This window comes from Aegilops tauschii, chromosome 2 (genome assembly GCF_002575655.3).
Source record: "Aegilops tauschii subsp. strangulata cultivar AL8/78 chromosome 2, Aet v6.0, whole genome shotgun sequence".
In the NCBI taxonomy this organism is placed as follows: Eukaryota; Viridiplantae; Streptophyta; class Magnoliopsida; order Poales; family Poaceae; genus Aegilops; species Aegilops tauschii.
In genome coordinates, this window is record NC_053036.3 from 6,520,246 (window position 1) to 6,628,237 (window position 107,992).

General features: G+C 46.0%; 2 protein-coding genes across 5 annotated transcripts; one reads left to right on the plus strand and one right to left on the minus strand.

Moving 5' to 3' along the window:
- The first annotated feature begins 11,363 nt into the window (after positions 1-11,363).
- Positions 11,364-15,105, plus strand: LOC109733828 (pyruvate dehydrogenase E1 component subunit alpha-3, chloroplastic). The gene is made up of 3 exons (XM_020293039.4): positions 11,364-11,853; positions 12,496-13,282; positions 14,522-15,105. The coding sequence occupies exons 1-3, from the start codon at positions 11,656-11,658 to the stop codon at positions 14,797-14,799; spliced, it is 1,263 nt and encodes a 420-aa protein (XP_020148628.1). The 5' UTR covers positions 11,364-11,655; the 3' UTR covers positions 14,800-15,105.
- Positions 15,106-16,660: 1,555 nt separating this feature from the next.
- Positions 16,661-77,038, minus strand: LOC109733827 (uncharacterized). 4 transcript variants are annotated; one of them, XM_073507672.1, is made up of 7 exons: positions 77,002-77,038; positions 18,900-19,342; positions 18,620-18,794; positions 18,157-18,339; positions 17,977-18,060; positions 17,526-17,607; positions 16,661-17,436 (listed from the first exon to the last, which is right to left on the minus strand). In XM_073507672.1, exons 2-7 carry the CDS (start codon positions 19,163-19,165, stop codon positions 16,994-16,996), a joined length of 1,233 nt encoding a protein of 410 aa, XP_073363773.1. In that variant the 5' UTR covers positions 19,166-19,342; positions 77,002-77,038; the 3' UTR covers positions 16,661-16,993. The 4 variants fall into 4 exon arrangements, with proteins under 4 accessions (XP_073363773.1, XP_073363774.1, XP_073363772.1 ...); XM_073507673.1 differs by having other exon boundaries at positions 76,994-77,030; XM_073507671.1 differs by having other exon boundaries at positions 76,983-77,030.
- Between the last annotated feature and the right edge of the window lie 30,954 nt (positions 77,039-107,992).

Genomic DNA, 107,992 nt, shown 5'->3' on the forward strand with positions numbered 1-107,992 from the left:
CCTTCTCTTGCTGCCCAACGCTCTCCTCCTCCCCCTCGGCAGCCACTGCTGCTGTGTCCATTGCTAGCTGGGTAGCTCGTCCCCAACCCACTGCTTTGTTTGTCTAAAGCCTGAGTCTCACGATTGAAGTTCTCTGTTTGGATTAATCTGCAGGGTATTTATGCTTGGGCTGGCCAATGATTGGAGATACAAGTGGGCATATTATTATACCGTTGTAACCACACATGCATGCACTCTGTTGCCAGAGTGGGGTATAGTTACGCTCCACTAAGACCAAAGAGTAGGGTCTGACGCAAATGGATTATTTCTGGGCCGACAATGTCATTGACGTTTATTCTTAATTTAACAGTTCAACAAATACATGTTGAACTAAAACCACGACACTTACTATGAATAGGAGGGACTAGTATTTTATAGATGATGTACAACTCATAGTTGTTGAAATAAAGTGTACTCTTTTTTTCCTTTTGAGTGGAAGAAGTGTACTCTTTCTTTTTTTAAGGGAAGAAGTGTACTCTTTTAGAAGTCCAGAAGTGTACAATTATAGGTGTGAAGGTATCATAACATGACATTTGCACATTAGTAGACAAAAATTTGAATATAAATACATAACTAACGGCATGCCACCCAATCGACTGACCGAGAAAAAACCAATTTCTTAAACTGCTGTGAAATGGCAAATCCGGTAGACGATGGATTAATTTTTTGCACTCATGGCAGGGTCTTAGTCTACACAGGCCGTCAGACTATTCTGCGGCATGAGCTTTCCTTGGGAATCACTTAACCACAAGCTGGTGATAAATAGTTTGTGTGTAATGTCTGTCCCCGGAAGCTTCCTACTAATAAGGAACATATATAGCTAGCTGACTGGACGCACGTGCTTTTACAGAAGATGTGACCACTACGTGCTGTAGTTGGTGAACTAACCTCTTGTCACTTACTTATAATAGTAATCAGGAATGACCTATCAAACAGAAATAATCTTCCAATTTTATCTTGACTAGCTTCCTCTAGGTACATAATCAATAGTTAACCTTGTTGTCCAGGCTGATGTATTATGGTAGCGATGAACGGCTCTCCTTCCTACTTATAAGTCATCAGAAAGTTAACTATTTAAGGTAGACATTTGTGTGCAGACAATCGATTTTTGCATGACAATCTACTATTATGTCTCTTAATTTACAAGTAAGTTTCGTCCGAAGCTTCCACCAAAAATGAACTTTCTGAGAAAGTTCAAGCAAATCCAACCCCTTGGATACTAAGCGCCAGTTATCCTAGCATCGAGGTTACACTACTCGACGGACCGGTTGAGCAGCCTATGTGGACTAGTTCATAGAGTTCTAATTCCTACAATAGACATCATATATATCTTACAACCTTTTCTGATCAGAATGGTTCTTATGAATGTTGTTCGGATAAGGTTGTCTAGTCGAGTATGTTGATGTTCCGTTTCTATCATATCTAGCATGTGTCACTCTAGCCGCTTAGTTGTTCTGCGTAATCCTACTAGCTTGTCTATGATCTTGTTGCGTACAATGGGTAAGAACACATATAACATTTAATTTTGTATGATCACGATTGTCTATGATCTTATTTGCGTACAATAGTACAGAAATTCCTTTCAACTAAAGGTGGTCGTAATATTAGAATTGTGCACGTAGGATAAGAACACAGATAACGTTTACTTTCTGTAAGATAGGTTAAGATGCAATACAAATTTAAAGGTAAGTATCATAGTAAATGCAATAATTATCCAGTGCTTACACCGGGGTGATAGGATATGCTCACTTGGCGAAATAACCTTCTTCTCTCACCTGCTATAGAAACACTTCCTCCATTCCAGTTTATGAGACACACACAATGACTTAACCGCCAATTTAACTTACAAATTATCACTTATATGCCAGAATTTATAACATTGAATCTGTACTCAAAATTAGACGGAACACTCAGCTACCAGTCTACGACAGCGACCTGCATACTTCTACGGCAACGTTTTTTATACGTTACAAGTGCCAAATTAAAGTGGCTGCCTTTGCAATTCTCACTGAGAAGTTCTTACATATGCGTGCTTCCAAGAAAACCCGGCCAAACATGTGATATATGATTAACCGGTTTGTAACTGCAACTTGAGAGTACAAAGAGATGATCACATGGTAGTATGCAAAATGTGACTTGGCCCATTGGTGGGGGGCACCCTAGGGGGATCAAGTCACTCCATTTAATTTTGCCGTGAGGGGACACCTATCCAGACCCCCATTTAACCTGTATATAAATAAGAGAGCATGTATATACAGTTGATTATAATCATTAATATTAATAAAGTGGAACTACGTACGCCCCTATATTTTATGTGAAAATTTACCTTCAATAGTGGTATGCTTCTTGACTACTTTTGTGTGTCCCGCTTCTTGACCCTTGACTGGCCTCGCTGCTAAAGGTTGTGGAAATGATTCTATGTGTGTATGTCTGTCTTCTTGTCCTCCATCCAAAGGAGTTTGACTGCGAGTGTACCGGGTCGCCTTTCTCCTTCTAAATTAGGATTTAGTGAACCTTCTCCTCTTCTTCTCAGCTTTTATTTAACTAACTATTTAGTTACTAGTCTATGACTATGACTTGCATACTTCTAGGTTGCAACGACCTTGTACCACAAGTTCCAATGCAAAGTGATTGTGTTGCATTTCTCATTGAGAAGTCATTATGTGTGCTTCAAGGAAAGCCTGGTTGAATAGGTGACATTCAACTGGACGATCAGTTGGTAGTATGCAAATGTAAATTTAGCCTTTGGCAAGGCCTACCATTGTTGGAGTGTTCCACCAGCTCCTAATTGACTAAGTACTTCCACTTTGATGTTAGTGGGTATGGGTAGTTATCCAAACACTCTTTTAGTCTATATACTAGCAAGATGCCTGTGCGTTGCACGGAACATCAAGATGCATTTATATGAGTAGTTTATCTTATGGGAGATAAGGATGAACGAGGGAAGGCCTTATCTGCAAATGTGATGAGGGGTGCGGGTATCTTTCTGCAAAATTGCCATAGTTTCCTTCCTATCCGTCAGATATAGATCGGACGGCCTATATTGCAGGATGGCAGGCACACCATCATCACCAACTCTGTTTTTTATAAGAGTAGAGATAAAGAAGAGAGCATCATTAATTCATTCTACACACGGTTGAGTAGAATCAGTAACAAGGAGAAAATCGACCTATGTTTCTTCTGCGTCAATTTACCTCGTGTACTTACACTTTCCTTGGTCAGGTACATCCTCTACATATCCTGCTTCGCACGCGGAGTAAAAGTCATGGAATGAATTCTACATGTGCATTTTCGTCCTCTTCTTTTTCTGAAAGTTCATTTCCGTCTTCTTGTCCTCAGTCAAAAGGAGTTTGATTCCATAAATATCTATCCGGCTTTCTCTTTCTAAATTATGGCTTAAGTAACCTTCTCTTCTCACTCTAAAGCAGGATTTAACTAATCGTGTAGCTACTAACCTACTACCACGACTAGTGTACTTCTATATGTAATGCTTTCTATATTACAAGTGCCAACCCAAAGTGGTTGCCTTTTCAATTATCATTGAGAAGTGGTTACGCGCGCTCCAAGGAAAGCCCCGTTGGACGGGTGATTAAGAGATATGTAAGAGCAACTTGAGAGTACAAACAGAGGATTAGCTGGTGGTACGGAGATGCAACTTGGGGGTGAAGGCTAGTAGGGTGACATATGTAACCAGCAACTTGCATGTGTGATTGCGCTTGTATGCTATACTAGACATCGATAATGGTGAAAAGAAAGAGGGGAATGGGGTAGGCAAGACAAAGATTAGGACCATGCCTAGCCGCCGGCCGGACTACTGGTCATATAAGAACTTTTGTTGACATGTCAATTATGACATGTGGTTGAACTTGATTATTCGTCATTCGTACTACACTGTGTGCTGCCATAGTACTCTTCCGATTATAAACATAAGATGTTTTGGATCTTTCAATATGAACTACATAAAGATTAAAATGAATGAACAAAGATACAAAAATGTGTCTATATACGTCCGATTCAGAAATATAAAAATAGAACATATATATATCCGCGGGGAACGGAAGGAAGTCGAGGTAGGTAAACGGTTTCTCGCCAAGCATCTTTTAACAACAAAATGAGCGGTGAATGCATGGCTACTGATAGATGTAGTGTTTTTTTTATTTGATGTAGTATCTTTTTCTGAATTTGATGTAGTTTTTTTTTAGATCGACAGATGTAGTGTGTTTGAACAATATCAGATGTGGCCGACAGTACTATTTACATCTACCACAACGGTTGGGCCTCACGCCAATTAGCTGGAAGCAACACGGGCAATGCGGAGACCACCTATTTGGCGCCCTAAGCGCCAGCTGCCGAACAATCGCTCAAGGGATGTCACCCGCATGGGCTGTAGCCCAGTAACCGCTTGCTCGGTGTACTCGGCAAGCATGCATGCAGTTTTTCTTTATTGACCTTTTGCTATGGCCAGTCTACTTTGTCTAAAAAAAGGCTATGGCCAGTCTACTGGCTTTGGAAAAAAGCCGACTGTTCTTTGTTAATTTAAAAAAATGGTAAAATAAAAATGTTCAAGGATTTTTTAAAAAAAATTATGAATTTGAAAAAAATACAAGTTTAATACTGTTCGGATATTTGAAGAATTTTAAATTTTGAAACAGTTTTCAAATTTGAAAATATTCATGAATTAAAAATAAAAACGGAAAAATTAAAAGAAAAATGAAATAAGAAACCAGGAGAAGAAATGAAAGAGAAAACATAGAAAGGAAAGAAAAACCACGCGCAAAACATTCGAATGTTCTCAAAACCGGCTGAAAAGGAGTTTAACAATGCCTTCGTGCAGTACGTAAACTACTCAGGTACAAGGGTGTGTGCGTTTTACAAATCCTACCATATTTGGCGTTATAAGCACCAAAAACAATACCACAAATGACACCCCATTCTAAAAAAAGGTCACCCTGAGCACAGTACATATAGCCATAGTTTTCACACCATTACAAAAATTACATGACTATTTGTTCCGGCACACATGAACGACTTTTCCCAAATGCATACACAGTTTTTAGAATATTAGAATATTTATTTTCATATGAAAAATGTTTTTTTTAGATGTGAGATGATTTTTTAGTAGATGATTTTTTTCAAATACAATAACATTTATTTCCAGGTACATAAAATATTTTCTTTTAATAAAATGTCTGGGGCTGTTTTTTTAGGGGTGTCTGGGCCTGTTTGGTTGAAGGCCTGGAACCAGCCTGGAGAAGACTCCAGGCCTGGCTTCTTCATCACCTGCACCAACACACATTTCAGTTCGGTGGGCTGGGACCGGTCCTTGAAGTTTGCCGTTGGCCCAATTTAGGCAGTCGTTGTGTCCAGGAGGCAGAAGCCCAGGCTACACCTGCCCTCCCCTCATAAAAAAAAGGCGATTGCTGCCCAAAAACTACCACTTTTGTTTTGCGGGGACCAAAAATTACCACTTTGGGTACTAGAAAACATTCATGCTGACATGTTGTAGTTATTCAAAAAAAAAATCTGACATGATATAGCCATTTGGTTTTTTTTAAGACAATGATGTAGCCATTTGGTGAAATTTTAGCAAAATATCACACGACCCAGATATGTGTTCCAATCTTAGGCCTGGTGGGCTGGCACCTGCGCAACACACATTTCAGTTTGCTGGGCTGGCACCGGTCCTTGAACTCTGTAGTTGGCCCAATCTTAGGCAGTTGCAGTGTCCAGGAGAACACTACCACTTATTTTTATTTATTTTTGCCTAAAAAAACTTATTTTTATTTATTTTTGCGGGGACCGGAAACCACCACTTTTGGAACTTGCAGAAAACATTCATTCTGACATATTGTAGTTATCCAAAAAGAATCTGACATGATGTAGCCATTTGGTGAAAATTTAGCAAAATATCACACGACCCAGATAGTTGTTCCTATACATCCATCCAATTTTCCTCGCCTGTCACTATATGTCGTCCATCATGAGAGAAAAAGCGCAAAAAGTGCACAACCCAGATATGTGTTGCAGTGTGGATAAGATGATGTACACACATAGTGCTAGAAACACTCCGGTGGGTGAGCTACGTGGACTCAATGGCACCAACTAATTGAGGCTCTTTCTTGCTAGCTAGTGATAAGCCAGCCATATCCCCATGAATCTCAAGCCATTGAAACAACCAGAACTCGACCGATCCCGACAATGTTCTGCACTGGTTGGTTGCTATATATAGACATGATCGAATCTGCATGCAGCAACAGAGCACGCAGTGAAGTTCAGATAAGAAAAAACTAAGCTAGTTTAAGTGGTGATTAATCAGTTCATCACCAGCTTCTACCTATTAGCTCATGGGTTCCACAGAAGCCATCCTGTCTGCACAGATCGCCAGCCAATTCTTCAGCACCAACAAGGTACATGCAGCTCATAACTCATAAGCTTCATGGCCATTCATGTTTGTTAAGTTCTACATTTGTGTTCTTATGTTTTTTTTTTCTTCTGCTCTCTATATTTGTTCTCTGCAAGTAGTTCATGGAGAGCCCCGTACCGCAAATTCAGAAGCAATCTGATGGCGGCAGAAGACAGACGACGGAGAAGAAGGAGCTGAACAATGATTCTGCTGTCAATCAACGACAGCAGCAGCAACTGAAGCCACGGTTCGCCCTGGAGCTGGATGGGCTCAATTGCTTCGAGACCCTTGTCCCTCTCTGAAGTGGTGATTTAGCTAGCTGAATGCATGGGCTCCTTGATTTTCATGTGTGTACTACCTAGCCTACAAAAACGTCTTTTATTTTGATTAGGGGGGACTACTTTCCAACACATAGATTTTTGTCTGTGAGAGGCTCGTTATATGGGCGGGGGTTGTGTCTTTTATTTCACGAGCGATCGTTAATTCGAAAATAAATTTTTATGTTAACAGATTGTCATGTTGTTTGTTTCAATGTTAAAGGACTCGATAATTAATGTGTTCCCTGTTTTTCATGCATTTACGGGTGACAACATTTGTCCCAACTCATGACAACACTTGTCCCACCTCATGACAACACTTACTCACAAAAAGGGACATGCCAACACATCGCCGATGTCTCGCTTGACACGAGACGTAAGGCAGCCTTGCCAGAGGAAGCGCGGGACAGGGCTGGCCTAGCTCGCGGGGGGATACAACCTCGTTTTTTTCTGTTTTTTTTCATGTTTTGTTTTTGTATTCTGTTTTATTTTTAAACTTTTCTTTATACTTTCACACATTCTAAATATATATGTATCACAAAAAACAGTCCACATAAAATATTTGAAAAATGTTAATATACCATTTACATGTCAAATGTGTATAGAAAAATGTCTCACGTGTACGAAAGATATACAATGTCTATAAAAAATTGATCATGTATTAAAAAATGTTAATTGAGCATTTGATAAAAATATTAATCACGTATTTAAAAAATGTCCATGATATATACGAAAAGTGTACAATGTGTACGAAAAAAAGAGTACTCTTCAAAGATAAAAGATTGAAAAAAAATTAATCATCTATTTCAAAAATGTTAAATGTGTATAACAAATATTCTGATGTATTCCAAAAATGTAGAACATGTATTAAAAAATTAACATGAAAAATAAATTTTAAAAAAATGTTGACAGTGAAAAATGTTAATTACATATTCCAAAATGTTAACCGTGTATAACGGGAACGTCTCCTCCCACTAAAACCACATCGTCAAAAGCCATGAAATAAATACAGAAAATGTGAGCATCAGTGCCAAGTCTAGGCCTTGAACTCTGGTGCGCTGGGATACCACTGTCCTGCTAACCGCCCAACTGCAGGTTGGTTCGCATAAAAATATTCCTGATATATAAAGAAAATGTATAAAGTGTGTATGAAAAAAGTAGTCATCAAACAAAAAGAATTGAAAAAATGTAAACAAGTAGTCATCAAACACAAAAATTTGAAAAAATGTAAATAAACTATTTCAAAAGTGTTAAACGTGTGCAAAAAATGTTCCTGGTGTACACGAAAAATGTACAATGTGTACTAAAACTTATAAACATAAAAATAGAAAATTGAAATAAAATTTTCACATATAAAAAATTATTCACATATTTCACAAATGTTAGACTCATATTAAAAAATATTCCTACCAAAAATATATAATGCTATGAAAAAAATAGTCATCAAACATAAGATTTATAAATATGTTAATCATGAATTAAAAAATTGTTAATATGTAAAAAAATATTCTTGTTATAAATGTAAAATGTACAAAAGTGTATGAAAAATGTAGACATGTGTTGAAGAAAAAAGGAAAAGAAAAGAAAGGCAGTGAGAATCGAAGAAAAGGAAGAAAGAAACAAAAAAACACCTTAGAAACGAAGAAAAACGGAAAAGCCAAAAAAAATGTCAAAACCCATGAGGAAACAAAGAAGACCCAAGAAAAACAAAACAAAACCGAAGAAAAACGATGTCTCTACTCCTATAAAAGATTCAGTTGATGATGATGGTGTGTCTGTCATCCGTCATTTATGACCATTAGATCTGCATCTAACGACTGTGATGTAAGTCATGGCCTTTTTTCAACAATATCCCACTTCTCTGCTCCAATTTCTCTACTCCTATAAAAGACTCAGTTGTTAATGATGGTGTGTCTGTCATCTGTCATTTCCGACCTTTAGATCTGCATCTAACAACTATGATGTAAGTTGTGGCCTTTTTACAACAATATCCCACTTCTCTGCTCCAATTTACAAAAAAAAAACCTTAGTATCTTGAAACCAACCTCAGTCGTTCCTTACCTTATTGAAACAACCTAAGGAATATATTTTAAGTGAAACATAAGATATTTTTGGTGATATATGTATATCAAAACTAGACTATTTTCTTTTAAATTTGTGAATATGTATTATTCTACTTTGGATCCGTTGCAACGTACGGGTACATTGCTAATAAATTGATGAAAACTAGGAAGGAAACAAAAAAGGCAAAAATAAATAAAATAGGAAAGAAAAGAAAAATAGATAAAGGAACAAAAACCGAAGAAAAGGGAAAGAAAGAAAACCCAGTAAAAGCCAGGATAAAACAAAGATAACGGTGAAAAAGCAAATGAAAAACCAAAAAACAACGAATCATGTGAAGAAACAAAAACCTGTGAAAAAAATTGTAGTATAACGAAGGAAACCGAGAAAAAAGAAAAGAAAAGAAAAAACAAACAAACGCATCAGTGAGCAAGACTGAAACGACCGATAGTGAATGAACAAGACTGAACACGCATCAACGAACAAGACTGATCCGAAAAAGGAAAAAGAGGAAAAAAAAAAACCTTAGAAAGGAAGTCAACGAATGACAGTGAGCATGCCCACTTGGTCGGTCCATATGCGTGCATGCCTGTGGGGCGCTTTAGGCGAGTCATAGTTGTCACGCTATAATTTGTGTGCTTTTACCAAGGTAGCTTTTTTCAAATGAGCCGATTTCAGATTCCTTTATTCTCCAGTATCTTTTTTTATATGATGACCCTAGCTAGCATGTATTTTTCAGAGCCTGGCATGTGTGATAACTAACACATTCATTCGTCCTTGTCTGATCCACATGTGGTGTCATCGGGGATCGAGGTCAACAGGGGGACTGCCGAAGCCGGATCTGGGCTCACAGTGCCGCTGTCAGAGGGCCATAGGGTGGCCCGATCTACATGCGGCGACATAGGGGAAGGTATTGGAGATGCACTATCACACCTTTGGTGCCACTGGGGATGGAGAGGGGTGAGGAGAGGTGCCTACTGTTGCTCTATCTGGAAAGGAAAAGTTGTTTCACAAGTGATGTAGATACAATGCTTTGGCCTTGCGAGAGAGCGAGAGACACCGGGTCTAACATCGGGCCTTATAGAAGGCCCAAAATATTTTTCGAGATGGGCTAGAGGTTACTACATGCCCGGAAAAAAACCCATCACAAATACATCCCCATGTGAGACGCCTTACTATAGGACTGCCTGAGATAGTTTCCATGACGGGTCTACTTTATGGTGTGCCTTAGAATGCCTACCTTGCCAATATAGGCTTCACTCTGACCTATCCGAGAACGAGTTCTAAGATAATCCGCCTTATATGGGTTTTTTCATGATGGACCTTGTTGGCATGATATAGCTCTTTTGTGTAGTAGTGAGATTGAGATGATTTAGCTCTTGAGGTTCTCTACAAATTTGACTGAAATTTTCAACAAAACTCAAAACAATTCTAAGCTAATCATAAATACCATGGTGACTATCCTATAAAAGTTTCATGTCATTTGGATGAGAAGCTTGAGAGAATCACCCTTTTGGAATTGTATATCTAAATTTGGTTGAATTCCGAGTCAGCACATCCATGGCACGAGTAGCCGTCCTCTCAATATTCATATCCGATGGGGGCGAGGAGACTCTGAGTCTGGTGCGAATCATTAGCATAGAAGTCATGTTTTTTCATAAAACCTCCAAATGTTTTGGTAAATTAATACAAATTCATTTAAAGTTGTGGCTTCGGGAAATTCAGTTATAGGTCAAACTTCTTGTTCTCGTAATTTGCTCTTCAACGAGCCATCGAAAGATAGCAGGTGCGGGCGGGAACTTTGTTAGCATCTTGTACCTCTACGGTATGGTTTTGGCCTCGATCCATACCGTGAGTTAAACCTTTTAGCTGTGTCTCAGTGATCGCATCCTCAAGTAGATTTTGAACATGGTAACACCATATCACTTTGGCATCAAATCACACACAGTGAAAAGTTACAATAGCTTAAGAGAATGCGTCATATCGACTGGAGTACGAAAAGAACAGTCCAAAACATTTGGAAGCTATGATATCGACTTGTTCTCGTCATTCGCTCTCTAGCGAGCCATCAAAAGACTCCAGGTGGGCGGGAACTTCGGCACCGTCTTGTAACTATGCACAGTATGATTGCGGCCTCCATCCATGCCATGAGCTGAATCTTTCAACTACCACCTGAATTAGCCTCAGTCATTGCATGCCGAAGTAGCTTTTGAACATAGAAACACCATGTTTACCTTGCCATCAAATCACGTGCAGTAAACGTTTCAATGGCATAACTGAATGCATCATACCAGCTGGAGTAAGAAAAGAACAGTCCAACACATTCGGAAGCTACGATGTTGACTTCTTGTCTACACAAAATTCCTGTCTCTAAGATGAAATAACCGCCGAGAAGTAAAGGGCCCGCCATAATCACGAAAAACCAAGTATGGCAATTATAAATCTCTTGCTGTACCCTACATTATATAAAAATCGTTTGCTTGTTGGTTGCTTGGTGCAACAAGATTTTGCTCCTAGAGAAGACCATCGGGCTCTGTTTTCTTGGTGGTGTAGTTGGGGTTGGACACTTGGAAGAACAAGAAAATCAATCAATCTGTCACTCACCGCCGCCAGCGCCAGCGCTGCATCGTGGGCTCGTGGCCTGGGCGGACCCTCCCAAGCGCCAAACCCTCTCCCCATCCGTCTTCCTCGTGCTCTCCGCCCCTCCCCTTCTCCCCTCCCATCCTCTCCTCTCTTTATACGCCTCCGCCCCGAGCTCTCCTCCCCCATTCCGCCGCATTACGTCGCGCACACGGGCAGGGGAGAGCCGGCAGCGGAGAGAGAGCAGGAGACGAGATGGCGGCCGCGTCCTTCACCGCCGCCAAGTTCCTGGCGCCGGCGGCCGCGAGATCCGGCGGCGACCGGGCGCCCTTCCCCGCGCCGTCCGCGTTCTCCATGCGCTCGCTCCGCCACAGGCCCGCCAGGCGCCTCAGCTCCGTCCTGGCCGTCTCCTCCGACGTGCTCAAGGCCGCGCCCGCCGCCGCCGCGTACCCGGTGAGAATTCGCATCTCTCGTCTATTCACCTCTCCCTAGTGTAAAAAAGTTGCGATCTTGTAGCCCCTAGTAGTGTAAAAGTTCGATCTTGGCTTGGGCCGCGTTTACTGTTTTACGATTGGATCCCGGGAGCTGCCGTCTGTAGATTCGTCTGAGTGTTATAGATTTACTTGCTGCATGACTTAGTTCTAGATAGATTGGTTCAGATTAGCTCGCATAATTTTCATCTCCAAAGGTTGGACAGTAAGTAATTCGACTACCCAGATGCTAGTCAGTTGCCTACTGAATCTTGTATTGAGAATTCTCTTGTAAACTGAGCACATCCCACGCCTGAAAAGTTCACTTTAGGATTTGAAGGTGCTGCAAAAGCTCTCTCTCTACTGATCCTCTCGTGTCAACCTTGTTTTTAGTTTAAAAACTGATACTCGTTAGCAAATTAAAATGTACTGTATCATGTAATTTCAGAATTGGGGTACTGTTTAGTTCTTAGATCTAGCTTCAAGTGTGGTAACTGCAGTGAGCCAGTGATGCTTGTATATGAGAAGTTGAGGACCTGAGGTTATCAATTGTTAAATCTTGTAAACTTTTTTCATGTTCTGGTTCTCTGTTTTCCTAATTCAAAGTGTCTCACTGTATATGCAGGCTGTGACACGCGAAGAGGCATTGGAGCTTTACGAGGACATGATCCTTGGCCGTAACTTCGAAGACATGTGCGCGCAAATGTACTACCGTGGCAAGATGTTTGGTTTCGTCCATCTTTACAACGGGCAGGAGGCCGTCTCCACCGGCTTCATCAAGCAGCTGAACCAACCCGACTGTGTCGTCAGCACGTACCGTGACCACGTCCACGCGCTGTCCAAGGGTGTCCCGGCCCGTGCAGTCATGGCCGAGCTCTTTGGCAAGGCCACTGGCTGCTGCCGTGGACAGGGTGGTTCCATGCACATGTTCTCTGAACCCCACAACCTCCTTGGAGGCTTTGCCTTCATTGGCGAGGGCATCCCTGTCGCCACTGGCGCTGCCTTTGCCGCCAAGTACCGCCATGAGGTGCTCAAGCAGTCTAGCCCTGATGGGCTTGATGTCACACTTGCATTCTTTGGGGACGGTACCTGTAACAACGGCCAGTTCTTTGAGTGCCTGAACATGGCTCAGCTGTGGAAGCTTCCGATTATTTTTGTTGTGGAGAACAACCTATGGGCAATCGGGATGTCTCACCTTAGGTCTACTTCAGATCCCGAGATCTGGAAGAAGGGCCCAGCATTCGGAATGCCTGGGGTACACGTCGATGGGATGGATGTCCTGAAGGTCAGGGAGGTGGCTAAGGAGGCAATTGACAGGGCAAGGAGAGGTGAAGGACCAACTCTAGTGGAATGTGAAACTTACCGGTTCAGAGGCCACTCTCTTGCTGATCCAGATGAACTCAGGAGGCCCGGTAAGGATTACCTTTCTGGTTAAAATTTTCCTCACTTTTATTCTAAGTAGTGGCACTGCTGGCATGAAATGACTGATTGACTGCTGGTGCCTAGGCTAACTGGAGAAATAGAAAATGCAAGAAAACCATTTATTCATGAAGTTTACGGATCTGTTTAGATTGGTTGCCTAGTGTCTGAACTAAAGTACTCCCTCCGTTCCATAATTCTTGTCATGCAAATTTGAGCTAAAACCACGACAATAATTATGGAACGGAGGGAGTACTAAATTTCTTGAGTAATGCATCACATACAATTCTGCTCATCCAAGTTTTGCCATCCTGTTTGGTGGCATCATAAATGCGAAAGCTATTTAGGATTTTATATGATCACAAATAGGAAGTAAACCCTATGGTGCCAATTGAAATACCGAGCAAAATATTTCTTTTGTTCTTATCATCATCCCAGTCATCTTATCTAATATGTCACCATCCTGATAGGTATGACTAGATTGTCTCATAGTCACTTCATAGAATATTCAGGACCACTTTGTTTTCTTTAAATAAACCTGAACACAAACAGCAAAATCCTCCTATATTAGTAGTATTCAGCACCACTTGTTTTCTTCATAGAGTATTCAGTTCAGCCCCACTTGTTTTCTTCATAAGAAGAAACTGCCTCTCCATTTTTTATTGCTTAGGGGATGTGCTTTAATGAACCTGATACTAGGTATTACCGGTTGTTGACTCATAGGATCTCATTACTCAAATTGACCCACCTCTTGTTCTTGTATCGAGTTGATAAACCTCAACAACATGACAGTTGACATAGAACCAATCATAATCTTTTGACACCAGGATGTATGCCTTTTTATGCAGTTATTCTCAAACCATTTTTGCTCTGTCATTAACCGTATCAGATATATTTTCAGTCAAAGGTGGAAATATAAATTAGTTGGCTATACGTTTGGATCTTACATGACCTGGACCATATACTTGTTTACGTCTTCAACCTCATTACTATATTTTTCATGGTCTATGTATCTAACATGAAAACAACCACTCATTTAATCTTGATTTGTCACTATTTTGTACTCTGCATTTCAGTGTATGTCTGCATCTGTACTCTCTTCTCTACTGGATTGTATTACTTCTGACGGCATACTTGATTATCAGCTCCTGCATTGTCAGGCTGCACAGATGTCCTCTTTTCTTTGCTAATGTTTGTGCTCTGACTGAATCATCTGATGACCTCGTGCACAGATGAGAAATCTCACTACGCCGCAAGGGACCCCATCACCTCCCTGAAGAAGTACATCATCGAGCAGAACCTCGCGTCCGAAGCCGAGCTGAAGAACATCGAGAAGAAGATTGACGACGTCGTCGAAGAGGCTGTGGAGTTTGCCGACGCGAGCCCGCTGCCCCCACGGAGCCAGCTGCTGGAGAACGTGTTTGCCGATCCCAAGGGCTTCGGCATCGGCCCCGACGGCAAGTACAGGTGCGAGGACCCCAAGTTCACCCAAGGCACGGCGCAAGTCTAAGGGCCGCTGCTGCAGAAGCAGCTTGTTTACGCCTCTTTTCTCATGTACTACCTCTCTAGCTACCCTGCCCCTAGTTTTGTCGATCCCGCCGTCGATTTCTTGTGTTGTTAGAGGTCACATATCACTGTAATTCATTGCTCGCTGTGCCACCGTGCGGCGTCTGATGCCCCCAGTTTTTTTTACCCAAGAAATGTTCCCCAGTCCAGTTGTTGTTCTACAGTAACTCTACATCTGTCTGGTTTGTAGTAATTGGTACAGATATTGGAAGAGATGTGAAACATAATAGTATCTGTTGAAACTGTTCTACTGGGTTTGTTTGGGAGATTCCTTTCCTCTGTCCAGCCTCAGCTCATAGCACAAGGCCACACCCTGCTCACATGCCATATGATCTACAAACACAAATAGGTATCAAAACTCTTCACATTGAAACTTCTGTTATATGTGCTGAATTTGTTATCTTTCTTGTCCGAGACCCTACATCTTGCTGCGGGTAACAAGAGGGACCAACGTCGCCCCTATTGCACGTGGCCTAATGCTGCTCCTCTCGACGTCGCCCCATTGCACGTGCCCTAACGCCGCTCCTCTCCTTGTGCCTGAAGGAGAAAATACCCAACCGATTGTGCTAGAAAGGTGACCGGGTCCTGTCATCGTCCAACATGCCATTAGGGTGTGCAAATATCCCTAACTGATCTTGGCCATGCCATCAACATGGCGCCTAACGCTCCCCTCTTTTGGGTTACCCAGCACCGCGCCCCCCCCCCCCCCCCCCCCCCCCTTTCGGTTTCGGAAAGGGCCCATCGCCTTCCTTGGAGAAAACTATTTTGTGTGAGATGAGAACGGAAACGCGGATTGACTTGTCGGGGAAACCAGTTTTCAGCATTGATTTGTGAGTGAGGGATAAGATGGTAAGAATCAAGGTGTGCCAAGCAACGTTTATTCCCTCACTAGGATGGCACCACCACTGCTTTGGCAAAGGGAAAAGGATGGGCCAGCAGGCTGTTGAGAGGAAAGTGGAAAGGAAACAAGGAGAACACGGCAAGTACCATTCTCTCTCTCTTTCCTTCATCTTGGTCACATGTGTCATATTGATCTGGTGGCGGTGATGTTTCTGGAGAATGTTTATTTTTTTTGTTATTTCTCGTGTTGCTTGTACTGCCACGACAAACGATGAATAGATTAGAAGTGTTTCCCGCAATTTTTTTTTCCTCTTATAAATAGGTTTGCCATGGGGAGTTGTTTTGCGGGTATGTAATTTTTCCTAGGTTTCGTAATATATTATGACCGGAATTAGCGGTCAAAGTTGTATGTCATAGACCATTTTAGTCTGCTGGAAGGAGTCGTTTAACATGTGTTATGTTGGTGGGGAAAATTATCTCACCTAAGGTGCTGAATGCTAACAGTAGAGTAGTCAACATTTGGAGAAATTTTGAGAAAACATTGCAAATATGTCAGGGGGCGACCACGTATGATGCGTTAAATTCAAAGATCCAGTTCAGTCATCGCTTTGGTCGTATGAGAAGATTGGAATTTGGTGGCACGAAAACAATTGAAATTGCTTTCTCTTAGATTCCAAAAGCAGCAGAATTCGAAGTTGAAACTTGGCAGGTTCATAGAGCATCACCTCACCTAAGTATGACATTTTCCCGACATTTTAACCAAAAAGGCTAGTGTGAAACAAGAAAGTTGAAGATTGACAATCCAACCGGACACAGATGTCTCTGAAGAATATTCAACAGGAAAGGCCAATCAACATGTCAACACCAACCATAGGTAAATCAGCACATGCGTATGCATGCATGTCACCAGCGAGCAAAGCAAGAAAGAAATTCTTGTTAGTAACCAACCAACAAAAAGCACTATATTTTTATAGCACCTCCAAAATATGAGCCTTATTCATTGTACTACATCATCATAATGATGATGGCCATGTCTCAGCATCCAATACAATTCAGTCTCATTATCATCATGGTTCTTCTATATCCTAATCAGCTCTAAGCTTCACAGACTGCAGCTACAGCAGCATGTACACAAGCCTGCTTACAGATGCTTTCTAGCATGAGCAAACGCCGTCCTCGTCCTCATCTGCAAGCGCGAGCGTCTCAGGACCGAAAACAATTATGCCGGATAGCGTCGCTCGGTTGTGCATCGGAAGAATGTGCATGGCATCGCGATGATAAGCACTGATGTTTGGTTCCTATCTTCTTCCTGGTCCTGCAAACCTTCTCGCCGTTCCGAATACGAGGGCCTTGGTCAGTAGCCCCTTGTCGAAGGTGCAAGCCAGGGCAACCACGCTGCCTATCACGAAGACTTTGGGTAGGTTGCCTGTCCAGTGCTTCGGCTTCTCGGCTTGGGCGTTGTTGCTGGTCGAACCGGCCTCGGTGTTGTTTTCTGAAGCGGTGAGCTCGTCGGCGACAAACTTTGTGTTGGCGTGTGCCATCGCTGCGCATTTCGAGATGGGCACGCCGGCGGCCCTCGCGGTCTGGTATGCCCGCAGGCCAGGCTCGATCCGTTTGACGCATCCCCACATACCCTGCTGCACACCCAGCTTCGCGATGCTCCATGGGATACCCATGTCTTCATGATGAAACAGGAGCACCTCACATGCCGTCATTGCACCATCACCGTTTCTTGATTCAACTGATAAAAAAGGAGCAGGTGTAAATTCATTGGCCTAGCAAAATCAGCTAGTGATGAGGAACCTGCCATGGAAGGAACTGGAATAATACCTGGACGGATGCACCAGCTAGAGTAGTACAGGTCCACACGGCGAGGTTTGCTGCTCCTTGGAACAGAGGGGCGAGGCACGCTCTGAAAAAAAATGCAGTAAGACATTTAATGATCTGTTTGGCCTAAATAAAGCAAAACTTCAATGCTGAATGGCATCTAAACTAGAGATAGCCTATATGTATGTGAGAAACTACAGATATGGAAAGATAACTATGCTTGGCACAGAGATAGATATAGAATGCAGTGCATCTATAATCAAATATAGAGAAATTGGCAATAAATCTTTTTCCAAATTTGCAAATGAGAAGATGGAACAAACAGCAACAGTGCCCATGTCAACTCCATTACGCAAAGGAACTCTAAACATGGCTGTAAAAGCAATCGCATGAACGTGTTCTCCAATAACAGCTTTCCAACAGATATAAAGCTATATACTATTTCATCGCATACCTTGGTAACACAGTAGTAGGTCTTTCCAGATGCCCATATCCTGCGACCGATAACATACTCCCTGTCGCTGCAGAAGAATGGGAACTGCAGAGGCAAGGCAAGCAGTGTAAGCAAAAGATACATAGTTTGTCAGGAGTTTCACAGGGGTTGCCAGGGAGGGATATCACGCAGATGGCTCACCTTCCTGACCCAGCGAACAACCATCGTTCCGGTCTTTGCGCACTCCTCCAGCGTCTCGTGCTCAAGAAGCATATCGTCCCAGGTGTTGCTGATCCGGAAGTCATCGTCCCAGAAGAAATCCCTCACGACATCCGGCGACGCGTCTTCGAAGATGGTGCTACTGCGGTACTGCGGCGGGCCGTTCTGGAATGGAGCAAACATTTTAATCCTGAGCTCTAGAATAGTAACTTTGTATGTCTAAACACTGAATTACTGAGCTGAATTCCGTTGCAACTAGTCCCACAAATCTACAACAACTGGCTGTCATCAATTGATATAATTTTGACAAGTTGATACACCTATGTATGTTGTTAAATTCTAAGGCTATGTATGAATCAACTTTGAAAGAGTCCACACACAAAACAAAATTCTTGGGTCGTACAGTGACTCAACTAAAAAGCTCTGGGAAGGCTTCATATCATACCTGGGGTTCTCTTTTCCAGGCCTGGTATCGGAATGTCGGGAGCGTGCGGTCCATCATGTGCGTCCAGGCGGGGCCGCCGTCCTTCTCCTCGACGACCCTGCGGAGGTGCATCAGGTCCGGGGTGCTGACCGCCAATTCTTCCTCCACCGGCGCCACCGAAGAAGCCGCCTTAGCTCTGTACCACAGAAATTAAACAGAATTCAGTAAGTCTGAACCACAAGCCCCAAATCCAATTTGGGGCAGGAGGATATCTTTGTTGAAAGACAAAATATCTCCTCACCTAGGTACGACGGCCAAGTGGTCGGCGGCCGTGGCCTGCGTCAGCGATGGCTGGGCAGGGGCCTGCGCTGCCGCTGCTGCCGCCAGCACCGGTTGCTGGTGGCCGGCGACGGCGGCTGCCCAGCGCGGGCGCCAGGCCCAGCCGATGAGCAGCCCAACAAGTGCCGCGAGCCAGAGCGGCGCGGCGAGGGTCGCCAGCTCCCGCGCCACCCCGGCCAGGGTCGGCTCGCGGAAGACCTCCGCCAGCATGTCAGCCAGCACCGACATCTTGTTGTTGTAGCGCAGAATCCTGGGTGGGCAGGAAGATGATAAATCCGGGCGGGCGCAAGAAGCTCGCTCGCTCGTGGTCTGTTGGTAGTCCTTGGTGTGGTAGCGTATGAATCAGAGGGACTCACGCCTGGCTGGTGCGTGGACAGGGCCGCCCCTGGTTGGAGCGGCGTGAGCCTATAAACCGCGCGCGGCGCACACCACACAGAAGGGAGGTGGCCGGCGGAAGAATCCAAATCGGGGAGTGGAGAGGAGAAGAGAGGGTTGTGGGCGCAGGCGCGGGCGCGGGCGAGGAATGTGTGGCGCGCGGGAGATGCGCGCTGGGGATAAGGGCTGGCCGCGAGACGAGACGAGATGAGGTAGAGATAGATTAGCAGAGTCAAGCCGATGCAAGGCAGCAGCAGGAATTGGACGGACGGTGGGAGGGAGGAAGGGGACAAGCGCCGCAGCAGGGCAAGGGAAGGGGAATTTGGATTGGTGGCTGCGGATCACGGGGGCACGGGAGCCATTGATATACTACTCCTCCGTGCCCGTCTCCGTGGGGACGATGGGATGGCGGATGGATTGGGGAATTCGGGGTGGGGATTTCTTTCTCATCTCCTCTCTCTCTCTTTCTCTGTCACGCAGTGGCGGAGGCGGAGGTGGTTGGATTCTTCCTGCTCCGTGGCTCCCTCCGTGCTGGGTCGTGGTCCGCTGGGCCGGCCTCTCCGTCCACTTTTTTCTTTTCCTCTTTTCTTTTCTTCCTTTCCGTGTGCGCGCGCGCGCTCAGCCCAGGCCTCTGGGGAGGACGGAGGTTGGCAGGAAGCAGCGAGCGGAGCGGAGCGGTGGAACGGTTCACACTTGACACGCGCGAGAGTGGGCTGGGCTCAGCTGACCGGACCACCGGCGCAGAGGAAGCAGCACGAGGAACCCATGCTCGCTCCGCCAAAACGAGTGGAGTAGCAGCACCGGGTCGGGTCGGGTCGGGTCAATCAACCGTTTTCTTCACTTCATCAACCAACAACCTGCACCTTTTCTTTTCTCTCTACTATATATACTTGGCACTATCGTCACTCCACGCTAGTAATAATAAGTAATAATAATCATAATAATAATAATCTACTATGGTCGTGCCACCTCACGCCGCCATGTCGCCGCACTACTGTTTTCTCATGACAATATACTCCGCTTTCCCAACCTTTAATCCCATCTGCGAGCCAAGTTTGCTTGGATGGCCAAGACGCCCAGCCGTGATATCCCCAGCCCACGAGGGCTCAAGTCATGGACAAAACATTGATGCTCACGCTTTTTCTGGATTTATTCTAATCTTTCCGATGATGTTGTGCACGCCATAACTTCGTCAAAAATAGAGATATAGTGCGCGCGCGTGCATCCATAAGGATGAGCGTATGCTCGTTTGTGTGTGTGTGAATGACTTCGATTGTACTCCCTCCGTAAAGAAATGTATAAGAGCGTGCAGATCACTACCATGGCGCGTACCCAAACTTGCTGCCTATCGCGCCCGTACGGATCGAAAACTCGCTCCCTGTCCCGAAGCCCTGACCGCCGTCGGCCGGCCGGTTCCGTGCCCTCTCTGGCGGCACCGGGAGGGGATCAAGACCTCAACTCAACGTTGCGACGATGTGTCTATATATCCGGAGGAGACAATATATTATCACACTTGTTGTGTCGTTGTACGGTACTGTTGTCTCGCTTTTTATTTTGCCATGTGACGACGACGACCTACATGCAATGCATAGGGGATGCAGTTGGCCGTCTGGCTACCGCTTGTCTTGGAGTGGTGGATCTGGCCGTGTCTTCGTGTTATACGAGTGGTTTCCCCTTCATATGCGACTTTCGGACTACTGCGTCAACAACCTTTATTGAATATGATGGTGTTTCGGAAGTTTGGAAGCGGCGTTGAGCTTGGCTCACGACGCATCGTCGACGAGGATGCGCAATTTTAAAATTTTATATGTAATTTCTGTGGTCTTTAGCCTTATATCAGGGGGGGGGGGGGGGGTGTAAAATGTTTTACGAACCGATTAAGTTTTTTTTCGAGACAAACGAACTGAGATGATTTAAGTGTGCAGATGCTGCTGAGGCAGAGGTGCCCACGGCCCACCACCGCTGATCCGACCGGGCGGGCAGAAGAAAAGGGGGACGTACGGATCCTGCCGTCGAGGCGGACGTCGAGCGATGTGCTCCGTCCGGTCCAGGGTGGGTGATACGTACGGTGGCGAGCGCAATGTTTGACGGCTCATGACCCTACGTACAGGAGCTGACCGGCCGGCCACGCCGTCCACGCGGCGCCGAATCCAGCCGCACGTTCGACTCGACGGAGGTGACCAGAATTATTTTTTAATTTGCCTTTCCGCACGTACTTCCTGATATACTCTCTCTGTTCATTTTTATAAGTCACTAAAGACCGAAAATGCCTTTTGAAGCTCGGCCTCCATGGTGGCCGGTTTTTGAAAAACACAAAATTCATGAAAATTCATATTTTTACAATTCAAAAAAATCTGAAAAAAATACAGATATACATGGAGGCATAAGAAACATGTGTGTAAATTTTTAGGACGAAATACGTTGAAATGATGGCTGTGCAAAACAGACAAATCTGTGGCTTTTTAACACATGATACTATTCATCCTCAAAGTCCAGAAATTCGTCTTTTTTGTATAGGTGGCATTTCAAAGTATTTCTTCTTGAATTCTTACACACACATACATTTCATCCTTGTACAGTTGCATATATTTTTTTCAAAACTTTTTTGAAGTTGAAAAGTTTGAATTTTTTATATTTTAAAAATAAAGGGCTCCATGGAGCTCGGTCACCAAAACGCCTTACTCCCTGAAGACATTTCAAACAGCGTGCAAAGCAGCCTATTCTCATTTGTCTCAAACGACTTACAAAAGTGAATTGAGGGAGTAGTTTCGATGTGACCAAGTTATTATAATCAACAAATTTATTATCCGTGAACCAACCTATTGTTGGATGGCTATAAGACCAGGTCGTCTGGACGAGATGAGATAGGTTTAGCAGCAGAATCCAGCTGGTGCAAGGCAGCAGGAATTGGACGGACGGAGGAAGGGGACAAGCGTCACATGGAGCAGCCAAGGGAAGGAGAAATTGGATTGGTGGATGGGGGTCTCCTCACGGAGGGTGGGAGCCATTGATATAGTACTAGTACGACGGTGGGAGGATGGATTGGGGAATTGGAGGATTTCTGATCTCTCTCTTTCTCACGAGGAGGCGGAGGCGGAACGGAGGTGGTTGGATTCGGGAGCTCCTATGCGACGCTAATTGCGTCGAAGTGTCGACGTTTCTCATAGGCGTGGCAAACCTGGGTCGGCCCATTTGGCATGCGCGAGATGAAAAAACGCAAAAATAACAATATGCTGGTGCTAGGATTCAAACCGATGACCTGACAGTCTTGAGCGCACTACGCTAGCCGCTGTGGCCAACTAGCTCTTGTGCTAAATTTGCAGCGCAACAGTAAAAGAAATAACAACAACAACAACAACGATAAAACTTGAAGTTTCTAAAAAAATCCCAAAATTGCAAATGATAACATTTTTCAAAATGACAAACAATTTTGTAACAAACACAATCTTTTTTCGAAAAAAAGGAACAAACATTGAAAACAAGAAACGTTTCTCAAAATTGCGAACAATTATTTCAAAACTCAAACATTTTGTGAATTTGCGAACAAAAATTTAAAACCTGAACATATTTTGAATTTCTGAACAAATTTGTAAAGCTAGAACATTATTTCAAACCCCAAACATATTTCCCAGAACTAGTAAAAACCAGCTGGGAAGGTTCCCAAAACGGAAACCAGAAAGTTGTACGTAAGCTATAGATGGGCCGGCCCAAATCTCTCGACCCGTGTGCGTTTCCCGACTGTTTGACGCAAAATGCGTCAAATAGGGTTTTCCGTTGGATTCTTCCTACTCCGTGGCTCCGTCCAGTGGCGGGCGGGCACGGCTGGGTCGTGGTCCGCGCTTGGCCGGGCTTCTTTTTCTTTTTCTTTTTCTTTTTGCGTGTGCCTGTGACGGTGTCCACAGTCTCGCTCGCTCGCTCGGGTCGGGTCGGGTCGGGTCGGGGGTGGACGGTGGTGGGAGGGACGAAGGAGCTCAGCTCGCGGCGTGGTGGACCGGAGCGGTTCACACCTGGGACACGCGCGGACCGGAGCACGAGGAACCCATGGGTCTCGGCTCCGCTCGCTCCACCAAAACTACTGGGTCAGGTCAGGTCAACCAACCCCTTTCTTCATCAACGTGCACCTTTCCTCTCCTTTTTTTCTTTTGTTTACTTACACGTACAGTACTTGGCAAAAAGTAGCATCAATCAAACAGTAACCTACGACCTACGACCTGCCGCCAAGAGCTCACCATCACGTACACATAAACAATCCCGTCACCTCTGCTACCCGTGTGTACATGTACATACGCTCGTGTCGCGTCACCCCGACGATGACCACCATACGTGCCGTCCTTGCTCCTTTCTTTCTTTCCCCTTTATTAATACTCTAAATAGCACGGCGTAACCATAGATGCTCACGTGCGTACATACACTCGTTCCTATAAACGCACGCTCACCACATACCTCGCCGGCGATGCTGCCGGTCAGCGCTCGTTCCGGTTCCGGAGGGCGCGGACCTTGCCATGTCTTCGTGTTATGCGGGTGGGTGGTCATTGCGAAGGTGGCTTTCCAACTATCGCGTCCACGACCTGTCACCGTCTTTGATGGTGTTCCGGAAGCGGTGTTGAGCTTTGCAGGAGACGAGTGCATGAGGAATACATGGATTACCCTAGTTTTTGCCTTTTTGTGACGACCAATCTTGTAAGGGTTGATTGAAGCGGCTGGCCGTTTTAGTGTTTTGGGATGGCATTTTTTACAAAATAAAAAAAATAAAAGGGGGCATCTTCGTTTATTTCAATGCATTCTTCATTCAAAACTACCACGTTTAGATCTTGATCCTTTGGCTATGAGAGGGTCTGCTGAGAATTTCCTCCCGAGGAACAATCACCACATAACATTCCCCCAGAAGAAAATTTCAAACTGGGTTTGGCATACGGATCTTGCCGTCGAGATGACGTCGAGCGGCATGCTCTGTTCGCAGATGACACCACACGAATAGAGCGAGCCCACAATGTTTGATAGTTGATGACCCTACTGTCAGAGCTAAATTCGGCAGATCTCAGATAGGGCGTCCCGAGCTGGTTATCTTGGCTTGATGGTAACAAAAAGTAGTAAGACACATTATTTACCACTGTTCTTCTAATCATCCAAAATTTTGTTTGTGTATTTATTATTATTACTGTCTTAGGTTGTGTTTGGTTGTGCACCTTTTCCTAACTTCTGCTTTTGAGAAGCTAAAAGCCAACCAAAGGGGTAAATTCTCACTGCTGTTTGTAAGAATCTGTAGCTTTCTCGTAGTGTAATATTCGCAGCCGGGCTACCCCAACTTTCACAGATTCTAAACCGATCACTTTTAGATGTCTCCATGGGAATTGATGTTATTTACCTACCATGACACTCCCAAGTCATACCGGTTCAGCTCTTTATCTCGATCCATACAGAGGAAACGCACGCACGAGCTTATCCCCTCTGCTCGCTCACGCATGAGGACAAGGAGTCACCGCAGCAGCTAGGGTTGGCAGCCGCCGCCGCCCGCCACCGGCTGCTCCGGTGACCGACGCCGCTTGCTCCGGCGACCCACCGCTGCCACGTGCTTAGCCCCCAGGAACTTTCCTCCCTCTTCCTCACTGCTCCCTGCTCCTCCATTCCTCCCGTCCTCCTCTGTCCTGATGCACAGGTCCAACCGGCCGGCAGCGCCGGCGTACCCGGCTCCGTTCTCCTCCTCCCCCTCCCAACTCCCTCCGCCCTCCTCCTCCTCCCCCAACTCCCTCACAGGGGTCGCCCCTCTAGCACCAGTCTACCGCCTCATCCTGGTGTTTAGTTATTACATTATTTTTTGCTTAATTTGTTTGTATTTTTCTAACTTGATATGCCTAATTATGTAGAAAATGCGTATGCCTGTATGAATGTCATGTAAACAAATAGCAAACTATAGTCTTTTAATTGTGTATGTGTTACCTATGAATCACCTAAATTGTCATAATTTTCCTTTACAAAATGATGGTTCAGTTACGTACAAATATACATATCACTGCTTTGTGGTCAATTAGCATATAAACATGTTCACTCATGCTCCGGGGCATTATAGACGTTTCAGAGTTAAATCTACAGTTTTATAGTTGTCTTAACGAAACACCCTCCAGCTTTTCAACAGCAGCATTTTCACAGCGGCTTTTCTACAACAGCTTTTCCACAGTAGCTTTTGAAGAATCTACAGCTCAACCAAACACAGCCTTAGAACGACACATGTCGGCTTTCCCGACACTTGGTTTTGCCTTGTTAGCGATGCATATATAGGAGATGCGGTCGACTGGTTGCTGCTCCTCTGGGTGGTGGATCTGATCGTGTGTTGACACCAAATTTTAGCATTGTCAAAAACATAATTAACAAGGCCTCAAATTAGGTCATAGCCATCCAATTTCATCTCTAAGGCCGAAATTGTGTTTGAAGTACTGAGATTTCGTATCCAGAACACTTTTCGGCTGATTACGCCCCCAAGAAGACCTGACATGGAAAACTTATCTACACGAATTGTCTTCCTCTCATCGAAACGATCGATTTTGATATAAAGATCGTCCCAATCTGAGGTCGTATGCAAAAGTTAGAGCCCGCACAACGCGACCCTCAAGTGAGCAAAACATGACGCCCGGAACCAGACACACATGTGGGTATGTCTGATGAGTTGCGTGAATAACTAGCTGTTTAGCGCGAGCGATTTGGCTCTGAAGATGGTCTGAAACTGAAAAACGTTAAAACGAAAGTTGTTTGTCTCGTCGAAACGAGTAAATATGCTTTTGGGCACATTTTCATCCGAGGTCGTTTACTGCCACAAAAAAGACCCGCAAGGTGCAGCCAGTTTAAACCGAACAGTTTTGGAAAGTTCAGACAAAATCAATCTGAATTTGACTAGGGTTTTGGGCGTGAATCCAAACCTTTTCCTTGCACGGAAAGTCCAGCCGCCTCTTATATACCTAAGGGGTGACGGCCGATTGAACAACAACACACAATCGCAAAACCCATCTACTTTTTACCCTAGTTTTACATCTCTCCCTGGTTCTTTCTCTCTCGTTCTTCGCTCGCTCTTCGTGTTGAAGGGCAGCGATCGTCGAGGCTCTAGGGACGGGCGAACCGACCTAGGGCAGCCCATAGCCGCGCCGCGTCCAGACGGGGTCCCTCCCGGGCGCGTGGGGTTTCGGGTCCTGAAAAGCACCCGCCGGATTGCTTGCGTACCGCGCTTCCGGACGGGTCTCCTTCGACGTGAGCTGCGGTGCATCATCCTCGGCGTTGGAGGTACACGGTGACGTGTTCATGTGCGAACACACTTTTTGGCGACTCCGCTGGGGAGGAAAGATCAAGAATCATCATCAACCATGTCTAATCTCCCCAAGCCCTCAGAAGTTGACGCTGATAACATCATTAAGCCCGGTCTTGATGAACTATCGGATGAACATCGTCAAGCCTACGAAGCGCGCAAGAAGCAGCGTGAAGAGGCTTTTGAGGCACTCAAGAAGAAGCGCGAGGAGGAGGATTTGGGAGCGTTTCTTTCAAGTTTCAAGAAGGACCGTCAAGACAACATCACTTCGGTTGGAAACGTCAATCTTCCTCCCCTCATCGACGAACAAGATGTAATCACTGTGAGTAAAGTTTTTTCTCCAGAGCAAGTGGCTGTGATTGAAAGTCTTGTTTGTAAGGGTAATGTGATGGCATATAATTCTTTTGTGGCTAGTGCTAATGCTCAGAAAAATATGCCTCCATCATCTAGTGGTACTGTTGGTATATCTGGAAACCCTACTCCAATTTTACCTATTTCATCGGCACCACCTATGCAACCACAATATAATATGCCGTTGAATTTTTACCCTACTCAAACCAACCAGCTTGTGGCTGCACCTACATACCCTAATCCTATTATGAGTGTGCCCAATTCGGCGTCTACGCCGAATCACTTTGTCACACCACCCATAGGCGCAAGCATGTTTGGTCTTCCGCCGAATTATGGTTCGGCGCCCATCCCACAAGTTGCACCAATAGCTAGTACTCAGGTTGCTCATATGTCATTGCCACAAACATCTTCATCTACCTCGGATCCAATTTTAGCTAAATTAAGGAAGGATTTGCATAAGATGTTTCTAGAAACTTTCGGAAACGAGCCGAAAGTAAAGAGTCGTGTGTACCAAAAGCCTTATCCTGAACACTTCGATGCAATTTCTTACCCTCAAGGTTATAAGGTTCCTGATTTTGTTAAATTTAGTGGTGAGGGTACGAAAACAACTTGGGAGCATGTTAGTCAGTATCTAGCGCAGTTGGGTGAAGCAGGTTCCATAGAAGAATTGAAAGTGCGTTTATTTTCATTATCTTTAACTGGTACCGCATTTTCATGGTTTGCTGCTTTACCACATGGCTCAATTCTCTTATGGTCGCAATTAGAGCAAAAGTTTCATGATCACTTTTATAGCGGCGATAATGAGCTAAAGTTGTCATATCTTACATCAGTTAGGCAGAAACATGATGAATCGGTCACCGATTACGTCAAGAGATTTAGAGATATAAAGAACCGATGTTATAGCTTAGTGATAACTAAGAGAGACTTGGCTGATCTTGTTCTTAATGGTTTGAAAACTCACATTACAGAGAGGTTAGAAAGTCATGAGTTTTTGAGCATTAATCAAGTCTTACAAAAAGCTTTGGCCCAAGAGAGTCGAAGTAAAGAGGTTCATAGGTCTACAACCGATCGTCCTAGAATGCATATGGTTGAACACAATGATGATAATTCGGATGATGAGGTTGATGTCTATACTACTGAATTTGTTTGGTCCTCAAAGGCCAAACCCTATATGTGCAATGCTCTTGAGCTGATTTGTCGGGGGGATGGACCCCGGGCAGGCAACGGAACCCGGTTCCTCTTCAAAAAACAACGGGGTTGGCACCGCCCCTCAATACCGGCACGCGCTTGGCCGGGTCGCTCGCAAGCCGGCCAGACTAGCCGACCCGGCAAGACACGTCGACTCGGCCCCAACGACTAGCGCAAGACAGCCGAACCCGGCACGCCCAAAGCCTCCTCAACAAGCCAACGCCACCCATGGAGTGCTACGCAATCCAGCCGCGGGTCAACTCCCGTCCCATCCAGGCCGTATGATGGGGACGAGACTTCAATCAACGATGACCGAGGCAACAGTGCCCCGCCCATGCCTCTGGTCAGCAGGAACGTGGCAAGAGTGCCCCTCACCTACCCGCTGACTAGGGCCGGCGTGGCTACAGTGCCCCCGCCCTCACCGCTGACGACAACAAGCGGCAACCTGACAGAGAGCACTGTACGCGACTCGACTCGACCACGCCCTGACGATCGACAAGACGGCGCATAGTCCCCCTAGGCTTGCGGGGCCCACACCTAGGGGAACCCGGCGAACCACAAGCCCTCAGCGGGACCCAGCCCGGGTCCCCGGACACCGACAATACGGACCCACCGACTTGTAACATTACCATTGTACCCCCGGGGGGTTGGACTATAAAACCCCCCGGGAGCCCTCGATCATTCGGGGGACGAGCGAGAGGGCAAGCAGAAAACACATACGAGAGAAAAGCAAGTAAGCATAGGACTAGCCACAAAACATCAACAATGGAGAGAAGGAGCAGCCCAAGCCTTGGCCAGCTTCCTTCCTCCTCCATACAGCTCCAGGAGCAACATTGTACTATCGATCATCCAACTACACTCGGCAGGACTAGGGGTATTATCTCTCCGGAGAGCCCCGAACCTGGGTATGTCCGGCGTCCCGCTCATGCCAACCTCGCCTCTGGAGTCCACCAGCGCCCTCGAGCCTCCTCCTCTCTTTAGCCATCCCTTGGCATCTGCCGTGCGTCCACCACGACAGTTGGCGCCCACCATGGGGCAGCTCGAGGAGCTGGCCGGGAGCATGCTTCAGACGGGGCCCTTCTCCTACACCGACGAGTCCGTCGCGCTGGCGGACGACGTCGTCGGCGCGCTTGTCGCCTCCTTCGCCGCGCCGCGCATCTCTGATGCGTTCGCGGCCGACGAGTACCCCAGCGAGGTGCTCAGCTACTCCGACTCTCCCCTCTCCCTCGGCGGCGGCGTTTCTGCCGGGGCAATGGACGTCCATGTGGAGGTCTTCGTCACCGGCGACGGCGCCTCCTCCTCGTCGAGCAAGACGAGGAAGGCTGCCGAAGCCAGGGCCGCAGCGGATCGGATCGAGCCGTCCGATCCGTTGCGCGCCACGATGCAGAGCCTCCGCATCCCCATCGGCACCAACGTCGACGCCACCAACGTCGCTGAGGCCCGAACCCAGCTCGAGGAAAGGCGCCAGCAGATGCTGGACCTGTCCGAGACGCTCGCCGCCACTCAGCGTCGCCTGGACGCCGCTCAGCTGGAGCGTGATGCCGCCTATGGATTCACGCCCGCCGCGGCCGAGCCAAGCCGGGTCGCCGATGTGCGTGCCCGGGGAGGAGCGATCGGCCGAGCCCTCGGCGCCGTCCCAACCGTCTACGAGACCCCAGTGAAGAACATGTGCGCTGCCCAGGCAGCCGCAGCCGGCCTGGACCAGCTCGCGGGTGAGGAGCTGAAAGAGCGCATCGGGCGGATGCACGAACTCCTCCACGCGGCCAACACCCAGCAGGACCGCCTCAGCCAGCTCGCCAAGTCGGCGGGGTCCGGCTCCGCCCGCCTTGGCGGGCCCGGCGAACTTCTGCACACCGCTTCCTCGCCACCCGGCGAGGCGCACTCCGGCCGAGCCCGGACTCGGCGCGACCCGACCGCTACAGCCGCCGGCGGATTGGGCGACGAGCCCGTCCTGGAGATCCAGCACGGACCCGGCCAGCATGGCCGGCGTCCGGCTCCAACCGACCCGGCCCCCCGTGGCCTAGCCGCAAGTCGACTCGGCCCGCGCGCCATCGACGACGCCGACGCTCACCACCGCCTCGATCAGCTCGCTCGCTCCCTGGAGGTGGAAGAGAGCGACGCTATCGGGCCGGTGTGCTTCGGCCCGTGCATCCGGGAGGAGCCCTTCCCCAAAGGATTCATGCTCCCCCGCGACACCCCCAATTACAACGGGACGGTGAAGCCAGAAGACTGGCTCACCGACTACACCACGGCCATTGTCATCACCGGTGCCAATCGTCGTCTCGCCGTGTGCTACGCACCGCTCATGCTCCAAGGGTCGGCCCGTACGTGGTTGAACAGCCTGCCGATGGGCAGCACCAACACGTGGGTGGACTTCGAGGAAGCCTTCGTCCACAACTTCACGGGGACCTACAAGCGACCCGACCGCCCTAGCCAGCTCGCCATGTGCGTGCAAGGGCCTACGGAGACCGGTCGCGAGTACCTCGCACGCTGGACCGAGCTCCAGAACAGCTGCGAGGGCGTCCATGAAGTCCAGGCGATCCAGTACTTCGTCAGCGGGTGCCGAGACGGCACCCTCCTCAAGCACAAGCTCTTATGCTCCGAGCCGGCCACCATGGCCGCGCTCATGGTGACGGCGGACAAGTACGCCAACGCCGACTCCGCCATGAAGATCCAGGTGGCGCTGGATGAAGCCCTCAAGGCGAAGCCGGTTCCCCCTCCGAAGCCGGCCGGCGAAAGCAGCCGGCAGCAGCATCACCAGAACAACAAGCGCAAGGCCGACCAGCCGGCGCCGCGTCACAACAACCGGCTCGTCGCGGCCACCGAGCCCGCGGCGGACCCGGCGGCGAAGCGCTGACAAACCGGCAAGACGGCATGGGAACCCGCCATGAGCTTCGAGCAGATGCTCGACGCCCCCTGCAAGCACCACAGCGGCGCAAGACCCTCCACGCACACGATTCGGCAGTGTGCCATCACCAAGCGCATCAGGAGGGGCGACGTCCCGCCCCCTCCGGCTCCGGCTCCAGGCGCGGGACAGTCGCCTCCGCCTCCACCGCCGCCTCCAGCTGGCAGCGCGATGTGCGACGACGCCTACCCGGACTAGAACGCGGCCTACGTCGTCTTCACCAGCCTCGGCGACGACAAGCGCAGCGAGCGCCTCCTTCGGCAGGAGGTGAACACCGTCGTTCCGGCCAAGCCGGAGTTCATGCATTGGTCGGATCGCCCGATCACCTGGACCCGGGAGGATCACCCGGCAGTCATGCCGAGCCCGGGAGGTTACGCCCTCGTCCTCAACCCCACCATCGTTGCGCGGTGCACATGCAAGTTCTCCCGAGTCCTCATCGACGGCGGCAGCAGCATCAACATCCTCTACCGCGACACGATGACCAAGCTCGGCCTCAAGGCCGAGGACCTGGAGCCGACCCGAACGATCTTCCACGGCATTGTGCCCGGCCTCTCCTGCTCCCCCATTGGCCGGGTCCGGCTAGATGTCCTGTTCGGTGACAGCAGCCACTTCCGGCGTGAACCGATCTGGTTCGAGGTGGTGGACCTGTCCAGCGCGTATCACGCATTGCTGGGCCGGCCCGCGCTCGCCAAGTTCATGGCGGTTCCCCACTACGCATACCTGAAGATGAAGATGCCGGGTCCCAAGGGCCTCATCACCATCACCGGCGATTACCGCAAGTCCCTGGAGTGCGCCCGAGACGGCGCCAAGTTGGCCGAGTCGCTGGTCATTGCCGAGGAGCGGCGCCAGCTCGACCGGATCGTCGCCCTGACAGGCGAGGCCTCCGCCGCGTCGATCCCGACCCCGGACCCGGTCGACGAGGCCGCCTTCAAGCCCTCCAAGGAGACCAAGAAAGTGAAGCTCAACCCAGAAGACCCTAGCTGCAGCAAGTACGTTGTCATAGGCGCCCGCCTCGACAGCAAATAGGAAGGCGAGCTTGTCGACTTCCTCCATGAGAATCGGGATATCTTCGCATGGACCCCCAAGGACATGCCGGGTATCCCGAGGAAGTACGCCGAGCACAAACTTCATGTCCGCAAGGACGCCAAGCCTCTCCGTTAACCCCTACGACGATTTTCCGAAGAGAAGAGAAGAACCATTGGTGAAGAGGTCGCCAAGCTTTTGGCGGCCGGCTTCATAATGGAAGTGTTTCACCCCGAGTGGCTGGCCAATCCAGTCCTCGTCCTGAAGAAGAACAAGACCTGGCGCATGTGTATCGACTACACCAGCCTCAACAAGGCCTGTCCCGAGGATCCGTTCGCCCTCCCGCGGATCGACCAAGTCATCGACTCGACCGCCGGGTGTGAGCTCCTGTCCTTCCTGGACGCTTACTCCGGCTACCACCAGATCAAGCTGGACCTGGCCGACGCCCTGAAGACGTCCTTCATCACGCCCTTTGGGGCGTATTGCTACATCACCATGTCGTTCGGCTTGAAGAACGCCGACGCTACCTTCCAGCGCTGCATGCAGAAATGCCTGCTGCCGCAACTCGACCGCAATATCCACGTATACGTGGACGACATCGTGGTGAAGACCGAGCAGCACCTCACGCTCCTCGACGATTTGAAGGAAACCTTCGCCAACCTCCGCGAATACAAGGTCAAGCTTAACCCGGAAAAATGCGTCTTCGGCGTCCCGGCCGGAAAGCTACTCGGCTTCCTCGTCTCGGAACGCGGCATTGAGGCGAACCCGGAGAAGATCAAGGCCATCGAGCGCATGCGCAAGCCGGCTCGGCTACGCGATGTCCAGAAGTTCACCGGATGATTGGCCTCGGTCAGCCGGTTTCTAAGCCGGCTGGGCGAGAGGGCACTACCCCTGTACCAGCTAATGAAGAAGACGAGCCCGTTCGAATGGAACGGCAAGGCAGACGAGGCCTTCCAAGACCTCAAGCGCATGCTCTCCACCGCACCAGTCCTGGCCGCGCCGACCGACAAGGAGCCGCTGTTGCTCTACATAGCCACGACCTCGCGGGCGGTCAGCACGGTGCTGGTGGTCGAGCGACCAGAGAAGGGCAAGATCCAAGCCGTCCAGCGCCCAATCTACTACCTGAGCGAGGTGCTCTCCATCTCCAAGCAGAACTACCCGCACTACCAGAAGATGTGTTACGGCGTGTACTTCACCGCCAGGAAGCTGAAGCAGTATTTCCAAGAGCACGTTGTCACCGTGGTCAGCACGGCGCCTATCGGAGAAATCATCGGGTGCCGGGATGCCTCTAGCCGGGTTGCCAAGTGGGCGATCCAGCTAGCCGGCCACACCATCCTCTACGAGCCCCGCACCACGATCAAGTCTCAAGCCCTGGCCGACTTCCTCGTCGACTGGACCGAGACGCAGTACTTGCCGCCGCCTCCCGACTCGACGCATTGGCGCATGAACTTCGACGGGTCCAAGATGCGACTCGGCTTGGGGGCCGGCATCGTACAGTCATCCCCGAAGGGCGACCGGCTCCGCTACGTGCTCCAGATCCACTTTGCCGCCTCCAACAACGTCGCCGAGTATGAAGCCCTTGTGCATGGCCTCCGGCTTGCCAAGGAACTCGGCATCCGGCGCATCCTGTGCTACGGCGACTCGGACCTGGTGGTGCAGCAGTGCTCCAGCGAATGGGACGCCCGCGACTCCAACATGGCAAGCTACCGCTTCCTCGTCCAGAAGCTGTCCGGATCCTTCGAGGGCTGCGAGTTCCTCCACGTCCCGCGCGCGGAGAACGAAGCAGCTGACACGCTCGCCAAGATCGCCTCGTCACGACAAGCCATCCCGTCCGGCGTCTCCCTCAAGCACCTGCGCAAGCCGTCCGTCAAGCCATCGCCGGACTCCGAGTTCATCCACGTTCCAGACGACCCGGCCGCACCTCAACCCGGCCCGGGGACTGCTGAACCTGGCCCAGGGGCTGCTCAGCTCAACCCGACCACCATCGTCCCGGACCCGGCCGTCGCCATCCCCGACCCGGGGGCTGCTCAACCCGGCTCGGGGGCTGCCAAGTCGGAACCCACCCTGGTGGCCGTCTTCGCCGTGGTTACGGCTCCATCTTGGGCCCTCCCTCAGAATTTTTGGAGAACGGGGTTCTCCCCACGGACGAGACCGAAGCTCGGCAAGTGCAGCGCCGGCGTCCGCCTACAGCATCATCAACAACGAGCTCGTCAAGCGCAGCTCCACCGGCGTGTTCCAGCGCTGCGTCGAGCAGGAACGGGGCATCGACATCCTCCTCGACATACATCAGGGTGAGTGTGGGCACCACGCCGCATCACGATCCCTGGTGGCCAAGGCGTTCCGCCACGGTTTCTACTGGCCCACGACCCTCCAAGATGCTAAGTCGCTCGTCCTCAAGTGTGAGGGATGCCAGCGCTTCAGCAAACGCAGCCACCAGCCGGCGTCAGCACTCCGCACCATACCGATCGCCTGGCCCTTCACGGTCTGGGGACTCGACATGGTGGGACCCTTCAAAACCGCTCGAGGCGGCATGACGCACTTGCTGTGGCAGTGGACAAATTCACCAAGTGGATCGAGGCAAGACCAATCAAGAAACTGGACGGGCCAACAGCCGTTCGGTTCATCAAGGACATAGCGGTGCACTATGGCATGCCGAACAACATCATCACTGACAACGGCACCAACTTCGCCAAGGGCGCGCTCGAGCAATACTGCTCCGTCTCCGGCATCCGCCTCGACCTGGCCTCCGTTGAGCATCCGCAGTCCAACGGGCAGGTCGAGCGGGCCAATGGACTCATCCTGTCCGGCGTCAAGCCGCGACTCGTCGAGCCACTCATCCGCTCACCCGACAGCTGGCTTGACGAGTTGCCAGCCGTTCTCTGGAGTCTACGCACCACGCCGAATCGGTCGGCCGGGTTCACCCCGTTCTTCCTCGTCTACGGAGCCGAAGTCGTCATCCCGACCGACGTCGAGTTCGACTCGCCGCGCGTCGCGATGGACACCGAAGCCGAAGCCAGAGAAGCCCGCAAAGATGGCGTCGACCTGCTCGAAGAAGCACGCCTCCTGGCACTCAGTCGCTCGGCCATCTACCAGCAAGGCCCGAGTCACTACCACAACAAGAAGATCAAGCCCCTCGCGTTCCGCGAGGGCGACCTCGTCCTCTGACTCGTCCAAGAGCAGGCAGGCCAGCACAAGCTGTCCCCTCCATGGGAGGGCCCATTCATAGTGAGCAAGGCCTTGCGCGACCGCAACGCCTACTACCTATCGACGCACGCAAGTCAAGGAAGCGCAACAAGGACACCACCGGTGAAGAAACGACCCGGCCATGGAACGCGGAACTCCTCCGCCCGTTTTACAGTTAGCCGCACGAGCATATGTATCATCGCCTTTTGTAAACGCATGAAACCATGGGGTCCCCGAACGAGACTCGGGGGCTGCCTTTTGTCGACCAATTTGTTGTGTCCCTATTTTCTTGCATCACTATACCACTGAACCAGGCCATCGGTCCGACTCGCTCGACCCGGGGCCGGGGCTCGGGGGCTGGCCGGCTCGGTCGCCACCCCGCCACCTTACTTGGTGATTCCTGATAAAGTTAGGATGCCGCGGTCCCCCACTTCGCCCTAAAGCCACAGATCTAGCTTTGGCTGTCGGCTGGCAAGCACAACGGGCCAAAGCTCCTTTACGCTTCATACACTAAGTCAAAGGCTGCCGGGTCGATCAACCCGGCCCATCATTCATCAAATGAACAGCTGCACGACCGACTGCTCACCAACCGGCTTCGCCGGATTGCCGCCAGCTGGCCTAGTGGGTGTTTCGCTCGCGCTCAACGTTTCGAGGGACCCAAGTCCTGCGCGCTCCTCTCAAAGAATCGAACTCCTTGTCACGGACCGGAGCCTCGGCCGTCTGACTCGCGGGGGGAGGTTTGAGAAAGGAAAAGCGCATGAAATCGGTCCAAAAAACGGAAGGCAAAAAGCAAAAGCACCTACAACATCTACACAAGTATTTAAGAAAAGGCCCACGGCCCGAGTTCATTACACCCTAAAACCCCTAGTGGGTGGGTGGACCTACTATTTAACAGATTTTACACAAACTCTCTCAGGCATCTCCAGCGCCGCGTCGCGACGTCGACGGCTCTCCCCTGACGGCCTCCGGGTCCAGCGAGGCGCCGGTGTCCTCCTCAGCACCCGCGTCGCGGTAGACACCCGTCTCCTCCGAGCTCCCCTCCGGATCATGGAGGAGCAAGCCGTAGTCGTCGCCGTCCACGACCCTGCCGTCTTCCGTCCGCTCCGGATGGAACTCGTCGTGGAAGGCGAACTCGGCGATGTAGCTGGCCCAGGAGGCGATCCGGCCGGCTTGCTCCTGCAAGAGCTGCTCCGAACCGGCCCGCTGCCCCATCAACGCGTCCAGCTGCAGGTCCAGATGCCAGGACAGCGTGAACCGGAGCGCCATCTCAGCACCGGCACGAGCGGTGGAGACGCGCCACTCGCCAAGCCGGTCCGGCCCCATCTCCAACCAACGCGCCAGGCGCGAGAAGCTGCTCGGTTGGACGGAGTCCGGCCATAGGGCCGTCGTCATTGCGGTACCGGCCTGGGACAGCCGCCCTAACTGCGTTCCCAGGACCTGCAGGCTGGCCTCAGTGGCGGCGATGATCTCCGGGAAGGTCCAGGCCACCCGCGGATCCGTCCCAGACCCAACGACGCCGGTCGGGTCGCGCTGATAGCGGACGGCTTCCTCCGCCAGCCGCTGCGTCTCTGGGAAGGCCCCTGCCGCAAAGGAAGAAGCGAGTTAGAAGAAGAACAACAAGGAAGAAAGGCCGGATCCCGACCCGGCAAACGACAAGAAAAAGCACTTACTGGAGAAGGACTCTTCCAGGTGCTGCGCCTCAAGCAACGTACCACGCCGCTCCCGTTCGATGGTGCAGTCGCGCTCCTCGAGCGCCTTCTCCAGATCGGCCGCCTTGGCAAGAGCCGCCTTCAGCTCGGCGTCCTTCTCTTCGGCCGCCTTCTCGGCCGCCTCGCGGCGACGGGCCTCGTCCTGACGGGCCCCCTCAGCCATGGTGACCTGCCCCCGCAGGCGATCCACCTCGGCCTGGAGCCGGCCCTTGTCGTCGGCCAGCTGGCCGCGCTGCTGGTCCGCCTCCACCAGGGCCTGCTACGCCTCTGCCACCTTGGCGGCTTCCGCCTTAAGGAGCTCCACCTCGACCTCGAGGCGGCTCTTGTGACCCGCCAGCTGCTCATGCAGCCGGTTGGCCTCGTCGAGAGGCCGCCTAGCCGCGGCCGCCTCCACCCTCGCTTGCGCCGCCTCGACGCCAAGACGGCCGGTGTCGGCAACGAGCCGGTCGTAGTGATGACCGGCCCGGAGTAGACGAGTCCGCCAGGACAGCACCTCGGCTGTGAAAAAGGACTCAGCAGAAGAAAAAAGCAAGACTTAAGATTTGGCCCAACTGTTACACAGTTGGCCCGAATCTCGGGGGCTACACCAAGTGGGTGCGCTAGCGCGCCCCCACTAGAAAAGAGCACAAGAATACCTGCGGTGACGCGGAGCTCCTCCTCCTTGGCGGCAAGCTGCTCCATGAGCTCCCGGTGCTTGCCCAGGAGACGATTGTAGGCGGCGACCCGGAAGGCGTCGAGATACTGAAGAAAGCAGAAATCAGAACAAGGCCAACACTCTAAAGATTCGACCCAACTACTACGTAGTTGGCCCAAACCTCGGGGGCTACACCCAGTGGGTGTGCTGGTGCGCCCCCACAAAGAAGAAATTACAAGAAGACTTACCAGAACGGCGCGCTCCAGGTCGCGCGTCCGCTCCACCTCGGCCTAGGCGAAGGCCTCGAGCCGTTCCGTCCGGCCTCGCAGGCGGCGACTGACGTCGTCCAGCGCCGCCTCCTCCTGGGTCTGAGGCCCGAAGACAACGGCGCCCCTGCTCCGCGCCGGCTGCGGCACGACAGCTCGGCGCTTTCCCTGCCGGGGCACCAAGGCGTACTCCCCGCTGGCCGCTCGCGACGCGGCCAGCACCTCCTCCGACGCCCCTCCCAGCGCTGACAATGACCCGGACGCCGAGACGCCCTGCGTCGCCGTCTCTGACCCGGACGCCGAGACGCCCTGCGCCGCCGTCTCCGGCCCAGCTGCCGGGGTGGCCTCCAGCACCGCCGCCCGCGGTGCCTCCTCCAAACCGGCGGTGCATCCGACACCGCCACCCGCAGCGTCCCTTCCAAAACAACGCCGCCTCCACCACCATCAGTCCCCGCTCGCTCGACCATGTCGGCCTGCGGCGGGGTGTCATCCGCCACCTCCACAACCTCCCGGTCGGGGATCACCACCTCAGCCCGGCCTCCACGGCCGCGCTCCCTCACCGACGACGGCTCAAAGACCGTCGCCGCCACCACCGTGCCCTCCGGCATCTCGCGCCAGGCCGGCTCCGCGCCGGCTCGCGCCCATGTTACCGCCGCGTCGGTCCAAGCACGGACCGACGCTGCCTCCAGCTCCGCCTCGGCCTGGTTCCTGTCCCGCCAGGCGAAGGCTTCGGCGTCGTTCGGATCCAGGCTGAGGTCCAATTCGGCCCGTCCCTCCACCTCGGCCTGGTCGGCGAGGTCGGACCGGCTCCTGCGGAACACGGCCCCTTCGGCGGTCATGGCTTCCGCCGCCGCCATCGCTAGCGCAATTGGCGACCTGGAGAAGAAGACAGAATGAGCAGAAAAGAAACAAGACTAGCTCAAGAAAAAAAATCTGAGCGCAAACGAGAGATGAAGCTTACCCCGCCAAGACCGGGACCGGGGTTGGCCTCCCGTGCCCGCCACCGTGCTTCCTCTTGGCCGGCCTCCCGGCCCCGGCCGGGTCCGCCGTGCGCTTCAGGGCCCGGGGTCGCAGCGCGACGCTGTCTTTCCCATGCGGGCGGCTCGGCGCCGCCCCATGCGGGGACCCAGCTCCGCCCGCGTCGCCACCTCCCCCGCCCAACGCCACTACACCGACAACTGGCGTCAGCACCGACCATTCCGTGCCGCGGTCAGCAATTCAAGACACATGAAGAAAAACACGAGACTTACCCGCGCGACGCCCAGCGCCGGCGTCGGACTCGGCCTCCTCCTCCCCGCCATGAGCCGCGGGCTCCTCTGGCGCCACCGGCGCCACCTGCGACGGGGCCCGGGCGTAAGGATGCCGAATCGCATTCAGAAGTACCCCCCGCATCGCGTCAGGGCGGATGAGAAGGTGCACGGAGAGAAGGAGCAGCCCAAGCCTTGGCCAGCTTCCTTCCTCCTCCATACAGCTCCAGGAGCAACATTGTACTATCGATCATCCAACTACACTCGGCAGGACTAGGGGTATTATCTCTCCGGAGAGCCCCGAACCTGGGTATGTCCGGCGTCCCGCTCATGCCAACCTCGCCTCTGGAGTCCACCAGCGCCCTCGAGCCTCCTCCTCTCTTTAGCCATCCCTTGGCATCTGCCGTGCGCCCACCACGACACGATTCGCAAGAATCGTGATGACGAGATGAGGTTACTTTTGATATATCAAAGTGTTATAAAATATTTGATGCTCTCTTGCAAGATAAGATGGTTAGAATATCACACACCATACCGCCGTTTGAGGAGCTGAAACGGCATGCTTATTGCAAGTACCATAATTCATTTTGTCATGCTACTAACGATTGCAATGTTTTCCGACGACAGATACAATAGGCCATTAATGACGGACGATTGAATTTTGCTGAGATGCAAGTTGATAAACAGCCCTTCCTGATAAACACCATGGACTTGGAGGGAAAGAAAATGTTGATTCCGCCTAGCATAGCCGAATCTGCTAATAAAGATAATGTTGTTATTGGTGAACCCAGGAAAGGCAAGGAGGGCGACAAAGTCTTGGGACGAGAGGTTGTGCTTGATAAGCAACCCGATGGCAAAGAAGTATTGAAGATCACCATAAAAAATCCTTCACTCGGGGGGCAACCACAAGTACAAGAAGATACTCATGTTAGATTTATCAAGCCCAAGAATTCAGAAGTTGGCAAGTGGGAAAAGAGTGAAGCTAAGTGCAAGCGAATCAGGCCGACTTTTGATATGTTGCTATCCAAATATGCAAGTCAAGCGGCCGGTTCTAGCTCTAATCGGCCATCACATTCAAAGGGTTCAAGATTGCCTCTAGAGCAAGAGTTTCGACGCTATGCAAGGCCATATAGGTCATGGGCACCGACACCATGGATGTCATAACCCTGCTATGCGCCATATTACATGAGAGGCTTCAGTGGAGGATGGGGGCAGCCCCAATGGCTCCTTATGCTTTTCATATGGGGCGAGCAGCACCTAGAAGGCCTGCTCGCGAGAGGCTTTATTATCCCACACAAGGCCATTTGAGCTATGGTGCTAATCGGCCAACAAAAATTTCTCCAAGTAAGGCCAACAAAAAAGTGTGGCATGTTAAGTCAAGTAATGCGGAAATTGCAGAATGTGACAAGCAAAAGGAGATCGAAAAGTTGGTTGTTGGTAATCTGGCTACTTCTAATGGTGATATTGTTATTGTTCAGCAGGGTTCCATGGTTAATGATCATGAGGCGAGCACAAGCAAGACCAAACCAAGGGATCCCAAATATACTCAACCTAAGTGGTGTCCTCCTGGTTTAACTAAGACCATGAAAAGGAGATTACAACGCATGAGGAACCACGAGAAGGTAGAGCATAAAGAGGAGAGGCAAAGGGACGAATTGTTCAGTGAAATTTGGCCCATGGCACTCACAAAACAAGTGTGGAGGCCTAAACAAAAACAAAACACAAATGCTTCTACATTAGTTGCAGCAATACCTTCACCACGGAAAGAGGATGATGCGACCCCTATTACATCGTCCACACCACCTGAAACATCCCCTTCAATTGAGGAAACTTTAAGCCCAATATACACATTCGGAGATGAAGATGAGATGGTGGATTATGAATCTACGCCGGTTCAGGAAGGTATGGATATTAATATGGTATATTACTTACCAGCCGAGTTTCGTGCTACAGGTGAAGAAGGGGAGGTAGCCCAGCTGGATTTTGGTCCTAAGAATGCTATCTTCGAGAAGCCAAAAGAACCGGTGAAACACTTGAAGCCGTTGTACCTCAAAGGTCATATTAACGGATCGCCGGTTGCTAGGATGCTCGTTGATGGTGGTGTCGTGGTAAATCTTATGCCCTACTCGGTCTTCAAGAAGTTGGGGTTAGATGACGATGCATTGATGAAGACCAATATGGTACTTAATGGATATGAGGGTAAAGAAAAGACAGAGGCCAAAGGAGTGATGTGCATGGAACTCACCGTGGGAAGTAAAACTTTGGCCACTGATACGTCTCCAACGTATCTACTTTTCCAAACACTTTTGCCCTTGTTTTGGACTCTAACTTGCATGATTTGAATGGAACTAACCGGGACTGATGCTGTTTTCAGCAGAATTGCCATGGTGTTATCTTTGTGTAGAAACAAAAGTTCTCGGAATGACCTGAAAATCAACGGAGATTATTTTTGGAAAATATAAAAATACTGGCGAAAGAATCAAGACCAGGGGGCCCACACCCTGTCCACGAGGGTGGGGGGCGTGCCCACCCCCCTGGGGCGCGCCTCCCTGCCTCGTGGGCCCCCTGGAGCTCCACCGACCTCAACTCCGACTCTATATATTCACGTTCGGGGAGAAAAAAATCAGAGGGAAGGATTCATCACAGTTTACGATACGGAGCCGCTGCCAAGCCCTAATCTCTCTCGGGAGGGCTGATCTGGAGTCCGTTTGGGGCTCCGGAGAGGGGAATCCGTCGCTGTCGTCATCATCAACCATCCTCCATCACCAATTTCATGATGCTCACCGCCGTGCGTGAGTAATTCCATCGTAGGCTTGCTGGACGGTGATGGGTTGGATGAGATTTACCATGTAATCGAGTTAGTTTTGTTAGGGTTTGATCCCTAGTATCCACTATGTTCTGAGATTGATGTTGCTATGACTTTGCTATGCTTAATGCTTGTCACTAGGGCCCGAGTGCCATGATTTCAGATCTGAACCTATTATGTTTTCATGAATATATGTGAGTTCTTGATCCTATCTTGCAAGTCTATAGTCACCTACTATGTGTTATGATCCGGCAACCCCGAAGTGACAATAATCGGGACCACTCCCGGTGATGACCGTAGTTTGAGGAGTTCATGTATTCACTAAGTGCTAATGCTTTGTTCCGGTACTCTATTAAAAGGAGGCCTTAATATCCCTTAGTTTCCAATAGGATCCCGCTGCCACGGGAGGGTAGGACAAAAGATGTCATGCAAGTTCTTTTCCATAAGCACGTATGACTATATTCGGAATACATGCCTACATTACATTGATGAATTGGAGCTAGTTCTGTGTCACCCTATGTTATAACTGTTACATGATGAACCGCATCTGACATAATTATCCATCACCGATCCAATGCCTATGAGCTTATCACATACTGTCCTTTGCTTAGTTACTTTTCCGTTGCCACTGTTACAATTACTACAAAGTTGCTACTGTTACCTTTGCCACCGTTACCGCTACTTCCATATTACTTTGCTACTAAATATTTTGCTGTAGATATTAAGTTATCCTGGTGTGGTTGAATTGACAACTCAAGTGCTAATACTTGAGAATATTCTTTGGCTCCCCTTGTGTCGAATCAATAAATTTGGCTTGAATACTCTACCCTCAAAAACTGTTGGGATCCCCTATACTTGTGGGTTATCAAGACTATTTTCTGGCGCCGTTGCCGGGGAGCATAGCTCTATTCTTTGAGTCACTTGGGATTTATATCTGCTGGTCACTATGAGGAACTTGAAAGACGAGAAAACCAAGATCTATCCCTCAACTACGAGGGGAGGTAAGGAATTGCCATCTAGCTCTGCACTTGATTCTCCTTCTGTTTTGAGTAGACTTGCGACACCTAAACCTGCTTCTGCTATTAATTCTGATATGTCGCATGTTATTGATGATGCCACTTCTGCTATGCATGATGCTTATGATGAAACTACTTCTATGCGTGATAATACTATGCCACTTGGTGAATTTCTTGATGAACAACTTGCTAGGGCTAGAGAGAATGAAATTATTGAAACTGATAATATTGATGAAAGTGATGATGAAGATTCTCCCCCCAAGTATGAATTGCCTATTGTTCCTGAAGGTTATGTTATGGATGAAGAAACTGCTAGAGACTTTCTTGCTTGCAATGATATGAGTGATCTTAAGAAGTTATTAGGTAAGCTAAAACAAAAATCTTTTAATGCTAGAATGAAATATGACACTGCTTATGCTACTTCACCTATCTTTGTTACTGATAAGGATTTTGAATTCTCTGTCGATCCTGATATAATTACGTTGGTTGAATCTGATCCTTTCTATGGCTATGAATCTGAAACTGTTGTGGCACGTCTTACTAAATTAAATGATATAGCCACCCTATTCACTAATGATGAGAAAACCCGCTACTATTACATCCTTAAGTTATTTCCGTTCTCATTAAAGGGTGATGCTAAGACATGGTTTAATTCTCTTGATCCTGGTTGTGTGCGTAGTCCCCAGGACATGATTTATTACTTCTCTGCTAAATATTTCCCTGCTCATAAGAAACAAGCTGCTTTAAGGGATATATATAATTTTGCGCAAATTGAAGAAGAGAGTCTCCCACAAGCTTGGGGGAGGCTTCTCCAATTACTTAATGCTTTGCCTGATCATCCTCTCAAGAAAAATGAAATACTTGATATCTTTTATAATGGACTAACCAATGCTTCCAGAGACCACCTGGATAGTTATGCTGGTTGTGTTTTCAGGGAAAGAACAGTCGATCAAGCTGAGATTCTATTGAATAATATGTTAACAAATAAAAATAATTGGACACTTCCCGAACCAACTCCTAAGCCAACTCCGAAGAAAAAGGGGTGTTCTATTTCTCAGTCCCAAAGATATGCAAGAGGCAAATAAATCTATGAAAGAAAAAGGTATTAAAGCTGAAGATGTTAAGAATTTACCTCCTGTTGAAGAAATACATGGTCTTAATTTACCGCCTGTTGAAGAAATACATGGTCTTGATAACCCGACACAGGTAGTAAAGGTAAATTCTCTCTATAGACATGACAAAGCTGAAATCCCACCTACTAAGTTTGCTAGCCAATGCTTAGATGAGTTTGATGACTTTATGGTTAAGCAAGAAAACTTCAATGCTTATTTTGGTAGAGAATTAAAACACAATGCTTATATGATTGAACACTTGAGTGATTATATGTCTAGAGTTAAAGGTGAACTTAAACTCATTGGTAAACATGCTTCTATGGTTACCACTCAAGTAGAACAAGTACTTAAAGCTCAGAATGGTTTGCTCAATGAATTAAATAGTAAGAATAATGACTATGCTGTTAGAGTCACGACTAGAACGGGTAAAATGACTCAGGAACCTTTGTATCCTGAAGGTCACCCTAAGAGAATTGAGCAAGATTCTCAGAGAACTAATGTTGATGCACCTAGTCCTTCTAAGAGGAAGAAAAAGAAAAATGATAGGACTTTGCATGCTTCTAGTGAACCCATTGTAGACACACCTGAGAATCCCAATGATATTTCTATCTCTGATGCTGAAATACAATCTGGTAATGAACATGAACCTAGTGATAATGTTAATGATGATGTTCATGTTGATGCTCAACCTAGAAATAACAATGATGTAGAAGCTGAACCTGTTGTTGATCTTGATAACCCACAATCAAGGAATCAACGTTATGATAAGAAAGACTTTGTAGCTAGAAAGCACGGTAAAGAAAGAGAACCATGGGTTCAGAAACCCATGCCTTTTCCTCCTAAACCATCCAAGAAAAAGAATGATGAGGATTTTGAGCGCTTTGCTGAAATGATTAGACCTATCTTTTTGTGTATGCGTTTGACTGATATGCTTAAAATGAATCCTTATGCTAAGTACATGAAAGATATTGTTACTAATAAAAGGAAGATACCGGAAGCTGAAATTTCCACCATGCTTGCTAATTATACTTTTAAGGGTGGAATACCTAAGAAACTAGGAGATCCAGGAGTACCAACTATACCTTGCTCCATTAAAAGAAACTATGTTAAAACTGCTTTATGTGATCTTGGAGCCGGTGTTAGTGTTATGCCTCTCTCTTTATATTGTAGACTTGATTTGAATAAGTTGACACCTACTGAAGTATCTTTGCAAATGGCCGATAAATCAACTGCTATACCTGTCGGTATTTGCGAGGATGTGCCTGTTGTGGTTGCAAACGTTACTATCTTAACGGACTTTCTTATTCTTGATATTCCCGAGGACGATAGTATGTCTACTATAATTGGTAGACCCTTTTTGAATACTGCAGGGGCTGTTATTGATTGCAACAAAGGCAATGTCACTTTTCATGTTAATGGTAATGAGCATACGGTACACTTTCCGAGGAAACAACCTCAAGTCCACAGTATCAATTCTATTGGAAAAATTCCAACTATTCCTATTGGAGGTTTTGAATTTCCTCTTCCTACTGTCAAAAACAAATATGATATTCTTATTGTTGGGGACGTATCCCCGTTGAGGTAACCTAGTGCTATTCGAAAATTCTCCGGTTTCATGCAATTCGGAATGAGTTTGTTAACAAGACCTGATCAACCTTGTTAGTGGATTCCTTTTGATGAGCATGAGATGGATGAAGTTAGAAAGCACAACTCTCTGTACCCTCCTTTTACTTTCTGTTATTTAGTTGACATAAAGTAAAAAATAGTATTTTATGTCTGTTTTTTGAATTATTCATGCAATATAAAAAATACCCCGGAAATAAAAGTTATCCGAATGCCCCGAAAATGAAATATGATTTTTTCTGGAATATTTAAGAATATTTGGCACTGAGAACACATCAGGGGGAGCAAGCACCTGGCCACGAGGGTCCAGGGCGCGCCCACCCCCCTGGGCGCGCCCCCTGCCTTGTGGGCCCCTGGTGGCTCCCCTCCACTTATTCCAGCACCCATACACTTCTTCTTCCTCCCAAAAAAATCACCAACCAGCTCAAGCACGAGTTCTAGCTCATTTTGCTGGGATTTTCGATCTCCTTGCTCAAAGCTTCATTCACAAAACTGCTTTGGGGGATTGATCTTCGGTATGTGACTCCTCCAATGGTCCAATTAGTTTTTGCTCTAGTGCTTTATTCATTGCATATTTTTGCTGCTAAGGTGACCCTGTTCTTGAGCTTGCATGTCAAATTTATATGGTCCCAAGTAGTTCTAATTCATGATATAGTCTCTAGGCACTTGTGGGAGTAGTTGCTATCAATCTTGTTGAGTTTGGTTTACTTTTATTTCAAGTTACTAAAAATTTCAGAAATTTTTCAGAGGAAGAATTATGTTTAGGAAAATGTACCAAGGTGGTTCTTCAAGGAAGCAAGAACCCAGGCTTGCAATACGCGATGCAGACGATGAACCACCAAGAGAAGCTCAAGTACGGCCTTGTAAATGGCCTTCAGAGTATTTTATGGATCGAGCAGGAATCAATGAAGAATTTAACGCATATGTGCGCAACGCTGATCTTGAGAGCTTCGAGGTAGATAAGTGCCGTCAGTACCACTATCTCACTGATTCTTTTGTAAGAAGGTTTGAATTTTCATCATCACGCAATTCTCAAATTGTCCTGTTTGATCTTTATGAAAATTCTTATACTATGGACTTAGAGGATTTTAATATTGCTTGCAAACTTCCACAATGGGGTAGTCCTAGTGAACCTCGCAAGTCTGAGTTTAGAGATTTTCTTGCTAGTATAACTGTGGGGGAATCTAGAGATATAACACAAGCTACCATAGGGAGCATTCATTTTCCTGCTATACATTATTTTGCTCTCTTCATAGGTAGGTGCATCAATGGTAAGGATGAAGCATGTCACATGTGCATCCCTGACCTCAGTGTTCTCATGAGTGCTGTATTAGGAGATAAACATTATAATTTGGGAGCCATTGTTGCACGTAGGTTGCATAATAATAGAATTAATGGAGATTTTTGTGGTGGAATTTATGCAACCCGTTTAGCTAATTTTCTTGGTATACCCATACGTGAGTATGATATTGAGTTGCCTCCCGCTTATTTAGATTATGATGCTATGGTTCGTCATCAGTTTGTTGAGAGGGACGAACTGCCCCTCCAGTACTGACTAATCTTTGACAGACACCGCGCTGTCCATATTACTCTCCCTACCTCTACTTTCTTTGACTTTCAGGCAAAAGGGAGATATTTCATAACCAGGGAGGAGGCAAATGAGTACGAGAGGAGGACGAGAGCAGCTCGCCTCCAAGTTGTAGCCCACGATGCAATAGCCGCTGCATCTCAGTACGACTCCAGTTATAACTTTGGATATCCGCCAGGCCAGCCGTGGCAATAAACCAACTTAGGCCAAAAGCCTAAGCTTGGGGGAGTACGTATTTCTCACCGACATTACATTCATGTTCACACACTCATTCTAGTTGTCGGTGATCATACTTTTTCATTTTACTATCCATGCTAGTTTATTTTCTTTTAAGTTTTCTTCTTGTGTGTTTGAAAAACCTTAAGAAAAACCTAAAAATTAGTTGTAGCTTTTAGCTAGTTTACTTTTCATGCTTGTAGTAGTAATAATTAAAAGAAAACCCAAAAAGATTTCTCGTTCTTCTTTTGCTTTTTGGGAGCTTTCCCGTGTAAATAGTTTTTATTTCTTTTCTTTTCTTTGGGGGTCGATAGGAGAAGACCATGATGAAAATGTTGAAGTGGCTCTTATATGCATTATTGTTGATTTAACCAAGAGCCCATATTTCCTTGTCTTCTCCTGTTTATTGAATGCTTGCAGATTCCAGCTTAGTCCAATGCACGTGCACTATTATTTCTTATACACACCGTTCGGTCGTGCAAGTGAAAGGCAATAATGATGATATATGATGGACTGATTGAGATGAGAGAAGCTGGTATGAACTCGACCTCTCTTGTTTTTGTAAATATGATTAGTTCATCGTTCCTGATTCAGCCTATTATGAATAAACATGTTCGCAATGACAATTAGAGATTATAGTTGCTTATGCCATGCTTAATTAGCTAGGAGTTTATAATGGTTTACCTTGCATGCCAACATGCTATTAAAATGGTTGTGATGTGGTATAGTGGGGTGGTATCCTCCTTTGAATGATTCGAGTGGCTGGACTTGGCACATGTTCACACATGTAGTTGAAACAAAATCAACATAGCCTCCACCATATTTATGTTCATGGTGGATTATATCCTACTCATGCTTGCACTCAATGTTTATTAATTTTAATGCATGTTCATGACTGTTGTCGCACTCTAGCTGGTCGCTTCCCAGTCATTTGCTAGCCTTCACTTGTACTAAGCGGGAATACTGCTTGTGCATCCAAATCCATAAACCCTAAAGTTATTCCATATGAGTCCACCATACCTTCCTATATGCGGTATTTACCTGCCGTTCCATGTAAATTTGTATGTGCCAAACTCTAAACCTTCAAATGAAATTCTGTTTTGTATGCTCGAATAGCTCATGTATCAACTAGGGTTGTCTGTATCTTCCATGCTAGGTGGGTTATTCTCAAGATGAGTGGACTCCGCTCATCATTCACGAGAACATGGCTGGTCACCGGGATTCCTAGTCCCATGCTTTAAGCAAATCAAATCGAAATAATTACAAACAAAACTCCCCCATGGCTGTTGCTAGTTGGAGGCACTCGTTGTTTCAAGCAAGCCATGGATTGATGCTTGTTGGTGGTGGGGGAGTATAAACTTTACCATTCTGTTTGGGAACCGCCTATAATGTGTGTAGCATGGAAGATATCGCCATCTCTTGGTTGTTATGTTGACAATGAAAGTATACCACTCAAAATATTATTTATCTCTATTTCAAAAATTGAGCTATGGCACCTCTACAAATCCTTGCTTCCCTCTGCGAAGGGCCTATTGATACGTCTCCGTCGTATCTACTTTTCCAAACACTTTTGCCCTTGTTTTGGACTCTAACTTGCATGATTTGAATGGAACTAACCCGGACTGACGATGTTTTCAGCAGACTTTGCATGGTGTTATTTATGTGCAGAAACAAACATTCTCGGAATGACCTGAAACTCCACGGAACGTATTTTTTGAAAATATAAAAAATACTGGAAGAAGAATCCACGTCAGGGGGCCCACACCCTGTCCACGAGGGTGGGGGACGCGCCTACCCCCCTGGGCGCGCCCCTGCCTCGTGGGTGTTGGAAATATGCCCTAGAGGCAATAATAAATTGCTTATTATTATATTTCCTTGTTCATGATAATCGTTTATTATCCATGCTAGAATTGTATTGATAGGAAACTCAGATACATGTGTGGATACATAGACAACACCATGTCCCTAGTAAGCCTCTAGTTGACTAGCTCGTTGATCAATAGATGGTTACGGTTTCCTGACCATGGACATTGGATGTCGTTGATAATGGGATCACATCATTAGGAGAATGATGTGATGGACAAGACCCAATCCTAAGCCTAGCACAAGATCGTGTAGTTCGTTTGCTAAGAGCTTTTCTAATGTCAAGTATCATTTCCTTAGACCATGAGATTGTGCAACTCCCGGATATAGTAGGAATGCTTTGGGTGTACCAAACGTCACAACGTAACTGGGTGGCTATAAAGGTGCACTACAGGTATCTCCGAAAGTGTCTGTTGGGTTGGCACGAATCGAGACTGGGATTTGTCACTCCGTGTAAACGGAGAGGTATCTCTGGGCCCACTCGATAGGACATCATCATAATGTGCACAATGTGACCAAGGAGTTGATCACGGGACGATGTGTTACGGAACGAGTAAAGAGACTTGCCGGTAACGAGATTGAACAAGGTATCGGGATACCGATGATCGAATCTCGGGCAAGTAACATACCGATAGACAAAGGGAATTGTATACGGGATTGATTGAATCCCTGACATCGTGGTTCATCCGATGAGATCATCGTGGAACATGTGGGAGCCAACATGGGTATCCAGATCCCGCTGTTGGTTATTGGCCGGAGAACGTCTCGGTCATGTCTGCATGGTTCCCGAACCCGTCGGATCTACACACTTAAGGTTCGATGACGCTAGGGTTATAGAGATATTAGTATGCGGTAACCCGAAAGTTGTTCGGAGTCCCGGATGAGATCCCGGACGTCACGAGGAGTTCTGGAATGGTCCGGAGGTAAAGATTTATATATGGGAAGTCTTGTTTTGGTCGCCGGAAAAGTTTCGCGCATTATCGGTATTGTACCGGGAGTGCCGAAAGGGGTCCGGGGGTCCACCAAGGGGTCCACATGCCCCGGGGGGGCCACATGAGCTGTGCGGTGTGCGCCTTGGCCTATATGGGCCAAGGGAACCAGCCCCAAGAGGCCCATGCGCCAAGAGATAAGATAAAGGGAGAGTCCTAAAGGGGGAAGGCACCTCCGAGGTGCCTTGGGGAGGATGGACTCCTCCCTGGCCGCACCCTTCCTTGGAGGAAGGGCCAAGGCTTCGCCCCCCCTCTCCCTTGGCCCTATATATAGTGGGGGGATGGGAGGGCAGCAATACACAAGCCCTGGCGCCTCCCTCTCCCTCCCGTGACACATCTCCCTCCTCCCGCAGCGCTTGGCGAAGCCCTGTTGGAATCCCGCTACTTCCACCACCACGCCGTCGTGCTGCTGGATCTCCATCAACCTCTCCTCCCCCCTTGCTGGATCAAGAAGGAGGATACGTCGCTTCTCCGTACGTGTGTTGAACGCGGAGGTGCCGTCCGTTCGGCGCTAGGATCATCGGTGATTTGGATCACGACGAGTACAACTCCATCAACCCCGTTCTCTTGAACGCTTCCGCTCGCGATCTACAAGGGTATGTAGATGCACTCCTTCCCTCTCGTTGCTAGTAAAATCCATAGATTGATCTTGGTGATGCGTAGAAAATTTTGAATTTCTGCTACGTTCCCCAACAGTGGCATCATGAGCTAGGTCTATGCATAGTTTCTATGCACGAGTAGAACACAAAGTAGTTGTGGGCGTCGATTTTGTCAATTTACTTGCCGTTACTAGTCTTATCTTGATTCGGCGGCATCATGGGATGAAGCGGCCCGGACCGACCTTACACGTACTCTTACGTGAGACAGGTTCCACCGATTGACATGCACTAGTTGCATAAGGTGGCTAGCGGGTGTCTGTCTCTCCCACTTTAGTCGGATGAGATTCGATGAAAAGGGTCCTTATGAAGGGTAAATAGAAATTGGCATATCACGTTGTGGCTTTTGCGTAGGTAAGAAACGTTCTTGCTAGAATCCCATAGCAGCCACGTAAAACATGCAACAACAATTAGAGGACGTCTAACTTGTTTTTGCAGGGTATGCTATGTAATGTGATATGGCCAAAAGGACGTGATGAATGATATATGTGATGTATGAGATTGATCATGTTCTTGTAATAGAAATCACGACTTGCGTGTCGATGAGTATGACAACCGGCAGGAGCCATAGGAGCTGTCTTGATTTATTGTATGACCTGCGTGTCATTGAAAACGCCATGTAATTACTTTACTTTATTGCTAACCGTTAGCCATAGTAGTAGAAGTAATAGTTGGCGAGACAACTTCATGAAGACACGATGATGGAGATCATGGTGTCATGCCGGTGACAAAGGTGATCATGCCGCGCCTCGAAGATGGAGATCATAGGCGCAAGATGATATTGGCCATATCACGTCACTTTATGATTTGCATGTGATGTTTGTCATGTTTACATCTTATTTGCTTAGAACGACGGTAGCATAAATAAGATGATCCCTCACTAAAATTTCAAGAGACGTGTTCCCCCTAACTGTGCACCGTTGCGAAGGTTCGTTGTTTCGAAGCACCACGTGATGATCGGGTGTGATAGATTCTAACGTTCGAATACAACGGGTGTTAACGAGCCTAGCATGTACAGACATGGCCTCGGAACACATGCGAAACACTTAGGTTGACTTGACGAGCCTAGCATGTACAGACATGGCCTCGGAACACAAGAGATCGAAAGGTCGAACATGAGTCGTATAGTAGATGCGATCAACATGAAGATGTTCACCGATGATGACTAGTCTGTCTCACGTGATGATCGGACACGGCCTAGTTTGACTCGGATCATGTATCACTTAGATGACTAGAGGGATGTCTATCTGAGTGGGAGTTCATTAATCAGATGAACTCAATTATCATGAACATAGTCAAAAGGTCTTTGCAAATTATGTCATAGCTTACGCTTTAGCTCTACTGTTTAAGATATGTTCCTAGAGAAAAATTTAGTTGAAAGTTGGTAGTAGCAATTATGCGGACTGGGTTCGTAAACTGAGGATTGTCCTCATTGCTGCACAGAAGGCTTATGTCCTTAATGCACCGCTCGGTGTGCTGAACCTCAGCGTCGTCTGTAGATGTTGCGAGACATCTGACATACACGTTTTGATGACTACGTGATAGTTCAGTGCGTAATGCTAACGGTTTAGAATTGTGGCACCAAAGACGTTTTGAAAACGTCGCAGAACATACGAGATGTTCCGAAGACTGAAATTGGGATTTCAGAATAGTGCCCACGTCAAGAGGTATGAGACCTCTGACAAGTTTCTTAAGCCTGCAGACTAAGGGAGAAGAGCTCAATCGTTGAGCATGTGCTCAGATTGTCTGAGTACCACAATCGCTTGAATCGAGTGGGAGTTAATCTTCCAGATGAGATAGTGATGGTTCTCCATAGTCACTGCCACCAAGCTATTAGAGCTTCGTGATGAACTATAACATATCAGGGATAGACATGATGATCCTTGAGCAACTCGCGATGTTTGACACCGCGAAAGTAGAAATCAAGAAGGAGCATCAATTGTTGATGGTTAGTAAAACCACTAGTTTCTAGAAGGGCAAGGGCAAAAGGGATACTTCATGAAACAACAAATCATTTGCTGCTCTAGTGAAGAATCCCAAGGTTGAACCCAAACCCGAGACTAAGTGCTTCTGTAATGAGGGAACGGTCACTGAAGCAGAACTACCCTAGATACTTGGTAGATGAGAAGGCAGGCAAGGTCGACAGAAGTATATTGGATATACATTATATGAATGTGTACTTTACTAGTACTCCTAGCAGCACCAGGGTATTAGATACCGGTTCGGTTGCTAAGTGTTAGTAACTCGAAATAAAAGCTGTGGAATAAACGGAGACTAGCTAAAGGTGAGATGACGATATGTGTTGGAAGTGTTTCCAAGGTTGATGTGATCAAGCATCGCATGCTCCCTCTACCATCGAGATTGGTGTTAAACCTAAATAATTGTTATTTGGTGTTTGCGTTGAGCATGATTGGATTATGTTTATCGCAATACGGTTATTCATTTAAGGAGAATAATGGTTACTCTGTTTATTTGAATAATACCTTCAATGGTCTTGCACCTAAAATGAATCTCGATCGCAGTGATACACATGTTCGTGCCAAAAGATATAAAATAGTAATGATAATACCACATACTTCTGGCAGTGCCATTTGAGTCGTATTGGTATAGAACGCATGAAGAAGCTCCATGTAGATGGATCTTTGGACTCACTCATTTTTGAAAGGATTGAGACATGCGAACCATGTCTATTGGTATATATGCGTGAAGAAACTCCATGCAGATGGATCGTTTGGACTCACTTGATTTTGAATCACTTGAGACATGCAAATCATACCACATGGGCAAGATGACTGAAAGGCCTCGTTTTCAGTAAGATGGAACAAGAGAGCAACTTGTTGGAAGTAATACATTTGATGTGTGCAGTCCAATGAGTGCTGAGGCACGCAGTGGATATCGATATGTTCTTACTTCACAGATGATTTGAGTAGATGCTGAGAATATTTACTTGATGAAACACAAGTCTGAATTATTGAAAGGTTCAAGTAATTTCAGAGTGAAGTTGAAGATCGTCGTGACAAGAGGATAAAATGTCTGTGATATGATCATAGAGATGAGTATCTAAGTTACAAGTTTGGCACACAATTAAGACATTGTGGAAAGTGTTTCACAATTAATACCGCCTGGAACACCACAGTGTGATGGTGTGCCCGAACATCATAACTGCACCCTATTGGATATGGTTCATACCATGATGTCTCTTATCGAATTACCACTATCGTTTATGGGTTAGGCATTAGAGACAACCGCATTCACTTTAAAAGGGGCACCATGCAATTCCGTTGAGACGACACCGTTTAGAGAAACCTAAGTTGTCGTTTCTTAAAAGTTTGGGGCTGCGATGCTTATGTGAAAAAGTTTCAGGCTGATAAGCTCGAACCCAAAGCGGATAAATGCATCTTCATAGAATACCCAAAACAGTTGGGTATACCTCCTATTTCAGATCTGGAAGCAAAAGTAATTGCTTCTAGAAACGAGTCCTTTCTCGAGGAAAAGTTTCTCTCGAAAGAATTGAGTGGGAGGATGGTGGAGACTTGATAAGGTTATTGAACCGTCACTTCAACTAGTGTGTAGCAGGGCACAGGAAGTTGTTCCTGTGGCACCTACACCAATTGAAGTGGAAGCTTATGATAGTAATCATGAAACTTCGGATCAAGTCACTACCAAACCTCGTAGGTCGACAAGGACATGTACTACTCCTGAGTGGTACGGTAATCCTGTCTTAGATATCATGTTGTTAGACAATACTGAATCTACGAGCTATGGAGAAGCGATGGTGGGCCCATATTCTGACAAATGGTTAGAAGCCATGAAATCCGAGATAGGATCCATGTATCAGAACAAAGCATGGACTTTGGTGAACTTGCCCGATGATCGGCAAGCCATTGAGATAAATGGATCTTTAAGAAGAAGACGGACATGGACGGTAATGTTACCGTCTATGAAGCTCGACTTGTGGCAAAGAGTATTTTCACAAGTTCAAGGAGTTGACTACGATGAGATTTTCTCATCCGTAGCGATGCTTAAGTCCGTCGGAATCATGTTAGCATTAGCTGCATTTATGAAATCTGGCAGATGGATGTCAAAAACAAGTTTCCTTACCAGTTTTCGTAAGGAAAGGTTGTATGTGATACAATCAGAAAGGTTTTGTCGATCCTAAGGATGCTAAAAGGTATGCTAGCTCCAGCGATCCTTCCATGGACTAGAGCAAGCATCTCGGAGTCAGAATATACGCTTTGATGGAGTGATCAAAGTTTTTGGGTTTATACAAAGTTTGTTAGAAACTTGTATTTAAAATAAAGTGAGTGGGAGCGCTACAACATTTCTGATAAGTATATGTGAATGACATATTGTTGATCCGAAATGATGTAAAATTTCTGGAAAGCATAAAGGGTTGTTTGAAAGGAGTTTTTCAAAGGAAGACCTGGATAAAGCTGCTTACATATTGGGCATCAAGATCTATAGAGATAGATCAAGACGCCTGATGATACTTTCAAAAAACGCACACCTTGACATGATTTTGAAAGAGTTCAAAATAGATCAGAAAAGAAGGAGTTCTTGGCTGTGTTACAAGGTGTGAGTATTGAGTAAGACTCAAGACCTGACCACAGCAGAAGAGAGAGAAAGGACGAAGGTCGTCCCCTATGCTTTAGACGTAGGCTCTACAGTATGCTATGCTGTGTACCACACATGAAGTGTGCCTTGCCATGAGTTGGTCAAGGGGTACAATAGTGATCCGGGAATGGATCACATGACAGCGGTCGAACTTATCCTTAGTATCTAGTGGACTAAGGAATTTTCTCGATTATGGAGGTGAAAAGGAGTTCGTCGTAAAGGGTTACGTCGATGCGAACTTTGACACCAATCCAGATGACTCTGAGTAGTAAACCGGATTCGTATAGTAGAGCAGTTATTTGAAATGGCTCCAAGTAGCATGTGGTAGCATCCACAAGATGACATAGATATTCGTAAAGCACACACGGATCTGAAAGGTTCAGACCCGTTGACTAATAACCTCTCTCACAAGCATAACATGATCAAACCAGAACTCATTGAGTGTTAATCACATAGTGATGTGAACTAGATTGTTGACTCTAGTAAACTCTTTGGATGTTGGTCACATGGTGATGTGACCTGTGAGTGTTAATCACATGGTGATGTGAACTAGATTATTGACTCTAGTGCCAGTGGGAGACTGTTGGAAATATGCCCTAGAGGCAATAATAAATTGCTTATTATTATATTTCCTTGTTCATGATAATCGTTTATTATCCATGCTAGAATTGTATTGATAGGAAACTCAGATACATGTGTGGATACATAGACAACACCATGTCCCTAGTAAGCCTCTAGTTGACTAGCTCGTTGATCAATAGATGGTGTGACCATGGACATTGGATGTCGTTGATAACGGGATCACATCATTAGGAGAATGATGTGATGGACAAGACCCAATCCTAAGCCTAGCACACGATCGTGTAGTTCGTTTGCTAAGAGCTTTTCTAATGTCAAGTATCATTTCCTTAGACCATGAGATTGTGCAACTCCCGGATACAGTAGGAATGCTTTGGGTGTACCAAACGTCACAACGTAACTGGGTGGCTATAAAGGTGCACTATAGGTATCTCCGAAAGTGTTTGTTGGGTTGGCACGAATCGAGACTGGGATTTGTCACTCCGTGTAAACGGAGAGGTATCTCTGGGCCCACTCGGTAGGACATCATCATAATGTGCACAATGTGACCAAGGATTTGATCATGGGATGATGTGTTACGGAACGAGTAAAGAGACTTGCCGGTAACGAGATTGAACAAGGTATCGGGATACCGACGATCGAATCTCGGGCAAGTAACATACCGATAGACAAAGGGAATTGTATACGGGATTGATTGAATCCCCGACATCGTGGTTCATCCGATGAGATCATTGTGGAACATGTGGGAGCCAACATGGGTATCCAGATCCCGCTGTTGGTTATTGGCCGGAGAACGTCTCGGTCATGTCTGCATGGTTCCCGAACCCGTAGGATCTACACACTTAAGGTTCGATGACGCTAGGGTTATAGAGATATTAGTATGCGGTAACCCGAAAGTTGTTCGGAGTCCCGGATGAGATCCTGGACGTCACGAGGAGTTCCGGAATGGTACGGAGGTAAAGATTTATATATGGGAAGTCTTGTTTTGGTCGCCGGAAAAGTTTCGCGCATTATCGGTATTGTACCGGGAGTGCCGAAAGGGGTCCGGGGGTCCACCAAGGGGTCCACATGCCCCGGGGGGCCACATGGGCTGTGGGGTGTGCGCCTTGGCCTATATGGGCCAAGGGAACCAGCCCCAAGAGGCCCATGCGCCAAGAGATAAGATAAAGGGAGAGTCTTAAAGGGGGAAGGCACCTCCGAGGTGCCTTGGGGAGGATGGACTCCTCCCTGGCCGCACCCTTCCTTGGAGGAAGGGCCAAGGCTGCGCCCCCTCTCCCTTGGCCCTATATATAGTGGGGGGAAGGGAGGGCAGCAATACACAAGCCCTGGCGCCTCCCTCTCCCTCCCGTGACACAGCTCCCTCCTCCCGCAGTGCTTGGCGAAGCCCTGTTGGAATCCCGCTACTTCCACCACCACGCCGTCGTGCTGCTGGATCTCCATCAACCTCTCCTCCCCCCTTGCTGGATCAAGAAGGAGGATACGTCGCTGCTCCATACGTGTGTTGAACGCGGAGGTGCCGTCCGTTCGGCGCTAGGATCATCGGTGATTTGGATCACGACGAGTACGACTCCATCAACCCCGTTCTCTTGAACGCTTCCGCTCGCGATCTACAAGGGTATGTAGATGCACTCCTTCCTTCTCGTTGCTAGTAAACTCCATAGATTGATCTTGGTGATGCGTAGAAAAATTTGAATTTCTGCTACGTTCCTCAACAGTGGGCCCCCTGACGCTCCACCGACCTCAACTCCAACTCCATATATTCGTGTTCGGGGAGAAAAAAATCAGAGAGAAGGATTCATCGCATTTTACGATACGGAGCCACCGCCAAGCCCTAAACTCTCTCGGGAGGGCTGATCTGGAGTCCGTTCGGGGCTCCGGAGAGGGGGATTCGTCGCCATCGTCATCATCAACCATCCTCCATCACCAATTTCATGATGCTCACCGCCGTGCGTGAGTAATTCCATCATAGGCTTGCTGGACGGTGATGGGTTGGATGAGATCTATCATGTAATCGAGTTAGTTTTGTTAGGGTTTGATCCCTAGTATCCACTATGTTCTGAGATTGATGTTGCTATGACTTTGCTATGCTTAATGCTTGTCACTAGGGCCCGAGTGCCATGATTTCAGATCTGAACCTATTATGTTTTCATGAATATATGTGAGTTCTTGATCCTATCTTGCAAGTCTATAGTCACGTACTATGTGTTATGATCCGGCAACCCCGAAGTGACAATAATCGGGACCACTCCCGGTGATGACCGTAGTTTGAGGAGTTCATGTATTCACTATGTGTTAATGCTTTGTTCCGGTACTCTATTAAAAGGAGGCCTTAATATCCCTTAGTTTCCAATAGGACCCCGCTGCCACGGGAGGGTAGGACAAAAGATGTCATGCAAGTTCTTTTCCATAAGCACGTATGACTATGTTCGGAATACATGCCTACATTACATTGATGAATTGGAGCTAGTTCTGTGTCACTCTATGTTATGACTGTTACATGATGAACCGCATCCGGCATAATTCTCCATCACCGATCCAATGCCTACGAGCTTTTCACATATTGTTCTTCGCTCATTTACTTTTCCGTTGCTACTGTTACAATCACTACAAAACCCCAAAAATATTACTTTTGCCACTTTACTTTTGCTACTAAACACTTTGCTGCAGATATTAAGTTTCCAGGTGTGGTTGAATTGACAACTCAGCTGCTAATACTTGAGAATATTCTTTGCCTCCCCTTGTGTCGAATCAGTAAATTTGTGTTGAATACTCTACCCTCGAAAGCTGTTGCGATCCCCTACACTTGTGGGTTATCGACGCTAATTTCTGGCGCCGTTGCCGGGGAGCAAGCTCTATTCTTTGAGTCACTTGGGATTTATATCTGCTGGTCACTATGAGGACTTGAAAGACGAGAAAACTAAGATTTATCCCTCAACTACGAGGGGAGGTAAGGAACTGCCATCTAGCTCTGCACTTGATTCTCCTTCTGTTTTGAGTAAGCTTGCGACACCTAAACCTGCTACCGCTATTAATTCCGATATGTCGCATGTTATTGATGATGCCACTTCTGCTATGCATGATACTTATGATGAAACTACTTCTATGCTTGATACTACCGTGCCACTTGGTGAATTCCTTGATGAACAACTTTCTAGGGCTAGAGAGAATGAAATTATTGAAACTGATAATATTGATGAAAGTAATGATGAAGGCTCTACCCCTAATAAATATGAATCACCTGTTGTTCCTGAGGGTCATGTTTTGGAGAAAGAAGCTGCTAGAGCTATCCTTGCTTGCAATGATAGAGATGATCTTAAGAAATTATTAGCTAAATGGAAGGAGCAATCTCTTAATGCTAGAATGAAATCCGACCCTGCTTTTGCTACTTCACCTATCTGCGTTACTGATAAGGATTATGAATTCTCTGTTGATCCTGAGATAATTACTTTGGTTGAATCCGATCCCTTCTATGGCTATGAATCTGAAACTGTTGTGGCACATCTTACTAAATTAAATGATATAGCCACCCTATTCACTAATGATGAGAGAACTCGCCACTTTTATATCCTTAAAATATTTCCGTTCTCATTAAAGAGTGATGCTAAGATATGGTTTAATTCTCTTGCTCCTGGTTGTGTGCGTAGTCCCCAGGATATGATTTATTACTTCTCTGCTAAATACTTCCCTGCTCATAAGAAACAAGATGCTTTAAGGGATATATATAATTTTGTGCAAAATGAAGAAGAGAGTCTCCCACAAGCTTGGGGGAGGCTTCTCGGATTACTTAATGCTTTGCCTGATCATCCTCTCAAGAAAAATGAAATACTTGATATCTTTTATAATGGACTAACCGATGCTTCCAAGGACTACTTGGATAGTTGTGCTGGTTGTGTTTTCAGGGAAAGAACACCGGATGAAGCTGAAATTCTATTGAATAATATGTTGACTAAAATAATTGGACACTTCCCGAGTCAACTCCTGATCCTATTCCTAAACCAACTCCGAAGAAGAGGGGTGTTCTATTTCTCAGTCCTGAAGATATGCAAGAGGCAAAGAAATCTATGAAAGAAAAAGGTATTAAAGCTGAAGATGTTAAGAATTTACCGCCTATTGAAGAAATACATGGTCTTAATTTACCGCCTGTTGAAGAAAAATATGATCTTAATCCATTACCTATTGAAGAAACTCATGGTCTTGATAACCCGACACAGGTAGTAAAGGTGAATTCTCTCTATAGATATGATAAAGCTGAAATCCCTCCTACTAAGTTTGCTAGCCAATGCTTAGATGAGTTTGATAATTTTATTGTTAAACAAGAAAACTTCAATGCTTATTTTGGTAGACAATTAAAACAAAATGCTTATATGATTGAACACTTGAGTGATTACATGTCTAGAGTTGAAGGTGAACTTAAACTCATTAGTAAACATGCTTCTATGGTTACCACTCAAGTAGAACAAGTACTTAAAGCTCAAAATGATTTGCTCAATGAATTAAATAGTAAGAATAATGATTATGCTGTTAGAGTGGCTACTAGAACTGGTAGAATGACTCAGGAACCTTTGTATCCTGAAGGCCATCCTAAGAGAATTGAGCAAGATTCTCAGAGAAATAATATAGATGCACCTAGTCCTTCTAAGAAAAAGAAAAAGAAAAATGATAGGACTTTGCATGCTTCTAGTGAACCTGTTATAGACAAACCTGAGAATCCCAATGATATTTCTATCTCTGATGCTGAAACACAATTTGGTAATGAACATGAACCTAGTGATAATGTTAACGATGATGTTCATGTTGATGCTCAACCTAGCAATGATAATGATGTAGAAATTGAACCTGCTGTTGATCTTGATAACCCACAATCAAAGAATCAATGTTATGATAAGAGAGATTTTGTTGCTAGGAAACACGGTAAAGAAAGAGAACCGTGGGTTCAGAGACCCATGCCCTTTCCTCCTAAACCATCCAAGAAAAAGGATGATGAGGATTTTGAGCGCCTTGCTGAAATGATTAGACCTATCTTTTTGCGTATGTGTTTGACTGATATGCTTAAAACGAATCCTTATGCTAAATATATGAAGGATATTATCACTAATAAAAGAAAGATACCGGAAGCTGAAATTTCCACCATGCTTGCTAATTATACATTTAAGGGTGGAATACCTAAGAAACTAGGAGATCCAGGAGTACCAACTATACCATGCTCCATTAAAAGAAACTATGTTAAAACTGCTTTATGTGATCTTGGAGCCGGTGTTAGTGTTATGCCTCTCTCTTTATACCGTAGACTTGAATTGAATAAGTTGACACCTACTGAAATATCTTTGCAAATGGCTGATAAATCAACTGCTATACCTGTCGGTATTTGTGAGGATGTGTCTGTTGTGGTTGCAAACGTTACTATTTTAACGGACTGTTATTCTTGATATTCCCGAGGACGATAGTATGTCTATTATTCTTGGAAGACCCTTTTTGAATACTGCAGGTGCTGTTATTGATTGCAACAAAGGCAATGTCACTTTTCATGTTAATGGTAGTGAGCATACGGTACACTTTTTGAGGAAACAACCTCAAGTCCACAGTATCAATTCTATTGGAAAAATTCCAACTATTCCTATTGGAGGTTTTGAATTTCCTCTTCCTACTGTCAAAAAGAAATATGATATTCTTATTGTTGGGGACGTGCATATCCCCGTTGAGGTAACCTAGTGCTATTCGAAATTTCTCCGGTTTCATGTGATTCGGAATGAGTTTGTTAACAAGACCTGATCAACTTTGTTAGTGGATTCCTTTTGATGAGCATGAGATGGATGAAGTTAGAAAGCACAACCTTCTGTACCCTCCTTTTACTTTCTGTTATTTAGTTGAAATAAGGTAAAAATAGTATTTTCTGTCTGTTTTTTGATTTATCCGTGCAATATAAAAATACCCCGAAAATAAAAGTTCTCCAAATGCCCCGAAAATGAAATATGATTTTTTCTAGAATATTTGAGAATATTTGGCACTGAGAACACATCAGGGGGAGCAAGCACCTGGCCACGAGGGTCCAGGGCGCGCCCACCCCCTGGGCGCGCCCCCTGCCTCGTGGGCCCATGGTGGCCCTCCTCCACTTATTCCTGCACCCATACACTTCTTCTTCCTCCCAAAAAAATCACCATCCAGCTCAAGCACGAGTTCTAGCTCATTTTGCTGCGATTTTCGATCTCCTTGCTCAAAGCACCTCTCACAAAACTGCTTTGGGGGATTGTTCCTTGGTATGTGACTCCTCCAATGGTCCAATTAGTTTTTGTTCTAGTGCTTTATTCATTGCATATTTTTGCTGCTTAGGTGACCAGGTTCTTGAGATTGCATGTCAAATTTATATGGTTCCAAGTAGTTCTAATGCTTGATATAGTCTCTAGGCACTTGTAGGAGTAGTTGCTATCAATTTTGTTGAGCTTGGTTCACTTTTATTTGAAGTTACTAAAAATTTCAGAATTTTTCAGAAAATCATGAAGAGATTTTTGAGGGGCTCATCGAGCCGAAGCTCGAAGGAAAAACAAAGTGAAGAAGCACATAAGCCCAAATATAATCTGCCTCGCACCGCGGAGGCCTCACCGACTTCCTCCGCGACCAACGCGAACAGTCTATATCTCGTTCCGCTGGCGGCCATTCACGCCTACCGGAATCCTACATCAGCCACGGAGCCGGGACCACAATTTGAACCTCCACGACAGTCTAATTACCAGTGGGATCCGGAGATGATTGCCAACCAGTGGCAATCAGAGTCTTCTTCATCTCAGTACGACCCCAACTACAACTATGGATATCCGCCAGGCCATCCGTGGCAATAAACCAACTTAGGCCAAAAGCCTAAGCTTGGGGGAGTACGCATTTCTCACCGACATTACATTCATGTTCACACACTCATTTTAGTTGTCGGTGCTCATACTCTTTCATTGTACTATCCATGCTAGTTTATTTTCTTTTTACGCTTTCTTCTTGTGTGTTAGAAAAACCATAAGAAAAACAAAAAAAATCAGTAGTAGCTTTTAGTTAGTTTAGTTTTCTTGCTATAGTAATAACTAAAAGAAAACCCAAAAAGATTTCCCGCTCTTCTTTTGCTTGTTGGGAGCTTTCCCGTGTAAATAGTTTTATTTCTTTTCTTTTCTTTGGGGGTTGCTAGGAGAAGACCATGATTAAATTTTTAAAGTGGCTCTTATATGCATTATTGTTAATTTAACCAAGAGCCCATATTGCCTTGTCTTCTCATGTTTATTGAATGCTTGCAGATTCCAGCTTAGTCCAATGCACGTGCACTATTATTATTTTACACACCGTTCGGTCGTGCGAGTGAAAGGCAATAATGACGATATATGATGAATTGATTGAGAAGGGAGAAGCTGGTATGAACTCGACCTCTCTTGTTTTTGTAAATATGATTAGTTCATCGTTCCTGATTCAGCCTATTATGAATGAACATGTTTGCAATGACAATTAGAGATTATAGTTACTTATGCCATGCTTAATTAGCTATGAGTTATAATGGTTTACCTTGCGTGCCAACATGCTATTAAAATGGTTGTGATGTGGTATAGTGGGGTGGTATCCTCCTTTGAATGATTTAAGTGACTTGACTTGGCACATGTTCACGCATGTAGTTGAAACAAATCAACATAGCCTTCACGATATTTATGTTCATGGTGGATTATATCCTACTCATGCTTGCACTCAATGTTTGTTAATTTTAATACATGTTCATGACTGTTGTCGCTCTCTAGCTGGTCGCTTCCCAGTCTTTTGCTAGCCTTCACTTGTACTAAGCGGGAATACTGCTTGTGCATCCAATCCCTTAAACCCCAAAGTTATGCCATATGAGTCCACCATACCTTCCTATATTGCGGTATTTACCTGCCGTTCCAAGTAAATTTGTATGTGCCAAACTCTAAACCTTCAAATGAAATTCTGTTTTGTATGCTCGAATAGCTCATGTATCAACTAGGGCTGTCTGTATCTTCCATGCTAGTGAAGGAAATATGCCCTAGAGGCAATAATAAAGTTATTATTTATTTCCTTATATCATGATAAATGTTTATTATTCATGCTAGAATTGTATTAACCGGAAACTTGATACATGTGTGAATACATAGACAAACAGAGTGTCACTAGTATGCCTCTACTTGACTAGCTCGTTGATCAAAGATGGTTATGTTTCCTAGCCATAGACATGAGTTGTCATTTGATTAAAGGGATCACATCATTAGGAGAATGATGTGATTGACTTGACCCATTCCGTTAGCTTAGCACTCGATCGTTTAGTATGTTGCTATTGCTTTCTTCATGACTTATACATGTTCCTATGACTATGAGATTATGCAACTCCCGTTTACCGGAGGAACACTTTGTGTGCTACCAAACATCACAACGTAACTGGGTGATTATAAAGGTTCTCTACAGGTGTCTCCAAAGGTACTTGTTGGGTTGGCGTATTTCGAGATTAGGATTTGTCACTCCGATTGTCGGAGAGGTATCTCTGGGCCCGCTCGGTAATGCACATCACTATAAGCCTTGCAAGCATTGCAACTAATGAGTTAGTTGCGGGATGATGTATTACAGAACGAGTAAAGAGACTTGTCGGTAACGAGATTGAACTAGGTATTGAGATACCGACGATCGAATCTCGGGCAAGTAACATACCGATGACAAAGGGAACAACGTATGTTGTTATACGGTCTGACCGATAAAGATTTTCGTAGAATATGTGGGAGCCAATATGAGCATCCAGGTTCCGCTATTGGTTATTGACCGGAGAGGTGTCTCGGTCATGTCTACATAGTTCTCGAACCCGTAGGGTCCGCACGCTTAACATTACAATGACAGTTATATTATGAGTTTATGTGTTTTGATGTACCGAAGGAGTTCGGAGTCCCGGATGAGATCGGGGACATGACGAGGAGTCTCGAAATGGCCGAGACGTAAAGATCGATATATTGGACGACTATATTCGGACTTCGGAAAGGTTCCGAGTGATTCGGGTATTTTTCGGAGTACCGGAGAATTACGGGAATTCGTATTGGGCCTTAATGGGCCATACGGGAAAGGAGAGAAAGGCCCCAAAGGGTGGCCGCACCCCTCCCCATGGACTAGTCCGAATTGGACTAGGGAGGGGGGTGCCCCCTTCCTTCTTTCTCCTTCTCCCTTCCCTTCTCCTATTCCAACAAGGAAAGGAGGAGTCCTACTCCCGGTGGGAGTAGGACTCCCCCCTTTGGCGCGCCCTCCTCCTTGGCCGGCGGCCTCCCCCTTGCTCCTTTATATACGGGGGCAGGGGGGCACCCCATGGACACAACAATTGATCTATTGATCTCTTAGCCGTGTGCGGTGCCCCCCTCCACCATATTACACCTCGATAATATCGTAGCGGTGCTTAGGCGAAGCCCTCCGTTGGTAGAACATCATCATCGTCACCACGCCGTCGTGCTGACGAAACTCTCCCTCAACACTCGGCTGGATCGGAGTTCGAGGGACGTCATCGAGCTGAACGTGTGCTGAACTCGGAGGTGCCGTACGTTCGGTACTTGATCGGTCGGATCGTGAAGACGTACGACTACATCAACCGCGTTGTGTTAACGCTTCCGCTTTCGGTCTACGAGAGTACGTGGACAACACTCTCCCCTCTCGTTGCTATGCATCACCATGATCTTGCGTGTGCATAGGATTTTTTTTTGAAATTACTACGTTCCCCAACAGCTAGGTGGGTTATTCTCAAGAGGAGTGGACTCCGCTCCTCATTCACGAGAACATGGCTGGTCACCGGGATGCCCAGTCCCATGCTTTAAGCAAACTAAATCAAAATAATTGCAAACAAAACTCCCCCTGACTGTTGTTAGTTGGAGACACTCGTTGTTTCGAGCAAGCCATGGATTGATGCTTGTTGGTGGAGAGGGGGTATAAACTTTACCATTCTGTTTGGGAACCGCCTATAATGTGTGTAGCATGGAAGATATCGCCATCTCTTGGTTGTTATGTTGACAATGAAAGTATGCCACTCAAAATATTATTTATCTCTATTTCAAAATCGAGCTCTCGCACCTCTACAAATCCCTGCTTCCCTCTGCGAAGGGCCTATCTATTTACTTTTATGTTGAGTCATCACCCTCTTATTAAAAAGCACCAGTTAGAGAGCACTGCTGTCATTTGCATCCATTACAATTAATTCATATTGGGTATGACTATGACTGGATCTCTTTTACCATGAATTACAATGTCTAGTCAGTCCTTGATCTTTAAAGGTGCTCTGCATTTATGTTTTGCGGTCTCAGAAAGGGCTAGCGAGATACCATCTTGTTATATCATATTATGATTTTTTTGAGAAAGTGTTGTCATCCGAGATTTATTATTATCGCTCGCTAGTTGATTATGCCATTGATATGAGTAAACATGAGACCTAAGTGTTATTGTGAATATGGTTAATCATAATCTTTGCTGAAAACTTGAATGCTGGCTTTACATATTTACAACAACAAGAGCAAACCGAGTTTGTAAAAGTTTTTCTTTATCACTTTCAGTTTATCAACTGAATTGCTTGAGGACAAGCAAAGGTTTAATCTTGGGGGAGTTGATACGTCTCCGTCGTATCTACTTTTCCAAACACTTTTGCCCTTGTTTTGGACTCTAACTTGCATGATTTGAATGGAACTAACCCGGACTGACGCTGTTTTCAGCAGACTTTCCATGGGTGTTATTTATGTGCAGAAACAAACATTCTCGGAATGACCTGAAACTCCACGGAACGTAATTTTGGAAAATATAAAAAATATTGGAAGAAGAATCCACGTCAGGGGGCCCACACCCTGTCCACGAGGGTGGGGGCGCGCCAACCCCCTGCCTTGTGGGCCCCCTGACGCTCCACCGACCTCAACTCCAACTCCATATATTCGTGTTCGGGGAGAAAAAAATCAGAGAGAAGGATTCATCGCGTTTTACGATACGGAGCCGCCGCCAAGCCCTAAACTCTCTCGGGAGGGCTGATCTGGAGTCCGTTTGGAGCTTCGGAGAGGGGGATTCGTCGCCATCGTCATCATCAACCATCCTCCATCACCAATTTCATGATGCTCACCGCCGTGCGTGAGTAATTCCATCGTAGGCTTGCTGGACGGTGATGGGTTGGATGAGATCTATCATGTATTCGAGTTAGTTTTGTTAGGGTTTGATCCCTAGTATCCACTATGTTCTGAGATTGATGTTGCTATGACTTTGCTATGCTTAATGCTTGTCACTAGGGCCCGAGTGCCATGATTTCAGATCTGAACCTATTATGTTTTCATGAATATATGTGAGTTCTTGATCCTATCTTGCAAGTCTATAGTCACGTACTATGTGTTATGATCCGGCAACCCCGAAGTGACAATAATCGGGACCACTCCCGGTGATGACCATAGTTTGAGGAGTTCATGTATTCACTATGTGTTAATGCTATGTTCCGGTACTCTATTAAAAGGAGGCCTTAATATCCCTTAGTTTCCAATAGGACCCCGCTGCCACGGGAGGGTAGGACAAAAGATGTCATGCAAGTTCTTTTCCATAAGCACGTATGACTATGTTCGGAATACATGCCTACATTACATTGATGAATTGGAGCTAGTTCTGTGTCACCCTATGTTATGACTGTTACATGATGAACCGCATCCGGCATAATTCTCCATCACCGATCCAATGCCTACAAGCTTTTCACATATTGTTCTTCGCTCATTTACTTTTCCGTTGCTACTGTTACAATCACTACAAAACCCCAAAAATATTACTTTTGCCACTGTTACTTTTGGTACCGTTACCACTACTATCATATTACTTTGCTACTAAACACTTTGCTGCAGATATTAAGTTTCCAGGTGTGGTTGAATTGACAACTCAGCTGCTAATACTTGAGAATATTCTTTGGCTCCCCTTGTGTCGAATCAATAAATTTGGGTTGAATACTCTACCCTCGAAAGCTGTTGCGACCCCCTACACTTGTGGGTTATCACCTATCTATTTACTTTTATGTTGAGTCATCACCCTCTTATTAAAAAGCACCAGTTAGAGAGCACTGCTGTCATTTGCATCCATTACAATTAATTCATACTGGGTATGACTGGATCTCTTTTACCATGAATTACAATGTCTAGTCAGTCCTTGATCTTAAGAAGTGCTCTGCATTTATGTTTTGCGGTCTCAGAAAGGGCTAGCGAGATACCATCTTGTTATATCATATTATGATTGTTTTGAGAAAGTGTTGTCATCCGAGATTTATTATTATTGCTCGCTAGTTGATTATGCCATTGATATGAGTAAACATGAGACCTAAGTGTTATTGTGAATATGGTTAGCCATGATCTTCGCTGAAAACTTGAATGCTGGCTTTACATATTTACAACAACAAGAGCAAACAGAGTTTGTAAAAGTTTTTCTTTATCACTTTCAGTTTGTCAACTGAATTGCTTGAGGACAAGCAAAAGTTTAAGCTTGGGGGAGTTGATACGTCTCCAACGTATCTACTTTTCCAAACACTTTTGCCCTTGTTTTGGACTCTAAATTGCATGATTTGAATGGAACTAACCCGGACTGACGCTGTTTTCAGCAGAATTGCCATGGTGTTATCTTTGTGCAGAAACAGAAGTTCTCGGAATGACCTGAAAATCAACGGAGATTATTTTTGGAAAATATAAAAATACTGGCGAAAGAATCAAGATCAGGGGGCCCACACCCTGTCCACGAGGGTGGGGGCGCGCCCACCCCCTGGGACGCGCCTCCCTGCATCGTGGGCCCCCTGGAGCTCCACCGACCTCAACTCCGACTCTATATATTCACGTTCGGGGAGAAAAAAATCAGAGAGAAGGATTCATCACGTTTTACGATACGGAGCCGCCGCCAAGCCCTAATCTCTCTCGGGAGGGCTGATCTGGAGTCCGTTCGGGGCTCCGGAGAGGGGAATCCGTCGCTGTCGTCATCATCAACCATCCTCCATCACCAATTTCATGATGCTCACTGCCGTGCGTGAGTAATTCCATCGTAGACTTGCTGGACGGTGATGGGTTGGATGAGATTTACCATGTAATCAAGTTAGTTTTGTTAGGGTTTGATCCCTAGTATCCACTATGTTCTGAGATTGATGTTGCTATGACTTTGCTATGCTTAATGCTTGTCACTAGGGCCCGAGTGCCTTGATTTCAGATCTGAACCTATTATGTTTTCATGAATATATGTGAGTTCTTGATCCTATCTTGCAAGTCAATAGTCACCTACTATGTGTTATGATCCGGCAACCCCGAAGTGACAATAATCGGGACCACTCCCGTAGTTTGAGGAGTTCATGTATTCACTAAGTGCTAATGCTTTGTTCCGGTACTCTATTAAAAGGAGGCCTTAATATCCCTTCGTTTCCAATAGGACCCCGCCGCCACGGGAGGGTAGGACAAAAGATGTCATGCAAGTTCTTTTCCATAAGCACGTATGACTATATTCGGAATACATGCCTACATTACATTGATGAATTGGAGCTAGTTCTGTGTCACCCTATGTTATAACTGTTACATGATGAACCGCATCTGCCATAATTATCCATCACCGATCCAATGCCTACGAGCTTTTAACATATTGTCCTTTGCTTAGTTACTTTTCCGTTGCCACTGTTACAATTACTACAAAGCCGCTACTGTTACCTTTGCCACCGTTACCGCTACTTCCATATTACTTTGCTACTAAATACTTTGCTGCAGATATTAAGTTATCCAGGTGTGGTTGAATTGACAACTCAACTGCTAATACTTGAGAATATTCTTTGGCTCCCCTTGTGTCGAATCAATAAATTTGGGTTGAATACTCTACCCTCGAAAACTGTTGCGATCCCCTATACTTGTGGGTTATCAGCCACCACATTCTTCATCTCCGAGGTGCAAGGTAACTATGGTGTTATATTAGGCCGCGATTGGGTTCATGCTAACCAATGTGTGCCATCTATCATGCATCAATTCTTAATACAATGGGTCGATGATGAGGTAGAAGTCATTCACGCGGATAATTCGGCTTGTGTTGCTTTGGCCGATGCATCGGTGGATTGGAGTCATCCCGATGTTACTTGCTTAACAGGACGTGACCTCTCGAAGTTTGATTTCCTTAGTGCTACAAGGAACGGGTTCATTTCCATCTCTTTAAAGCCGATTGGTGGTAATTGGTTACAAGGTATGATGTGAACAAGAAGTTAAAATCAACGGCCGATATATAACTATCGCCCTTAGCATAAACATGGCCGATACATGATTATCACCCTAAGAAGAATAAATGGCCGATGAAGTGTTGACATCGTCCTTAGAACGAATACATTGTAAATTATTTTTCGGCACGCAAGTTTTGCCGAAAAACAGGGGGGCATATGTTGACACCAGATTTTGGCATTGTCAAAAACATAATTAAAAAGGCCTCAAATGGAAAAGTGCTCAAAGTGAGAAATTTTCGTACCATCGAAATGAGAAACTTTGATATTTAGGTCATAGCCATCCAATTTCATCTCTAAGGCCGAAATTGTGTTTGAAGTACTGAGATTTCGTATCCAGAACACTTTTCGGCTGATTACGCCCCCAAGAAGGACTCAGATGGAAAACTTATCTACACGAATTGTCTTCCTCTCATCGAAACGATCGATTTTGATATAAAGATCGTCCCAATCTGAGGTCGTATGCAAAATTTAGAGCCCGCACAACGCGGCCCTCAAGTGAGCAAAACATGACCCCCGGAACCAGACACATATGTGGGTATGTCTGATGAGTTGCGTGAATAACTAGCTGTTTTGCGCGAGCAATTTGGCCCTGAAGATGGTCTCAAATTGAAAAACGTTAAACAAGAAAGTTGTTTGTCTCGTCGAAACGAGTAAATATGCTTTTGGGCACATTTTCATCCGAGGTCGTTTACTGCCACAAAAAGACCCGCAAGGTGCAGCCAGTTTAAACCGAACAGTTTTGGAAAGTTCGGACAAAACCAATCCGAATTTGACTAGAGTTTTGGGCGTGAATCCAAACCTTTTCCTTGCACGGAAAGTCCAGCCGCCTCTTATATACCTAAGGGGTGACGGCCGATTGAACAACAACACACAATCACAAAACCCATCTACTTTTTACCCTAGTTTTACATCTCTCCCTGGTTCTTTCTCTCTCTCGTTCTTTGTGTTGAAGGGCAGCGATCCTCGAGGCTCTAGGGGCGGGCGAACCGACCTAGGGCAGCCCATAGCCGCCGCGCGTCCAGACGGGGTCCCTCCCGGGCGCGTGGGGTTTCGGGTCCTAAAAAGCACCCGCCGGATTGCTTGCGTACCGCGCTTCCGGACGGGTCTCCTTCGACATGAGCTGCGGTGCACCACCCTCGACGTTGGAGGTACACGGTGACATGTTCTTGTGCGAACATCGTGTCTGTGTCTTGATGTTATACGGGTGAATCATCAAAGGCGGCTTTTCGGCTAGTCTGTCAGCGACCTTTCACCGCCTTTAGTGGTGCTACGAAGGTATGGAAGCGGCATCAAGCTTCGCTCCCGACGCGCCGTGGATGAGTGCACGAGGAAGACGACGTCGCATGTGGATTTCCGTGCCGTAGTTTAAATTTTTTGTATTGACGAGCCTTGTAAGGGTTGATCAACGTTTTCAATATATGGATCTTTAGCCTTATCGGGAGAAATAATGTTATGAAGTGAGATTTGAGTGCGCACATGTTGAGGCCGAGGTGCTCATTGGTCGGTCCGATCTCCGATCGGGCGGGAGAAGAAAAGTCGGACGGCGACGGGCGTACGGATCCTGCCGTCCAGGGCAGGCGGAGATGATACGTACGGTCACGGAGCGAGCGCAATGTTTGACGGCTGCTGATGGTACGACGGCTGACCGCCCGGCCACGCGGTCCACGAGACGGCACGGTGACGCGGCGCCGAATCCAGCCGCACGCACATAACGTTGGACGGAGGTGACCAGAATTATTTATTTGGCTTTCCGCGCGTACTAGTGTACCGTAAAGCCGACGTGACCAAGTTTTTCTTAATTAATATAAATTTGTTATTAATTTGGCTTTCCGCACGCCCGATGGAGCGATTTTGATCGGTTGCTGGCACATGCAACTCCCCAATTATACTTTTTGTTTTGCGAGAAAACTTCTGATTTATTCATCTACAAACATCAAAAATAATAAAAATTACTTTCAGACCCGTAGAGCACTTAGCGACGACTACAGGCACTGAAGCGAGCCGGAGGCGTGCCACCGTCATTGCCCCTCCCTCGCGGGAGCCGGAAAAGACTTGTTGTAGTATACAGTCGGGAAGTCGTCGTGCTAAGGCCTTATAGGACCAGAGTAGCAGAACAACAACCGTTGTCGATGAAGAGTAGCGTAGATCAGAAGGATCCAACCTGAAAACACATGAACGTAAACGAACTATGACCAGATCCGAGCAAATCCACCAAGGACAGATCCGCTGGAGACACATCTCCACACGCCCACCGACGATACTAGACACACCATCGGGACGGGGGCTAGGCGTGGAGAACCTTATTCCATCTTCACGGAACCACCGCCGTCTCGTTTTCCTGAACAGGACATAAACCCTAACAAAACGTGAAGGAACAACCGAAAACATAGCCCTCACACAGGCATAAGCCGAGATCCACCGCGCCGTCATGACCCTAAGGCCACCGAAGACGAGGTGGATCAAAAGCGGCGCCGGCGGGAGGCTTGGAAACCCTAGACTTTTCTTAGGGAAGAGACACGTAGGAGTACAGTTTGGTTAGTTAACTCCGCCAAGATACCTACTCATTGCGTTCCAAAATAATTAGAGTTTCCAGTTTGTTTTAGACTGAATTTGTTTAAGCTCGACCAACTCTATCCTAAATTGTGCTACGGTGTACAATGCAAAATACACATGGTACGGGAACATGTGTCATAAAGAATTTCATTAGACTAATTTGATGTTCCAGATGTCAATATATTTTATATAGGCTTGGTCAAACTTAAACAAGTTTGGTTTGAGACAAATACATAACTCCATTTTTTTCTGAACAGAGGTAGTACTTCTGTTCCTCCGATAATTTTATACAACAATTACTGGGTTGTATTTGCGTTAAAAAAAGAGATTTATTTAGGGGCAAAAGCCACAGTAGTTTTTTTACCACTTAGTACTGGAAGAAATTAGACCGGCCAAAAGCGTATATATGTGGGCTGAAGTATAGCAACCTAGTCTTCAGGTTTGAGGTGCATTTATACATCACCGGCGCTACATTCCGCCCGAACCGGGGCGAAATCCTATCTGGCGCTTTCTGCGCCCGATACAGTGCTTCCAACAATTTGAGCAGCCACGGGGTTCGAACCCGCAACCCTTTTGTTCGCAGCGCTCGGTGATAACCGACAGGACTTCACCCCACTTGTGTGAGAATAGTTCGTTTTCCCTTCCTTTATTTCGTTCTTCAATTCCGCATATTCTTTTTTCTCATCTTTTCTATTTTTTCCATGCACGGTTTTCGTAAAATTTGTGAACCTTTTTTTCTAAATATATGACCTTTTTTCAAATTCGATGACTATTTAAATAAATTCAATGATCTTTTTTTGAATTCGATGAACTTTTTTGAAATTCAACGAACTTTTTTTGAAATTCGATGAACTATTTTTGAATTTTATGAACTTTTCCAAATTTGACGATTTTTTTAGAAAAATCAATGAACTTTTTTTGAATTCGATGAACTTTTTCAAATTTGATGAACCTTTTTCAAATTCTTTGAACTTTTTTCAAAATCGACGAATTTTTTATATAAATTCAATGAACTTTTTTTGAATTCAATGAAATTTTTCAAATTTGATGAACTTTTTTCAAATTCGATGAACTTTTTCATTTTTGTAAACATTTCTTTTCAATTCATGGTTTACGTGAATACTTTTTCAATTTTGTATTTTCTTTACTCAAATAATTTATACTGGGTATACAATATTAGTACATGTTTAATGTTTGTACTAAATGAAAGGTCAAATAGTTCTGGTTTCTAGAAAAAGTAAGCTAATGGAGGTTGGCCTAGTGGTTAACGCTTACTGTCAATCACTTGGGAGCATACCTGGCCATGGGCCGGGCCGGGCCGGGCTTGAGCCGGGCCTTAAAAAGCCCACGGCAGAAAACTGAGGCCCAAGCCCTACCATCGGGCCTACTTTTCAAGCCCAAGCCCGGCCCATGTGGTAAGAAGCCCTGAAAAGCCCTTAGGGCTTAGGGCCGTGGGCCGGGCCTCTTCCTTAAAATGCCAATGTGCCAAGCCCAAGCCCGTCCAGGCCCTGTTGGTGGGCTCAAAACTTAGGTCCAAGCCCGGCCCACGGGCAAGCCCATCGGGCCTAGGCCTTGGATTTTAGGGCCGGGCCTGGGTCGGCCGACAGGGCCGGGCCGAAGATGGCCATGACTACTTGGGAGTCAGCAGTTCGAGTCTCGATTCTCCCTTTTTTTTGAGAAATCTCGCATCTATTTATGGGATAATGTTCAAAGATACAAGCTGGTCCGGTGGAAGACCCAGCCATAAGTGACGACCTATAGCTAAATTACATGCGAATTTTGCGAGATTGTGTGCTTCAAAGTTAAAGTTCCTATGCTCATGAACAAAAGTACAAGACTGAAATAAACTCGATCTTTCAACTATTTCTACTATGATTGCTCCGTTTCTTCCTCCAGCTCGTTGATTGATGTCGTTGATAACCCCCAAGCAGTCTGATGCAACATATATACGTTCCAGGTTCAAATCCTCAGCCAGGGAAAGAGCTTCCTAATAAATGTGGCATTTTTCCTTTGCCAATTTGCTTTTTCAGCAGTTTGTTGGGCCGACCCATAAAGAGGGGCGCGTGAGCGCCAACTACACTCCCTGGCGGTTAAGGCGCTGGGGAGGAGCTCTCCGTACCGGGCACCCCTATTTTCAGTGAGCACATGGGGACGTCTCGCGTCGGGGCGAGCCCAGATGGGCCGGCCCACCCATGCGGAAGGCAAATGCCTGTTTTTCTTTTTTCTGTTCTCGCTTTTTTGCTTTATTTTTGTACTTCTATTCATATTTTAGATATTATACATATATATACACACAAAAAAACTATTCAAAAACATATTAAGAAAATATTGAATAAATATAAAAAAATGTTGAACAAGTATCTGAAAATTTTCAATAAGTATTATAAATGTTGAACAAGTATTTGACAAATGTTGAATAATTATTAAAAAATTGTTGAACTAGTATTCAAAAAATGTTGAATAAATATTTGAAAATGTTGAACAAGTATTCGAAATATTGAATAAGTACTAAAAATGTTAAAAAAGTATTTGACGAATGTTGAATAAGTATTAAAAATTGTCAAACTGGTATTTTAAAAATGTTGAACAAGTATTTAAATTTTTTGAGTATCTAAAATGTTGAACAAGTATTTCAAAATGTTGAATAAGAATTAAAATATATTGAAATGAGTATTTTTTAAATGTTGAACATGTATTTAAAAATGTTGAATAAGTATAAAAAATGTTGAGATAGTATTTCAAAATATGGAATAAGTATTAAAAATATTAAAATGAGTATTTTAAATTCTTTGAAAAAGTATTTGAAAAATATTGAATAAGCGTTCGGACAATGCTGAACATCTATAAAAAAATGTTGATCACTTATTGAACATTAAGTTTTTTGACAAAAGCAAACATGTAGGGTGAAAAGAAAAACAAACATAAGGGAAAAAATGAAAAATGGTGAAGAAAAAAGAAAACCAAACTAAAAATGGAGAAAGAAAAAGAAAACCAGACAAAAAAATGAAGAAAGAAAAAACAAACATAAATGGAGAAGAAAAAATAAAACGAAGGAAAAACGAAGAAAAACCTTGTCATAAAATAAAAAGAAAAAAACCCCGAAGAAAGCGGCTGCAGTAGCCATGAGTAGAACGCGCCCCTAGTTCTTACCACGAAGGAAACGTGGTTAGCGCGGCGCGACTTCCCCTTGGAGACCCTGGTTGGATCCCTCCTTCTCGCGCATTTCTTTGTTCTTTTTACACAGCACGCGTGTGAATGGGCTGGCGCAATATGACGTGAGGGAGGAAAAAGCTACAACGATAGAAGCTGCTTATATGGATTAAGGCGATATAAGGCCCTGTTTGATAGCAAAGTACTACAAAAAATAGAGTATAAAAACTACAGTAATTTAGCATGTAGGTACAAAATACCATGGTTTTAATATAACAACGTTTTTTGAAGTATTCACAATACAGAGGACCTGTTTGGCTACGCTACAAAACGCTGTAAAATTTCCTGGCTAGCCATTCGCCGTGCATGCCTTTGCTGAATTAAGTTTGTGTATGATGTACATGCACTCACTCCACAGTAACAATGTCTCCTTCACCGCACGCACAGTCAAGGTAGCAATGAGTTGGGCAGCAAGAACGAACAACAGTAGGTGATAGGCTACGGTTGTAAACGTATAATAGCTAGATGAAAAATATAGTGGATGGAAGTAGCACCGTGGTGTAGTACTAGAATATATGGATCGATTAGGCTAATGATGATTAGCGGCAGCTACGGCGACGGAGTAATTAGCAGATGGATAATCAGAACTAGTAGAAGTAGGAGGAAACAAGGATTCGCCCTTTGCAGATAGCAAGAACCGAATTGATCTAGCGACATGCAGAGTGGAGAAAGGTGATCAGTAAGGGACCAGTGGTCGGCGGGAGAGGCTGGAGGAGCCAATGAGGGAGGATGAAGGACACAATACTCACCTTTGGTCTCTCCATCACTGTCTCTTTGGTTCCCTATGGCCGTCGAGGGAGGTTTTTTTCAAAGACGACAGGGCGGCGGCGGCGTGACAACTAGCTAGGTTTTTTTTTTTTTTTTAATCGAGCTAGCTGTTGTGCACGACAGGGAAGAAGATAACGACGCCAGTCCCTTCTTTTCGGCTGCTCAGTTTTTTAAAAAGAAGTCCGAGATTCTTTTTTTTATGCAGAGAAAAAATTGTAGTTTGCTTAATACTGTAATATTAAAACCACAATTTTTAGAGGCAACTTTACCCTACAGTAAATATTAAAAAAATAATTAGAGGCAACCAAACAACTCATTGTAAATAAAACTATGGTAGTCTCAAAAACTGTAGTATTCTCAAAAAACTTAAAACATACTCTGCTATCAAACGGGGCGTAAATAGTCTCCGCGAAGATATCCTTTCGCGTCTTGCCTCTGGTGCAAGGTTAGTTGGCTGGCTAGTACTGCAGCTTCCAGGAGCGGGTTTAGGAAGCTTCTGTGAAATAGTTCGGTCTGATTGCAGAAGCTTTTGTTTTTTTCCTTGTGTTTTTCTTATCAGTTTTCATGGTATTTTTTGTCTTATTTTGAATGTCTTTTGTTTTTCATTGTGTATTTTCCTTTTTTTAAATACATGTCGAATTTTTGATACACGCTCTACGTTTTTAACAAGGTAACATTTATTTTATACAGGATGAACATTTCGCAAATATGCATTGAACATTTTTTGAATGCTATGAAACCTTTTTGGGACTACATGAACTTTTTTAACATGTATAATTGTTTTCTGGAAATGCGCTATATTGATTCTTGGAATGAGTGGACATTTCTTTAAATGTCAATTTTTCGAAACTATGTGAAAATTTATTTTTGTTATATAAATACCTATTTAGCAAATGTGAGAAACATATTCTAGGAACGTGTGGACATTTTTTAGAATAGCATGAAACATTTTTCGAAAATGCTATGAAGAATTTTCCGAATGCTTTAACATTGTTTAAATGACATGCAAGATTTTTTTGAATGCTATCGTCATTTTTCAATGGTTGCTTAAAGAATTAAGTGCAATTTTCACTTTTTTTTTACAGCAGTTACATCATTGTTTTCGCGTGAAAAGGACAAGTTTATTTCTTCAGGGAAGTACTAGTTCTTAAAACTTGTTTATTCAAAATTTTCTTTGAGAGGTAACCTTTTTTGGATCAACTTATTAGAGAGGAAGTACTCAAAATTGGACTAACCAAAAGCACACAACTATGTATGTGGGCCGAAGTATAGTAGCCTAGCCCACCAGTGGTCATGCTTTGGGGTGAATATATGCATCTCCATGGCTTCACCTATGGCGTGAGGGTCAGTGGAAGGACCCAGTACTGTAGTTATCAGGGGTGGCTTTGGCTGTAGGAGATATGCCCTAGAGGCAATAATAAATGATATTATTTATCTCCGAGTTCATAATTATGTTTATGTTCCATGCTATAACTGCAATGATTCTCGAGTCTGCAATATCCACGAGGCTCGGAGGAAGACTCATATGCACGTGTGGAATAATAAACGGTAAGAAGTATTCCTAGTCTGGCCTCTAAGACTAGCTCAAGTGTTGCATGATGGTTCTGTTTTCCTGATCATGGGCATGTCTATGCCAGCAATTTTGAGGGCACAATGTTAAGAGAACATTTGTGTTGAATCGACCCAGATTGATGTTATGCTAAGAGATTCATTCGTCACAAGTTAATGGTGCATAACACAGAGATGGTTAACGTTTGCATGATTCCTTAGACCATGAGAGTATTGAGTTTCTTCATGCTTGCTTCATGAACTTTGGGGTTTGTTAAACGTCATCCATAAATGGGTGGACATTACGGCGGCTTACGGGTTCATGGAAAGGTGTGTCAAGTAACTTGATAGCTCAAGATTGGGATTTGCTCCTCCGACGATGAAGAGATATTCTCGGGCCCTCTCGGTATTACGGTATCCATCATCGTCTGGCCAGACACAGTGTGATTTGATCACTGGGATGCCGGAACACGGAAACCAGAAAAGAGAACAAAACGGTAACGAGGTAACTTGCATGGTGGACAAATTGTTCGTCCACGGGGATGCAACAAATCTCACCTCGGGTGTTTGTGACATATCGCGAAGCAACAGGAATAGCTCACTGCAACTGGAGGTTCACTCGAATATTAATTCGTGTGGGTATAGGGGTCAATATGGGTGTCCACGGCTCCGATGTTGATCATTGATCGGAAGGGGTTCCGGGTCATGTCTATACTTCACCGAACCTATAGGGTCACACGCTTAAGGGTCATCTATCTGCTGAATACTAGACAGGGAGTCTGAGAGAAAATCATCGAAAAAGTTTCGGACACCGAAAAGTTTCGGACAACGGAAAAGTTCCGCAGAGAGAGGTCACCGGATGAGTTTCGGTGAAACCGAAATAGTTGTTTCGGGGTATGCCATTAAGTCAAAATGGTTTCGGCACATGCCTGATAATTCTTGGAGGGTGCCAGAATCATTCTGGAAACTTTTTGGAATTTTCAGAAATAAAAACCGGAAATGTTCCGGAGCTGCAGGAACCGGTTCAGATGCTTTTTGCAAATGAAAATCACTAAACTGGAATTGTTCCAGAACGCTTTGAAAATTATTATGGTGGGTACTGGAAATGTTCTAAGCCCACATAAATATTTTCAGTTCGAACGGACGCTGAAAAATGTCGTCGTGAATAGTGAAAGTGCTTTTTGGGATATTTTATGGAAAGCCACCTTTTGGGGCTTTGCCCAACAGATCTAGGGATGACATGGATGGATTGGGAGGCCCTCATGGGGGCCCCCCAAGGGGTGTGGCCGGGCACACTTGGGGCTCCACCTTGGAGCCCCTCTTATTCCTTGGTTTCACTCTTATGCCCTTGAGGAAGGACTTCATTCATGTGCATTTTGGGTCTTTGTGTTAAACTACCCTACCCCTTGGGATTTCCTATAAATAGAGGTGGAGGGGCAGCCCTCCACACTCACTCTTTCTCACATACATGTGTCATGCATGATCTGGCTTCTCTCTCCCTCCCAGCGAAATAGTTTCGTAGAGCCGTAAGGCTGTCTGGGTTCCGGCAGGAACTAGTTCTGGACGGCGAAACCCTGCCGGATAGATGACACCGTATGTGTCCAACTCTGTAGAGAGATCTTAGTTTCGGTCTTAGTTCGTGAGTGCCTCCCGAAGGGCTGTCCGTGTGACCGTCCAAGTTTCGAAGGTCCTCCCGAAGGGCTGTCCGAGTGACCGTTCGAGTTTCGAAGGTCCTCCCGAAGGGCTGTCCGCAACACCGTCTGGGGGGTTGTTCGACCGTCTCCCGGAGGGCTGTCTGAGGAGCAGATGAGGGTATACATCCTCGCGGTTGGGAGGTTGAAAATCCTAGCTGCGGGGATCTGCACTGCCGTTCGTCATCGACTCTACTTCCCGCTGCACTACGAGTCGGTAACGAAAAAGATCAAACCATGTATGCAGTCTCCATAGTGGTCCTGGGCTGGTGCGTAGGTCGGAATTTTTTTGTTTTTTGTCACGTTCCCCTACAGTGGCATCATGAGCCGTGCTATGCGTAGATGCAGATTGCGATCTAGAATACATGGAGATGTATGGGTGTTGCACAATATAATTAGGTAGTAGATTAGTTCTATTACTGAAAATTATTTGTGCGGGTAGCAGATGAAATCTGTTACCCGATGTTCTTGTTGCTTCCCTTAAATTTGCGTAGTCCTGATCTTGACAGCATTGTGGAATCTGACAAAGTTCTGGCAATCCGCGATCCTTTCATGCTGCTGCTGAGCATGCTGATTGACAGATCAACGAAGTGCTAACAGTTCTTTGGGTTCCACTTTAGTCTAGGAAAGATGGATGTTTCGCAGACTAAAGGGCAATGCAGATATGATCTGCACGGGGGTCATGCGTATGACGAAGTTCAGTGTGGGGCTCGAGATTTTATTATCTCGTGTTTCATACACCCCGATAAGTTAATCTAGCGCTTGAATTATCATACTTGATGATGGACGTTGGTAGCTTCGGTTTGTTTCGAAACCTTAGAAGCCACGTAAAACAAGTTTTTGCATGAACCGATTAGAGATGTCTAACTTGGTTTTGCAGGAGGGTTTTGCATGTGCATGTGATGTGGTATAGCAGTGCTCATAATAATTTGATTATGTATGAAATGACTATATGATGTAAAATTGATTAACATGACCCGCGAGTCATGATTCGGCATGATGGCTGGAGCCATATGATTGCACTTTAATGACCTGCGTGTCAACCTTAAGTAATGCATTAATTTTATACGCTATGGAGATAGCAATATTATCTGGTGCATCGACAAGGTGGTGGCAATCTTCGCGAAGGTGAACACCGACGCGAATGCCGAAGACGAAGAAATGAAAGACTTCTCCGTCAGAAAGGGCTATACCATATCATGCTATTATGAATTGCCTGAGATGTTTATCCCTTATGATGCACCCTTCTTGATTGCGCGGTAGTCGCTTTTTATTAGGGTGATCTCTCACTTAAAATATCAAAGTAGTTAGTGTTCACCCAAGTGTAGCACCGTCTGAAATTCGTAACTTTTCGGGGTGCGCCATGTACACATGAGCACGAACGAATCGAGAGGAATGAGGCGGGTGAGGTCAGACCTCGCAGCAAGATCACTTGGTTGTCTTTGACCTTCAGGCAGGAGAGTCCTGAGCTCGGAACACGCCCATCGAAAGATGAACAAGAATCACATAGAGATGTGATCGGCAAGTTGGTCTGCCGATTGAAATTCGTGTCATCAGTGATGAACCCGTCAATGGCATCGAATAGAAATATGGATCTTGAATCACTCTAAATCAATTATGAGAGATATTGATTTGAGTGGGAGCGCACTGTTGAATTAACATGTTTAATTGTCAGTGCAATTAATTATGAACACTGTCTAAGTGTTTCTTGCAAAATAGTTGTAGAATAATGGCTCGCGTTTCCGCCTTCCCTCTTAAAATTTAATAGCTGTTAAATATCTGGTTAAAACTTTATGATTGGTAACATAATGTGAGGATTGTCCTCAAAAGTGCTGAGAAGGACTTTGTCCTATCGCATGCTTTCTGTATCCTCCTGCTAATGCTATGGATCATGTGACTCTCGTCCTTCGATCCAAAAGCTAGAATTCTGTTATGGTCAAGTGGAATATGTTTGCTTCCATGAAACCCAAACTTCGAAAGTTGGGATAGTTATATGATATTCATGGAACTGAAAATTATTTTCAGATACAAACAAAGCAATGTTTGTTTGCAAGTATTAGTAAAAGTGTTTACTATGCATTTGACTGTTGGGAAAGGGATCCAGAAGAACACCTGTCATATAATGAAAGGTGAATAAAACAACAACTTAAAGAGAAAGGAAGTGTCCAAAGGGTGTTAGTATGACTTATACGCCTAGGAAGTCCGGGGCTAACGCCACTATTAAGTTGGGTGCTTCTTTTGCGAGTAGAAGAAATACTAAAAGTTAAACTGTTAGAAGTATAAAGGCAGAAAGAAAGATGACTGGAATATCCAGCTCATGTATGAATGTCATACAAGTTTTTGATGTATAGTAGGCTGGTCAAAGATATAGTTCTTGGGAATTATGGTTAAACATGTTAATCACTAATTCTTGGGTATTGTGAGTTAATCACAAAGATACCCGCTCGATTGCATTCTGTTACGAATCAATGTAAGAGCTACTATGGCCTAAAAAGACTAGCCAGAAATGAGGTTAAGGTATACACAGGGAACATAGTAAATGTTACTATACCTTCCATCAGTGTATTGCCGTCTGTATTTATTTTCATAATTCATTTAGAGTTTTACAAACTCTAGCCCATTGCATAAGGTATCTTGCAAGAAGGTTGTTCATAAGAGAACTTTTTATGTTCGATGTTATGAATAACACAAGGGCCATACTTTCATTATGAATGAGATGTATATTATGAATATTGATAATAATACAATACCTCTGGGTTTACTTTCATAATTCATTTTAGAGTTTCATACACTCTAGCCCATTGCACAATGTTTGTTGCAAAAGAGTTGTTCATAAAAACAACAATTGTTGTTAAGTATTATGAATAACATGAAGGGCCATGCTTCCATCCAAGATGGGATGTATGTTATGAATATTGATGGTAATATGATACATCCATAACACTGACGGTAAATGTCGCAAGAATAAAAGAATACCACACAAGTGTGGCACTACATTTGGTCACATTGGAGAAACCCGCATGGAAAATTCCATTATGATGGATTTTGAAGTCTTTTTGATTTTGAATCATCTGACACTTGCAACTTTCCTCCAAAAAGTGAAGTGACTAAAATACCGTTCGCAGGCCATAAGGAACGAACAACAAACTTATTAGTGATCATACATTTGATGTGTGTAGTCTGATAAGTGTTGTTAGTGGTGGATTTATTTATCTTCAGAAATGACTCAAGTAGATATATGGATATTTACTTGATGAGACGTAAGTCTGGATCTTTTGAAATCATTTGAAAGGTTTTCAAAAATGAAGTAGAAGTTATTGTAACAAGAAAATTATGTTTATGCAATTTGATTGCACAAAGGAATATTTGAGTTACATGTTTAGCGAATGTCTGATGAGTTGTGAAAGGGGTTTCATAACTTGCACCTCCCGGAACACCACTGCAAGTGGAAAGTCCGTGGAGATTTAATCAAACCATTTATGACATGGTAAGATCAAAATGACATAAATAAATTTACCATTATCACTTTTGAAGAGTAATGCTTTAGAGACTGCGGCTTTTACACTGAAAAGAGTTCCATCAGGTCTGTTGAAATGTCGGCATGGTATGGTACGCCCAGCCATGTTATATCTTTTCTTAACATTTGGAATATGGGGCTTGTGTAAAAGGTTACAAACCTATTCCAAATCAGACAAGTGCTACTTTGTAGGTTATACCAAAATGTTGGGTATTCCTCCCTCACTATACCGAGGCAAATAGTTTTGCCGCGAAACGGTGTGCTTTTAAAGAGAATGGTTCTTTCAAAAAGGTGAGTGGGAGAATAGTGCAACTCGACGAGATAAACAGTATCTTCATCATCAGATCAAAGGAAAGAGACCTTGGAAGTAATTCCAGAGTTTCCTACTGCGACTGATACGGAAGTCTCTACAATAAAATGTATGAACTTCGGTCGAACTTGCAGCTAAACCACGTAGGCAAGGCTCGTGCAAACCTCTCAGGTGCGCAAACAAGATATTGTTGTTAGACAACATTATACCTACGATAAACAAGGAAGCGTTGATGGGCCCTGACTCCGGAATTGGCTAAATGCCAATACGACACGAGTTAGTTTCCATATAAGTGATTCAAGATTAAAACCTTGATACACCTTTCGGATGACTTAAAGTCTAACGAATATTTATGGAACTTAAAACTGATACGGATAAAAATGTTTTATCCATAAAGCTCGACTTGTTGAAATAACAAGTTCAAAAGTTGACTACGATGAGGTTGTTTCCATCGTAGCGATGCTTAAAGTCGGTTCAGGTTGAACTAGCAATTAATACATATTTCAATCATGAGATATGAAACAGATGACAATAGGATTTCCATCTAATGGAAATGAAACCAAGGACTTGCATGTGTTACAGTCCAAGGCATTTTGTCTATCCAGAGGATGCTAGTAAGGGTGCAAACTTCAGAGTTCCAGCGATGGACAGAAGAGAGCAAAATGGAGTTTGAATCTTCGTGCTTTGATGAAATGGTCAAAGGGTTCTGACTTCATCAATGGGTAACGAAGATGCTTGTAATTCAAGAAAGTAAGTGGGAGCATAATAATATTTCTAAAAACCTTGTGTGCTTGACACATTGTTAATTGGAAATAAATTTCTTGACATGAATTAGGACTTCATTTGAAAATAGTTTTTGATGAAGTGCATAGGCTACATAGCCTCAATATTAGGCATAATGATCTATGGAGATAGATTTACCTAATAGGGCTAAGCAATGAATACATATTGACAAGGTGCTAAAACCTTTTAGCATTTAAAACCACCAAGGAGTGATTCTTGCCGGAGTCACATGGAAGAGTTTTTTGCAAGACTCGGTGTCGCAAAACACTGATGAGCAAACTACATGATGCAGATTCCACACACTTTTGTGTTTGGATTAATCATGTATTCCATGGTATGTAAAACAACCAGATATGTCCGATACTCCCAAGGTGTTGCGAGTATGGATACTAAAGTGATCAAAGTACTGATCGTGGGACAACAGTGAAAGATGTCATTGAGTACTAGAGTAAGTACTGATGAAATGTTTTCTCGCAAGCGGAGATCACGAAGAGTTCATTGTAAAATGTTACATCGATACAGTCTTCATCTTTTCTCCATGTGATTTTCGATTTAAATTGTTCCCAACAGGATACTGTGGCGAATTCTATAACAAATGACTAAGTATGTTGACGCTTTAGAAGCGACAAACAAGATGTTGAATCATATAGTTCATTCATGAACTTAGTATGGTTCCAAGATGGCTTTTGTCAATGGGACACTACTGCAGGTAGTTTCTCCATAACTCAGTCTGAGGAATCCAGGTTCGACCTGTGATTCACATACATAAAAGCCAAGTCCGCACAAAATATGAATTTTGTGAAAGCGTGAAAATGCGAGGATATGCAGAGATAGACACGGAGCTGAAGTTCTCAGATCCGATGGACATCAGGCTATACCACATGCGAAGCATTTTTTTACACCAGTATGCCATAGGTGTGAAGTGCATTAGCATTAACTAGATTATTGACTCTAGTGCAAGTGGAGTCTGTAGGAGATATGCCCTAGAGGCAATAATAAATGATATTATTTATCTCCGAGTTCATAATTATGTTTATGTTCCATGCTATAACTGCAATGATTCTCGAGTCTGCAATATCCACGAGGCTCGGAGGAAGACTCATATGCACGTGTGGAATAATAAACGGTAAGAAGTATTCCTGGTCTGGCCTCTAAGACTAGCTCAAGTGTTGCATGATGGTTCTGTTTTCCTGATCATGGGCATGTCTATGCCAACAATTTTGAGGGCACAATGTTAAGAGAACATTTGTGTTGAATTGACCCAGATTGATGTTATGCTAAGAGATTCATTCGTCACTAGTTAATGGTGCATAACACAGAGATGGTTAACGTTTGCATGATTCCTTAGACCATGAGAGTATCGAGTTTCTTCATGCTTGCTTCATGAACTTTGGGGTTTGTTAAACGTCATCCGTAAATGGGTGGCTATTACGGCGGCTTACGGGTTCATGGAAAAGTGTGTCAAGTAACTTGATAGCTCAAGATTGGGATTTGCTCCTCCGACGATGGAGAGATATTCTCGGGCCCTCTCGGTATTACTGTTGGGGAACGTAGTAATATCAAAAAAATTCCTACGCACACGCAAGATCATGGTGATGCATAGCAACGAGAAGGGAGAGTGTTGTCCACGTACCCTCGTAGACCGAAAGCGGAAGCGTTAGCACAACGTGGTTGATGTAGTCGTACGTCTTCACGATCCGACCGATCAAGCACCGAACGCACGACACCTCCGAGTTCAGCACACGTTCAGCCCGATGACGTCCCTCGAACTCCGATCCAGCCGAGTGTTGAGGGAGAGTTTCGCCAGCACGATGGTGTGGTGACGATGATGATGTTCTACCGACGCAGGGCTTCGCTTAAGCACCGCTATAGTATTATCGAGGTGGACTATGGTGGAGGGGGGCACCGCACACGGCTAAAATATCAAACGATCAATTGTTGTATCTCTAGGGTGCCCCCCTGCCCCCGTATATAAAGGAGCAAGGGGGAAGGTGCGGCCGGCCAGGAGGGCGCGCGCCAGGAGGAGTCCTACTCCCACCGGGAGTAGGACTCTCTCCCTTTTCCTTGTTGGATTAGGAGTGGAGGGGGAAAGAGGAGGGAGAGAGGAAGGAACGGGGGGCGCCGCCCCCCTCTCCTTGTCCTATTCGGACTAGGGGGGAGGGGCGCGCGGCGCTGCCCTGGCCGCCTCTCCTCTTCTCCACAAAGGCCCACTATGGCCCATTAAGCCCCCGGGGGGTTCCGGTAACCCCTCGGTACTCCGGTAAAATCCCGATTTCACCCAGAACACTTCCGATATCCAAATATAGGCTTCCAATATATCAATCTTCATGTCTCGACCATTTCGAGACTCCTCGTCATGTCCGTGATCACATCCGGGACTCAGAACAACCTTCGGTACATCAAAACTCATAAACTCATAATATAACTGTCATCGAAACTTTAAGCGTGCGGACCCTACGGGTTCGAAAACTATGTAGACATGAACGACACACGTCTCCGGTCAATAACCAATAGCGGAACCTGGATGCTCATATTGGCTCCCACATATTCTACGAAGATCTTTTATCGGTCAGACCGCATAACAACATACGTTGTTCCCTTTGTCATCGGTATGTTACTTGCCCGAGATTCGATCGTCGGTATCCCAATACCTAGTTCAATCTCATTACTGGCAAGTCTCTTTACTCGTTCTGTAATACATCATCCCGCAACTAACTCATTAGTTGCAATGCTTGCAAGGCTTAAGTGATGTGCATTACCGAGTGGGCCCAGAGATACCTCTCCGACAATCGGAGTGACAAATCCTAATCTCGAAATACGCCAACCCAACAAGTACCTTTGGAGACACCTGTAGAGCACCTTTATAATCACCCAGTTATGTTGTGACGTTTGGTAGCACACAAAGTGTTCCTCCGGTAAACGGGAGTTGCATAATCTCATAGTCATAGGAACATGTATAAGTCATGAAGAAAGCAATAGCAACATACTAAACGATCGAGTGCTAAGCTAACGGAATGGGTCAAGTCAATCACATCATTCTCCTAATGATGTGATCCCGTTAATCAAATGACAACCCATGTCTATGGCTAGGAAACATAACCATCTTTGATCAACGAGCTAGTCAAGAAGAGGCATACTAGTGACACTCTGTTTGTCTATGTATTCACACAAGTATTATGTTTCCGGTTAATACAATTCTAGCATGAATAATAAACATTTATCATGATATAAGGAAATAAATAATAACTTTATTATTGCCTCTAGGGCATATTTCCTTCAGTCTCCCACTTGCACTAGAGTCAATAATCTAGATTACACAGTAATGATTCTAACACCCATGGAGTCTTGGTGCTGATCATGTTTTGCTCGTGGAAGAGGCTTAGTCAACGGGTCTGCAACATTCAGATCCATATGTATCTTGCAAATTTCTATGTCTCCCACCTGGACTAGATCCCGGATGGAATTGAAGCGTCTCTTGATGTGCTTGGTTCTCTTGTGAAATCTGGATTCCTTCGCCAAGGCAATTGCTCCAGTATTGTCACAAAAGATTTTCATTGGACCTGATGCACTAGGTATGACACCTAGATCGGATATGAACTCCTTCCAGACTCCTTCATTTGCTGCTTCCGAAGCAGCTATGTACTCTGCTTCACACGTAGATCCCGCCACGACGCTTTGTTTAGAACTGCACCAACTGACAGCTCCACCGTTCAATGTAAACACGTATCCGGTTTGCGATTTAGAATTGTCCGGATCAGTGTCAAAGCTTGCATCAACGTAACCATTTACAATGAGCTCTTTGTCACCTCCATAAACGAGAAACATATCCTTAGTCCTTTTCAGGTATTTCAGGATGTTCTTGACCGCTGTCCAGTGATCCACTCCTGGATTACTTTGGTACCTCCCTGCTAGACTTATAGCAAGGCACACATCAGGTCTGGTACACAGCATTGCATACATGATAGAGCCTATGGCTGAAGCATAGGGAACATCTTTCATCTTCTCTCTATCTTCTACAGTGGTCGGGCATTGAGTCTTACTCAACTTCACACCTTGTAACACAGGCAAGAACCCTTTCTTTGCTTGATTCATTTTGAACTTATTCAAAACTTTGTCAAGGTATGTGCTTTGTGAAAGTCCAATTAAGCGTCTTGATCTATCTCTATAGATCTTGATGCCCAATATATAAGCAGCTTCACCGAGGTCCTTCATTGAAAAACTATTATTCAAGTATCCCTTTATGCTATCCAGAAATTCTATATCATTTCCAATCGACAATATGTCATCCACATATAATATCAGAAATGCTACAGAGCTCCCACTCACTTTCTTGTAAATACAGGCTTCTCCAAAAGTCTGTATAAAACCAAATGCTTTGATCACACTATCAAGGCATTTATTCCAACTCCGAGAGGCTTGCACCAGTCCATAAATGGATCGCTGGAGCTTGCACACTTTGTTAGCTCCTTTTGGATCGACAAAACCTTCTGGTTGCATCATATACAACTCTTCATCCAGAAATCCATTCTGGAATGCTGTTTTGACATCCATTTGCCAAATTTCATAATCATAAAATGCGGCAATTGCTAACATGATTCGGACAGACTTAAGCATCGCTACGGGTGAGAAAGTCTCATCGTAGTCAATCCCTTGAACTTGTCGAAAACCTTTCGCAACAAGTCGAGCTTTATAGACAGTAACATTACCATCAGCGTCAGTCTTCTTCTTGAATATCCATTTATTCTCAATGGCTTGCCGATCATCGGGCAAGTCAACCAAAGTCCATACTTTGTTCTCATACATGGATCCCATCTCAGATTTCATGGCCTCAAGCCATTTTGCGGAATCTGGGCTCACCATCGCTTCTTCATAGTTCGTAGGTTCGTCATGGTCTAGTAACATAACCTCTAGAACAGGATTACCGTACCACTCTGGTGCGGATCTTACTCTGGTTGACCTACGAGGTTCAGTAACAACTTGATCTGAAGTTCCATGATCATCATCATTAACTTCCTCACTAATTGGTGTAGGCGTCATAGGAACCGGTTTCTGTGATGAAGTACTTTCCAATAAGGGAGCAGGTACAGTTACCTCATCAAGTTCTAGTTTCCTCCCACTCACTTCTTTCGAGAGAAACTCCTTCTCTAGAAAGGATCCATTCTTAGCAACGATTGTCTTGCCTTCGGATCTGTGATAGAAGGTGTACCCAACAGTCTCCTTTGGGTATCCTATGAAGACACATTTCTCCGATTTGGGTTCGAGCTTATCAGGTTGAAGTTTTTTCACGTAAGCATCGCAGCCCCAAACTTTAAGAAACGACAACTTTGGTTTCTTGCCAAATCATAGTTCATAAGGCGTCGTCTCAACGGATTTCGATGGTGCCCTATTTAACGTGAATGCAGCCGTCTCTAAAGCATAACCCCAAAATGATAGCGGTAAATCAGTAAGAGACATCATAGACCGCACCATATCTAGTAAAGTACGATTACGACGTTCGGACACACCATTACGCTGTGGTGTTCCGGGTGGCGTGAGTCGCGAAACTATTCCGCATTGTTTCAAATGTAGACCAAACTCGTAACTCAAATATTCTCCTCCATGATCAGATCGTAGAAACTTTATTTTCTTGTTACGATGATTTTCAACTTCACTCTGAAATTCTTTGAACTTTTCAAATGTTTCAGACTTATGTTTCATTAAGTAGATATACCCATATCTGCTCAAATCATCTGTGAAGGTGAGAAAATAACGATATCCGCCACGAGCCTCAAGATTCATCGGACCACATACATCTGTATGTATGATTTCCAACAAATCTGTTGCTCTCTCCATAGTACCGGAGAACGGCGTTTTAGTCATCTTGCCCATGAGGCACGGTTCGCAAGTACCAAGTGATTCATAATCAAGTGGTTCCAAAAGTCCATCAGTATGGAGTTTCTTCATGCGCTTTACACCGATTTGACCTAAACAGCAGTGCCACAAATAAGTTGCACTATCATTATCAACTCTGCATCTTTTGGCTTCAACATTATGAATATGTGTATCACTACTATCGAGATTCATCAAAAATAGACCACTCTTCAAGGGTGCATGACCATAAAAGATATTACTCATATAAATAGAACAACCATTATTCTCTGATTTAAATGAATAACCGTCTCGCATCAAACAAGATCCAGATATAATGTTCATGCTCAACGCTGGCACCAAATAACAACTATTTAGGTCTAATACTAATCCCGAAGGTAGATGTAGAGGTAGCGTGCCGACGGCGATCACATCGACTTTGGAACCGTCTCCCACGCGCATCGTCACCTCGTCCTTGGCCAGTGTTCGCTTAATCCGTAGTCCCTGTTTCGAGTTGCAAATATTAGCAACAGAATCAGTATCAAATACCCAGGTGCTACTACGAGCTCTAGTAAGGTACACATCAATAACATGTATATCACATATACCTTTGTTCACCTTGCCATCCTTCTTATCCGCCAAATACTTGGGGCAGTTCCGCTTCCAGTGACCAGTCTGCTTGCAGTAGAAGCACTCAGTCTCAGGCTTAGTTCCAGACTTGGGTTTCTTCTCTTGAGCAGCAACTTGCTTGCTATTTTTCTTGAAGTTCCCCTTCTTCTTTCCTTTGCCCTTTTTCTTGAAACTGGTGGTCTTATTGACCATCAACACTTGATGCTCCTTCTTGATTTCTACCTCCGCAGCCTTTAGCATTGCGAAGAGCTCGGGAATCGTCTTATCCATCCCTTGCATGTTATAGTTCATCACAAAGCTCTTGTAGCTTGGTGGCAGTGATTGAAGAATTCTGTCAATGACGCTATCATCCGGAAGATTAACTCCCAGTTGAATCAAGTGATTGTTATACCCAGACATTCTGAGTATATGCTCATTGACAGAACTATTCTCCTCCATCTTGCAGCTGTAGAACTTATTGGAGACTTCATATCTCTCAATCCGGGCATTTGCTTGAAATATTAAATTCAACTCCTGGAACATCTCATATGCTCCATGACATTCAAAACATCGTTGAAGTCCCGGTTCTAAGCCATAAAGCATGGCACACTGAACTATCGAGTAGTCATCAGCTTTGCTTTGCCAGACGTTCTTAACGTCGTCAGTTGCATCTGCAGCAGGCCTGGCACCCAGCGGTGCTTCCAGGATGTAATTCTTCTGTGCAGCAATGAGGATAATCCTCAAGTTACGGACCCAGTCCGTGTAATTGCTACCATCATCTTTCAACTTTGCTTTCTCAAGCAACACATTAAAATTCAATGGAACAACAGCACGGGCCATCTATCTACAATCAACATAGACAAGCAAGATACTATCAGGTACTAAGTTCATGATAAATTTAAGTTCAATTAATCATATTACTTAAGAACTCCCACTTAGATAGACATCCCTCTAAGTGATCACGTGATCCAAATCAACTAAACCATAACCGATCATCACGTGAAATGGAGTAGCTTTCAATGGTGAACATCACTATATTGATCATATCTACTATATGATTCACGCTCGACCTTTCGGTCTCAGTGTTCTGAGGCCATATCTGCATATGCTAGGCTCGTCAAGTTTAACCTGAGTATTCCGCGTGTGCAAAACTGGCTTGCACCCGTTGTAGATGGACGTAGAGCTTATCACACCCGATCATCACGTGGTGTCTGGGCACGACGAACTTTGGCAACGGTGCATACTCAGGGAGAACACTTTTATCTTGAAATTTAGTGAGAGATCATCTTATAATGCTACCGTCAATCAAAGCAAGATAAGATGCATAAAATATAAACATCAGATGCAATCAATATAAGTGATATGATATAGCCATCATCATCTTGTGCTTGTGATCTCCATCTCCGAAGCACCGTCATGATCACCATCGTCACCGGCGCGACACCTTGATCTCCATCGTAGCATCGTTGTCGTCTCGCCAATCTTATGCTTCTACGACTATTGCTACCGCTTAGTGATAAAGTAAAGCATTATAGGGCGATTGCATTGCATACAATAAAGCGACAACCATATGGCTCCTGCCAATTGCCGATAACTCGGTTACAAAACATGATCATCTCATACAATAAAATTTAGCATCATATCTTGACCATATCACATCACAACATGCCCTGCAAAAACAAGTTAGACGTCCTCTACTTTGTTGTTGCAAGTTTTATGTGGCTGCTACTGGGCTTAGCAAGAACTGTTGGGAATCGTAGCATAATTTAAAATTTTCCTACGCTCACCAAGATGCATCTATGGAGTGTACTAGCAACGAGGGGAAGGGAGTGCATCTACATACCCTTGTAGATCGCGAGCGGAAGCGTTCCAATGAACGTGGATGACGGAGTCGTACTCGCCGTGATCCAAATCACCGATGACCGAGTGCCGAACGGACGGCACCTCCGCGTTCAACACACGTACGGTGCAGCGACGTCTCCTCCTTCTTGATCCAGCAAGGGGGAAGGAGAGGTTGATGGAGATCCAACAGCACGACGGCGTGGTGGTGGATGTAGCGGGTCTCCGGCAGGGCTTCGCCAAGCTTCTGCGAGAGAGAGAGAGAGGTGTTTCAGGGGAGGAGGGAGGCGCCCAAGGCTGTAGGTTGCTGCCCTCCCTCCCCCCTTTATATAGGCCCCCTGGGGGGCGCCGGCCCAGGGAGATGGGATCTCCAAGGGGGGCGGCGGCCAAAGGGGGGGAAGGGGTGCCTTGCCCCCCAAGGCAAGGGGGAAGCTCCCCCCCTAGGGTTCCCAACCCTAGGCGCATGGGGAAAGGCCCAAGGGGGGCGCCCCAGCCCACTAAGGGCTGGTTCCCTTCCACTTTCAGCCCACGGGGCCCTCCGGGATAGGTGGCCCCACCCGGTGGACCTCCGGGACCCTTCCGGTGGTCCCGGTACAATACCGGTAACCCCCGAAACTTTCCCGGTGGCCGAAACTGGACTTCCTATATATAATTCTTCACCTCCGGAACATTCCGGAACCTCTCGTGACGTCCGGGATCTCATCTGGGACTCCGAACAACTTTCGGGTTTCCGCATACATATATCTCTACAACCCTAGCGTCACCGGACCTTAAGTGTGTAGACCCTACGGGTTCGGGAGACATGCAGACATGACCGAGACGCCTCTCCGGTCAATAACCAACAGCAGGATCTAGATACCCATGTTGGCTCCCACATGTTCCACGATGATCTCATCGGATGAACCACGGTGTCGAGGATTCAATCAATCTGTATGCAATTCCCTTTGTCAATCGGTATGTTACTTGCCCGAGATTCGGTCGTCGGTATCCCAATACCTTGTTCAATCTCGTTACCGGCAAGTCTCTTTACTCGTACCGCAATGCATGATCCCGTGACTAACGCCTTAGTCACATTGAGCTCATTATGATGATGCATTACCGAGTGGGCCCAGAGATACCTCTCCGTCACACGGAGTGACAAATCCCAGTCTCGATCCGTGCCAACCCAACAGACACTTCCGGAGATACCCGTAGTGCACCTTTATAGTCACCCAGTTACGTTGTGACATTTGGCACACCCAAAGCACTCCTACGGTATCCGGGAGTTGCACGATCTCATGGTCTAAGGAAAAGATACTTGACATTGGAAAAGCTCTAGCAAACGAAACTACACGATCTTTTATGCTATGCTTAGGATTGGGTCTTGTCCATCACATCATTCTCCTAATGATGTGATCCCGTTATCAATGACATCCAATGTCCATAGTCAGGAAACCATGACTATCTGTTGATCAACGAGCTAGTCAACTAGAGGCTTACTAGGGACACGTTGTGGTCTATGCATTCACACATGTATTACGATTTCCGGACAATACAATTATAGCATGAATAATAGACGATTATCATGAACAAAGAAATATAATAATAACCTTTTATTATTGCCTCTAGGGCATATTTCCAACAGTCTCCCACTTGCACTAGAGTCAATAATCTAGTTACATTGTGATGAATCGAACACCCATTGCGTCCTGGTGTTGATCATGTTTTGCCCTAGGGAGAGGTTTAGTCAACGGATCTGCTACATTCAGGTCCGTGTGTACTTTACAAATATCTATGTCTCCATTTTGAACACTTTCACGAATGGAGTTGAAGCGACGGTTGATATGCCTGGTCTTCCTGTGAAACCTGGGCTCCTTCGCAAGGGCAATAGCTCCAGTGTTGTCACAGAAGAGAGTCATTGGGCCCGACGCATTGGGAATAACCCCTAGGTCGGTAATGAACTCCTTCATCCAGACTGCTTCCTGTGCTGCCTCCGAGGCTGCCATGTACTCCGCTTCACATGTAGATCCCGCCACGTCGCTTTGCTTGCAACTGCACCAGCTTACTGCTCCATTCAAAATATACACGTATCCGGTCTGTGACTTCGAGTCATCCAGATCTGTGTCGAAGCTAGCGTCGACGTAACCCTTTACGACGAGCTCTTCGTCACCTCCATAAACGAGAAACATATCATTAGTCCTCTTCAGGTACTTCAGGATATTCTTGACCGCTGTCCAGTGTTCCTTGCCGGGATTGCTTTGGTACCTTCCTACCAAACTTACGGCAAGGTTTACATCAGGTCTGGTACACAGCATGGCATACATAATAGACCCTATGGCCGAGGCATAGGGGATGACACTCATCTCTTCTATATCTTATGCCGTGGTCGGGCATTGAGCCGTGCTCAATTGCACACCTTGCAATACAGGCAAGAACCCCTTCTTGGACTGATCCATACTGAACTTCTTCAATATCTTATCAAGGTATGTACTCTGTGAAAGACCAATGAGGCGTCTTGATCTATCTCTATAGATCTTGATGCCTAATATATAAGCAGCTTCTCCAAGGTCCTTCATTGAAAAACACTTATTCAAATAGGCCTTTATACTTTCCAAGAATTCTATATCATTTCCCATCAATAATATGTCATCCACATATAATATGAGAAATGCTACAGAGCTCCCACTCACTTTCTTGTAAACACAGGCTTCTCCATAAGTCTGTGTAAACCCAAACGCTTTGATCATCTCATCAAAGCGAATGTTCCAACTCCGAGATGCTTGCACCAGCCCATAGATTGAGCGTTGGAGCTTGCATACTTTGTTAGCACTCTTAGGATCGACAAAACCTTCCGTCTGCATCATATACAACTCTTCCTTAAGGAAGCCATTAAGGAATGCCGTTTTGACGTCCATCTGCCATATCTCATAATCATAGTATGCAGCAATTGCTAACATGATTCGGACGGACTTCAGCTTCGCTACGGGTGAGAAAGTCTCATCGTAGTCAACCCCTTGACCTTGTCGATAACCGTTAGCGACAAGTCGAGCTTTGTAGATGGTCACATTACCATCTGCGTCCGTCTTCTTCTTAAAGATCCATTTGTTTTCTATGGCTCGCCGCTCATCGGGCAAGTCAGTCAAAGTCCATACTTTGTTTTCATACATGGATTCTATCTCGGATTTCATGGCTTCTAGCCATTTGTCGGAATCCGGGCCCGCCATCGCTTCTTCATAGTTCGAAGGTTCACCGTTGTCTAACAACATGATTTCCAGGACAGGGTTGCTGTACCACTCTGGTGCGGAACGTGTCCTTGTGGACCTACGAAGTTCAGTGACTTGATCCGAAGCTTCATGATCTTCATCATTAACTTCCTCCCCAGTCGGTGTAGGCACCACAAGAACATTTTCCCGCGCTGCGCTACTTTCCGGTTCGGAAGGGGTGACTATCACCTCATCAAGTTTCACTTTCCTCCCACTCAATTCTTTCGAGAGAAACTCCTTCTCTAGAAAGGACCCATTCTTGGCAACGAAGATCTTGCCTTCGGATCTGAGGTAGAAGGTATACCCAATGGTTTCCTTAGGGTATCCTATGAAGACGCATTTTTCGATTTGGGTTCGAGCTTTTCAGGTTGAAATTTCTTGACATAAGCATCGCATCCCCAAACTTTTAGAAACGACAGCTTAGGTTTCTTCCCAAACCATAATTCATATGGTGTCGTCTCAACGGATTTCGACGGAGCCCTATTTAAAGTGAATGCGGCAGTCTCTAAAGCATAACCCCAAAATGAGAGCGGTAAATCGGTAAGAGACATCATAGATCGCACCATATCCAATAGAGTGCGATTACAAAGTTCGGACACACCATTTCTGTGAGGTGTTCCAGGCGGCGTGAGTTGTGAAACTATTCCACATTTCCTTAATTGTGCACCAAACTCGTGACTTAAATATTCTCCACCATGATCTGATCGTAGGAATTCTATTCTCCTGTCACGTTGATTCTCAACCTCACTCTGAAATTCCTTGAACTTTTCAAAGGTTTCAGACTTGTGTTTCCTTAGGTAGACATACCCATATCTACTTAAATCATCAGTGAGAGTGAGAACATAACGATATCCTCCGCGAGCCTCAACACTCATTGGACCACACACATCGGTATGTATGATTTCCAATAAGTTGGTTGCTCGCTCCATTGTTCTGGAGAACGGAGTCTTGGTCATCTTACCCATGAGGCATGGTTCGCACGTGTCAAATGATTCGTAATCAAGAGACTCCAAAAGTCCATCTGCATGGAGCTTCTTCATGCGCTTGACACCAATGTGACCAAGGCGGCAGTGCCATAGGTATGTGGGACTATCGTTATCAACTTTACATCTTTTGGTATTCACACTATGAACATGTGTAACATCACGTTCGAGATTCATCAAAAATAAACCTTTGACCAGCGGGGCATGACCATAAAACATATCTCTCAAATAAATAGAAAAACCATTATTCTCGGATTTAAATGAGTAGCCATCTCGAATTAAACGAGATCCAGACACAATGTTCATGCTCAAAGCTGGCACTAAATAACAATTATTGAGGTTTAAAACTAATCCCGTGGGTAGATGCAGAGGTAGCGTGCCGACGGCGATCACATCGACCTTGGAACCATTCCCGACGCGCATCATCACCTCGTCCTTTGCCAGTCTCCGTTTATTCCGTAGTTCCTGCTTTGAGTTACAAATATGAGCAACCGCACCGGTATCAAATACCCAGGAGCTACTACGAGTACTGGTAAGGTACACATCAATTACTTCTATATCACATATACCTTGGGTGTTGCCGGCCTTCTTCTTGTCCGCTAAATATTTGGGGCAGTTCCGCTTCCAGTGACCACTTCCCTTGCAATAAAAGCACTCAGTCCCGGGCTTGGGTCCATTCTTTGACTTCTTCCCAGTAACTGGTTTACCGGGCGCGGCAACTCCCTTGCCGTCCTTCTTGAAGTTCTTCTTACCCTTGCCCTTCTTGAACTTGGTGGTTTTATTCACCATCAACACTTGATGTTCTTTTCTGATCACCCCTTCCGCTGATTTCAGCATTGAATATACCTCGGGAATGGTCTTTTCCATCCCCTGCATATTGTAGTTCATCACAAAGCTCTTGTAGCTTGGTGGAAGCGACTGGAGGATTCTTTCAATGACCGCGTCATCCGGGAGATTAACTCCCAGCTGAGACAAGCGGTTGTGCAACCCAGACATTCTGAGTATGTGCTCACTAACAGAACTGTTCTCCTCCATTTTACAGCTGAAGAACTTGTCGGAGACATCATATCTCTCGACCCGGGCATGAGCTTGAAAAACCAGTTTCAGCTCCTCGAACATCTCATATGCTCCATGTTTCTCAAAACGCTTTTGGAGACCCGGTTCTAAGCTATAAAGCATGCCGCACTGAACGAGGGAGTAATCATCAGCACATGATTGCCAAGCGTTCATAACGTCTTGGTTCTGTGGGATTGGTGCATCACCTAGCGGTGCTTCTAAGACATAATCTTTCTTGGCTACTATGAGGATGAGCCTCAGGTTCCCGACCCAGTCCGTATAGTTGCTGCCATCATCTTTCAGCTTGGTTTTCTCTAGGAACGCGTTGAAATTGAGGACAACGTTGGCCATTTGATCTACAATACATAGTGTAAAGATTTTAGACTAAGTTCATGATAATTGAGTTCATCTAATCAAAATATTTAATGAACTCCCACTTAGATAGACATCCCTCTAGTCATCTAAGTGAAACATGATCCGAGTTTAACTAGGCCGTGTCCGATCATCACGTGAGACGGACTAGTCAAGATCGGTGAACATCTCCATGTTGATCATATCTTCTATACGACTCATGCTCGACCTTTCGGTCCTCCGTGTTCCGAGGCCATGTCTGTACATGCTAGGCTCGTCAAGTCAACCTAAGTGTATTGCGTGTGTTCCGAGGCCATGTCTGTACATGCTAGGCTCGTCAACACCCGTTGTATTCGAACGTTAGAATCTATCACACCCGATCATCACGTGGTGCTTCGAAACAACGAACCTTCGCAACGGTGCACAGTTAGGGTGAACACTTTCTTGAAATTATTATAAGGGATCATCCTACTTGCTACCGTCGTTCTAAGCAAATAAGATGCAAAAACATGATAAACATCACATGCAATCAAATAGTGACATGATATGGCCAATATCATCATGCTCCTTTGATCTCCATCTTCGGGGCACCATGATCATCTTTGTCACCGGCATGACACCATGATCTCCATCATCATGATCTCCATCATTGTGTCTTCATGAAGTCGTCACGCCAACGATTACTTCTACTTCTATGGCTAACCCGTTTAGCAACAAAGTAAAGTAATTTACATGGCGTTATTCAATGACACGCAGGTCATGCAAAATAATAAAGACAACTCCTATGGCTCCTGCCGGTTGTCATACTCATCGACATGCAAGTCGTGATTCCTATTACAAGAATATGATCAATCTCATACATCACATATATCATTCATCACATCTTCTGGCCATATCACATCACATAGCACTTGCTGCAAAAACAAGTTAGACGTCCTCTAATTGTTGTTGCAAGTTTTTACGTGGTTTGTAGGTTTCTAGCAAGAACATTTCTTACCTACGTATGACCACAACGTGATTTGCCAATTTCTATTTACCCTTCATAAGGACCCTTTTCATCGAATCCGTTTCGACTAAAGTAGGAGAGACAGACACCCGCTAGCCACCTTATGCATCTAGTGCATGTCAGTCGGTGGAACCTGTCTCACGTAAGTGTACGTGTAAGGTCGGTCCGGGCCGCTTCATCCTACAATGCCTCCGAAACAAGAAAAGACTAGTAGCGGCAAGAAGAATTGGCAAACTCCACGCCCACAACTGCTTTGTGTTCTACTCGTGCATAGTAACTACGCATAGGCCTGGCTCATGATGCCACTGTTGGGAATCGTAGCATAATTTAAAATTTTCCTACGCTCACCAAGATGCATCTATGGAGTGTACTAGCAACAAGGGGAAGGGAGTGCATCTACATACCCTTGTAGATCGTGAGCGGAAGCGTTCCAATGAACGTGGATGACGGAGTCGTACTCGCCGTGATCCAAATCACCGATGACCGAGTGCCGAACGAACGGCACCTCCGCGTTCAACACACGTACGGTGCAGCGACGTCTCCTCCTTCTTGATCCAGCAAGGGGGAAGGAGAGGTTGATGGAGATCCAACAACACGACGGCGTGGTGGTGGATGTAGCGGGTCTCCGGCAGGGCTTCGCCAAGCTTCTGCGAGAGAGAGAGAGGTGTTGCAGGGGAGCAGGGAGGCGCCCAAGGCTGTAGGTTGCAACCCTCCCTCCCCCCCTTTATATAGGCCCCCTGGGGGGGCGCCGGCCCAGGGAGATGGGATCTCCAAGGGGGGGCGGCGGACAAAGGGGGGGAAGGGGTGCCTTGCCCCCCAAGGCAAGGGGGAAGCTCCCCCCCTAGGGTTCCCAACCCTAGGCGCATGGGGAAAGGCCCAAGGGGGGCGCCCCAGCCCACTAAGGGCTGGTTCCCTTCCACTTTCAGCCCACGGGGCCCTCCGGGATAGGTGGCCCCACCCGGTGGACCTCCGGGACCCTTCCGGTGGTCCCGGTACAATACCGGTAAGCCCCGAAACTTTCCCGGTGGCCGAAACTGGACTTCCTATATATAATCCTTCACCTCTGGACCATTCCGGAACCTCTCGTGACGTCCAGGATCTCATCCGGGACTCCGAACAACTTTCGGGTTTCCGCATACATATATCTCTACAACCCTAGCGTCACCGGACCTTAAGTGTGTAGACCCTACGGGTTCGGGAGACATGCAGACATGACCGAGACGCCTCTCCGGCAATAACCAACAGCGGGATGTGGATACCCATGTTGGCTCCCACATGTTTCACGATGATCTCATCGGATGAACCACGGTGTCGAGGATTCAATCAATCCGATGCAATTCCCTTTGTCAATCGGTATGTTACTTGCCCGAGATTAGATCGTCGGTATCCCAATACCTTGTTCAATCTCGTTACCGGCAAGTCTCTTTACTCGTACCGCAATGCATGATCCCGTGACTAACGCCTTAGTCACATTGAGCTCATTATGATGATGCATTACCGAGTGGGCCCAGAGATACCTCTCCGTCACACGGAGTGACAAATCCCAGTCTCGATCCGTGCCAACCCAACAGACACTTTCGGAGATACCCGTAGTGCACCTTTATAGTCACCCAGTTACGTTGTGACGTTTGGCACACCCAAAGCACTCCTACGGTATCCGGGAGTTGCACGATCTCATGGTCTAAGGAAAAGAGACTTGACATTGGAAAATCTCTAGCAAACGAAACTACACGATCTTTTATGCTATGCTTAGGATTGGGTCTTGTCCATCACATCATTCTCCTAATGATGTGATCCCGTTATCAATGACATCCAATGTCCATAGTCAGGAAACCATGACTATCTGTTGATCAACGAGCTAGTCAACTAGAGGCTTACTAGGGACACGTTGTGGTCTATGCATTCACACATGTATTACGATTTCCTGACAATACAATTATAGCATGAATAATAGACGATTATCATGAAGAAAGAAATATAATAATAACCTTTTATTATTGCCTCTAGGGCATATTTCCAACAAGAACCGTTCTTACCTACGCATGAAAACCACAACGATAGTTTGTCAAGTTGGTGCTGTTTTAACCTTCGCAAGGACCGGGCGTAGCGACACTCGGTTCAACTAAAGTTGGAGAAACTGACACCCGCCAGCCACCTGTGTGCAAAGCACGTCGGTAGAACCAGTCTCGCGTAAGCGTACGCGTAATGTCGTTCCGGGCCGCTTCATCCAACAATACCGCCGAACCAAAGTATGACATGTTGTTAAGCAGTATGACTTATATCGCCCACAACTCACTTGTGTTCTACTCGTGCATATGACATCTACGCATAAAACCTGGCTCGGATGCCACTGTTGGGGAACGTAGTAATTTGAAAAATTTTCCTACGCACACGCAAGATCATGGTGATGCATAGCAACGAGAAGGGAGAGTGTTGTCCACGTACCCTCATTGACCGAAAGCGGAAGTGTTAGCACAACGCGGTTGATGTAGTCGTACGTCTTCACGATCCGACCGATCAAGTACCGAACGCACGACACCTCCGAGTTCAGCACACGTTCAGCCCGATGACGTCCCGCGAACTCCGATCCAGCCGAGTGTTGAGGGAGAGTTTCGTCAGCACGATGGCATGGTGACGATGATGATGTTCTACCGACGCAGGGCTTCGCCTAAGCACCGCTATAGTATTATCGAGGTGGACTATGGTGGAGGGGGGCACCGCACACGGCTAAAAGATCAAACGATCAATTGTTGTATCTCTAGGGTGCCCCCTGCCCCCGTATATAAAGGAGCAAGGGGGAAGGTGCGGCCGGCCAGGAGGGGGCGCTCCAGGAGGAGTCCTACTCCCACCGGGAGTAGGACTCCCTTCCTTTTCCTTGTTGGATTAGGAGTGGAGGGGGAAAGAGGAGGGAGAGAGGAAGGAAAGGGGAGCGGGGCCCCCCTCTCCTTGTCCTATTCGGACTAGGGGGGAGGGGCGCGCGGCCCTGCCCTGGCCGCCTCTCCTCTTCTCCACAAAGGCCCACTATGGCCCATTAAGCCCCCGGGGGGTTTCCGATAACCCCTCGGTACTCCGGTAAAATCCCGATTTCACCCGGAACACTTCCGATATCCAAATATAGGCTTCCAATATATCAATCTTCATGTCTTGACCATTTAGAGACTCCTCGTCATGTCCGTGATCACATCCGGGACTCCGAACAACCTTCGGTACATCAAAACTCATAAACTCATAATATAACTGTCATCAAAACTTTAAGCGTGCGGACCCTACGGGTTCGAGAACTATGTAGACATGACCGAGACACGTCTCCGGTCAATAACCAATAGCGGAACCTGGATGCTCATATTGGCTCCCACATATTCTACGAAGATCTTTTATCGGTCAGACCGCATAACAACATACGTTGTTCCCTTTGTCATCGATATGTTACTTGCCCGAGATTCGATCGTCGGTATCCCAATACCTAGTTCAATCTCATTACTGGCAAGTCTCTTTACTCGTTCTGTAATACATCATCCCACAACTAACTCATTAGTTGCAATGCTTGCAAGGCTTAAGTGATGTGCATTACCGAGTGGGCCCAGAGATACCTCTCCGACAATCGGAGTGACAAATCCTAATCTCGAAATACGCCAACCCAACAAGTACCTTTGGAGACACCTGTAGAGCACCTTTATAATCACCCAGTTATGTTGTGACGTTTGGTAGCACACAAAGTGTTCCTCCGGTAAACGGGAGTTGCATAATCTCATAGTCATAGGAACATGTATAAGTCATGAAGAAAGCAATAGCAACATACTAAACGATCGAGTGCTAAGCTAACGGAATGGGTCAAGTCAATCACATCATTCTCCTAATGATGTGATCCCGTTAATCAAATGACAACCCATGTCTATGGCTAGGAAACATAACCATCTTTGATCAACGAGCTAGTCAAGTAGAGGCATACTAGTGACATTCTGTTTGTCTATGTATTCACACAAGTATTATGTTTCCGGTTAATACAATTCTAGCATGAATAATAAACATTTATCATGATATAAGGAAATAAATAATAACTTTATTATTGCCTCTAGGGCATATTTCCTTCAATTACGGTATCCATCATCGTCTGGCCAGACACAATGTGATTTGATCACTGGGATGCCGGAACACGGAAACGAGAAAAGAGAACAAAACCGGTAACGAGGTAACTTGCATGGTGGACAAATTGTTTGTCCACGGGGATGCAAAAAATCTCACCTCGGGTGTTTGTGACATATCGCGAAGCAACAGGAATAGCTCGCTGCAACTGGAGGTTGTGACACCCCCGATTCAATCATACACTAATCATACACGCAAACGTGTACGATCAAGATCAGGGACTCATGGGAAGATATCACAACACAACTCTAAAAATAAAATAAGTCATACAAGCATCATAATACAAGCTAGGGGCTTCGAGGGCTCGAATACAAGTGCTCGATCATAGACGAGTCAGCGGAAGCAACAATATCCGAGTACAGACATAAGTTAAACAAGTTGGCATAAGATGGCTAGCACAAACTGGGATACAGATCGAAAGAGGCGCAGACCTCCTGCCTGGGATCCTCCTAAACTACTCCTGGTCGTCGGCGGTGGCATCTGGCTCCTGGGCTCCAGCATCTGGTTGCGACAACCAGGTAGAAGGGAAAGGGGGAAAAGAAGGAGAAAAGCAACCGTGAGTACTCATCCAAAGTACTCGCAAGCAAGGAGCTACACTACATATGCATGGGTATATGTGTAAAGGGCCATATCGGTGGACTGAACTGCAAAATGCCAGAATAAGAGGGGAATAGCTAATCCTGTTGAAGACTACGCTTCAGGCCACCTCCATCTTGCAGCATGTAGAAGAGAGTAGATGGTAAGTTCACCAAGTAGCATCGTATAGCATAATCCTACCCGGCGATCCCCTCCTCGTCGCCCTGTTAAAGAGCGATCACCGGGTTGTATCTGGCACTTGGAAGGGTGTGTTTTATTAAGTATCCGGTTCTAGTTGTAATAAGGTCAAGGTACAACTCCGGGTCGTCCTTTTACCGAGGGACACGGCTATTCGAATAGATAAACTTCCCTCCAGGGGTGCACCACATAACCCAACACGCTTGATCCCATTTGGCCGGACACACTTTTCTGGGTCATGCCTGGCCGCGGAAGATCAACACGTCGCAGCCCCACCTAGGCTCAACAGAGAGGCCAGCACGCCCGTCTAAATCCTATGCGCGCGGGGGTCTGGGCCCATCGCCCATTGCACACCTGCACGTTGCGTACGTGGCCGGAAGCAGACCTAGCCCCTTAATACAAGCGCGAGCTTACGGTCCAATGCGGCGCGCGCCACTCAGTCGCTGACGTCAAAAAGAGCTTCGGTTGATACCACGACGCCGAGTGCCCATAACTGTTCCCGCGTAGTTGGTTAGTGCGTATAGACCAAATGGCCAGACTCAGATCAAATACCAAGAAGTCGTTAAGCGTGTTAAGTATCTGCGAACGCCCACCAGGGCCAGGCCCACCTCTCTCCTAGGTGGTCTCAACCTGCCCTGTCGCTCCGCCACAAAGTAACAGTCGGGGGCCGTCAGGAACCCAGGCCCACCTCTACCGGGATGGAGCCACCTGTCCTTTCAGCCCCCTCATCAGAATCACTTGCGGGTACTCAACGAGCTGACCCGACTTTAGTCACCACATGTGTCATGTATATAAAGTATATAGTATATACCTGTGATCACCTCCCGAAGTGATCACGGCCCAGTAGTATAGCATGGCAGACGGACAAGAGTGTAGGGCCACTGATGGAACACTAGCATCCTATACTAAGCAGTAGGATAGCAGGTAAGGGTAACAACTGTAGCAACAATAACAGGCTATGCAGCAGAATAGGATTAATCGAAAGCAGTATCATGCTACACTACTCTAATGCAAGCTGTATAGAGAAGAATAGGCGATATCTGGTGATCAAGGGGGGGCTTGCCTGGTTGCTCTGGCAAGGAGGGGTCATCAACTCCGTAGTCGAACTAGGGTCGCCGGCAGTCTCGGGGTCTACCGGAAAGAAGTAACGGAGGGGGAACACAATAAATAACAAAGCAATCAAAGCATCACAAAGCGTAACATGGCAATACGCGGTGCTAGGTGTGCCCTAACGCGGTAGTAGGTGATACCGACGAAGGGGGGAAACATCCGAGAAAGTATCCCCGGCGTTTCGCGTTTTCGAACAGATGAACCGGAGGGGGAAAGTTGCGTGTTTTCTATGCTAGGGTTGTGTGGCGGACGAACGGGCTGCGTATCCGGATTCGTCTCGTCGTTCTGAGCAACTTTCATGTACAAAGTATTTTCATCCGAGCTACGGATTATTTTATATTAATTTATAAAAATTTAATCATTTTCTAGATTTCCTGAATTTAATTTAATTCGAAATTCATTTAAATAATAAATGCTATGGGTACACAGAAGTGTACCCAAAGAGGTGCTAGTGAGGCTGACAGGTGGGGCTAGTTGACTAAGTCAACTGCCCAGTCAGCAGAGGCTGACAGTGGGGTCCAGGGGCTGAGTCAGCAGTCCAGTTAGCGGTCAACATATTGACTGTTGATTGGTCAAACTGGCTGGTGGGACCCAGCTGTCATAGAGACAGTGTAAATTAATTGTTTAATTAATTTAAACAGATTAGGTGGGGGCCACATGTCATTGACTTAGATAATTTTAAACAGATTTTTTTAAAAGAAACGGGTCCACATGTCATTTCCAGTTATTCAACTAAACAATTTTATTAGGTTCTATCTAATTACGTGGTTAGGGGGTTGGTTAAACTGGGCGGGCCCACCTGTCAGTGAGCCACACGCGGTGGTACACCGGTGATGCGAATAGAGAGCGGAGGTGCTCCCCGGCCGGCCATCTCCGGCGACGGCTGGATCCGTGAGTGGGCTCGGCAGACGCAACGCGACGAGGCGCTCCGGAGGATGCCCGTGGGGTTGTCGGAGGTGGGCTGTAGAGGCGCCGGCGTTGAGTGGAGAAGCGCCAGGGCTCGGCCTCGCAGCGCGTGTGGCGAGGACGGTAGGGCGCGGCCGTCAGCGGGCGGCGTAGCCGAGCGCGGGGGTGGCGGGCGCGTTCACGAGGAGGGGCGAGCAAAGGCGGGAGCACCATCGCGCGCGTGCAGTCGACGCAGGCGGCGGGCGACGCACAGGGGCGACAGAGGCGAGGGCCGGTGCGGGAGCTGCGGTGAGCGCGTCGAGGGAAAGCAGGAGGCGGCCACGCGTGAGGCGCGGAGGGCAGAGGGGAAGAGGCCGGGGGCCTCACCGCTGGGCGTAGGGACAGGGCAGTGGGGCTCGGGGAGGAGACGACGAGGTCCGGTGGGGAGGCTCCGGCGAGATCCAGGCGGCGGCGCGGGCTCCGGACGGTGTCGGCGCGGCGACGAGGCGATGGGGTCGGGGCGGATCGAGCCCCCGATCCAGATCGAGAAAAAGGGGAAACGAGGGGAGAGTGGGAGGAGAGGGGTAGCGGTTAGGGTTTCGGGGGAGGGTTATAGGGGAGTGGGGGCCGGCCTGGGCCGGTTGGTACGGCGGCTAGCTGGGCCATTTGGCCCAGTTAGACCAGGGGAGCCCTTCTGTCTTCTTTTGTTTTGCTATTTTGTTTTCTTTACTTTTTATTTATTTATCCTTTCTGTTTTCTTTTAACTTCCAATTTATTTAAACTCTATTAAGATAAATAATTAGCGCCTAAATTGGTGTTGTAAAAGAAGCCTCTACCATAAAAAGCTTGACTTCCAAAAAAATAGTTTAGGATTTTATAAAATACAAAAGTCATTTATTTAATGGGTTTAGCCACCGTGTTTATTACTTTTGAGCATTTAAACATGTTTCATGTATGTGGTTTCTACACCATTATTACTCATGAATTATTTGACATGTTTAGAGCATTTTAGTTTTAATGTTTGGAAACTTTTATTGTTTGACTTAAATTCAAATTCAAATTTGAATTGGTTTTGAACTAATACAAGATTAACAATAGTAACCGTGGTGACGTGGCATCATTAACGTGTGATTACTGTAGCCTAATTATCCGGGCGTCACAATTCTCCTCCACTACAAGAAATCTCGTCCCAAGATTTAAGAGGGGCGTAAGGGGAAAGTTCCGGTTACGAAATCCTAATGATTCTTCTCGGTCTTGGTTGCTCTTCTCGAAGAGGTCGATCCATTACGTTGATGTCTTCATTTCTCTGCTTCAGGTCATCATGATGAAGTCGGCGTCCTTTCTTCAAGATCTCCATCGTACTTAC

Bases quoted from the DNA above. Each gene is read 5' to 3' on its own strand.
- LOC109733828 (XM_020293039.4), top strand. From the start codon at position 11,656: ATGGCGGCCGCGTCCTTCACCGCCGCCAAGTTCCTGGCGCCGGCGGCC. The intron at 11,854-12,495 runs GTGAGAATTCGC...CTGTATATGCAG, and splicing joins CCGCCGCCGCCGCGTACCCG to GCTGTGACACGCGAAGAGGC. The intron at 13,283-14,521 runs GTAAGGATTACC...CCTCGTGCACAG, and splicing joins AGATGAACTCAGGAGGCCCG to ATGAGAAATCTCACTACGCC.
- LOC109733827 (XM_073507672.1), bottom strand. From the start codon at position 19,165: ATGTCGGTGCTGGCTGACATGCTGGCGGAGGTCTTCCGCGAGCCGACC. The intron at 18,340-18,619 runs GTATGATATGAA...GCTCCATTCCAG, and splicing joins CCTGGAAAAGAGAACCCCAG to AACGGCCCGCCGCAGTACCG. The intron at 18,061-18,156 runs GTGAGCCATCTG...TTGCCTCTGCAG, and splicing joins TTGTTCGCTGGGTCAGGAAG to TTCCCATTCTTCTGCAGCGA.